General features: G+C 40.7%; 2 protein-coding genes across 2 annotated transcripts; one reads left to right on the top strand and one right to left on the bottom strand.

Moving 5' to 3' along the window:
• Window positions 1-1,002: 1,002 nt before the first annotated feature.
• tspan7b (tetraspanin 7b) lies at window positions 1,003-100,915 on the bottom strand. The gene is made up of 8 exons (XM_059968242.1): window positions 100,700-100,915; window positions 17,296-17,484; window positions 15,507-15,581; window positions 10,568-10,663; window positions 9,136-9,291; window positions 7,244-7,327; window positions 6,281-6,365; window positions 1,003-1,949 (listed from the first exon to the last, which is right to left on the bottom strand). The coding sequence occupies exons 1-7, from the start codon at window positions 100,778-100,780 to the stop codon at window positions 6,297-6,299; spliced, it is 750 nt and encodes a 249-aa protein (XP_059824225.1). The 5' UTR covers window positions 100,781-100,915; the 3' UTR covers window positions 1,003-1,949; window positions 6,281-6,296.
• On the top strand, window positions 67,045-73,277 carry LOC132392364 (uncharacterized). Its single transcript, XM_059966185.1, has 4 exons — window positions 67,045-67,109; window positions 68,917-69,065; window positions 69,764-69,825; window positions 72,159-73,277. Exon 4 carries the CDS (start codon window positions 72,312-72,314, stop codon window positions 73,170-73,172), a length of 861 nt encoding a protein of 286 aa, XP_059822168.1. The 5' UTR covers window positions 67,045-67,109; window positions 68,917-69,065; window positions 69,764-69,825; window positions 72,159-72,311; the 3' UTR covers window positions 73,173-73,277.
• Window positions 100,916-101,142: the final 227 nt, after the last annotated feature.

Here is a 101,142-nt window from a genome sequence, read left to right as displayed (position 1 = left end):
CCTGGCAGCTTGGGACCCAAGACTCCTGCACCTCCTGCTCAACAGTGGTAGCAAGAAGAGAGTCAGAGATGTTAATTTTCCACCCTTCTCAACAAATTTATCCTTGCTTGACACTTTAATCAGTTTGGAGTAACAGGGCTGACCACAGGTTTGTCTTCCACTCTCAGTCCTTGACACATCGTCCACCCTCATCGATGGCTGCCCCAGCTATACCCTCACTCTTGAGAGTTCAGTTAATCAAATCCCCCCTGAGATCACAAAAGCACCAGATTATTTAGTTGTTCAAAAGAACATCCTTATAAAAGGAAATTGCAGGCAGTGGGCTGCAGTGATCACAGTTGAGAAGAAGTATAACCATTATACTTCTTCATTATATGCACTATCAATGTTAGATTTACAATATGTGGTTGGTTTTCTCCTTACTGGTAAGGAGATGTTATGTTACTCACTCCCTGATCCAGTGGCTCAAAGTTATTCCTTAAAATGTTTACAGTTTTGGTTCTTCAGATTTAAAACACATTATTGAAAGATTGGACTTGTGTGTTGCCTCCTTTTCAATTCCCATTTGATGAACCGTCATCTCTTATGTTACTTTGTGACACTGAACCTTGTGTCACAGCACTGTCCCATACATCAGAAAATTTTTAATTCTTGTCCTTTTACCTCTTCCCTTCCCACCATGTCTAGACTTGAGCATTCCTTCATGTTGAAGCAGAGATTCCCTTGTACCTTCTCCAATTTACACTGTATCCAGTGCTCAGAATGTAGTCTTCCCTACATTGGAGAATCCAAAACACAGATTAATCTAACTTAATCTCCAAGTTAAGAATTAACCTACCAGATCTTGAATATGAAACCTTAAATTTATTTTGGCTGCATCTCACAATTTTAATCAATGGCTTTTAAAAGAGTGTAATTAAATGAGTTTGTATCATAGGAAAAATTATACCTTTAAATATATAATTCACTGCATGGTAACCATAAAAAGTGACCTGGAAACAATTGTAATTAACAGATTTTATTAATACAGAACTCACAAAAGCACACAATGTTGCAGTCATGTTGGCATGCTGGTTGGTGGTAAATTTAAAATACTTCAGTTTCAACTACAATTTCCTTCTGCATTGTTCTTTTTGACTTGCTTAGCACTATCCCATCTTATTAAGTAACCTGCTTTGTGGAATCATCTCTTGCTACATAAGGCAATGAAAAAAATTAAAGTTAATGGTTAATTAACAGCCCTCTACTTACAGTGTAAATGCTAACAGACAAATACTTTCAATTGAAGCAATATTATTTACTAGGTTCACATAACAAACTGTATAACTACATTTTACAAAGGACAGGAGGCTACATACAGTGCCATAAGCAGTGATGTTTAATGACATCATAATTACAAAACTTGAACTGTAGTTTAGATTCAGGGAAATCACATTTCTTTTCCCTTCAAGCCCTATGTTAATACTCATATACTGTATTTCTCACAGTAATCCATCTTCCCCATTTCTAAGTCCATATGACATATCAATAGTTGTGTATGATTTGAATCATAACCTGAAAATCTACATGAGATAGTTATCAATATTTGTCACTATAAATAAAAGATACTGTTTGAGAAATTCCAGTGACAGTACTGAACAGCCTCCATCCACCTGCAAACCCCATCCCCATAAAATTCATGTTTCTACATGCAGGGCCACATAAAACAATTATGGTACTTCTTGTATCACAGTATGAATTCCATTAAGTTGACCAAGTAAATAAACTATTGCAGTCTCCAGCATCTTAAGAGCCTTTACGTTCAATGTAATAAGAAGCTACTCTTTATTGCACAAATGAATGACAAAAATTTATGCACCACAAATAATAGAAAGGTTATTTTGAGTTCCTAGAATGCCGGCTGGTCTTCTACAAATCCTACATTAGAAACTGCCTAAAGATGATGTCTCCTGCAAAATAAAAAAGAAGTCATTACAAAACTGTAAACAAGATTAAAAAAAAATCTATTTGAAGGAATGCATTGAAAGTTATTGTCAGTGTTCTCTCCTTGCCTTTCTTACCTTATTGACCTAGTAATGAAGGCAGCATTTAATTTCATGACAGAAAAGATATATCACTCAAATTATCAATAATTTTCCACGAACCTGATCAATGAGAATCAATTATAACAATGCAAACATAACTCTGTTCCAGTAATCAATTTTTCCTCATTCTGAGTCGAGGTGCTAGAACAGTAATGTATGGAATGTCAAACCATACATGAGAATCATCATCATTATTTGTTACTATAAATAAAAGATGGGAAAAATTCCAGAATTCTCCTTTCAGTTTCCTTATGTGCAAGTTCAGGTTCAATTTTTGTTTAGTTTTTGGACTTGTTTTGTCTGGTGGATTTGGAGCTCCCTTCTGGGGAACGCGCTAAGACGGTAGTGCGATATTAATACGCAGCAGCCTCTCCAGACTCTGGATTGGGGATTGCCAAATGTTATGTGGATTTTCTGGTGTAGTCTGTTTTGTCATATGCTTTTGTGATATCATTCTGGAGGAACGTTGTCTCAATTTTTAACTGCATTGCATTTGTGGTTTCTAAATGACAATAAACTGAATCTGAATCTGAATCTAAATTGTCATTCAACTATATGTATGTATACAACTAAATGAAACATTGTTCCTCTGGGGCCAAGCTGTAAGGCACAATATATACAATGCATATAGTTACAGTAGAACAAAATAATCCTTGCACAAGTCCCTGAGTGGCATGGCCTGAAGACTGATGGTGCATGGGTTGTTGTCCTTGAGCCATTTTTCTGCAAGAACAAGCACCTAGCAGTTCCTCATCTCACACTGTGTCTACTGCACACTAAGGCAGTCCAGCTGGTCTTCAAGTGAGCAAAATCTGGAGCGCAGCATCGATGGGAGAGCTGGACTGTGGGGACCAGATCCAAACCCAGTGTGGATTCCAGAGCACCTGCTGTGCCTCAGTTCCCTCCTATACCAGTTCCAGCGCCTCTGCCCCTAGGTGGTTGTATCAGGGGACACTGCAGCACCTCTGCTGTCAGTTTCACCAATGAACTAATGAACTGGACTTACAGTATTTTGTATTACCCATATCCAGCAAGGTCATCTGATCACAAGAAAACAATTACACCATTTGTTGGACCTGGGAAGGCTGCTGCAACTAAGTGTGCCACCATCTTAACGGAAGTAAAAGCCAAGGATGTAAAATGCATAGAATGATTTCCCCTATTCCTGAAATAGATGCACTAAATTCCTTAAAGTTGTTATAGCTGGGGATGGTAATGGGAACAAGCTCCCACTACCTATTAAACACTCTCAATGGCATGTGGCTCAAATAACCTCTGACAACCAAGTCTAGCACCTGGCCTTTACGTGTGGCTCAGTTCTAAGCCTGGCGGAACCATTTCTACTGACAGAAGGGGCAAAGGCGGGTTACTGGTGCCTTAAAACCAGTTGCTTCGTCATCCGTGGTTGGCATCTCATCTCAAACCTCTGCTGCCCTATAGCTAAACCCACTCACAGAGAAGGCTTCAGGACTAAACCCCTAGGGAAAAATCTGGACCAGGAGTCCCTGTGGAAGTCCTACATTGAGCTCGATACTGACTGGCAACTCCTACAATGCTTCTGGTACCAAACTGTATCAATCTCTGCCGTCTTTTGGGTTCATCAGATGCATGGAGAGGGGGAGCTTGCTACATGGTCAACAGCTCACTCTCCATAACGTACTGCCCAGGCTTGCATATCTAGACAGCTAGGACACAGTGTCCATGACTCAATCTGACCGACAAGAGGCCTCACTCAAATTCTAGGTGAAGTTTGTGAAATTCTCTAAAATGCCCCATCTCCCTGCCCGCTCAGCTAAAACTTACCCCTGGCTAAGGATCATCTGTCCTCAATGACTGACTTGTACCTTAAGATTGTATCTCTAGTTCTAGACACTAAAGATTGGAAAACATCATCCCAGCAACTCCAACTGTTCGTTTCATTGCGATTACCTTGGAATTTTCTGAACTTTATAGGTCCAATCTGTTTAAATCTTCCGAAGTTCAACCCGTCACAGGAATTAATCCAGAGAACACTTAATGTATTCCTGCCATCACAGGTATAGTATTTCATCGGTAGAGAGACCAGACCTGCTGTAATTATTCCAGGCATGGCTTCAGCCGGACCTATATGAAAAGATGTCTTTTCTCTTGAATTCAAATCTTCTTTAAAATAAAGGATAATATGTAGTTTGCTTTCTTAATTGTTTGCTGTACTTGCAGATGAGCTTTCAGTTATTCATGCAGAGGAGAACTAGGTCTCTCAACATGGAAACCTTTTCATCTCTCACCACTTAAAAAGCACTCCACTTTTCTATTTCAGGAAAATGGATGACCTCACAATATGTTGCATTTACCTTGTCCTTTCCCCATTTATTTAGTTTTAAACCTTTATTATCTTCAGTACATTATCTTCACAACCCACCTAGCCCCAGCTTTCTATTATCTACAAATCTGGATATGTTACACTTGGTGCCCCATCTAAGTTATTGATGAAGACTATGAACATTGAGATTCCAGCAGCAATCCCTACTGTACCCTACAAGTTACAGCCAACTGACCACAAAATTCAAATCCATTTATCACATGTATATTAAAATATAGTGAAAAGTGTCTTTTTTGTACTAACAACCAACACACCCATGAATATGTTGGGGGCAGCTTGTAAGTGTCACTACTCTCTCTGGTGCCAACACAGCAAGCACACCTAATTCAGCACCGCAACACAATCAGCAGCAAAAACAAAACAGAACAAGACAACAACAGCAAAACAAGCCTCTGTCCCACCCACAAACACAGACAGTTCCCAAGCCCAGGACAGGCTGCCTCCGAGCTTCCGGTCCTTAGCCGCATATTCTTGGATTCACAGATATTGGGCCTCCAACCTCAGACCCCACCTTAGGACTCACTGATCACAGGTTTGACCTTTGGACCTTGATTTCTGGATTTCCACAGATCTCTGACCCCAGTAACTCCTTCAGGCCTCTACCTTCAGTCTTCAAACTTCAAGCTTCTACCTCTGGATTTTGACTTCACTAACATCTGAAAATACAGTATCAACCAGCCAGGATTGCTAATGTTCGACCATGGAGTGCACTGACTCAGCCTCCGGGAAAACGGACGTTTGATTGCGAAGCACACTGACCTGAACTCAAACTACTGTCCAGATTCTTCGTTTACTGCTCCTGACCTCTAACTCCACCTCATCCCTGTCCCTAAATCCTAAATTGACCTCTAGCTCTTTATGCTATGCCCAAAACTATCCCTTCGATCTATATGAAAAAAAACAACTATAGTAAGTCTGAGCCAAGATATTGAAGGACATCACAGCTTGGTGCAATCTTGACAGGCATCTTGAGCCTTTTATTTTTGTTGTAGACTTTCTTTTTGCTAAACACTCCTTTAACCGTAACAATATATTTATTCCAATCCCATGGACTGTAATTTTGTCTAATAATCTCTTGTGTGTGTGTGTGGAAGTGGAAAATTGTTCCAAAAATTACTCCAGACTATCTAAATTTTCCTCATAAAAAATGCTCCCCACTTCTGAGAAAATCTTTGTAAATCTCCTCCAGCCCTCCCCAGTGCAATCACCTCACAAAACTTCTGAACCTAGCTAATTCTTAGAGGACAATTAACAGCAAATTCCAGCAACTGCATGATTTGATCCACTCAGTATAATAACATGATGGAACAACATCTAAAAGGGATTATAAATAATAACTCTTCACATTTTCTCTCTGTTTAACACAGTTGGTGTTTTGTTAAAAGGACAGTTGGTCAGTTGATACTGCTAGCAGTTGAAGATATTTCGTTGAGTTATTCCAGAAATTGCTAATTTATTTTTCTTCTCTAAATCCAAAGGAAAAAGGAAAAGCAGGTTTATGAAATGAGTAACACACACAAAATGCTGGAGGAACTCAGCAGGTCAGGAAGCATCTCTGGAAAGGAATAAAGAGTTGACATCTTTGGTCAAGATGCTTCATTTTGTGTGTGTTACTCTGGATTTCCAGCATCTGCAGAATCACTTGTGTTTCTGAAATGAAATCTGGGATCTGAATTGCACCTTTTCTTGGGCAGTAAATTATAAACCATTGGCCACTTGTGAAACCATTTCTCAACACTTCCCAATTATCTGTGCTATGCAAAACTGCTGAAAGTTCATCTTATTTCATTTATATAGAAATCAGAGCTAAATTTTACTTGCAAAAGGAACCTACCTGCTTCTTGCATGTATTACACCATTTCATACTGGTTTGCAGTGATGAATCGGGACAAACAACAGGCCAGCAACATTCCAATTAACTGCACAGATTTAAACAAATCAGAATAAATTATATTTAAATATTATTAAATTTCCTTTACTTTGGAGAATTTTTCATTACAGAATTCAGGGCTGAGAAATGATTAATGTTTTAGCATGCAGAGTAAAATGCTATTAAATACAGAAACCTACAGTATATTTTGAATCTGGGCCTATTTGTTTGCAATGGCAGAATCTACTCATATTGGAACAGATATCTCAGCAAGTTTCGACCTACCTAGGAGGACATAGCTCAGGAAACTAATAGTCATTACATTTTATTACCACTGTTTGATGTGTTGAAGAAGGATGTAACTGTCAATCCAACTGATTTCACTGAGAGCTGAATGCGAGTTGGAAGAAAGTACTTTGTGGATTCATCCATAAAGGCTTTCAAAAGCACAGAGGGAATGGACTGGGTTAATGGGACAAAAAGGTTGTGGAAGAGTTGGGATTTAGAGTGGCAGACTGGGAGATAGGAAGAACATCTCAAGCAGATCACTTCATGAGTGAGATGAAAAGATGGCGGCACAATATCCTATGAAGGAGATGGAGATGCCGGCAGACTGATTCATAAATGGTTTAAGTCTTGAAGACAACTTGATTGGCCGATTGGAGGTCAGAGTAGAGGGCCCGAGAAAGGTTCTGTAGATAATTTGTTACAGTGACATAAATCTTTTCTTAGGTTTGGGACGGAGAGAAAGGAGGAAATGAATTTAAATAAATAATCCAGCAAGCTGTTCAAAACAAGAAGAAAATCAATGTAACTGAAGCTATAATGGGTGAAATAATGAATTTATTCTCTGGCAATATCAGTTCTGGTAAGCAAAGTTGCACAATGGGTTGTATAATAAAAGGACTAATATTATATAGTTTGTACCTGTAGGAAGGCAATTCCAAATGCAACCCCAGCAATAATTCCCATATTTGTCTCCATGAAGCCTGTCACCAACTCATAGCAGCCCTGTTAATTAAATCAATGAACAAATAAATTAAGTTTCCATTTTAATCCATCCACTAATATATTTACTCTGTTCTATTAATGTAAAAATACAGTATATCATTAGACCATATTTTTCTTTTTGATACACATGGATTTTTTTCAAATCTTCACCCAGTTTACTTCTATAATCTGTAAAGGATGGAACATGCATAGCAATTGTCATCTGGTTCCACTGAATCCTACACAATAGGAGGAGGTAATCTGGTCCATTGTGGCTATACCAACTATTTAATGGAATTGTCACAATTTATTGTCACAAATGAATGTTTCCCTCTTAGTTCTGTAATTTAATTCATGTACACTATCTATTTTCCTTCAGAAGTTATTATTGAAACTGAGACTGTGTCTCTCTGATATTAGATTTGGTGCCTTCAAGTCTGCCAACCTCATGTTGCACCAGGATGCTCCTAATCCATCAGAGCATCAAGGGAATTGTGACTATTTACAATTCAATCTGCTCTCAAGAAGCGCCGAACTTTTGAATAGTTCCGTCTCCAGACTTTTCTGGGGTAAAGTGTTACAAAGATTTACCACCCATTCACTCACAAAGTAAATCAGCTCTTTTTCAGAGATTGTGAGCTTTGATTTGGGACTCCACAACTACAGGATAAAGCCTTGTCAAACTCCTTAAAATTGTGTCAATGAATTCAATCTTCTGGACTGCATAGGCTAATCTACCCAATTTCAACTCATAGGATAGTCCCTCTGTCTCTGTTTCTGAGCATTCTTTCCTCCTGGAACCAGACAAAAGCTGATTATTTTATAACTTTGCGTTTGAGGCTTTGTGGATTGAACATTTTGTTTGTGGAAAATACATGACCACATGGTTAATTGCAAAGTGATCTTTGGAATCCAGAGGTAGTGGAAAGAAATATGATCAAAAATTCCTAGCATTTTTGTCAATTCTAAACTAATGGGGTATTACATAAAAAAGGCTAATACAGTCAATTGTGCCATTGATTAATTGGGACAATCACTTATTTGGGACAACTCTTAAAGAACAAAAACTAATCAAAAACTACCCAGGATTTCCTTAGTTTATTTTGGACACCATGCCATTTAATTGGGGCAGGAGACTGCTGCCAAACAGTTTCTAACTAGCATCTGACACGTGCACTTGCGTGGCCATCAGACACCACACCTTGCTTAGAGTGAACAGTTTTTAGTATCAGTTTTGTGGGCTTGTGTTCAAAATGTGGTGGTTTTGTCACTGAGAGTTGGCCAGGAATAAGCAGCAAGACAATTCAGATCAGTTTTGCTCATGACAGTTTCAGGCAATCAGGCTTGGAAGTGCCAGAAACTGACAGGAGTGAAAATGAAGCGAGTTCACTACTTCACCACATTAGGAACTATAAAGAATTTGAAGGCATTGACAATAATCTTGAATGTTACAATGAAAATGAAGATTTGGAGAATGCAATTGATGAAAATTGTTTGAAGGCAGTCCGCTATCTACACTAGGTGTCTCTGCTGATATTGTTCAGTTAAAGTCAAAGGAACATGGCAGCATAATTCCTCTGTCGATAACTATAAGGAATTAATACATTTTTAAAGTACTGCAGTAGCATTGATAGCTTTCCAATTTCATTTTAAGTACACAATTTGCTACTCAGTTAAATGGCAATTTGTCTTTTTTATGCCCTTTTAACTATTTTCATGAACATTTGGCTAATTGGGGCAGCCACTTAATTGGGCCAAATTGTACTGGTTCCAATACATCCCTATATGTCTCCAATAGTTTTACAAACTTATCACAGCCAAATATATACCTGGTGGTAGACTTTGGTGGCAGCAATAGTCATGTTCCGTAAATCCTGAGGGTTACAGTCACTGCTCTTTATACAGCAACTGCGAGGAAAGCCATGCTCAGGCCAATAGGTGCTTGTGCTCCAGTTTGTATAGTTCTGTACACCACAGCAGCGCAGCTGGAAAAGACAAACAACTGGTAAGTATGAATTTGTCATTGTTGAACTCATGGAAATAATCAAGGAAAAGGAAAGTGGTGAGAAAAGCTGAGTACATAATATAATAGACTTAAGACTTTACAGTGGTCTTAAAGAGGAAGAAAGAGGTTTCTTAAATGCAGTGCAATCATTAAGTTTCATCAGGGCAAGCAGCCCATGAATGAATGAACTAGCGTTAAATCAGAGAATCAGAATTAGGTTTTATTATCTGACGTACGTTGTGAAATTTGTTGTTTTGTGGCGGTAGTAGCACAGTGCCAGAGGAAAAAAATAGTGTAAAAGACAAATAGTGAGGTAATGATCATGGGCCATTCTGAAATGTGAAGGCAAAAACTATTCCAAAAACGTTGGGTGTAGGCCTTCTGTCCTCCTCCCTATCAGTAGTAACACAAAAATGGAATGCCATGGATAGTGAGGGTCTTTAATGGTGATGCCTTCTTCGGGCATTGCTTCTTGAGGATGTCCTTGATGGTGGGAAAGACTGCGCCCATGATAAAAGTGCCCAAGCCGACGATGCTCTGCAGCCTCTTGCAATCCTACGTATTGGAGACTTCACACCAAGCTGGGATGCAAACATTTAAAATACTCTCCATACCTGTAGAAATTTGCAGATTATCAAATCTGCTCAAACTCCTAAGGAAGTGCAGCCACTGGCACGCCTTCTTCATGAATGCATCAATGTGTTGGACCCAAGGTAGATCGCCAAGATGTTGGCATCCGGAAGACTTGAAGCTGCTCCCTCTTTCCAGCAACCTCACAATCAATCAGCCAATCTATCACACTCCTATATACCTCTTCATTGCCATCTGAGGTTCTGCTGGCAATGGTGATGTCTCAATGAATTTATAGATGGTGCTTGAGTTGTGTTTAGCCGTGCAGTCATGAGTATAGAGACTGGGAGATATATGTATCCTCATATTTTCATTTCCTACTGCTTAACATGGCGTATCAATTCGTTTGTCCCAATTATGGCCCAGTTACACTTCTATAACAGTAACTTTATTTTAATTATGCTAAGTGACTGCAATTACCACACAGGTTTGCCAAAAATAGATTTATCTCAAAAATAAATGCCAAAACAAAGGAGCAGAGATGAGCAGTGGTACCACTAGCTATAACCATGTCAACACTCTGGTTTCATATTTTATAAACTCTGCCTACTTATTGTAGTCAGTTGCCAAAGGTGGTGTGATTTGAAAAGAGAAATGAATCTGACATAGATAACTGATACACTTACACTATTCTGCACATCATCAACAGCATGGCTCTGCTCATCCTCTCCATTGTAGTTATGAACAGCATCAGTGTAGGTCTTGAGAAAAATATCTTTGATCTGCAGAACGACAAGAACAAGTTATATTGTTTGGATGAAGGACAAAAGATGCTGCTGAAATTATTTTTATACTATCACTTGCATAATGTAATATCCCAAACCACTTGAAAACCAGATCAGGCAGTAACGTGAATGAGAAATGCAATTAAAATTTCAACTCTGTCAGACTCTTTGTCACACCTTTGAACTGAAATGTTAATTTTCTTTCTCTTTCCACAGATGCTCCCTCACGACGAAACCATTCTGTCGATAGATCAGGTGCTCGAAGAGGAGAGGGAAACATGAGTAAATATGGTAAAAATACTCTGACAAAAAATTTATAGCAAGGATTTTGAAGATCTGTATGTATTTTAATGGAAGAGAATTGAAGAATTGAGCAGTACAAGGATCTGGAAACACTAACGAAGATAATGGAGTGATGGTGGGAAAGAGGGTAAGTTGAAGAAGAAGAGGTGAGAGCACTAACAAAGTAAAATGTGCATGTAAAGAATGTAACCATATCAACACACACAAAACGCTGGAAGAACTTAGCCAGTCAGGCAGCATCTATGAAAAAGAGTAAACAGGCAACGTTTTGGGCCAAAATCCTTCTTCAGGACTTCTTCAGATCCTGAAGAAGGGTCTTGGCCCAAAACACTGACTGTTTATTCTTTTCTATTGGTGCTGCCTGACCTGCTGAGTTCCTCCAACATTTTGTGTGCATTGCTCTGGATTTCTAGCATCTGCAGACGTTCTCATGTGAGTGTAACCATAATGTATTCATTTTGTTTAGAGGCAATGGAAAAACATCTCAGTTCACAAATTGTTTGTCTAAATACCAGTGCAGCTGCAGTATATATTTCTTGTTACACCGATACCCTTTTTTTGGCCACTGCAGGTTTGAAGCTTCATTCTACTTTCCAATCTCATATGTTGCTAATTTTCTATGAATAGAGCGGTAGGAATCTTACTCCAGGAATAATATATTGGGTATATTTTTACCTTTTAATGTTTACCGTTGTGGAATAATGTTTTCATAAATCATTCTTTCCCTCACATTGCTCTGCTGTTTAGAGCATGGATATTCCAAACCAGCACAGTTCTGCACTGACTTATGCAGCAACTTTGTGGATGAAAAATACTAATTTTGAATATAGCAGAGTCACATGAATCAAAGCAAAGGATAAATTATGTTGTGGTTCTAAATTAAAATAATATTGCATAAGAAGTACGTGGGACTGTAACAAGTTAGCCCTTGCTGGCTTTTGTGTTTGAGTGCAATCTTTCTTCATCTGCATCAGTTTAACCCCCTACTCCCTCCTTTACCCGGCCAACCTCCCTTTAAATGCATCAACACTATTTGTTTCAGCCATTCCCTGTTGTAGAATGATGCCCATCCTCACCACTCCTGGTGTAAACACGTTTCCTCTTAATTCCTTATTGGACTTCATGGAGACTATCTTATGTTGATGGTCTCCATTACAAGTTGAAACACTGTCTCTCTGTGCAGCCGATTTGTAAAAGTAATTTCACAAAGCTCTATTAGGTCGCCCCCTAGCCTACTACTCTCAAGTCTCAGTTCATCCAACTTTTCCTGAAATATACACCCTAGCATTTTAATATCATCTTTAGAAACTGCACCTTCTCTACTTTCTTCTTACCCTTTTTGTGAAATGGTAACTAAAACTGTGTGCAGTGATCTACGTATGGAATAACTAGTTTCATGCTTATGTAGTACGACTTTTCCACTTTTTAATGGTAGAATAAACTACTTTTTATTGTAGAGCCTAATCCTGATGATTTGATGAAGGACCTCTTCTGAGTTTCAACGTGGATCTTGACAACTGAATTTACTCCCTTCCCTTCTCAAGCTCCTCACCAACTGTTGGGCCCTTATTGTGAAAATGTGTCCACTATGCCCTTTGGGGTTCTCTTTCTTAGCTGTAGAGGGAACTAGAGCCTCCCTAATTAAAGCAGCTCTATCACCAATATTCTGCTCTTCATGACTTCCCTCACTCACAATCCTGCCATCACCCTTGGACATGCTACTCAGTTGCAAGATCTGCATTTATATATCCAGCCTTGAATTCCTCTTTTTATTCTGAAAATCAACAGGTACAATGTACTTGTTAGCCAAGGGAGGAATCTGTTTGAATTCCGACTCCGGCTCTTGCAAGTTATTTGAGTTGGCTATCTGAGGTTCAGACAATCCTCCGCCTGAATTCTTGCTCTTCTTTGGGATGTGTCTATATAAAGCTGTCCATTAATGTCACATCATCTCTTCTGTATCAAAGTGATTTGAGATGCAAATGTAAATGTACTTGCTCTGGACAGTCCTATCTTAACTGACAATTGCATTTATTTAAATAGTTAAAGTTGTTATTCAATAACTAACACAAGGCTGTCCTCTTAGTCCATTATTATTTGATATTGCTTAAGAACCCTTGGCAATTACTATCAGAGAATCACAGAATATTTTTTGGCATTAATCGTGGGACAGATATACATGTTATCATTATATGCAGATGATTTATTATTATTTATTTCTGATCCTGAGAAATCCATTTCTGCAGTTTTATCATTGTTGGCTCAATTTAGTGATTTTTCCGGGTATAAATTAAATCTTAATAAGAGTGAATTGTTTCCTTTAAATAGACAGGTTCCAATTTATGGAAATTTACCTTTTAAATTAGTTAATGATTCTTTTATTTACTTAGGGATTAAATTCACAAAAAACTATAAAGACTTATTTAAGGTTAATTTTTTACCCTTAATCGATCAGATTAAATGTTTGTTTACTAAGTGGTCACCATTATCTTTATCTCTGATAGGTCGGATTAATGCTATTAGGATGGTTATTTTACCCAAGATTTTATATATATTTCAAGCGGTACCAATTTTTATTCTGAAATTTTTTTTGCTATTGTTAATTCAAAAATTTCCTCATATATATGGCAGAATAAAAATCCTAGGTTAGGTAAGATTTATTAACAGAAGGCAAGGAAGGAAGGTGGATTGGCATTGCCTAATTTTAGATTTTATTATTGGGCAGTTAATATCCGATATTTGATAAGTTGGTTAAAGGATTGGGATTTATCTTTTAGCCCTCATTGGGTGAACCTGGAAACTAAATCTGTACAAGGATTTGCATTGGGTTCTATTTTAGGGACTTCTCTTCCTTTGCTCTTTCCAAATTGCCGAAACGAATTGACAACCCGATAGTTAAACATACTTTACGTATATGGTTTCAATTTCGGAATTTTTTTGGGTTGACTCAGTTTGTTTTAAATATTCCTATTGTATCCAATTGCTTTTTTCATCCTTCTATTATAGACCAAGCTTATTCAGCTTGGAAGACTAAAGGATTACTACAATTTTCCGTTTTATTTTTGGATAATTGTTTTATGTCTTTTGAGCAATTATCTAATAAATATAATTTGCCTAGATTTCATTTTTTTTTAGATATTTATAGATTAGGAATTTCTTAAATACTGTACTTCCTACTTTTCCAAATTTTGTGTCTTCAGGTATTTTGGAGAATTTGTTTGAACTAAACCCTTTTCAGAAAGGGCTAATATCAAAACTTTACAATATAATTATGAAGATACATTCAGAGCCCTTTTATAAGACTAAAAATGATTGGGAAAGAGAACTTAACCTTACTATCCCTATTGAGAATTGGGATAAAATTCTTCAATTAGTTAATACATCATCTACATGTGCTAAACATTCATTAATACAGTTTAAAGTTGTGCACAGGGCTCATATGTCCAAAGATAAATTGGCTCATTTTTATTCCTATATAAATCCTATTTGTGACAGATGTCATTCTGAGATAGCGTCTTTAACTCATATGTTCTGGTCGTGTCCGCTTTTGAAAAAATATTGAAAAGATATTTTTGATATTATTTCTGCGGTATTGAACATTGATTTACAACCTCATCCTATTACTGCAATTTTTGGTTTGCCAATGATGGACTCACTTCATTTATAATCTTCTGCTTGTTGAATGATTGCATTTCTTACACTAATGGCTAGAAGATCTATTTTGTTGAATTGGAAAGAAATTAATCCTCCTACTGTATTTCATTTGTTTTCTCAAACTATGTTATGTCTAAATTTAGAAAAAATTAGAAGTGGTGTATTTGATACTTGTATTAAATTTGAAAAGATATGGAGACTATTTATTCAATATTTTCATATGATGTAATATGACCCTGTTCCAAGCCTATTTGATTTTCCAGTTTCGATTTTATATACGTTGAGAGGATCGGAGTTGACGACACTGATGATTTTGTATTTTTGTGAGATATTATAAACAGCCCTTTTTTCTTTTTCTTTTTTTGTTTTTTTTTTCTTATTAGTTACTAGATTATTAGATTAGTTTTTTTTGCATATTTTTTTTCTTTTTTCATTATATATTATGATATACCTAGGTTTGCTTTGTTTATTTGTATATTGTATCGTCCATGATTTGGGAATACTCATTTATACAGTAATCATTGCTTATGTATTCTTTCATGTTCAGTTGAAATGTGTATGTTGGTAATCCCATTATCTATGTATCGATTTTATTTTGTTGATATTAATAACAATAATAAAAAGATTGAAAAAGAAAGAATAACTAACACAACCAGTTCTAGTAAGCCATCCAATTAATGATACATCTGCCACCAATACGAAGCATATTAAACATTAAGAAACACCAAGAAAGAAGTTACATTAAATTAAATGCTAAATGGTAACTGCAAATCCTACATAAGTTCTAGAAAGAGAGGAACCCTTAAATCTTCTCAGTTCACTAAAATCCCAGGTCATGTAGTCTAAGGAAGTGGTGCTCCTTGTCGCTTCAAGATACACCTACCTCATGTCGAAATACAAATCCAGAGATGCCAGCAACCAATTCTGCCAAGAACACCAGGGATAGGAACATGGCATACTGAAAACAGAGAAGTCTTAATGTTAGTTATATTTAAGGTCACTGAGGTAATAAACCCATAAGTATAGAAACATAGAAAACCTACAGCACAATACAGGCCCTTTGGCCTACAAAGCTGTGCCAAACATGTCCTTACCTTAGAACTACCTAGGCTGACCCATAGCCCTCTATTTTTCTAAGCTCCATGTATCCACCCAGGAGTCTCTTAAAAGACCCTATTGTTTCTGCCTCCACCACCATCACCAGCAGCCCATTCCACGCACTCACCACATTCTGCATAAAAAACTTACCCCTGACATCTCCTCTGTATCTTCTTCCAAGCACCTTAAAACTATGCCCTCTCACGTTATCCATTTCAGCCCTGGGGAAAAGAGTCTGACTATCCACATGATCAATGCTTCTCTATATATTTTACACCTCTGTCAAGTCACCTCTCATCCTCCGTCGCTCCAAGGAGAAAAGGCTGAGTTTACTCAACCTGTTCTCATAAGGCATGTTCCCCAATCCAGGCAACATCCTTGTAAATCTCCTCTGCACCCTTTCTATGGTTTCCACATCCAATATATACCACAGCACTTGCCATTCTAGGGTATAACTGGATAAGTTTCACGATAAGTTTATAACTTTCTTATAAAACTGTATACCGAAGAGAACTGATGCACTCTTACAGGCAAAGGGTGGTCACGCCAATTATTGATATTTTTTTTTACTGTTTACTGCTCTTAATAGTAATTTTTTGATATTTAGAAGCCTTTCAATTTATTATTTTTGAAAGCATCTTTGCTTTACAGATTTTTTTACATGTGCCTAAGACTTTGGCATAGTACTGTATTTATATCTGCTACCATGGATAATAACCGATTAGTATGTAGAAATGAAATAAGTCTATCATTTGAATGCTTGCTTACTCATCACCTTCCCCTGGGACAACGAAGTAGCACAGTTAGTAGAGTTGCTATCTCAGAGCTCTAATGACCTGGGTTCAGTTCTGTTCCCTGTGCAATCTGTGTGGTTTGCATATTCACCCTGGGCCTGCCTAGATTTTCCTGGGTACCACTGCTTCGTCCCATTTAAGGGATGTTATAAAGGACTAGTTTAACTAGTTGGTTGACAGACTGGCATGGACTAAGTTAGGGGTTTGTTTACTATGTTGTATGAATCTACCTGTCACTTGCAGACAAAAGGGAGGAAAAGAAGAATCATTTTTGTTCTTACTCAATTTAAAATACTTAAATTACTGCAATTTATGGAAAAGGATACCTTCCTCTATGTTCACTGCTTTATACTTTAGTACAGATTGGTTGATATCCTTGGAATGAGTAGTTTGTACATTGTAAGGCTGATAATCCTGAACATGAGCTGTCCTCTTCATTTCTGTCCTGTCTGTAGGTTAAGTATGACTGAGAATGTTTAAGTATGAATAGGATAATCTGATGGAATTTAGTACTGTACAATGCATTGAGTGAGAAACTGAAGAGCAGAGAACAAACACATAGAGTTTCAGTCTTCATATCAAGTTTGAAGTAAGATTATTTCACCACTTTTGGCAGAATTTCGTATCAGACAAAGTGCTTGTTTCAAATCTTAAATTAACAAATTAACCAGTTAAACCATCACTTGAGAAATACAATTCTATTAAGGATCTATTCTATTTGTTTTCATAAGCAGGTGGTATCAGCTTTTAATGCAATGAAGCTATTTATGTGCCACTCACCAGTTTCAGCATCCATGGACTTCCACGACATGTTGCAAAGCAACCAAATAGGCCAAAAACGACAATGGTGGTGCCAGTCCCAATGAGTACATATGGGGCATTGGTGGAATTTTCAGCAACAAGAGAGATGTAAGTCCCCAACGTGAGTTTACCCCATACTCCAACAGCCAATAGGACGACACCTGTGATCTGCAGGAGGTGAAAAGTGCCATCAGCATAAGGTTCTATCATACAAGGTTCTGCAAGGGAACATAAAGTGCATTCAGATTAAGCTCCAATTATGCCAGAATTGAATGGTATTTATGGAAATCTTTGATGATGTAGTTCTAGTTTTCCAAATGGAAAGGTTCTTTGATGAATCAACATCTGTTATTAAACCCCTGCTTTAGAATGCCACCACACAACCATAGCCTCGGGATGTTCCAGACAGCTTGATTTAAATGCTGGTAATATGACATGTCTGTCTTGGACTAAAGGGACTAATGTTCCAGTGTTTCATTATACACATCTTCCTCTTTAATGAAAAAGCATGGAAATGCTATTTACAGAAACTTTATCTTGGCATCCACAGTGGGAAAAAGTATCAAAAAATAGCTGCTAATGGCCTCTAGTTGCCTGTATGATGTTTAAATGGTAACTATTTACAAAACTGGTTCATTTTTAATTATATGAAGATAAACAAAACTAGCTTTTAATGTTTGGGTGGAACCTTCAACTGGCTATATTTACATTTACTTATGACATTACACCCAACGAAACTACATTGAACTGATATTTGCTGAATAGCAGTAGCATATGTGGATTAACGCAAGAATTAGATGTTTTATACAAACTAAGAAGTAAGTTGCTATGATGAACTGAGATGTGCAAATAGAGACGACAGGCAACCTCAAGGGCATAGATGCACAAATAAACAAGAAAACTTGATCTTAGTTATACTTCCCTTACTTTCAACGATTGAGCTAAATGTTGTTATGAAAGTCATTCATGCACCGTTTAATTTTGTTGCCCTACTGAGCATATGGGACTCATGTTGACTGCAGCGCTGAACATTTTGAAAGCACTTCTCAGCAGGGATCACCTTCCTGAGTATAACAATGAATGAATAACATTGCAAAAGTTTGAGAAATTTTAATGAGTGATTTTGGAATAATTTGAAAGAATATTTTTATTTAAAGAGTGATTGCAAAGTTGGCTTCTTAACCAACACTTCAGTTAATAAAACGTATAAAAATAAGTTTGAGAGAAAACAACTAGCAACATAGTCTTACATAGACATAGTCTTAGAGTTATACAGCATGGAAACATGTTTTTCAGCCCAACACTTCTATGCTGACCAAGGCGTCTAGCTCAGCTCACCCCATTTGCCTGCATATCTTCATTAAGTCTTTCCCCTCTCTCCGTAAACCTTTGCCCCGTATTTATAGACTCCCTTACTCTGGGAGAAAGTCAGTGAGCATTGTAGACTTGGGGACCACTTTGTCAAGCACCTCAGCACCATCCACAAAAAGTGGAATTTCCCTGTGACCCACCAATTCCTATCCCAATTCATGTTCCAACATGCCAATCCATGGTCTCCTTTTCCACCAAAATAAAGTCACTCTCAGGTTGGAGGAGCAACAGTTCATAATCTGTCTAGGTAGCATCCAACCTGATGGCACGAACATTGATTTCTTCAACTTCTGCTAAAAAAATTTACCATCCCCCTTCTTAATTTCTCCACTCTGGCCTCTTAGCTCTTATCCAGTCCTTTTCCTTTTCACTTATCACTTCCCAGTTTCTTACTTCCTTCCCCACCCACCTTTCAGATTGTCCTACTCCCCTCCCCCCACCTTCTTATTCTAGCTTCTTCCCCCTTCCTTACCAGTCCTGGAAAAGGGTCTTGTCATGAAAACACTGATTGTATAATTATTTCCACAGAGTTCTGCCAGCATTTTGTGTGCATTGCTTGGATTTCAAGCATCTGCAGAATCTCTTCTGTTAGCAACCATTCAGAATTTATTATTGAAGTACCTGCTGTATATGTCACTATATACTACCCAGAGATTCAGTTCCTTGCAGGCATTCACAGTAAAACAAAGAAATACAATAGTCAATTTTTAAAAACCTACATATAAAGAAAGACTGACAAACAACCAATGTGCAAAAGAGGACAAACTGCTGTGCAAATACATATAATAGTAATAATAAAATAATAACTAAGTAAATAAATACTGAAAACATGAGTTGTAGAGTCTTGTCTGTGCCCCTCATGAACCTCTATCAATCCTTGGCCTCGTTAGCTCCAGAGAAAACTGTCCCAGGCTATCCAATCTTTCCTTCCAATCCAATCCCATTAGACCTGGTCTACATCTACATCCTCTGTAGCTTAATCACATCTTTCTTGAACTGCACATAATACCTCAAGTACAGCCTCAACAATGTCTTGCATGATATTCCAACTCTTGTACTCAATACTTCACTGAATTGAATTGACTTTATTTCTTACATCCCTCACATACATGAGGAGTAAAAATCTTTACATTACGTCTCCATCTAAATGTGCAATGCACAATTTATAGTAATTTGTAATAAATAATATGTACAACAGGACAGGCAATATGATGAAGGCAAGAATGTCATGCATCTTCCACATCACTCTGTATCATCGCTTTCTAACAAGCACTCGTACCACTTGATCCCTTTCTTCTGCACACTTCCAAGGGTTCTGTATGGGTCGTAAGAGTCCTGGCATATATGTCGTGCCTAGTTTAACCTTCCAAAATGCATCACTTTGCACTTGTCTGAGTTATATTCTGTCCACCATGCCTTTACCACTTTTCCATTTGATCTAGATGCTGTCGTAATCTTAGATAATATCTTAAACTGTAAACTTACTGAAGTCATCACCAACATTCTCTTCGAAATCATTAATATATAACAGTGGATCCAGCACTGACTCCTGTGCCACACCATTGGTCAAGGTCCTTCAATCCGAACACCCCTCCCCCATTAACACTCTGCCTCCTTCCACCAAGGGAATTCTGTATCTTGTCAGATAGCTCACCGTGATCTAATATATCTAATATTCTAGATCAGCCGACCATGCAAGACCTTGTCAATGACTTTACTAAAGTGTATGTGGATGTTAATCACCCACTCCTCATCAATCTTCTTCATCAGCTCTTCAAAAAACTCAAATTTGCTAGATGCAATTTCCTACATATAAATGCAGAACTATTCCTAATCAATCCTTGCCTTTCCAAATTCAGAAAGATCTTGTTTCTCAGAATCACCTGCAGTAACTTATCCATCAATGATGTCAGACTCTCCAGCCTGTAGTTCCCTTGCTCAATGTTAAGGCCTTTCTTAAATAAAGGCACAAAATTAGGTACTCTCCAGTCTTTGAGTACCCCTCCCTTGTCTAAGGAAGATACAAAAGGCTCAGCCAGGGTCCTTCTCTGGCTTTCCACAAAGTCCTAAGATACACCTGGTCAAGTCTTGGGGGTATTTTCCATCTTAAAGTGCCTGAAGACCACTAACACCTCCTCTTTCACAACGTGGATATAATCTAAGACATTAATATCTTCTTCCTGAATTCCTTACCTTTCATGATCTCTTCCATTTTAATACAAAGCACTCATCTCCCCTGGCTCCACTCTATTCCCTCAACTCCTGTACAGCTGGGATTCGCTTGATCCCACCTGCCTCTATCTGATGTTTCTTATCTCCTTTCTTGACCATGTGAGAGCAGCAATGGCCTGAAATTTGTAGTAAAAATTGCCATTATTCATCATTCAGCAGCCATCCACCTGTATTTACAACGTTAAACATCAAATCTAAAAGCTGCTATCAGAAATTCTGCATAATTCAATCCTTGCAAATTAACATACTGTAGAATTGGTCATTTGACCTGATATTAAGGAAAATGTTATACCTTGCTGAATGAACTATAAATTTAGTTTTTAGATGCTACTGCTGAATATAATTTTAATAACTGCTGCTGAACAACCTCTCTTAAAAATTATGTCTACAGGTTCTATCCTTCATGAAACTATTCCCTAAGTCTTATTATTTAAAATGGTTAATATAACATCCATTTTAAACACATGCATGACTTAATCCTCAATGTATTTTTTTGTTCTCTGCAAAATGTTTATGAGGTTAGATAAAGTCACTGGAGTTTACTTGGCTTGCTGACTGCAAAAATGCTTCAAGCTGATTCTCTGATCAACTTATTATGACTGTTGCTGCACTGAGCGGATTGCAGTGTCATCTGGAAAAGGAAAATCTATGCTATGTATCCTTTGTTCAGAGGGTCAGAGTAGGTACCATACCTTTATCACTAACTAGAAAATACAGGTCATTAACATTTCCCCAGTTTCTAAAATAAGCTTTCTATTACCATCAAAAACTTTAATAGTTTAATAGTTTCACAGTGAGCACACCTCACATCTGTAATTAGCAATGGAAAGCAGCAAGATGAAACTGAGCAGCAAGCAATTGCTGGTGAAAAGGCTAAAGGATTCTGAGAAATATTGCACTTCAGTAGCAATTTTAAAAACCTGAAATTGAAATGGGAAGTATTATATATCTTGAGACAGAAGATGGCTGTTGCAACGTTAGCTCAAAAAAGACTTTGTTGGGAAATATTCAGAATTTTTGTCTTTATGCTGCACATTTTGCTTCTGCAAATATCATGTAAAAATACTTGCAGATCAGTAGTCTTCATTTATGTTTCTGCAAATCCATTTTATTGCACCTTTAACATCTGTCCACTAGAGGGGAGTGAAAGCAACATAACCACAATTCTTTGAGGAATTTAAATCTTAAATCAGAATCAGAATCAGGTTTAATATCACTGGCAAATGTCGTGAAATTCGTGAACTTAGCGGTATACATGACAATGCAGAACAAAAGGATAAATAAGAAAATCAATTACAGTAAATGAAAAAAGTGAAGTAGTGTTCATGGATTTAATGTCTTTTTAGGAATCGGACGGCAGAGGTAAGAAGCTGTTCCTGAATCACTGAGTGTGTGCCTTCAGGCTTCTGTACCTCCTCCCTGATGGTAACAATGAGAAATGCGCATGTCCTGGGAGATAGGAATCCTTAATAATGGACAGCGCCTCCTTGAAGATATCTTGGACATTACAGCGGATAATACCAAAGATGGAGCTGACAAATTTTACAACTTTCTATAGCTTCCTTTGATCCTATTGCAGTAGCCCCCCCCCACCCCACCCCATACCAGACAGTGATGCAGCCAGTCAGATGCTGTGCACAGAACATCTGTAGAAGTTTTTGAGTGTTTTAGGTGACAAACCAAATCTCCTGAAACTCCTAATGAAATATAGTCGCTGTCTTGCCTTCTTTACAGCTGCATCAATATGTTGCGTCCAGATTAGGTCCTCAGAGATATTGACACCCAGGAACTTGAAATTGCTCACTCTTGCCTCTTCTGATCCCTCTATGAGGATCAATTCATGTACCCTCGTCTTACCCTTCCTGAAGTCCACAATCAGCTCTTTGGTCTTACTGACGTTGAGTGCAAGGTTGTTGTTGCAACACCACTCAACTAGCTGGTATATCTTACTCCAGTGGGCCCTCTTGTCTCTATCTGAGATTCTGCCAACAATGGTTGTATCATCAGCAAATTTATAGACGGCATTTGAGCTACACCTAGTCATACAATCATGGGTGCAGAGAGGGTAGAACAGTGGGCTAAATACTGAGGTGTGCTGGTGTTGATTGACAGCGAGGAGGTGATATTATAACTAATCTGCACAGATTGTGGTCTTCTGGTTAGGAGGTTGAGGATCCAATTGCAGAGGGAGGTACAAAGCCCCAGGTTCTATAGCTTGTCAATCAGGATTGTGGGAATGATGATGTTAAATGCTGAGCTATTGTCAATGAACAGCATCCTGATGTAGGTGTTTGTGTTGTCCAGGTGGTCTAAGGCCATGCAATAAACCATTGAGATTGTGTCTGCCGTAGACCTATTGTGGCGATAGACAAATTGCAGTGGGTCCAGGTCCTTGCTGAGGTAGGAGCCGACTCTAGTCATGACCAAACTCTCAAAGCATTTCGTCACTGTAGATGTCAGTGCTAATGGACCATAGTCATTAAGACAGCTCACACTACTCTTCTCGGGCACTGTATAATTGTTGCCATTTTGAAGCAGATGGGGACTTACACCCATAGCAGTGAGAGGTTAAAAATTGCCTCGAATACCCTCACCAGTTGGTTGGCACAAATTTTAAGAGCTTTACCAGATACTACATCAATGCCTGCCACCTAGCGAAGGTTCACCCTCCTGAAAGACAGCCTAACATCAGCCTCTGAGACGGAGACCACAGGGTCACCAGGTGTAGCAGGGATCTTCACAGCTGTAGTTGTGTTCTCCTTTTCAAAACGCACATAGAAGGAGTGGAGCTTATCTGGTAGGGAAGCATCGCTGTTATTCACGCTATTGGGTTTCACTTTGTAGGAAGTAACGTCCTGTAAACCCAGCCAGAGTTGACATGCATCTGATTTCACCTCCAACCTTGCTCAGAATTGTTTCTTCATTCTCGATATAGCCCTCTGCAAGTCATACCTAGTGTTCTTGTACAAACCTGGGACATCAGACTTAAATGCCACAGATATAGCCCTCAGTAGACGACAAACCTCCTGGTTCATCCACGGCTTTTGGTTTGGGAACGTACAGCCAGTTTTCGTAGGCACACACAGGTGTTAATGAAGTCAGTAACAACAGCAACATACTCTCATCCAGATTCGACGATGTATCTCTGAATACAGTCCAGATGTAATAAAGGGTTATTACTTCCTTTCCCCTCTTAATGTCGATGAACACACACATGCACAACATACAGTTAATAAAATACAAAGGCAAACTACTGAATATAAGTAAAATTTTTATATTCTCTCAGATGGTTTCCTCGCACTTAGCTGCAGCAGCTGTAAGCTTAACATCAATAAGCAGTGACATATCATTTTCAGCTTCATCCCACCACTTTCAGTAGCTCAAAAATGCTAATCTGCTTCATTTGAAGACTGTTATTTTAAAATCATCATGCCAGTATTATCCAAACAAATGAACCGTGTACAGTACAATCAAGGATGCGTCTGCATATCCAGCGTTCTCGAGTGATAACTTACACTCATAAAGGTTGTAATCACAAACTCTGAGATTATGTTGTCTCTTCTGATTTCCTTATTTGGAGCACACAGGAGAAGCTCTGCCATCACTAAATCCAAATGAATATTGTCAAGACATCCCAACAGCAAATCTTGAGGAATCATTTCTGTGTTGTATGCAATGTACTCTAATGTTGAAATAAAAAACTTTTCTCTTGATTTCACTTCTTTACAGTCGATCTTTTATAGTCTGAGCTGTGCTTTGCAGAATCCTTTCAGTCAGGCCCTGGGGATTTATCCACTTTTATGCACCTCAAAAACCTTCAGATGTTTTGTTTTCATAATATCGTGATGTTTCAGGACATCACTGTTCTCTTCGCTGAATTCCCCAGCTTCCGGTGCCCCTCCTCCTTTCTGCAGTCCACTGTCCTCTACTATTAGATTCCTACTTCTTCAACCCTTTACTTCTTCCACCTATCACCTTGCAGCTTCTTACTTCATCCCCCCCCCACCCACCCATTTGCCCCCTCACCTGGTAACACCTATTACCTGTCAGCTTGTACTCCTTCCTCTCCCCCTATTATTTTAACTTCTGCCCTCCTCCTTTCTAGTTCTGATGAAGGGTCTTGGTCTGAAAGGTTGACTGTTTATTCCCTCCATTGATGCCACCTGACATGAGTTCCTCCAGTATTTTGTGTGTGTTGTTCAAGATTTCCAGCATCTGTATAATATCTTCTGTCTGTTCTCACCCTGATACACTTCCTTGCTTTTAATGTAGAAGTTCTTACACCCAGATTCTTTATTGTTAATCTTTGCCAGGTGCTTGCTTGATCAATGGTTACTGGCTAGGTTACTTCTTCTCACTGACTAGTCATACAGATATCACATATTCTGCAAACCACGTGCCCTGCAACATTTCCTCCCAATATATACGATACTTGCGGTGTCCAGTATTCTGGACATGTACTATACGCTCTCTTTATCTCGATGGCGGGGGAGAATTTACTGCTGATTCACGGTCGGAGAACTCAGAGAAAAAAAGCAACACATCAAACTTCAACAACGTAATTAGTGAGTTCATTTTTTTGTTTTGTTAGTCTCCCCTCTCACGGTGTGACACCTCTCTGCTCCTTATTAGGGAGGGAGAAAGCCTGTGGATGCCAAATTGCTGGGTGAACACTTAGTTTTTGTTGTATTGCAGATCATGGTCTCTCTCTTGGCGGCTTTGATATTGCTCGCTTGCTGGGTGGTGGGTGCCGATGCTACACTGCTGCTCGTGCGTGGGGGGGAGTGGGGCCGACTTTGGGGTTCTAATGTTTTTACTGTCACTCGTTCTTTGCAGTACTCTTATGCTTGTGTGGAAGTCTGCAAAGAGCAGGGACTTCTGATTGTATATTGTATACATTCTCTGATATTGACGGTAATTGTAGCAAACTAAAATGTTCCTGTTCTTTCTATTTGTATAGTGATACAAGTTAAGTTGTTAAGAGTCTAACCAGTTGTGCTCCATGTCTCACCCCAAATGATACAAATACACAGAACTGAATCTATGAAATGTAACTCGAAGTAAATCACGGTGTTTAACACTGCCAGGGTGACAAAAACACAGAAGTCTCTTGAAGGGCCTTTTGCAGTCAATTATGATTGCAACATTGTTCTGTCCATTAAGTAAAAGCACAGGTGTAACTATGCTTCCGTGTGCAAAGACAGTTTACTTCTCTGTTGCCATCTGACGAATAATAGAAATTGATAGCAAGTTAAGCAGAAAATTAATCATAAAGACACTTATCTCTTCTCTGGAAACATGATAAACATAATGATATAAATAAAAGAGTATATGAAAGTGTATCATTAAAGAAACAAATCAAGAAAAATGACCCTTCACGACAACCTGCCCTATCCAGCCAAGATTGTTCTTGTGCCTATCTGTTCTTGCAAGCATCCTAGAGGAGGCTATATAACTTAGCAACGATTTTCAATAAAATCCCCAAAATCCTGAAATTTATTCCTCATTTGACATTCTTTCAATTGCTGACCATTGTGGTGTATGGAATTAACGACAAAGCACTGATTGTTTCAATGATTTGAATATCCAATGCAAGCCTGGTACGACAGGGATTCTGGCCTCGTGTGCAGTGCAGAAAGTGAAAACCCAATTATATTGTCTGGAACTTCTGACAAAACTGACAATGCTGCCTTGATTAAACTTTTCCATGAAAGCTTTCCTTTGTTTCAGAGTAATGGCATGATCCCATCTACTGATGCAGCAGTTTCTTCACACAAAGTAGATGCAATTATATTATTAAAAAAACCTGCAAAAAAAGTTAAGCAATATTTTGACAAACATTCTCTTTATATGGCACAACTTATTTGGTTTCATTCTGATTTGATGCACATTTTTTTTAAAAACTGATTACGTTTCAGTTTTTAGAGAATTAATTTTAACAATGGACAATCTTTCTACATTTCTGCTTGAAAACATGTTGCGATGTCAGTATCCAATCAGGAAAATACTCCTTTAACCTTTTAGATTTGATTCACCATTTACTAATTGTTGAATTAGAAATAGACAACAGAACAAGCATCAATGCGCAGCTGGTTGAAATGTTTAGATTGGAACCAGCAATAAAACCCTTGTAAGAAAAGAGCATAATGTAGTTCAGCAGGTCATTCAATCTTATGTGAAACTTTCACATCTAGCTTGGTAATGCTGCGTATATTGTGTGGGGAGGGCGGTAATTAGTGGAACACTTGTCTGTCTTTCAGAGGTTGCCAAATTAAAATCGTGTTGCTATTGGTATGGTGTTATCTGTCAGATCTTCTGTTGTCTTTTCCTTGATGAGTATCAGTAGCACAACAATAAGATACTGACATTTATTATTTTGCAGGAATAGAAGTGGGACCCACAAACACAAAAGATTCTGCAGATTCTGGAAATCCAGACCAACGTGGGGCAGCACGGGAGTGTAGTGGTTAGCACGCTTTGCAGTACCAGCAACCTGGGTTCATTTCCTGCCGCTGCCTGTAAGGAGTCTGTCTGTTCTCTCCGTGACTCTATGGGGTTCCTCCATGTGCTCTGGTTTCCTCCCACAGTCCACAGATGTACTGGTTGAAAGGTCAATTGGGCAATGTAAATTGTCCTGTGACTAGGCTAGGATTAAATTGCGGGTTACTGGCCAGAGGACTACTCCATGCTGTATGTCAATAAGTAAACAAACAAACAATAAGAATGCTGGAGGTGCTCAGCGGGTTGGGCAGCATCTATGGAAATTAATAGATGAAAAACTCGATGAAGGGTCTCGACTCGAAATAACTTTATTCATTTCCATAGATGTTGCCTGACCTGCTGAGTTCCACCAACATTTTCTTAGTAGGCCCCACAAGTTTTTCTTCCAGCTTGTCATCACCTCTTCCAGATGTACCCAGTAATGAACCATTGTACTTTTGCATATTGGGGCATCCACTAACTTAAATTCATTGCCCCAATATACCTCTTCCATAGCAGTCCTTGAAGATCAAGATGCTTCCACTTCCATTCTGTGAGTTCTGAGGTACACGATGGGGCTAATATCTCTGATTCTGCCACAGGGAGGGCACATGGGGCTGAAGAACCATGTGGGGAATGGTATGCTTCTTGCACCATTTTCACTGAGATTACACAGGACTCCAGGTTCCCAGCGCCATCAGGATGGTCCGCCATTTTGTAGGCAAGGGAGAAGCTGACTTTAAGAAAGTACCTAAAGTTGGTTACTATGAGAGCTGAGAGAAGAGTGGCTGTTTTGGGAGTTGAGTGTTGGGCATGCAGACAGTTCCTTCCACCTGACCATTTGAACTGCCTGTGACTAATTACAGCCTTGACACTGAGGTTGCTGCTATGCAAGAGAACATTTGATGATCTTGTAGAGCTTGTGGTCTATCTCTGCTGCTTTGATCCTGATAATATGGTAGATGTGAATGCCTTCCCTTTGGAATTCCTGCTTTACCATAGTCCTGTTATCATAGATTGCATTCTCTTTAGGTTAAATTTGCAAGTTAATAACAATTACCAGGTACTATATAGTGGTTTCTTCTCAATGCAAGACTAAAAGGTGAGTTCATTTGAGGTCATAATGGACTATATTTTAGGGCACAATACAAAATAACTGTAGACTGACAGAGATAGATTAATAGATAGAATTTCTAAACGTCTTTTTGTTGAATGTGCAGCGTACACATATTTTGTTGATATTTTTGGTCCTGGAACAATCAAATCCAAACTAAAAAGCATATGATTCATTTGCAAGATTGACATTACAAACTGACACTGTAATGCATGAATAGAAGCTACAGCTGGCAAAATATAAATTCAGTTCATTTTCTGTAGGGCCACATTCAACTGTAACAGCAAAAGGAATGGCCACCTGGGCAGGGTGATACAAATGAAAACCCTGAAATTAATTTCAAATATGCAAAAATGTGAGTGTAGAATAGTATGGTTTTCCAAAATGTATCAGAACCTTTCCAAACTGTGAACAGCATTAAATAAGGTGATGAAATCTGGCAAACATCAAATTTCACAAATATAAGCATTTCAATTTTTCCTCCTAAATACGTAATTTGATTCTCTGCATCTGAAATTTCAACAGGTACTTCTTACTCAAATCAATTTCTCTGGAGAAAGATATGCCACCTACTGGTCCTTCCCCATCTAAACATCTACTCCAAAATTTTTAATAAACACTTAGACATATATCAGTTTAAAATATGAGATATTATCTCATAAACACAATTTTAAGATAATTACTTGAACTTCTTTTGTGTGGGGGGAGGGCGAGGACAAAATTGTAGCGGTTACTGATTGAAGATTCAGAGTGATTCAGTAATAAACACATTTTTTATACATTGGCACCATCTAATGGAGCTACTTTGTAATTACTTTATGGTCTAGTAATGCTTATAATGCAGTGACCTTGAAATTGTTCCAAAGCATACTGATCTGGCAATGCACACTGGACCAATGCATATTTTGTACTTGCCTTCACCAGCATTATTTTCAATATATAAATGGCTTTGCACATTTGATTCACACAAAGACCTTTTCCTACCTAGGTCACAACTTATGGGCCATTGGGCAGGGCTGGTAGTGGGGAAAACCCCGAGGCTGAAGGACAGGGGTTAAGACAAGAGTGTTATTTCCATTAACTGTAGGGGTAATGAAGAGTGGTGTAGATGATGGTTTTGGGGCTGGAATCAAATTTTCCTGGTAGCAGAGATTGTGAACATGATTAACTGCTGAGGAAAGAGTAGAACTAGGTAAGCATCTAGTACTGGGGATCTGTGGTGAGTTCTGGAGGTTCAGGGCAGTTCAAGAGCAGAGCACAAGGCCTCTGGATTCTGCACCTCTGTGTTTAAGAGCTGAGGACCTAGAGATTTGCAATTTATGTGAATCGTGTACTATGTATAATTCATTTTCTACTTAAATACTATGGTACACTACACAAAACACTGCATTTTCAGCTCATTTTAAAATTATTATGTTCTTAATATTTAAAAGAATTTTCTTTCCACAAATTCTTAAAAGTAAATTTATTTTTCTTCACTGTAAAGACAAAAACAATTTCCGTTTATTCTCACAATTGAAATTACCATGTATACATGTTCAAATCTCAGCTTTATTCTTTTGGTTGTTATCATCATCATTCTGTGCCATGTCTGTGACATGGGTGATCATGGTCCATGATCATTGTTATTGGCAAATTTTTCTACAGAAATGATTTGCTATTGTCTTCTTCTGGCCAGTGCCTTTACAAGACAGGTGACCGCAACCCTTATCAATATTCTTCAGAGATTGTCTGCCTGGCATCAGTGGTCACATAACGGCTCCACCACACCACCCAATCTTTGGTTGTGAAGAAGGAATAACCAGGGGGTTACATCAGAATCGGGTTTAATATCACTGGCATATATTGTGAAATTGGTTGTTCTGTGGTGGCAGTGCAGTGCAAAATGTAAATAGTAAAAGCTATAATTTACAATAAGAAGAGGTGAATGTCAAAGTGGCCAAACATTTGTGTCCTGACATGTCCGTCCATTACCTCCTCTTCTGCCAAGATGAAGCCACCCTCAGGGTGGAGGAACAACACCTTATATTCTGTCTGGGTAACCTCCAACCTGATGGCATGAATATCAATTTCTCCTTCTAATAAACAAATCCAATAACCCCCCCCCCCCCATTCATCACTCTTACCTCTTCTCACCTGCATATTACTTCCCCTGAGTCCCTTCCTCTTTCCCTTTCTCCAATGGTCTTCTCTCCTCTCCTGTCAGATTCCTTCTTCAGCCCTTGATCTTTCCCACCCACCTGGCTTCATCTATCACCTTCCAGCGAGCCTCCTTTCCCCCTCCCCCACCTTTTACTCCGGCATCTTTCCCCTTCCTTCTCTGTCCTGAGGAAGGGTTTCGGCCCAAAATGTCAACTATCTACTTATTTCCAGAGATGTTCCTCAAGCATTTTGTGTGTGTTGATTTTAATTGTGTTGAACACTGAGCTTCAGTCAGTAAACACCAGCTCGATGTGGGCATTACTATTGTCCGGCTGATCCAGGTCAACTGGAGAGCCACTGAGAGGCATCTACTGTAGACCTACAGTGATGATTGGCAACTTGCAATGAGTCCAGGTCCTTGCTTAGGCAGCAGTTGATTCTAGACATGACCAACTTCTCAAAGCACTTAACAGTAGATGTGAGTGCCGCTGGGTGATAGTCAATGAGGCATAAAGGAAATGTAAAATTTAGAAAACTAGAGGATTTGTAATCATTTTATGGAAAATGGGTGATTTGGAAAGGGTAACAATTTATTGCCTTTGACAAATTTCCCTTGAGAATGTGGAGAGCTAGTTTCTTGAACCACTGCCTTCCCTCTGGAGAATACACACGTTGCTGAGCGGTGATATATTTCCAAACCAGGAAAGTGAGTGATCTGGAGGAGAACCTGCAGATTTTGAAATTGTGAGTAATAACTTTGGTGACTATAGAATGGAAAACATTAAACTACACATAAGCAAAGATCCTGCTGCTACCTTGATAAAGATGGGTGTTTCTGGGTTATAGGCTGTGCATTGTTTCTCGGTCAAATAGTCTAGTGATTATGTCAGATGTTGTTGTTTGCCTGAAATAGAAGAGGTCAAAACCTTGAGCTGAAACATTCTGAAACAGTTAATCAGTATGGGCTGTCTTGTATGCATTAAGCAGACAGCACTGCACAGGAAAACAGTTCAGGAAGCAACATCTGTATGAACAAACAAGATTAGCTACAATTGCCCCAGTGAGGAATGTTGAAGTTGTGAGGATCTGAAAGCCTGAGAGTTGACAGCAGGCTCTCAAAACATATAATTATCAAAAATAGAAACACTGCTTTTGCTAATAAAGTACCACAGGTTGTTATCCCTGCATAGAAAAGAGTTCAAGATGGTAGATGGAGCTGGGGTCAACGAACCCCAGGGAAAATTTTACTGTGTGATAGGGAGGTGGTGGTTAGGCTTGGACTTTATTCCTTGAAGGATGAGAAAGATAATTTTATGGATGCTATAAAATCATGACAGGTATAGATAGGATGAAGACATTCAAATTCTTTCTCCCCCAGGGCTGGAGTATCAAGAACTAGAAAGCATAGGTTTAAGGAGAGAGGGGAAAGATTTAATAGGAACTTTACACCAATTTCCTTTACACCAAGCGTGGTATCTGTGTGCAGTGAGGATTCACAGAAAGCAGCTGAGGCATCTTTTAACAGTTAGACAGTGCATTGGAAAGGTTATGGGTCAAATGCTGGCAAATGGGGCAGCTTGGACTGCATGGACCAGTTGGGCCAAAGGGCCTGTCTATGATTTAGGATTATTCTATGAATATGATTTACTCTATGACTTAATAACACATTTGTTAGGACAACTACAGATATTGTTCGGTGGAGTTCATACCAACAGGGAATATAATTGGCAAGGAAAGCCCTCCACTAAGATAACTACTTCCTAAAGCCAGCAAATGCTGGTAATATATCCGGAGCACAAAAGATGCTAGGCCATGCAACAAAATTGTGGCTCCAGGGTGGGAGTGGGTGAAGAGTTGAATTTCAGAAAAAGCTGATGAAACATGGCATATTGGGTTATACTAATCACTCCTTGGCCTGAGAGCTGAGAGACTGATTTCACAAATTCAGCACTTTCCCCTGCTGAGTTTCCAAAGGCCTGTGATTCATAACAAGATTATGACATTTACAAGATCAATCCAGTTTTTTGAGCAGACTTCCCTTTAACACCATTCCAAATTCCTTTAAAACCAGAAGTAAAAGAGCTCCAAATGTATTTGAGTTCTCTTTCAGGTTTTACGGATCTTAATTCCTCACTCAAGCAAACTCTTTCCAATTAAATTCAACCCAGTATCACTGTGATCACCTTGTCCTAGATGAGAAGGTTAGAACATAATGGAATGCTGTCTTTCGTTTGACCAATGTTGTTGCCAAAGTGTATTACAATTTAGTTTTTCTTTTATCTAGATATGTATGATGTCTGAATTTACAGGGATGAACTCAAATTATACTTGGGGATTTGATAAAAGATTTGCTAATTTAGGGTTTTGGACAAAAAGTAGCATCACAGATTATAGGTATTTTGTAGGGACCGTCTGGACTGTAATGGTTGCATCTGTACAGTTGTATTTCATACTCAGACCCAAATGACCCGCAAAAGAGTTCAATGACAGTGGGGTCACATTTTGTCAGTCAGCGATTTAGAGAAATTAAAAGTGGCATTGTTATACTTAGACATAGTTAATAAAAATGAGCAAATCATGATCTCAACACAAGCCATTAACTGTCTATTTCTCTTCATAGATGCCACTGAAACCCACTGAGTTCCTCCAGCATCTTGTGTATTGCTCAGTGAGTTGGGAGATTTTGGTTCTGCCGTTCATCATTCTATTTGGGGACTTGGATCACTGGAACCACAGGGCAGGTTCCCTATACAAGAGGGAAGGATTGCCCCTAAACTGGAAGTGAACCATTATCCTGGCTAGAGATACTCAGGAGGGTTTAAACTAGTTTGGCAGGGGAATAGGTCAGAAAGTGGAGGAATAGAGAGGAAGGTGGATGTCAGGGCCAATACACACAGACACAGACAGCTGCAATGAAATCAATATGATAGGACAGGTAGTTTGAAGTTTGTGCATTTTAATGCTGGGAGTATTATGGGTAAAGGTGATGCACTTAGAGCATGGATCACAACATGGAACATGTTGTAGCCATTACAGTGGCTTGGTTGAAGAAGGGGCAGCATCATAGGAAGCTCATCCAGAAAATTATGATGCATGGGATTGGTGAATTGGATTCAAAAATGGTTTGCTCATAGAAGACAGAGAGTAGTGAGTGAAAGGACTTATTCTATCAGTAAGTCTGTGAATAGTGGGGTTCCACAGGGATCTGTACTGGAACTTTTACTGTTTTGTGATGCATAAAAGTTACTTGAATGAAAATATAGATGGAAGCATTAGTAAGTTTGCAGATGATACGAAAATTGGTGGTGTTTTGGGACAGCGTAGATAACTGGCAAACGTCACATCAGGAAATAGATCAGTTGCAAATGTGGGTGGAGAAACGGCAGATGGAGTTTAACCTGGCCAAATGTGAAGTGTTGCAACTTGGTACACTGTAACAGAGTTGAGCGGAGGGATCTTGGAATCCAAATTCATAGCTCCCCATGAAAGTGGCTACGCAGGTTGACAGGGTGGTTAAGGCGGCGTATGACACGATTGCCTTTATTAGTTGAGACATTGCGTTCCAAAGTCAGGAAGTTATGTTGTCAAACTCTAGTTAGGCTGCATCTAGACTATTGCACACAGTTCTGGTCACCCTGTTACAGGAAACTTTTTGTGGCTTTGAAGAGGTTTACTAGGATGCTGCCTGGATTAGAGGGTATGTGGTGTAACAAGACATTGGACAAACTTGGGTTGTTTTCTCTGGAGTTCTGGAGGCTGATCTAACAGGTTTGTAAGATTATGAGAGGCACAGATAGAACTGACAGACAGTATCTTTATTTCAGAGAAATGCCTAATACCAGAGGGCACGTATTTAAGGTAAGAGGGAGTAATTTTAAAGGAGATGTGAGAGACAGGTTGTGTTTTTTTTAAAACACAGAGTGGCGGGTGCCTAGAACGCGCTGTCTGGGTGGTGGTAGAGGCAGATACATTAAGGACTTTTAGGAGATGTTTAGATAGGCACATGAATATGAGGAAAATGGAGGGATATGGACATCATGTAGGAAGAAGAGATTAATTTGCCATTTGATTTGGATTGGCACAATGTGGGTCGAAGGGCCTGTTTCTGTGCTGTACTCTTCAATGTTCTAAGTTCTATTAAAAAGAAAGTAAGTACATTAGTTGTCTTTTTTTTTCAAATGAATCTAACATGTTTTGGATCTAGGTCCGAGTTTTAACATATAAAATGGAATATGTTAAATTCCCAAGTTTGCTCAAATAAATAAAAGCAGAAAATGCAATGCAGGTCAGGCAGCATGTGCGAAAGGAGAAACAGATTTAATATTTCAAGTCGAAATGGACTGATGAAGGATCTTTGACCGGAAATGTTAACTCAGCTTCTTTGTGCAGTTGTTGCCTGACCTGCTGAATATTTCCAGCATTTCTTTTTCATCTCAGATATCTGCATTTTAATTTCTGTGAATATCCTGTGCATTTTTGTTTCTGTGGAGTAGTATAGAAGATTGAATTATTTGGAAAGAAAGTACATTCTTGGACCACAAGTAGAAGGAGAAGGCCATTTCTCAAATGGCAGCACCCAGTTTTCCCCCCTTCCTTTATAGAACACAATCCACTACTGACAAAAGTTCATCTCAGGCAGGTAGTGAACTTTCAGGTATGAGCCTTCAAGGCAAGAGTCAACTAAATTCATTTATGAACACATACAGAAAACTTTTATCACAGAAATCTAATTACTATCAATACTCACATCTGATCTTCACCTACTATAATCCAATATGTTACCAGGTACCGTCCATGCACTCAGCTGTTGTGAGGTGGTGATGAGGTCGATATTTTGGTTGAGACTGGGCATTCTTTCAGCTGAATTCCTGCAGGCTTTGTGTAATGCATTTACTTATCTGTGTTGCTTTATGAAGTCACAAAGTTGCTCAACACAAGAATGGGCCCTTTAGCCAACCTGCATCCATGCTGACCTAATCGCACTTTCCCACATTCCCTTTCAAAATATCACTGAAATATTGTGATTATATCTGATACCACCATCTCCTCCGGCAGTGAGCTCCAGATAACAACCACTCCCTGTGTAAAACTCCTTTCTTCACCTTACACAAATGCCCTTTTGTTTTTGATTTCCTTCCATGGGAAAAAAGTTCTGTGATGAAATGCTGAACAAAGTCAGCTCTGGAACAGGACCTCCTCCCATTCCATGTCATCACTTCAGGAATAAATCATAATAGGCTGAGGATCATGTCTTGATGTCACACTAGAGGGAAATCACTACCTCATCTGCACAGTTATCCTTGAAATACCACAGCATGCTTTAAAGGAGATTTCAGGCATTTATTTTCTTCTCAGCTGCTGATGGTTTAAAGCTCATCGTATTTCACCATATTGCAAACCCCAGTCGTACTCTACTCCTGATGCTTTCTATTTGTGGTGTACCAGCAAGCAATTGCTTTTCAATACTGATTAGGGTAGTGTCATTGATCAGAAAATTGAGAATAATTTAACAAATATACGTTTAAATCAATGAAATTACTTGCAAATAATTCTCAATGGCCTTAACATGGATTGAACTACAGTCAGCAATGGCTTTCTCCCAATGTTGTACAACTTAATATGTCATTCCACATTATAATCCAGATTTTAATAATCATCAATTGAAATTATACTGCTGCATTTCTCTCCCTCTGTCCCTCCTACACATTCACACATACAACCAGAAATGGCCTTTTTAAAATTGTAAAAGTGCTATAGTGTTCAGAGATCTTTAAATTGCACTTTGCTTAAATTTGGGTCCAAACATAAATGCATAAATTAGTGGTGCTTTATTTATATTTATGTATCCTAAAACAAATCACAATTTTTTTTTAAGCTTCAGTAGTGCATTTAAAAATGACCCACAGATTCTCTCATTTGACTGGCTGAACAGACTTTGAGGTTATCTGATAAAATGGTGAAAACAGATGCTAAGTTGTTGTCAGAGTATTATGATACCCATGTTTTCAAGCCTGCTATCAGCCAACAGTTTGCAGCTTGTCCTTACATGAACCGGCCTGGAGCAGAGGCAGTAAATCAGATGCCTACAGCTTAATACTCAGGTGCTAGTTAGACACAATCTTCAAAGAGTTCTATATCTGGATTCTGTGTATCCACTTCCACTGATTTGTGAAGTTCCTTCACTTATGTTCACTGGCAAAATTCAGAGGGGTGGGAGAGAGGAGGTGAAATGTTCTGATGGTAGATGTGAAGAAGCTAATTTCACTTTTATTCCCACTCACCTGCATCAGTTCACCCTGTTCCAGCCAAGAAAGATCTCCAAAAGTGGTCACTGGCAAAGCATTCCAATTCCTTGGTAATTTCTGTAAGATTTGTAATAGCATAACATTGGAGACCTGAGAGAATTTTCAGAATAAATGTTGCCTGAGTATTGGTGAGGCTGTCTGCTTCGGAAATGTTCTTTGCAGTTCCAGGAGAAAATCAGCACACAAAGATGTGAATTAGGAGGAGGCAGCCACTTGGCCACTCAAGCCTGCCCCATCATTTTATATGATCATGAATTATCCAACCGGAACCTCAATCTGCATTTAATATTTACAGTACTCCAGGCTTTCCTTTCAAATTTTGAATATCAGCAATATTTTGTTTTAACATTAGCTCAACCATGAAGCACCTAACAATGAGAAATTGGAGTCAAGTTGAGATGGGCAACAGATTTAAGAAACATACTTGGGCTTGACAGGTTTACCAGGCCCTGACAGTACAACCACACTCAGAAAAGATCCAGCAAAGAATCAGCAGCAGTGTCAACCGACAGCAAACTAAAACGTCACCGTACACCAGAAAGCCAATGTATGCCCGCAATATTTTGCATTCTCTGTAAGTGTGAGACTAAAATAAATCATAATATTTAATGAAAAATTGTTACATAAGTCCTCATTAACTGCAAGCCATCTGTTCTGTTTCAATATTATTAATTATTATTATGAATTAGCAGAGCATATATCATCATCTGCGCAGAGGTGATTACCTTGGACATTCTTGTTGTGATTAAAAGACCCTGTTGGACATTGGGAATGTAGAATACTGTGAGTCCGATTCACTGCTTTGTTGCCAAGACCAATGGGCGGGGGAGCTGTGAAGCCTCAGTTGTGGTGCAGACCAGACTGTCATTCGTGCCACACAAAATGCTGGTGGAACACAGCAAGCCAGGCAGCATCTATAGGGAGAAGTGCTGTCGACGTTTCGGGCCAAGACCCTTCGTCATGGCTAACTGAAAGGAGAAATACTAAGAGATTTGAAAGTAGTGGGGGGAGGGGGAAATACGAAATAATAGGAGAAGACCGGGGGGAGGGGGAAATATGAAATGATAGAAGACTGGAGGGAGTGGGATGAAGCTAAGAGCTGGAAAGTTGATTGGCGAAAGTGATACAGAGCTGAACACCGAGTGTAGGTGTTCAGCGAAACCGTCTCCCAGTCTGTGTTGGTGAACACCTGCGCTCGGTCCGCCAGAGAAAGCAGGATCTCCCAGTGGCCACACATTTTGATTCCATGTCCCATTCCCATTCTGATATGTCTATCCATGGCCTCCTCGACTGTCAAGATGAATCCACACTCAGGTTGGAGGAACAACACCTTATATACTGGCTGGGTAGCCTCCAACCTGATGGCATGAACACTGACTTCTCTAATTTCCGTTAATGCCCCTCCTCCCCTTCTTACCCCATCCCTGACATACTTAGTTGTTTTTTTCTCTCTTTCTCTGCCCATCACTCTGCCTATTCTCCATCTTCCTCTGGTGCTTCCCCCCTCCCCTTCTCCTGAGGCCTCCCATCCCATGATCCTTTCCCTTCTCCAGCTCTGTATCACTTTCGCCAATCACCTTTCCAGCTCTTAGCTTCATCCCACCCCCTCCGGTCTTCTCCTATCATTTTGCATTCCTGCCTCCCCCCACTACTTTCAAATCTCTTAGTATCTCTCCTTTCAGTTAGTCCTGACGAAGGGCCTCAGCCCGAAACATCGACACTGCGAATTCCTATAGATGCTGCCTGGCCTGCTGTGTTCCACCAGCATTTTGTGTGTGTTGTTTGAATTTCCAGCATCTGCAGATTTCCTCGTGTTTGCCCTCATTCATGCCTTGGGGTTGCTGTTGTGGCCGCTGAGAAAGAAGGCGCCGGAGTTGGCTGTGTGCAGCTGGATTTCACTCTGGGTAGGAGGCTGACCCCTCCCATCAGTACTGCACTCCAGTGCTTTTCAGCTATCATAGTTATGTGTGCTATATGTATTGTGTGCTGTGTGTGACTGTTGGTTCTGTGTTTTGTACCTTGGCCCCAGAGGAATGCTATTTTGTTTGGCTGTATTCATGTTAATGGTTGAATAACAATTCAACTTGAACTTGATTGAGTATTGCTAATTTGACATTTTCAATGTTCAGTTTGGCAATATTGCAACAACACACCAGTAAAAAGGGTAGGATTTTCTATCTGCTTCCAGGAAACTGCACGCTGAATCCAAGTCACATCATTTGTTCCCAATTCGATACTTCTGAAAGTTCATGGTCCTACAGAATAAATCAGCTGGCTGGTGGCGTAGTGGCATCAGCGCCGGACTTTGGAGCGAAGGCCGAGTTCGAATCCAGCCGGCCCCTTTGCAGGCTTTCCGTCCGTGCTGGGCTGAGCATCGAGCTAGCAACTCGGCCTCGTAAAAATAAGAAAGCCTGCTAAAAAACCGCCATCACAACAGCGTCCTGATGACTCCACTCGGAGTTAAGGGCTTTCTTCTTCGTCATTAGAAGAAATTGGATGATACCCCACTGAAACATGGACAAATTGCACTAAGAAACAAAGGATCAAAGCTGAAGCTTGTAAAGAACTTTACACTGGGTTACACATTTTTAAAAGCTGACTAAAAAGGAATTATATATCTTTTAAAAATGTTATCTAAAAATCAACCTATTATAGTTATCACTTTCTTTGTTCCCTTTTTCTGTCCCAGTTCTTTCCAAATGAACTGGAAATTGAAAAGGCTAACTGAGAAATCTTAATCACACACTAAAATGGTACCTTCCTAACAGACTTTTGTGTAATCTTTAGAAGATCAGAACGGATTGTGATTTTGACATGTTCTTTTCAACCCAACTGTTCACCAGATGTCATCCATCTGCTTCAATAAAGAAGAAAAGAACAGAAGCCCATACACACTATGATAGTTGGTGTTTAAATAGTCTGCAACGCATCTGCATCAGTATTTTAATTCTTTTTTTTCCCCCTTATTTAAAACATTTCCTTATCCACTTGTCAAAAGGTGTCACCAAATGTCTTCCAGACACCTTTCCGTTGTCATTGCATTCAGATTTCAAACAATAATCACATTGGCTTTGGTTCTGAAATTCCTTTCTATATTAAGATGATTAGTGTGCAATAAAATTTTAAACTGGTGTAAAAATGTTAAAACACATTTATAAAATCAGGATTAACATTCATAATCATACAACAGTTGATTTTTGTATACCCTCTGGTCTTTTGCCAATATCTTTCCATTGTAGTTGAGGTGGCAGCCAAGAGAAAAGAGTGGTGATTTAGAGTAGCAGAGAGCAGAAAAAGAGCAGGAGACAAACAAGAATGCGAGGACATAACAACAATCAGTGAGACAGCAAGAGAAAATTGAACAGTAATATGGACTTGTTGTAGCGGTGCGCTACACGCAGCGCTAAAATAACGACACGGAGTCGGTAAACTGCAGTTAAAGATTTTATTTGAACTTCGCGGCTTCGCTTTAAAGCCTCCCTGATCCCGCCCTCCCCGGGCGCAGATGCTGTAGGAGGCACGTATTCACAGTCCCGCGTGAGCTTTTCCCTTTGTTAGTGAAGCAGACCTGGCGCCCTTTTGGGACTGGCCTTTATGCCGGCGCGCTGGCTATTTGTGAGCTGGTTTGAGTGCGCTAGGAAGTGGGTCGCCACATAATCCCCACCCCCCAGAACCGGCGATACACCCCCCAATGTCCACAGTCTGGGCTGGACCCTGTTTGGGAGGTCGGCCTCTGCGCCGCCGTGCCGGAAACTCGACCGGTTGCGCCACATCCACATGGGCCGGTTTGAGGAGGTCCACCGTGAAAACCTCCTCTTTCCCCCCAACGTTCAGCACGAACGTGGACCCGTTGTTCCTGAGCACCGTAAACGGCCCCTCGTAGGGCCGTTGCAGCGATGGCTGATGCCCGCCCCTTCGTACAAACACAAACTTACAGTTCTGCAGATCTTTGGGTACGCAGGTCGGGTTCTGCCCATGCTGTGAAGTGGGTATGGGGGCCAGGTCACCGAGCCTCTCGCGTAGTCTGCCCAGGACTGCTGCGGGTTCTTCCTCTTGCCCCCTTGGGGCTGGTAGGAACTCTCCGGGGACGACCAGGGGTGTGCTGTACACCAACTCAGCCGACGAGGTGTGCAGATCGTCTTCGGTCACCGTGCAGATGCCGAGTAGGACCCAGGGAAGCTCGTCCACCCAGTTAGCTCCTCGCAGGCGGGCCATGAGAGCCGACTTTAGGTGACGGTGGAAACGCTCCACTAGCCCGTTCGACTGTGGGTGGTAGGCAGTTGTGTGGTGCAGCTGTGTTCCCAAAAAATAGCTGACTACAGGCTGGAGGTGAACAGGGCGCCTCTGTCGGAGGTAATGTGGGCCGGTACACCAAAGCGGGACACCCAGGTGGTGATCAGTGCCCGGGCGCAAGATTCGGAGGTGGTGTCGGTGAGCGGGATCGCCTCCGGCCACCTTGTGAACTGGTCCACGATAGTCAGGAGGGGCCGCACTCCGCGTGACACTGGCAGGGGGCCCACGATATCCACATGAATGTGGTCGAAACGCTGGTGGGTGGGGTAGAACTGCTGCGGCAGAGCTTTGGTGTGCCGCTGCACCTTGGCCGTCTGGCAGTGCATGCACGTACTGGCCCATTCACTGACCTGCTTGCGGAGACCGTGCCAAACGAACCTGCTGGAGACCATCCTGACGATGTCCTAAGTTATGAATGGAGTCGAAAACACGGCGCTGCCAGCTTGCCGGGACAACAGGACGGGGTTGGCCGGTGGTGACGTCACAGAGTAGGGTCCTCTCACCAGGGCCTACGGGGAGGTCCTGGAGCTGCAAACCGGAGACTGCAGTTCTGTAACTTGGGATCTCCTCGTCTGCCTGCTGCGCCTCTGCCAGCGCCTCAAAGTCTACCCCTTGGGAAAGGGCATGAATGTTAGGGCGAGAGAGCGCGTCCGCCACAACATTGTCCTTACCCAAGACATGCCGGACATCCGTCGTGTATTCAGAGATGTAGGACAGATGGCGCTACTGGTGGGACGACCAGGGGTCGGACACCTTCGTGAACATAAAGGTAAGCGGCTTGTGGTCTGTGAACGCGGTGAAGGGCCGACCTTCTAGGAAGTACCTGAAATGCCGGATTGCCAGGTAGAGCGCCAACAGTTCCCGGTCGAAAGCACTGTACTTGAGCTCGGGTGGTCGTAGGCGTTTGCTGAAAAACGCCAGGGGTTGCCAGCAACACTCGATGAGTTGCTCCAGTACCCCACCGACTGCCGTGTTGGCGACTGCAGTGAGGGCGGTAGGGACGTCCATTCTGGGGTGCACTAGCATTGCGGCATTTGCCAAGACTTCTTTTGTTTTAATGAAAGCAGCGGCGGACTCCTCATCCCAGGTAACATCCTTGCCCAGACCTGACATCAGGGCGAACATGATTCGGGCAGCTGAAGGAAGGAAGTGGTGGTAGAAATTTACCATACCCACGAATTCCTGAAGGCCTTTGATTGTGGTGGGTCGGGGAAAATGGCAGATTGCGTCTACCATAGCAGGCAGAGGGGTTGCCCCATCTTTAGTAATCCTGTGGCCCAGGAAGTCGATGGTGTTGAGCCCGAACTGGCATTTGGCCGGGTTGATTGTTAGACAGTATTCACTCAGTCGGGCGTAGAGTTGACGGAGGTGGGACAGATGCTCCTGACGACTGCTGCTGGCTATGAGGATGTCGTCCAAATAGATGAAGGCGAAGTCCAGGTCCCGTCCCACCGCGTCCATTAACCGCTGGAACGTCTGTACGGCATTCTTCAGGCCGAACGGCAGGCGGAGGAACTTGAAAAGGCCAAACGGGGTGATGAGGGCCGTTTTGGGGACGTCGTCAGGATGCATCGGGATTTGATGGTATCCTCGGACGAGGTCTACCTTGGAGAAGATCCGTGCACCGTGCAGGTTTGCTGCAAAGTCCTGAATGTGCGGCACAGGGTAGCGGTCCGGTGTGGTAGCCTCGTTCAGCCTGCGATAGTCGCCGCATGGTCTCCAGCCCCCTGTCACTTTGGGCACCATGTGCAGGTGGTAGGCCCATGGGCTGTCGGACCTCCGTATGATCCCCAATTCCTCAATCCTCTTGAACTCCTCCTTCGCCAGCCAGAGCTTGTCTGGGGGAAGCCTTCGAGCACGGGCGTGGAGGGGTGGTCCCTGGGTCGGGATGTGGTGCTGTACACCATGTCTGGGCATGGCTGCCATGAACTGCGGTGCCAGAACCGATGGGAAATCCGCCAGGACCCTGGTGAAGTCGTTGTCAGACAGTGTGATGGAGTCGAGGTGAGGGGCTGGCAACTGGGCTGCACCCAGGGAGAATGTCTGAAAGGTCTCGGCATGGACCAGACTCTGCCTTGGCTGGTCGACCAGTAGGCTGTGAGCCCGCAAAAAATCCGCACCCAGAAGCGGTTGGGCTACGGCGGCCAGTGCGAAGTCCCACGTGAACCTGCTGGAGCCAAACTGTAGCTGCACCGTACAGGTGCCATAGGTCCTTACTGTGCTGCCATTCACGGCCCTCAGGGGGGGACCCGGTGCACTGCTGCGGGTGTCGTAACTCGTCGGAGGTAAAACGCTGATCTCAGCACCGGTGTCGACCAAAAAACGGCGTCCTGACCTCTTGTCCCACACATACAGGAGGCTATCCTGATGGCCAGCCGCCGTAGCCATCAGCGGCGGCTGGCCCTGGCATTTCCCGGGAACTTTGCAGGGCAGGCTACAGTGGCGGGCTTCTGCGCCCCACTGCTGGTGGTAGAAGCACCATTGTTCGTTGGTCTCCTCATCCCTGCCTCTGGGGTTAGCGGGCTCTGTGGCCGGGACTGGTCTGGTTTGCTGCTGGGAGCGTGGCCTGGTGATCTGTGCGACGGACGCCCCACTCACCTTCTTGGCGTTCCACAGCAAGTTCGCCCAGGCTGCCACTTTCCGGGGGTTGCTGAAATCCGCGTCGGACAGCAGCAGGCGTATGTCCTCGGGCATCTGCTCCAGGAATGCCTGCTCAAACGTGAGGGAGGGCTTGTGTTCTCCGGCCAGAGACAACATCTCATTCATCAAAGTCGATGGCGGTCTTTCTCCCAAACCATCCAGTTGCAGTAAGCGGGCAGCTCGCTCGCGCTGTGAGAGTCCGAAAGTCCTTATGAGCAGGGCTTTGAATTCCGTGTATTTGCCGTCCACTGGGGGAGATTGTATGAACTCCTCAACCTGGGCTGCTGTGTCCTGGTCGAGGGAGCTCACCACGTAGTAGTAACGTGTGTCCTCCGAGGTTATCTGCCGAACGTGGAATTGGGCTTCGGCTTGCTGGAACCAGAGGTGAGGTCGCAGCGTCCAGAAGCTTGGCAGTTTCAATGAAACCGCATGAACAGATGCGGCGTCATTCATCTCCGGTCCAAATATCGTTTGGACCGTCGGGGTCACCAATTGTAGCGGTGCGCTACACGCAGCGCTAAAATAACGACACGGAGTCAGTAAACTGCAGTTAAAGAAGATTTTATTCGAACTTCGTGGCCTCGCTTTAAAGCCTCCCTGATCCCGCCCTCCCCGGGCGCGGATGCTGTAGGAGGCACGTAATCACAATCCCCCGCAGGCTTTTCCCTTTGTTGGTGAAGCAGATTTGGCACCCTTTTGGGACTGGCCTTTATGCCGGCGCGCTGGCTATTTGTGAGCCGGTTCGAGTGCGCTAGGAAGTGGGTCGCCACATTGTCATATTAAAGAGTGTATGATGGCTCTTGGCCTGGATTCACTGGATGACAGATTAATCTGCAGTGACCTCGTTGAAACCGATCTAAAGGTAAAAGGCCTTAATAGAGTGAATGTGGAGGATGTCTCCCATGGTGGGACTGTCTAAGACCAGAAGACACAGCCTGAAAGTAAAGAGTGTCCTACCAGAATGGAGATGAGGAAAAAAATTCTTTACCCAGAGAGTTGGGAATCTCTGGAATTCTTTGCCACAGGCAGCTGTGGAGACCATGACTTTCTGTATACTTAATGCAGAGGTCGATAGATTCTTGATCAGTCAGAGCATGAAGAGATGTGGGGGTTGGGGCTGAGAGGAAAAATGGACCTGCCGTGATGAAATGGCGGAACAGACTCAATGGGCAAAATGCCTAATTCTGCTCCTATATTTTATGGTCTTAAAACAAATGCAGAACCTTCTCAGGTAAAAATCTCTGGATCATTAACTGAGGTACATTTATGGGGTCAATTGATGAGACAGTTACATGCTTGGCTCATAGAAAGTGTGCAGAAGAGATTCAATTCACAGGGCATTGGCACCAGTTCAGGAGACATTGCAAGGAAAGTCTAGAAAAAAGTAGTGGATACAACCCAGCCCACCACCGAGCAAATCTACAAGGAGCACTGTAGCAGGAAAGCAGCACCCATCAGCATGTACGCCATCAGGGAGCTTACGCCCTACATAACCAGGTTCAGGAACAGTTATTACCCTTCAACCAACAGGCTCTGGAACCAGAATAGATAACTTCACACACCTCAACACTGAACAGATTCTACAACCTATACACTTACTTTCAAGGGCTCCACAATCCATGTTCTCGATATTTATTATTTATTTATTATTATTTTGTTTGTTTCTTTTTTGTATTTTTAGTCTTCTCGTCTTTTGCACATTGGTTGTTTATCTGCGTGTGAAATTCTTCCATTGATTCTATCTTTCTTTGTGTTTACTGTGAATGCCTGCGAGATAATGAATCTTAAGTAGTGTATTGTGATATATGTGTACTTTGCCAATAAACTTACTTTGAAATTTTGAAAGAGGAAGTTATTCAATTGGGATGAACTCTGTTTAGACTGAAGTGGCACTAATATCCTGGCCAATCAAATGACAAGGGCTCCAAACTAACAATAGTAAACCTGAGCAATGCAGTGAGAGGAAGCTTAGTCAAACTCACAGAGCAGATTAGTAATCTGTATACAATAAGCAGAGTTGGACAGGAAGAGAGTGAATGACCAGAAAACCTCTGGAGGTCATGTTTAACTTTCACTCTTCATGCCAGGGCAATAATTAAACTAATAGCTGGAAAAAAATACATGTGTTACTTTAATAACACCTTAACTTTAACTAGGTAAACTTGATAGTTACTAAAACAAATTTCCATTGAGAATTAAAATCTTAAAAAAAATATCTTAAATAAATATCTTCAAAATAAACATATTAAGAAGGATGGCAGGGGTAGTAAGGGAAATGGTGCACGGTGATTGCAGTAAGGGAGTTAATGGAGTTCATCATTGAGCAACTAAATCTGCATCTTGAGAAACTTCTGCTTCGAGTTGTTGCTCTGGCCTCCGAGCAGCAGTTATTGCAATGCATTTGTGAGGCCTTAGAGTTACTTAGATAGTTTGGGCTGGAAGGCTTTCACATCCACTCAGAAAAAATGAGTGGATTTGATTAGTAATCAGGAGAGGAGAAGGTAACTTTGTAGATGTATTCTATAAATGTGAAGAGAAAAGTTAAGGCCTTGGACTAATGTAAGCAGAGTGGGGCAGTGAATGTAAAACCCAATGGTTCAACAGTGAGTTCATGAGGTCATACATAATGTGCCAGTTGTGACTACAGTCTTGACCGGAAATGTTAACTAGTCCCCTTCTCCGAAGTTGCCTGACCCACTCAATTCCTCCTGCAGCTTGATTTTTGCTCATTATAAGATTTTCAAATGAGTTCATGATTCCTGTATTTCAGTTTAAGTGAGAATTTTGAAGTTAAATAAAGGCAGTTACATAGGTTTGGAGTGACTTTGTATGATACATCAGGAAACTAGAACAAAGCTTCAAAGTACACATATTATGAAAGAATGTATAAATTATACAACCTTGAGATTCGTCTGCTTACGGGCAGCTACAAAGCTAGAAACCAGAAAGAACCCAATTTTACAAAAGATCAATACCCAATGTACAGAGAAAAAGAAAAATACACAAATCATGCAAACAATACAAGCAAGCAACAGTATTCTGAACCAAATTTAGTCCTTCGATCCGAATCCCCAGAGCAGCCTGGAGTAGGCCCAACACTTGGTCTCAGTTCATCATATTAGCAGGGCAAGTCACCGTGAAGCACAGCAGCCGAGGCAATCTCATAGCTCAGTGTCAAGAGAGAGAGGAGGGACCATTGAGGGGAAAGAGTGAAATTGGCCTGACTCTCACCTCTGCTCCCAACATCCTGCCTTTCCAGTCTATCTGGGCTGGCACTGAAATTGTCCAAACAGCAGATCCAGCCTCATAGTAAGACCCAGACCCCGCTGCAGAGGAACATGCTGGGCCTAGGACAGACCACCCAGTGATTCACTCTGATCCTCGTTGCTCAGGCAGAAGCCGTACGCAACCTCTCCAAATCAGCTTGGCACTTACAGCCATTCAACCTCGCATCCAGGTTAGTTGGACAGGCGCATCAAAACTCCTCTTCCTCGACTTCTCTCTGAATCACTCACTCCAACTCCATATACGCCAATTTTGCAATGCATCAGCATGGCTTATCCCTTAAACTTACTTTGCCTTTGTTCATCTCTTCAGTGTTTGCAGTGATAATTAACCACAATTTACTGCAGAAAAGGTATTATTGATAATGTTTTAGTCAACTTTCTTGCCTTTTGAACTACAAGCAACCTGTTGCCTTCAGTAGCACCATCTTAAACCAGAAGATGGGTTGGTAGGAAAAGGGAGGAGGTCCTGAAAACAGACTACAGTGAGTTAGGAAAGAAGTTGAGAAGCAGGACCTCATAGGTAGTAATCTCAGGATTACTGCCTGTGCCATGTGACAGTGAGTATAGGAATAGAATGAGGTGGAGGATAAATGTGTGGCTGAGGGATTGCAGCAAGGGGCAGGGATTCAGTTATCTGGATCATTGGGACCTCTTCTGGGGCAGGTGTGACTTGTACAAAAAGGACTGGTTGAACTTGAATCCGAGAGGGACCAATATCCTGGCGGGGAGGTTTGCTAAGGCTACTGGGGAGTGTTTAAACTAGGATTGCTGGGGGGGGGGGGGGGGGGAACTGATCCAAAGTGATGGAGGAAAGGGAGGTTGGCTCACAAATAGAGAAAGCTTGGAGACAGTGTGAAAGGGAGGATAGACAGGTGATAGAGAAGGGACGCGCTCAGTCCGATGGTTTGAGATGTGTCTATTTTAATGCGAGGAGTATCATGAATAAAGCAGATGGGCTTAGAGAATGGATCAGCACTTGGAGCTATGACAGGCATGGGCAAACTACGGCCCGCTGGCCATATGCGGCCCGTTAAGCTTTTTAATCCGGCCCGCAGAACTTGATGAAATTATATTAATAAACCTTGTTAACGTTTTTTCCCCACAATTCTGGCGTTATCCCAATAGATGATGCACTCTATATACATTGACCTTTGTTGAGGTGCAGCGTATTACTCCACATTTGCGCTTTACTCTTTGTTCGGCTCGACCTATTTGTGTGAACAGGCGTTCAGCGTCATGAACATCAACAAAGCCAGCCACAGATCCAAGTTAACTGACCAACACCTCAGATCCATCCTGAGAATCACCACAACAAAACTAAATCCAGACTTTGATGCGCTGGCTAAAAAGGGAGACCAACAACACTGTTCCCACTGAAATTAAAAATAAGTTTCTTCATTGTGTTATGTAAAAAATGCATTTGAAAATATTTTTTTCAATAAGCCTTATATGTTACATGACATTTCTGTTAAGTGATGGACATGAGTAGTGCGCAGGTGCACGTACGTTCTCAAAATAAAAAATGCGCTCCAGATTAAATAACGCGCTCCACATACTGGCGCGCTGTCATTGTTCTGTCTTTGTGCTGGTCGTTGTTGAGTTTTGGCACAGGGGACAATTGAATAAGAAGGAGCAGGACAAGTAGACCTGCATCTCCTACCGTTTTTGAAATAAAGACAGTCAGGAGGAGAGTGATGATGATAATATCTTGAAGGATAACAGAATTTTCAGTGCTTTAAAATAATAACTGTTACTATTAAAAAAGCTGTATTTTATTCATTTAATTTTCAGTGTTTTAAAAGTCATTTCAATAAATAGCTAAATACCATGGGACTTCAAAGACAGATATTTTGTTGTAATGCATTTGTTCATTTTCAATTGAAATTAAAGCACTTTTTCTACATATCCCATGATATTTTATTTTCTCTTATGAGGTGTATTACCAAAACACTCCGTCCATCTGCTCCTGGTCCGGCCCCCCTGTCAAATTTTAGAACCCTTTGTGGCCCACAAGTCAAAAAGTTTGCCCACCCCTGAGCTATGATGTTGTGGCCATTACAGAGATTTGGATAGTGCAGGGGCAGGAATGGCTACTTCAAGTGTCGGGCTTTAGACGTCTCAGAAATGATAGGGAAGGAGGCAAAAGAGGTGGGGGCACGGCACTGTTGATCAGAGATGGTATCATGGCTGCAGAAAAGGAGGAAGTCATGGAGGGGTTGTCTACAGAGTCTCTTTGAGTGTAAGTTAGGAACAGGAAGGGGTCAATAACTCTACTTGGTATTTTTAATAGAACACCCAATAGTAACAGGGACATCGAGGAGCAGATAGGGAGACAGATTCTGGAAAGGTGTAATAATAACTTGGTTGTTGTGGTGGGAGATTTTAATTTCCCAAATCTTGATTGGCATCTCCCTAGAGTGAGGGTTTAGATGGGGTGGAGTTTGTTAGATGTGTTCAGGAAGGTTTCCTGACACAATATGTAGATAAGCCTACAAGAGGCTGTATGTGATCTGGTATTGGGAAATTAACCCGGTCAGGTGTCAGGTCTCTCAGTGGGAGAGCATTTTGGAGATAGTGATCATAATTTTATCTACTTTACCATAGCATTGGAGAGGGATAGGAACAGACAAGTTAGAGAAATGTTTAATTGGAGTAAGGGGAAATATGAGGCTATTGGGCAGGAACTTGAAAGCAGATGTTCTCAGGGAAACGTACGGAAGAAATGTGGCAAATGTTCAGGGGATAGTTGCATGGGATTCTGAGTAAATAGGATCCAATGAGACGTGGAAAGGATGGTAGAATACAAAATCTGTAGTGTACAAAGGCTGTTGTAAATTTGGTCAAGAAGAAAAGTAGAGCTTAAGAAAGGTTCAAAAAAGTAGGTAATGACAGGAATCTAGAAGATTTTAAGGCTAGCAGGAAGGACCTTAAGAATGAAATTAGGGGAGCCAGAAGGGACCAGGAGAAGGCATTGGCGAACATTTGGAGAGGCATAATATGATTAGGAATAGTCAGCATGGCTTTGTGAAAGACAGGTCGTGCCTTACGAGCCTGATTGAGTTTTTTGAGGATGTGATTAAACGCATTGATGAAGGTAGAGCTGTAGATGTAATGTACATAGATTTTAGCAAGACATTTGATAAGGTACCCCATGCAAGGCTTATTGAGAAAGAAAGGAGTCATGGGATCCAAGGGGACATTGCTTTGTGGATCCAAAACTGGCTTGCCCACAGAAGGCAAAGAGTGGTTGTAGACGAGTCATATCCTGCATGGAGGTTGGTCACCAGTGGTGTGCCTCAGGGATCTGTTCTGGGACTCCTACTCTTTGTGATTTTTATAAATAACCTGGATGAGGAAGTGGAGGGATGGGTTAGTAAATATGCTGATGATACAAAGGTTGAGGGTATAATAGATAGTGTGGAGAGCTGTCAGAGGTTACAGTGGGACATTGATAGGATGCAAAACTGGGCTGGGAAGTGGCAAATGGAGTTCAACCCAGATAAGTGTGAGCTGGTTCATTTTGGTAGGTCAAATATGATGGCAGAATATAGCATTAATGCTAAGACTCTTGGCAGTGTGGAGGATCAGAGGGATCTTGAGGTCTAAGTCCATAGGACACTCAAAACTGCTACGCAGGTTGACTCTGTGGTTAAGAAGGCATACGATGCATTGGCCTTCATCAGTTGTGGGATTGAGTTTAAGAGCCGAGAGGTAATGTTGCAGTTATGTAGGACCCTGGTCAGACCCCACTTGCAGTACTGTGCTCCGTTCTGGTCGCCTCACTACAGGAAGGATGTGGAAACCATAGAAAGAGTGCAGAGGAGATTTACAGGGATGTTACTTGGATTGGGGAACATGCCTTATGAGAATAGGTTGCGTGAACTTGGCCTTTTCTCCTTGGAGCGACAGAGGATGAGAGGTGACCTGCTAGAGGTTTATAAGATAATGAGAGGCATTCATTATATGGATAGTCAGGGGCTTCTCACCAGGGCTGAGATGGCTAGCACGAGAAGGCGTAGTTTTAAGGTGCTTGGAAGTAGGTACAGAGGAGATGTCAGGGGTAAGTGTTTTTTTGTTTCTCTTTTTTTTTACACACAGAGTGGTGAGTGCATGGAATGGGCTGCTAGTGGCGGTGGTTTGAGGCAGAAATGATAGGGTCTTTTAAGAGACTCCTGGATGGCTACATGGAGCTTAGAAAAATAGAGGGCTATGGGTAAAACCTAGGTAGTTCAGTACAGCTTTGTGGGCCAAAGGGCCTGTATTGTGCTCTATGATTTAAGGACATGTTCAGCACAGCTTTGTGGGCCAAAGGGCCTGTATTGTGCTCTATGTTTCTAAATACTGGAAAAAATATCAACCAGTCTGGGGTACCCATCTGCTTCAAGCAGGACTCAATTATACCAGTGCTCAAGAAGAGTGTGGTGACCTGCCTTAATGACTATAAACCAGTAACACTTACATCCACAGTGATGAAGTGATTTGAGAGGTTGGTGATGAAACTTATCAACTCCTACTGGAGCAACTTGGATCTACTGCAATTTGCCTACCAGAGCAACAAGTCCACTACAAGTGCCATCTCATTGTCTCTACACTCAACCCTGGAACATCTGAACAGCAAAGATACATACATCAGGATGCTCCTTATCAACTACAGCTCTGCATTCAATACCATCATCCCCTCAAAACTAATCAATAAGCTCCAAGTCCTTGGCCTCAATACCTCCTTGTGCAACTGGATCTGCGACCTCCTCACGTGCAGATCCCAGTCAGTCTGGATCGGCAACAACATCTCCTCCAAGATCTCCACCAGCACAGGAACACCACCAGGATGTGTGCTTAGCCCCCTGCTCTGCTCATTTTACACTCATGACTGTGTGGCTAAGCACAGCTCCAATACCACATTCACGTTTGCTGACAACACCACTGTCATAGGCGAGTCCAAGGTGGTGATGAATCAGTATATCGAGCGTGATTGAAAATCTGGCTGAGTGGTGCCACAACAACAATCTCAGACTCAATGTCAGCAAGACCAAGGAGCTGATCATTCAACTTCAGGAGGAAGAAACCACAGATGAGGGGTGGAGAGAGTAAGCAATTTTAAACTCCTTGATGTTATTTTTTTCTGAGGACCTGATTGGACCCAGCACACAAGTACAAGAACAACAATGCTTCTACTTCCTTAGGAGCTTGCGATAATCTTCCATGTGTGGTGGACAGTAAATTGACAGCATCTGTAGTGTACTTTGTGTTTAGTAAATTGACAGGCTATATCACAGCCTGGTATGGAAATACCCATGACCTTAAATGAAAAATACTACAAAAAGTACTGGATACGGCCTGGTCCATCACAGGTAAAGCCCTCACTACCACTGAGCACATCTACATGAAAGGATGCAGGAGATTCCATCATCAGGGACCCCCATCACCCAGGCCTGCTCTCTTCTTACTGCGGCCATCAGGAAGGAGATACAGGAGCCTCAGGACTCACACCACAAGTTTCAGGAACAGTTATTACCCCACAACCTATGAACTCTCTATCTCACGTTCTTGATACTTACTGCTTATTTATTTATTATTATTTCTTATTTTGGTATTTGCACAGTTACAATGAGCTGCTGTAAAAGACAACACTTTTGCACACTGGCTGAACACCCAAGTTGGTGCGGTCTTTCATTGTTTCAGTTATGGTTATTATTCTATGGATTTATTGAGTATGCCCGCAAGACAATGAATCTCAGGACTGCATATGATGACATAGATGTACTTTGATAATAAATTTACCCTGAACTTTGAAGCTGTGCAAAATGAAACCAGGGAACAATTCCGGTCAAAGACCCCTCCTCAGAATTGGGGATGTGGGAGTGAAGAATTGAGGCATAAAACAAATGTCTACATGGAAAACACAAACAAGAGAAAATCTACAGATGCTGGAAATCTGAGCAACGCACACAAAATGCTGGAGGAAATCAGCAGCCAGGAAAAAAAGTACATGTAGTCCCCAAATTACGAACGTCCAACTTACGGACAACTCATACTTACGAACCGAGGAAGGAGAACGCCGTCTGCCATTTTAAGTCGGATCCCAACGCTATCTGCCATTTTAGTCATGGCTGTTGACACTGTGTCGAGTGTTTAACTTTGTATTTGGCTTAAAATTTTCTTAGTAAGATTCACCCTGACCCCGTCCCCCCCCCCCCATTCCAGTTGGCTGGTGGCGCTAGGCTGAAGAACGGAGGTTTCTGAGTTCGATCCAGTGACAGACCGCTCCCGTGTCTGTCACTGGATCAGACAGATCAGACATCGTCGGGTTGATGTCGATCCAGTGACTCCCATACCATTCGTGCCGGGTTGATGTCGAGCTCGTAACTCGACCTTGTAAAAAAAAAAGCACTGCACCTCCAGTTTAAATTCCCACGCAGAATATTATGGAGGATCAAATACCCAAACCCAGCACAGCCCCCACTTGTCCCATTCAGCCTGGCTCAGTGCGGTGGTCATTAGGACCCAGCGGAGCTCAGGACCCGCCGCCCGCAGTGTTTCAGTTTCGTTGACGGTGAGTGGTGCTCCTTAAGACCCAGCGGATCTCGGGAGCCAGTGGAGGTCGGGACCCGACGCCGGCAGTGTTTCTGTTCCACTGACAGAAAGCGATCGCAATTGAAAATAAAGTGGAAGTAATAAGGCGTTTGGAAAGAGGTGAAATGCCATCGGTCATTAGAAAAGCATTAGGCTACAGTCGGTCAACGATCAGAACAATTTTAAAGGATAAAGTGAGAATAATGGAGCATGTGAAAAGTCCTGCCCCGAAGAAAGCTACAATTATTACTAAGCAACGCAGTGGTTTAATTACTGGAATACATACGTTTCTTAAGTGTTTTATATGCAAAGAAAGGTAAAATATATACTATATACTAAGACAAACGCTTGACTAACTGACGCTAAATAATACCGGATGTACTTGTTCGGACTTACATACAAATCCAACTTAAATATGGACTCAGGAACAGAACTCGTACGTAACCCGGGGGCTGCCTGTACAGTCGATGCTTCCGGCCAAATTCATCCAATATTTTGAGGCTACATCCACACTAGACCGGATAATTTTGAAAACGCCAGTTTCGCATAAAAATGATAGGCATCCACACTATGTGTTTTTGAAAATATCCCTATCCACACTGAAACTGAGATTTTGGCGAATCTCCTCCTCTGTGTTTCGGTAGACACATCTACCGAAAACAAGCGACAGGCTTGGTGTTGAATCTCGCCGTAAAAGTGCATGTTTGTGTAGTTACAGACTAGAAAAACTTAAAATGATGGACAGCTGTTGGCTCTCACGCAGGAGAACTTAAAACTAAAAAAAACAAATACTGGAGCGTACGGCAGCAACCGACAGGGAGTTCATGGACAGTATGACCCGGCTGACGATGAACATTGAAAAACTGACTAACTCTGTTGTATTAATAAAGCACCTTGTTAAATGTGTAAAACATGTCTGCATCAGTGTTAACTTGTATTTCCATACATTAGGCTGTTACACATCTATTGTCAGAGAAGTACTTGCATAAATAGGTAAACCACCTTCATACGGGCAAGGACAGAAAACGGCAAAGTGAGTACAGTATATTTATTTATTTAGTAAGTTAAGGGTCAAAGTATTTGGTGCTTACATTTCTAACTCTTCTGGCTTCAGTCTCATTGCCGTCTGTTCTGAAATTGTTAGGTTGCGTTCAAGAAAACAATGAAATAGGGCGCTGCTGTCCGACAGCGTTTTCAGATTTCTCTGGTTACCCCGTCCACACTGATCTGCCTGAGCAGCGGTTTCAAAAATACCCACCCTGGAAAGCATTTCTGAAAAGCTCCGGTTTCAGGAGATGTAAACACCATTTCAGTGTGGATGGAGGGTAAAAACAAAGAGAAAAAGTTAGTTACAGGTTTATCCGACATAGTGTGGACGTAGCCTTAGGCTGCTCAACTTTGCAAGAGACACATTCAGAAAAGGAAACCATTCACACTTATCAGGAGACAAACGTGGTGAAAATGATGAGCCTTAAGTGATTTCTGTTAAATCAATTTTACAAAGAAGGAATTAGCTTGTATTTACAAAAGGCCTAAGGTATTTCACAGCCAATAAAGTACTTTCAAAGAGTGTTCACAGATATAGTCTAAGCAGGAAATTAAAGCAGTAATAACTATCTGGCAGGCTTTCCGAGAAGACTCATAATTTCAACTAAAACGTTTCCAATTTACTCCACATCTACACATTTCGGTGTCTATTTAAATAATCCCAGAATATTGGTATCTACATTAAACACATAGGGGGTACCACCGGCTCTTTTTGCTAAAATCCAGTTTTAAAGTATGTTAAGAATGTATCAGGTTACAATCAGGCATTGATCCTGTGGATAGTCAAGTCTTTTTCCCAGGGCTGAAATGGTTGCCACAAGAGGACACAGGTTTAATGTGCTGGGGAGTAGGTACAGGGGAGACGTCGGGGTAAATTTTTTACTCAGAGTGGTGAGTGCGTGGAATAGGCTGCCAGCAATGATGGTGGAGGTGGAAGTGATAAGCTCTTTTAAGAGACTTTTGGATAGGTACATGGAGCTTAGAAAAATAGAGGGCTATATATAGGTAAGCCTAGTAATTCCTAAGGTAGGGACATGTTCAGCACAACTTTGTGGGCCGAAGGGCCTGTATTGTACTGCAGGTTTTCTATGCTTCAAATAAAATTAATTGCAACCAAATTTATTTTAAGCTGTACGTAGCTAGTTTTTTTTTAAATCTCATCACCCAAATGGCTTGGGCAAAGCCACTTGCTATCTAGCTCCTAAAAAAAGACTGAGATGAGGCCAGCTTTTGACTTTTTTCAGACCCCTACAGTGTTTAATTGACTTGGCCCTTTTGTTAACATATTTAGGCATAAAATCCATGTGGATAGAAGAGTCTGATCTCTATCTAGTGTCTGGGGAATCCAGTTTTCCCTCATGATAAGATTACCCAGGATACATCAGAAGCACATAATTGATTAACCGTTACCCAGTCTCTAACAACCAATGTTACTATTTTTTAAAAAAGAAAAAGACATTACAAAAACTTAATGAAATCTTTTCTTACAATAAAAATCCTTTCTCATAGCCAGTCATTAGCATAGCACAGTGTGAGAGAGTGAGGAATGAAAGAAATGATTAAAAATGTAAGAGACCAGAAAGAGAGGGAGTGTGCAGGCACTGAAGTAACAGAGGAAGCTGATTAAGCAGATAAGGGAAAGGGCCTATGAAGTAGTTCCTCAGCATCCAGGATAGTAAACCTTAAGGATGCCCTGCAGTGCAGAGGGAGACAAAGATGGTAATTAGGTTATGACCAAGTGTTGATACACAATTTCCAAACTCACTTTCTTATAGTTTTAACAGCAAAATCATGAACTTGCTTGGGAATTTTTTAAATTTGCTGGGATAAGAAAGGACAAAGAGGACAAAACTGATTAGGGACTGAAATGGGACACAGTAAAGAGAAAGTCTCGGACAGAAAAGGTACAGCTGGCACACTGCATCATACTTCAAACTTCCCAATGATCTCATCTCTGGTCCACCAAATTCATTCTCCAAATGGCTTCACTTATTCCATTATCGTGAATATCCTTGACATTATTGACAAATTCCTTGGTGTCCACACTTCCAATGATCTCACCTGGATGCTGAACTCCCCCGTCCTGATCAAAAAGGCACAACAGTGCCTTTATTTCCTGTGGAGCATCAAGAAAGCTCACATCTGTCCCAGGATACTGACGGACTTTTACCGCTGCACCATTGAGAGCATAATCACCAAATGCATCTCAGTGTGGTATGGCAATTGTCCCGTATCGGACCGCAAAGCACTCCAGTGGGTGGTGAAAACTGCCCTGCGGATTATCGGCACCCAATTGCCCACCATTGAGAACATCTACCATTAAAGCTGCCTGGGCAGGGCGAAAAGCATTATCAAGGATGCACCTCACCCTAACCATGGACTTTTTACTCTGCTCCCATCTGGTAGGTGCCTCAGGAGCCTCCGATCCTGCACCAGCAGGCACAGGAAGAGCTTCTCCCCTGATGCTGTGACCCTGCTGAACCTCACATCACATCGCTAAGCAGTATTGCACCCATATTGTACTGTCTCAGTACTTTTATATTTGTGTGCTGTAGCACTTACATTTTGATCGCAGTTATTTTGTAAATAACACTATTCTTTTGCACTTCTGGTTAAATGTAATTGCATTTCATTGGCTTTGTATCTGTACTCGGCATAATGACAATAAAGTTGAATCTAATCTAATTATCCATCAGTTGACAGAAATACCCCTGTCATGCAGCACCTTATCCATCCCTGTTCCATCAGAAACAGGATTAGATTTATTATCACTGACAAATGACACAAAAATTGTTGTTCTGTGGCAAATTTATAGTAAATTACCATAAACTACAAAAATAAATAAATAAAAATGAAGAATGATAAGGTAGTGTTCACAGGTCCATGGACAATTCAAAAATATGAAGGCATTGAAGCCTCTATACCAGGCTGCAGTGGTCGGAATCCTCTCCATTATACATCACAATCAAAGCCTTAATAAACTTACCATGCGTTCTGTATAAATGATATAGACTTGGTAACTAACACCACAGTTGTTATAAAAGCAGCCTTTTAATTATTTGACCTGTCTGTTCTTTATAATTTGTCCAGTAAATTTTTGGTACAATCGTATCCCAGTATCTTTCCCTGTACTTAAATTAGTACAGCCGTAACTTTGAACATTTCTGTTATGTTAAAGAATATTTTATCTGGATTAAGGAAAATTCAATGCAAATATTGCAAGGTTTTTCTAATTCTCAGGAGTTCATCCACGTTTGTATCAATGGTATCCCAACTATATTAAAAATTGGTGTTGTCCTTTCAAATGTAGGAAATTGGAATGATGACAGAAAGGGTTTAAAAAGTTACACGGATGACATTTTGATCTATCTAGGGCAACCAACATACTCTTTACCTAAATTGATGTGATCCCTTGAACAATATGGTCAATTATCAGGATATAAGATCAGCATAGATAAAACCCAATTACTTTCATATTACTATAGCCCACCAAGAGAAATTGAAAATAGATATCCTTGGGCATGGCACACAGAGTCTTTCAAATATTTGGGCATCATTATGCCAAAAGGTTTGGCAAAATTATCAGAATGTAATTATCAGCCTTTATATAAAAAAATTAAGGAAGATATGGCAAGATGGAACCCGATTCCTTTTTTCAGTCTCAGTTCAAGGATTGAGTCGATTATAATGAATATACTGCCCAGACTGTTATATCTCTTTCAGACCCTACCAATAGAGATGAATCAAAATCAATTCAATGAATGGAACAAGATGTTATCAAGGTATATTTGGCAGGGTAAAAGGCCTAGAGTTCATCTTAAAACTTTGCAATTAGCAAAGGAAAAGTGGGGAATGGGGCCTACCTTCTCTTAGAGATTATTATTTTGCAGCACAGTTGAGAGCTGTGATATGTTGGCGCAACCTATCGTATGACGCTCAATGTAAAAACATTGAGGAGTGGGTACTTCCCATCCCCATACAAGCAATTTTGGCTGATAACAACCTGCAAAGGTACATAAATACTATTGATAACCCATGGGTGAAATTGACTCTTAAAATATGGAAATCCACTATAAAAGAATATAATCTAGAGGGAGATATTGCAATTCTTAAATGGTGTGCATATGACTCTGATTTTACACCAAATAAATTGGATGCTAGATTTAAGGACAGGACGGCTAAAGGAATAACAGTTCTTTGCAACATAATGAAAGAAGGAAAACTGTTCAGTTTTGAAATGCTTAAAGAGAAACACTTATTAGAAAAACAAGATTTTTATCGGTATTTACAGATGTGACAATATGTTAATAAGATGCTTAAAAATGTAACCAAGGCAAGTACATGCTTGACAGAGCTCTTTAGAAAAGCATATATTTCAGATAGTGGTAGTAAAATCATTTCAAGCATGTATAAGAGGTTGTCAAATCTTAAAACACATTCGACTTCATACATTAAAACAAAATGGGAGAAGGAAGGAGGGATAATTATATCTGAGGAAGAATGGACAATAATATGGAGGTATCAATGGAAGTGTATCAGTTCACAGAAATGCAGGGAGTTTGGATGGAAAAACTTGATAAGATATTTTATTACACTCTCTCAGAAATCCCACTATGATAGTAACCTCCCTGTTTGCTGGAGAAATTGTGAAAATAAAAATTCAATTATTATCATTTTTTTTGGGAATGCCCCATTATCAAAGACTATTGCAGGGGAATATACAATGCCCTACAAGACAGCTGTAAATGTGAAATACCCTTAGAGAGTAAGACCATATATTTTGGATATATACCTCAAGAATGGTTGAAAAGAGATAAATATTTAATGAATATACAGTTGGTGGCTGGTAAAAAGACTCTTACTAGGAAATAGTTATCACAGGAGAGCCCAACTTTAAATGGATGGATATTACAATGGACATTTATAAAATGGGGAAGATAACAGCATCTGTTAATCATAAGCTGGAATAATTTGATTCATACTGGGAAAAATGGTTTAACTACATAATCCTCATAGCCCTGATTTTATTCTCACAAATCAATGAATATGTTGTAAAAAAAAGATCACTCCCTACTTGTACATAATTTTTTCCTTTTGCTTGTTTTTTCTCTCCATTCTTTTCTATAAGTGTATACCTCAGATAAATACTATGTGGAGATTTGTGACACATATGATTGTATGATATATATGTACAATGTCTGAAATACATCTTATGGAAATGCTTACTTGATGATGAACTTCAATAAAAAATAAATTACAAATTCTTTTTTTAAAAAAAAGCAATAGAAAACATTAAACAAGAGAAGATCTGCAGGCGCTAGAAATCCGAGCAACACTCACAAAATGCTGGAGGAACTCAGACGGCCATTGTCTTTCATTTTTAGCATGGTTTCACAAATGTCACATGGAATATAATTATGAAACTTGAAAGCTAAATAAATTGTAACTAGGTAAGTTCTGAATATCTTCAATATCCATTCTTTTTTTTCTGAGCAAATCCAATAAAAACAAATAAATAAAGAAAGCTCATAAAATGTAACAAACCAAAAAAATTAGATTTAATTAATATCATGTTTCATTAGTATGAGAATAAATCAACAATATCTCAAGCAATTTCTGTAACGTCCAGGGTTATAAAGTTGTAGCTTAATTCTACTGCAGAAACAAGGCTGACATTTGAACACAGAACTGAGAAGCCTCTACCCCTTAATACATGAGCTTTTGAGATGAGATAGTAACTCAAGAAGTCCATCTGCTTTCTCAGATGGATACAAGGGATTACACAGTACTATTTTGAAGAAGAAGAAGAAAGGAAGTCTGTCTGGAGCTACGGTTAACATTTATCTGTTAACCAATACTGTATCACTGAAACAAATTAGACGTTAGCACGTTGCTATTTGTGGTACCATCCTGTGGTATTTCCTGCTCTGCGGTATTGCTTCCACTTCAGAAAGACATTTTTATAGAGTATGTGAATTTTAGTAAGTGATGTCACTATATAGACTCATAGAGAAGTACAGCACAGAAACGGGTCCTTTGGCCCATCTAGTCAATGCCGAAACCATTTAAACTGCCTAGTCCCAACAACCTGGTCAAAGCTCTACTACACTGCTGTAACCCGCTGCGTCCTTCTTCTACTCGGGCAGTGGACCCGAGTGAAATCCCCTCCTTCTCAAACTTCCAATGTCAGGAAGGTCGCTGGTCAAATCTCTTTCACATCTTTTATAAAATTCCAAATTGCATTAAACTTTATTCAAATCTTTCAATGGATACGGTTATTTCATTCATAATATTAATCAAAACAAAACTTGCTTTGAAATATAATATTTAAAATAAATCTACACTCACTGACAGTTGGTTGAAAATAAATTCAAACTTGATAAGGCCTGACATTCCAAAAACCTTAAATTTTCTTTGCTTTTTATGCTCTTGATATATTTTTCAGTCAAATCATTCATTACACAAGGCACTTGTCAAAACAGCTGCCTCTGTTTACATAAACTACAAGAACTCACTATATGCCCTGGAAGGCAAACATTTATAGCGAAAATGAACTATTTCAAGCTCAATTTTTTTCCCGGAGCTAACAGTGTTTTATAAAACTTCCATGTGTTTTTTTTTAACCGTGAGGCTTTTTTTCAACCATTGATGTTCGAAGTTAACCTTTGAAAATATTAAAAGAGTAATTCATGGATATGGAAAAAATGCATTTCACATGAAAAGGAAATACAAAATTTTCTACATATTCTAAGAACTACTAACAAGTTACAGGAATGCACTGTTCTGATTGTGCAATTTATCATTAATGAAAAAACAATAAATTTACAAGAATGAATGAAGATCTGTTTTAGTTTGAAATATGGTCCCAGGAATTTAGATTAGATTAGCCGGTGTGCAAGTAAATGGATAATATTGGAAATGATTTCTGTCCTCCTTGCTAGATGTGCTTTTCAGTTCAGAACCACTGATAACTTCAATAAGCTAATAACATTCCCCCAACAACCTGGAATTGCGGCTCAAAATCTATCAGATGATGGCAAAGCTAAAGGTAAATTTAGACGCTTTGTTTTACTTTGACAACAGCATGTGTGCACTTCCTTACATTTATGGATAAGCCAAACAAAAGAAAATACAAAGCCAATTAGTTTATACAAAGTAAATGAACTGAACAGAAAGCAGTTTCTAAAATATGTTCTGATATGATCATTTGCTACAAATATGTTTCAAGAAAAGCAATACAAATATAAACTGGTGTCTGGACAAGTGCTTCAAGCAGTATCTCCTCCTTTGGCCAGATGTATTGATTCACATCATGATGGTGATGATAAAAACCCTCATCATCCGACAAGCCCTCTTCACATTACTACCATTAGGCAAAAGCTACAGAAGCCTCAAGTTCCAGGAACAGCTTCTTCCCTTCTGCCATCAGATTTTGAACAGTCCATAAGTCTAAAGACACCAACTCCTTATTCCTCTTTTGCCTTATTTATCTACTTTTGTAACTTATAGTCATTTTTATGTCTGTTACTGTACGCATACCGCAAAACAACTACTATCTCGACGTGTGTCCATGATAATAAACCATATCCTGATCCTGGAATGAGCAAGCAGTGGTGACAAAAGACTGAAAGGTGGTCAAAACACTGGAATACAGACGGAGAAATGGGGAGACATTAGAATGGGGTCAAACACAGAGAGCAAATGAGCTGGCAAGTATGCATCTGAGTGAGAGAAGAATGAGGTGCAGGTATACATGGCATATGCACAAATATATATATATATATATTTTCCCTCATCCCTTATGGGTGGCTTGTATGTATATTTTTCCCTCAATATTCTACACAGGGTAACCTCTGTCAAGGGCAAGTTCTTCCCTGTGGTGGTAAAAATTGGGGAACTGGGAATTCTGCTGAATATCCCTGCCAGTTTGAGTTGCCATATAGACCTGAGACAGTGTGAGGTATTTTTCTGGTTTCACTTTGGATCATCTCTGCTATGAAAGGGAAACATTCAATTTGCATTAGGGAGAATACATCAAGAAGAGTGTCCTGTTTTGTAAATTTTTCATGCATTTCCCTTTCCAAGTGTAAACAGGACAGTCCATCAACATTTCCATGATCAGTGGTCCTCTTGAATTCAATCCTGTAATTGTGTCCTTCAAGAAACAGAGCCCATCTCTGCATTTGTGCTGCTACTGCTGTCAGTGGAAGACCCGTCTGTGGATTGGAAATGGACACTAGTGATTGATGACCAGTAATGAGGATAAATTCTCTCCTATACAAGTATTGGTTGAAACATTTTATGGTCAAACCAGATTCAAGGCCTCTCTGGCAACCTGTACATAGGTTTTCCCTGCTGTGGTAAGGGAACATGATGCAGAGGCTACGACGGGTGTTCACTTCATCATTCATAACACGTGATATGACTGCACCTATACCGTAAGATGAGATGTCACAGACAAGCTTCACTGGACAATGTGGATCATAATGTGTGAATACAGTGTCTGACATGCCCATTTCCATTACATTTTGGAAAGTCAGCTCAGACTGCTTTATCCATCTGTAGTAATGAGTTAAGGTGGAGGAACACAGCAGCCAGGTTTGGCTGGAATCTGTAACAGTAATTGACAAATCCTAAAAAGGACTGCAACTGTGACATGTCCTTTGGCCTTGGGGCATCCACCACTGCTTGAATCTTCTCAGCACATTTGTGTAATCCTTTTGCATCAATAGTGTGACGACAGTACGTGATGCTTGGTTTAAAGAATTCACACTTGTTGCATTATGCTCTCAGCCCATAATCGTCAAATCTTTTTGACACAGTCTTAATATTTTGGAGATGTTCCTAGTTATCCTTACAGGTAACAATGACGTCATCCAGATAATACTGAGTGCTGGACAGCTAAGTCCACTTTGCTGAAGTGCTTCCCCCCAGCATAGTTTGCAAAAATATCCTCTATCCTGGGTAAAGGGTATTGATCTACTTTCAGTACTGTGTTGATGACCTTAAAATCACCACAGATCCTGACGGACCCATTCTTCTTGACTACTGGGACACTGGTATTGCCCATGGGCTCCACTCAACTTTGGAAAGAATCCCATGAGAGCTAGCTCACTGCCTACTTTTTCATGGATGGTATAGGGAACCAGATGGGCTTTGTAAAACTTAGGTGTGGTATTTTCATTTAACACTATTTTACCCTTCATGTGTTTGAATTTTCCAATGGCATCCTTGAACGCTGCTGTAGCATCATCCAGTAACTTTCTTATTTCACTTTCAGCTGCTCTATTGCAGAAGATGTGGCAGACAAATGGTAGATAGATCTCCAATCAAGTTGCAGTTGTTTCAGCCACTTACATGCCCAAAATACTGATCCTGCTGTTTTTACCTCATACAAGCCCAAAATAGCTTGTTTGTTGTGGTATTTCACCATTACAAATTACATTCCCACAGGAGTTATCTTTTCTTCAATATAAGTTGTTAGTTGGATATATGCAGGCTTTAGTTCAGTATCTTTGACATGCCATTAAAATTCATTTTGTGGAATGACTGAAACAACCTAGCCAGTGTCCAACTCCATTTTAATTAAAGTGCTGTTCATTTCTGGTGTAAGCCATGTTTCATGTTCATTGTTATTTTTCACATTGTACATCTCAAGGCTATGCAGTCCTACATCACTCTCATCATCATCAAATTTTTCATCAGCAGCATGCTGAGCTCCTGCTACAATAAGGCAATTTGTTTGTCCAGACCGGTTTCTGTTTAGACACTGCAATTTTCTTCATGCTCACTTGCGTTCCTCCCTGCAACTCTATCTGCTGTTTCCATTGATACAGCAATTTCAACTGCTCTTTTAAATGTAAGTTGTTCTTCAGTTAGCAGCCATCTTTGAATACTTTCTTGTAAGATTTCACAAACTAAACAATCTTTCGTTGCATCATTAAGCCCACCAGTGAACTGACAATTCTTCAATTTTACATGTATGGTGAAATGGACTCCCGTTCCCTTTAATTCTGTGTTTGAAACCTAAAATGTTCCGCAATCAACAATAGTCTCAGTGTTAAGTACTCATGCATTTCTTTCACGATAACAACAAAGCTCATTTTGGCTGGTTTGGTTGGAGTAGTTAAAAGTTTCTAAGCAAACTGTATGCTCTTCCACCCAATGCACTTAGCAAAACTTACACTTGGTTTTCACTGGCTATGTCATTTGTTTCAAAATACAGTTTACTCAGCTACAATATCCAGTTATCTCTTGTGCAAGTAAATGCATATATCTTTCTGATACAGCCAGACATTTGTTTTTTTTTAATTTATGATTATCATCACTCGGTACTCACTGTTTACGAATCAGCAAATTTGTCTGTTTTCTGCCTTCTTTTCAAAAAAACTTGAACATCTCAAACTGTGCAGCACTATTCTTAAAAACTCAACTGTCCGTGCAGCACTTTTTAAAAAAAACTCAACTGTCTAGTTGCACTTTTAAAAAAGAAAACTTGAACATCTGACCGCATTTTTAAAAACTTGCTCATTGCCATTGTTATGTTTTGTAACTGTAAAACATAATACTAATTGAAAGAAAGAGGCAGGAGCCCGGGAGAGCACGCATTTATTATGTGGTGATATGATGACGTAAGCCATTCATGTACTTTTACATACAACCTGCAATATATTATGTAAACAACAAAGAATGCTTAACCAACAATATATTTACAATATTACTCAAATATTAAATACACAATGAGGGGGGAAAAGAGGTTGATTGAGAAAGAACTGAAAGTAGGATGAATGAGAAAGATTGAGAGGGTGGGGGAGAGGGCAAGAGTGCCAAGAGCAAATTGCAGAGATGGAGAAATACAGCAATGTGAGCGTTATATATAATGGGGAAGGGAACTGACAAAAGTGAGAGGAAGGACATGATCATAAATAGGCATGAGAATAAAATAAACATATCAAAAAAAAGTAGAAACAATCCTTTGTCAAACTCTTTTGAGGAGAATGACCCACTAACTTACCACATTTAACAGTTAGTGCTTTTATTCTGAAGTGGGAGTGCAAGATATAGACACTCCTATTTAAGGCCTCCCCTGGGTGCACAGAATGAAAATAGTTCTCAGAAACTTAAGAGCCAGAAAGAAATTATTTTACCAGTATGCTGTGAAATGCTAATGATGCAATAATCCCTATTATCTACTACCTATCAATCCTAATTACCATAGCAATAACCTGTATTCTCTTTGTGTATTGCTCCGTATTCCATTTCTGTTGGCTATGAGAGTTAACCAATTTTAAATCAAACTAATTCCAACAATATAGATTATTATTAAATGAATGTTCTAATAAAGATGAAGTTAAAACTATAAAAACTTACCTTCACCCTGAAAAATACTGCCCTTTTTCTGTTTTCTTTTAATCCCTACTATTATCACCATGAATATTTTTAACTGAGAATATTTCAATTCTACCTCTTCTCTAATACAGTATCTTTTATTTGGATCTATTGAGGATTATATTGTATGGCACTGGAAAATGAGCTGGGACTGCACCATACAATAATCCAAATCTACTCAAATTGGTGCATACAAAATCTATGTTATGTTTTCACTAGTATAATCTCAATCACCAATCTGCAGTTCTGCTAAAACCTAAAAAAAACTTAGATTAGTTTCATAATGTGATTAGAATTGGGTCAAACTAGTTGATTAATGTTATACAGCAGCTCTTAAAGGAGAGGTGATTTCTAGTTGAAATTAGATGTGGATGCCACTGCAGAGGTCGAAGCAGTTTGCTAAAGTCATTGGTGGCATTGGTGAGAGCAAACATCTAGATTTTCAGGCAGCAGCAGAAGGCTTGGTGGAGTGGAAAAGTTCATCTGTCGGTGGAGTGGAGGAATTCATCTACTTACAAATATCCATTAAAATCTGCAGGCACATATTACAGAATCTCTGGAAAGAAACAGCTGCTGAAATCTATACAAGGACAATAACCTCAAAAAGATGGTTTTTGTGTCTTGGGAAATTTAGTGAAAGCACCTTGAAATAACCGACCATTCACTTGACACGCTACTTAATTCACCACATCCCATTATATGTTCGAAGCCTCACATCCGAACAACTTACTTTGCACACACAATCAGACATTCAACGAAGATACACATTTTGCTCAAATATACTGAATGGCACTAAAGATAAAATCAGGACTAATCTCTCCATTGTTCCAATTTAGCATCATCTCACTGCAGCAGGATTTGGGAAGAAAACTTGTACCAAGACAACAACGATGATTCCATGCTTTGAAGATTAGAACCATGGTTAGTCAGATAAGGTTGCAATATTATCACCCAACTACTCTAATATGCATCCTTATTGAACAAAATTGAAATGCCATCAGAAGCTGGGGACTTAGTGCACCAGATCCTTATGAAATTGAAGAGACAAAAGTTATTGTCATGTGATTGAAATTTCATTTGTGAAAGATTTTTCTATTTGAAATAAATCTGTGGTTCAATATTAATTTTAAGTTCCATTATGAAGGGGGCATCAGGGTAATTAGACACTTGCAGGTTACCTTTTCAATTGTTAGATTATTTTTGGATATTTGACAAATGCATGTGAAAATACTCCCATATCTGCTAACATTTATTCTTTTGGAAGAGGGTAAGTTATACATTTTCTGATTCATAAACCAAAATGGCAACTGAACTGAAATGCAACTTGATGGTTCAATTTGGGCATAAAACCAGCCTAAATCTAATTATAACATTTTTGAAGTATTTTACTTAAATTCCTAAATGAAACTGGGCTATCTGGCAAATTAGATTTTTGCCAGGATTTATCCTTCTTTACATAATCAGTAGACTGATTTCCACACCCTTCATCAGTTCCTGTATCTCTCTATTTTTCTTACCATCCAGTTAAACTAAACCTAAATCATGGTCTCAACTTCAGTTATCTACTCTGCATACACAATTTCACAACCTTCTGCTTTGTTAAAAAAGTTTTCCTGTTCTTTGTGCTGGAAATTTGTATTTAACCTATACTTCCTGATTCTGAATCCCTAACCATTATAAACAGTCTGTTTTCATCTACTCTGTCTAACTTCATAATTTTTATTGCATCCATCTGTTCAAATAACAGACATAATTTTTCAAATGTTCCTTTCTTCCTAGATATCCTCTCAGTAGCAGCACTGAATGAATTAATGCTGGACTAATCTATTGTTTCAGTCAATGGCCAACAGTGTGGAACTGGTCCAACCTTGGACTAGGTTGTTTCCTCTGAAGTGGTCCCACTCTTGTTGGAAAGGCAGTGTGGCACAGGGTATCTCCATGTGCTCCCAACATAGTTTTGACAGCCCTAACTCTGTAAACAGCCCTGGCAAGTGTCTGGGAGTGCACAAAAAAACAGACAACCTCACTAGGACCCTCAACACCACCTCTTCGGTCAAGAAAGCACAGCAGCGTCTCCGCATCTGAGGAGATTGAGGTAAATGAGGCTCCCCTCCCCCCACCATTTTAACCAATCTTTACAAGAGTGCCCCGACCAGCTGCATTACAGTCGGTACGGGAACTGCAAGGCATCTGACCTCAAGTCCCTACAAAGGACTGCTGAGAGGACCATCAGGGTCTCTCTTCCACCCATCAGGATCAATACATATGCAGGGCCCTTAGCATTGTCAGTGATCCCACCCATCTGTCCAACCACTGGGCAAGAGGCTCCATAGCATTAGGACAAGAACTATTAGGATGGAAAAAGCTTCTTCCCCTGGGCCATGAGACTGCTGAACTCCCTGCCACCACCCAGATCTCATCAGATATGAAGCCCAGTAGCGTTATACTGTTTAGGTTTTAATTTGTACTGTATATGCACCTTATTATTTGTAAATTTATTTGTGGTGGTATTACTTTATGTGTTACTTGTGTGAATTATATGTACTGTTGTACCCTACTGCAGTGGTCCCCAACCACCGGGCTGCGGGTTGGGGACCACTGCCCTATTATATCCGTCTTCACCATCATCGCTGGCAGTGCATTCCACACACCCACTTACCCCAGACATCCGCTCTGTATCTCCTTTCAAACATCTTAAAACACTGCCCCCTTGTGTTATCTATTTCAGCCCTGGGAAAAAGCCTCTGGCTATCGACACGATCAATGGCACCAATCATCTTATACACCTCTATCAATCACCCCTCATCCTCCATTGCTGCAAGAAGAAAAGGCCAAGTTCACTCAATGTATTCTCATAAGACAAGCTCTTCAATCCAGGTAACGTCCTTGTAAATCTCCTCGGCAATCTCTCGATAGTATCCATATCCTTCCCGTAGTGAAGTGACCAGAAATGAACACAGTATTCCAAGTGGGGTCTGACCAAGGTCCTATATAGGTATAACATTACCTCACAGCTCTTGAACTCAATCCCATGGTTGATGAAGGCCAATACACCATATGCCTTCTTAACAACACTATCAACCTGTGTAGCAGCTTTGAGTGTTCTATGAACATGGACTCGAAGATCTTTCAGGTCCTCCACACTGCCAAGAACCTTACCATTAATACTATATTCTGTCTTCAAATTTGACTGAGCAAAGTGAACCACTTCACACTTATCTGGGTTGAATGCCATCTGCCACTTCTCAGTCCAGTTCTGCAACCTATCAATGTCTCACTGTAACCTCTGACAACCTTCCAGACTATCCACAACACCCCCAACCTTTGTGTCATCAGCAAACTTACTAACCCACCCTTCTACTTCTTCATCCAGTCATTTATATTAAAAAAAAATCACAAAGAGGAGGGGTCCCAGAACAGACTCCTGCGGAGCACCACTGGTCACCAGCCTCCATGCAGAATACGAACTATGTACAATCACCCTTTGCCTTCCGTGGGCAAGCCAATCTTAAGTTATAAAATGGATATTACAAGGTTTCTTGTATTTGATACTTTTTTGGTTTTGCACACAACAGAAACAGTGATGCCCAACATTTTGCTATGTGACCTGAAGATGGCAAGTGCCGCCCATAAAGAGGTAGGTCATCACTGAACATTTGAGGCGTGTTCTGGCGCTATTTAAAGCTGTATTTTAGTGGGCAATACGATTTTGACTCCAGAAGAGGACTGCTGCCACAGGTTAAATGCACTTCAGCATTAAAATGAATCTCCTTCTGGTCACAGTATCCTCTCGGATTGAGTGAATGATCCTTAACATCTACCTCCATCTCCAAATCGTTATTCCAACACCAAATACCCAATCCGACCCTATCAGCTGATTTATGAGTCTTGTCTCTCACAGTTACCACTTTGGCCCTTGATATTCTGTAAAGTATACATGCTCAGTAGGGTTTTAACCTGAAATAAAATGCACTGCAGAGTGTATTGATATGTGAGGCATCAGAAGTGTATGAAATTTATTCAAGGACTTTTCAAGACTGCAAGTATGTATTTCTCTAAAAATACTATTGAAACCTAGAAATTATGACAGACCCTAACAAAGGTGGCAGTTTTAAAATAACAATCATTTTCAGTGCCATTAGTACACATGCTACACATTCGCACCCTCCCCAACAAATAATAACTTTCTCCTGCCTTGTTTCCTTCACTTCCCCATTCTCTTAATGGCACAGCATGGCCTAGAGTTAGTGTTCCTCAGTAGATGAGGAACGCATCTTCCCTCAACAAGGCTTGTCTCCCTCCACATCCCTCCAAATGATGATCTTGAGTTCCAGTTTCTTACACTATCATCCCATTCCCTCATCTGCCAGACCTCAGCACCACTATCCATTCCCCCATCTTGCCAGAAAATCAGGCCTAATCAGAGACTTGCCTGTTTTCGCTTGTAAGGCCTATAATAAAAGAACACTGAAGGACAAAGTGTGGAAGGCCTAAAGCAGACGTCACGATCTATTAGGCTCTCCCAGCAGCCAGGAGATTTCTCAACTAGTTTACTTACTGCATCCATCACTCATAAAGAATCAATGAGACTTGCAGATAAATATGCAATCACTGACTCACCAGACGTGCATTAGTGATGTTACGTACCCCGTAACTGGGCCACGGACGTAACGGCGAAATACTCTGGCAATCTCTCCAGCTCCTCAAGCAGAAGCTACTTCAGATTCAGATCACTGCGAGAACCACAGACTGGGCTAAATCAGATTAGCCTGGCCCGAAACCTTGGAACAGAGTGTAACTCAGAGGACAACATTTGGAAGGCATCTATACATGCCTTCTGGAAGGCATCGTTGTCACATCTATACTCACTTTTGTGAGATGGCAAATGGATGTGGGCAGCTTGATACCAGGTTTGTTTCATCTGTTTTTCCTTTTAGGCTGTCTGACTCCTGCATCTTGAATTTTGGTGAAAAAGGTGTAAAGGGTGTGCAAGATGAGTGATGTGTAAATGAAGATTAGCAGTGGTACAAGCCTCAAAGCAATTCCACAACACAGAAAATTTAATTGACCCTAATGAACAGACTGCAGTGACAAGAAATCCCATCAATGGTTCCAGTTCCAATTTGGCAAAAAAATTCTGGCTCCCATGAGCAGTAACACTTGCCATTGTTTAAGCTCAGAGCTGAGTACAAACAGGATTGGCTGCCAACCTAAACCGAAGAGGATAGAGTACCAGATGAGCACAATAATCCTTTCAAAATCTCAGTCAATCAATAAGTCAAACTGGGCAAACAAATAATAACAAAACATGAACAATTCTGATGTAAATCTGTGTGAGTAACTTTATTAGCAGCTAGCTGAGCAGTGAGATATAGTTACCCATAACAAGGGCTGGTGTCGAATCTGACTTGCAAAGGTAAATCTGCATCAATTTAACAAATACGGCATTCAATCCCATATGCTCATTCTCTCCAAACAATAAACTAGGGAATTCTCATGGAAATGTGGGATATTTTGATTAATATTATTATTTTACCTTCCACTGAGCCTCATCAGATTTTTTGAAAACTGTTACCATCTTGCTGGATCCTGATTTCATGTGGGTCCTGGTTGCACTCAGATATTGCGCTCAAGTGGAAACACATTGTGTTATTCTTCACAGTTACGTGCTAATCATTTCACCTGTACGGAATATCACAGCTGCCCCAAAGAATTTTTTAGTTCAACTGTAACTATGATATTGCAAACCAAAGCAGAACTTAACCAAGTCAAATTGAAATTTACAATCCTCTGATAGAACTAGACAGACTGGATGTTTCTGGACTGTACAGACCAGAGGATACTTCCCTGGCTAGAGTGTCACAAACAAGGATTCAATCTTTCAAATTGGTGGAAGGCAGATAGTGGTAAACTGTGTATACCTGTCTGGACACGCCCCTCTGCTGACAGCTCCTGTGATTCCTCCCACAGACCCCTGGATAAAGACGATTGGAGGCACTGCTCCCCCTCTCAGTCTTCGAAATGTCATGCTCCCTTTTTGCTGTTAATAAAAGCCTATCGTTCACTTCTGGTCTCCTCGAGTTATTGATGGTGCATCAATTTTATTAACAGCGATTTTAAAACATGGAGAGCATTTTACGACCCGACAGATTGGATCTCGACCCTCAATCCCAGGAAGCTGGCAACGCATTCAAACTCTGGCTAGTATGCTTCGAATCGTACCTGGAGGAGATTCAAGTGACCGAGACCACCACGATGCACAGAGTTCTCCTCTCCAGGGTCAGTCCATGGGTCTACTCCATGATCAGGGACCAACCGAGCTACCAAGGTGCAATGGACACCCTCAAAAGACAATACCTGCGGCCGGTGAACACCGTCTATGCAAGACATCACTTAGCGACATGGCAGCAGCGGGCAGCAGAGTCGAGCGCTGAGTTTGTCCGGGCCCTACAGACACTCGTGTGGGCCTGCGACTGGAGGGGGCTGACGGCGGAACAGCATGCGGAGCTCCTGGTACGAGATGCCTTCGTTACGGGGATCAGGTCAATGTACGTGCGCCAGTGGCTGCTGGAACACACTGATCTTACCTTACATTCGGCGGCTGAGCTGGCTGACATGCTGGAGGCCGCTCTGCACAACGCTGATGCTCTCCAGGTGCACGATCTCCCACCGGCCTCATGGACGCTGCAAACCCCGCAACCCGCCGGCGAATCGTCCACGGTTGCTGCCAGACGCAAGATCGCGAAGTGTTACTTCTGCGGACTCGAGTTGCACCCCCGAAAACGCTGCCCGGCCCGAGGAGCTGTGGAAAGAAGGGCCACTTCGCCAAGCCCTGTAAGTCCAAACCGCGAGCGGGGTCAATTAGCACCACGTGCGAAGCACGGGGGCGGCCATCTTGGTCGGCGCCACCTCGTACTGCCTACGTCCCATGGGTGCTTACCAGGCACCCCACCATGCCGGACCAAGATAGCGATTCAACTCTGACCTCCGTAACCCTCAACTAAAGCGCCCCACACCAGCTCGCAAGGTCAATGATGGACATCCTGGTGGAGGGGCACAGGACTAGCTGCCTGTTTGACACGGGCAGCACTGAGAGTTTTATCCACCCAGACACGGTGCAACGCTGCGGACTCGTGACACGGCCAGTAAGCCAGAGGTTCGCCACGGCTTCTGGGTCGCATACAACAGACATCCGGGGGGGGGGGGGGGGTGGTTGTGTAGCGACACTAGTGGTGCAGGGCACAGAATATCGGGACTTTGTCTTACTGGTCATGCCACAACTGTGTGCCCCTGTGCTATTGGGGCTCGACTTCCAGAGCCACCTGAAAAGTGTGACAATGGAGTATGACGGGCCCCTCCCACCAATCGCTGTCAGAAATCCCCAGTTCTGTGGGAATTCGTCACATCCCCTGCTACCGACCACACACACACCGACCTGCACATCCCACCCAGCACCATGCCAACAGCTGCACTACGGACACCACTTGCAGCCTCTCCACCCTCAAGGTCCCTTCCCCACCGCTGTTCGCCAACCTGACCCCCGACTGTAAACCTGTGGCAACTAAAAGCAGGAGGTACATCGTGGGGGACAGGGCCTTCATTAAGTCGGAGGTGCAGCGGCTGCTCAGGGAGGGGATCATTGAGCGAAGCACTAGCCCTTGGAGGGCCCAGATGGTTGTTGTTCAGACCGGGCAGAAAAATAGGATGGTCGTGGACTATAGCCAGACCATCAATAGGTTCACGCAGCTTGGTGCGTACCCCCTACCCCGCATTGCAGAGATGGTCAATCAGATAGCTCAGTACAAGGTGTACTCGACCATAGACCTAAAATCCACTTACTATCAGCTTCCCATCCATCCGGAGGACCACCCCTACACCACCTTCGAGGCGGGCGGCAGGCTCTATCACTTCCTGCGCGTCCCCTTCGGTGCCACGAATAGTGTCTCTGTCTTCCAGAGGGAAATGGACAGAATGGTGGACCAGTGCCAACTGAAGGCCACGTTCCCATATCTGGATAACATCACCATCTGCAGTCACGACTGGCAGGATCACGACACCAACCTCCAACAATTTTTCCAAGCAGCCAAAGCTCTTAACCTTACCTATAACAGGGACATGTGTGTGTTCGGTACCACCCGACTTGCTACCCTTGGGTATGTCGTGGAGAACGGACCCTGATCGTATGCACCCCCTGTTGGAACTCCCTCTTCCCACCACCCTCAGAGCTCTCAGACGGTGCCTGGGCTTCTTTTCCTATTACACCCAATGGGTCCCTCACTACGCAGACAAGGCCCGCCCCCTGGTCAAGTCCACCACATTTCCCCTCTCAGCTGCATTAAAGGGGACATTGCCAAAGCAGCAATGCATGCGGTGGACGAGACCATTCCCTTCCAAGTAGAGAGTGATGCCTCCGACTTCGCGCTGGCTGCTACCCTCAATCATGCAGGAAAGGCGGTAGCATTCTTCTCTCGTACCCTTCAAGGCCCTGAAATTTGGCACTCCGCGGTGGAGAAAGAAGCCCAGGCCGTAGTGGAAGCTATTAGGCACTGGAGGCACTATCTCACTGGCAAAAAGTTCACCCTGCTGACTGACCAGCGCTCAGTTGCGTTCATGTTTAGCAACCAACAGTGGGGCAAAATCAAAAATGATAAAATTTTGAGGTGGAGAATAGAACTCTCCACCTACAACCATGATATCCTGTACCGGCCTGGAAGGCTCAATGAGCCCCTGATGCCCTATCTTGAGGAACATGTGCCAGCGCACAGCTCGACCGGCTATACACCCTCCATGCAGATCTTTGCCACCGGGGGTCACCCAGCTTTTCCATTTTGTGAAAGCCCGGAACATGCCTTACTCCCTTGAGGACATCAGGACGATGACCAGAGACTGTCAAGTCTGCGCTGAGTGCAAACCGCACTTCTACCGTCCTGAAAAGGCACAACTTATCAAGGTCACCCACCCCTTCGAGCAAATGAGTGTCGACTTTAAGGGCCCCCTTCCCTCCACCGACCGCAATGTGTACTTCCTTAACGTAATCAACGAATGCCATCCCATCCCGATACCTCTGCCACGTCCGTCATGAAAGCCCTGCTACCAGCTCTTCACTCTGTTCAGATATCCCTGCTATATCCACAGTGACAGAGGGTCCTCGTTTATGAGTGACGAGCTGCGCCAATATCTGCTGGCTAAGCATATTGCTACTAGTAGGACCACGAGCTTATAATCCCCGGGGGAATGGACAAGTAGAGAGGGAGAATGCCACAGTGTGGAAGGCCACACTCTTAGCCCTTAGGTCAAAGGGACTGCCTGTCTCTCGCTGGCAGGAGGTCCTCCCCGAAGCACACCACTCCATCCGCTCTCTGTTATGCACGTTCACCAATGTCACCCCTCATGAGCGACTCTTTTCTTTTCCCAGGAAGTCTGCCACTGGGACCACCCTACCGGCTTGGCTGACGTCCCCAGGGCCAGTGCTGCTCCGGAAACATGCAAGGAGCAATAAATACTCCCCGATGGTCGAAAGGGTTCATCTACTTCATGTGAACCCTCAGTATGCCTACGTGGTCTTACCTGATGGGTGGGAGGACATGGTCTCCATCCGCGACCTGGCGCCCGCAGGAGCAGCAGACCCCTACCCCGAACACTCCATGGTGACTATGAACCCCATACCCACCGATGTATATACCCACAAGACACCGCGCACACCAAGCCCCACACAGACTCCTCATGACACTCCCATTCCGGGCGCCATGCACACTCATGGGGGATCACCGATGCCTAACGTGCTGGCACCTCAAGTCAGGCCGGAGCCAGCACAACCACCGTCATCGGTGCAATCACCACCGGTGCTACGTAGATCGCAGCGACAGACTCGCCCGCCTGATAGACTTGACCTGTAAATATACTTGTAAGAAACTTCGCCCGTGGGGACTCTGTTTTAAAACAAAGGGGGGGTGAATGTGGTAAACTATGTATACCTGTCTGGACACAACCCTCTGCTGACTGCTCCTGTGGCTCCTCCCCAGACCCCTGTATAAAGGCGATTGGGGCACTGCTCCCCCCCTCAGTCTTCAATATGTCGTGCTCCCTTTTCGCTGTTAATAAAAGCCTATCGTTTACTTCCAGTCCCCTAGAGGTATTGATGGTGCATCACAGATTTGCTGTGACACCTAAAATGAAGATAAAATTCTTCACTCAGAGGAAAGTCAGCCTATGAAATTCCCTGACATGGAGGATTATACAGCTGAAGTTTAAGAATGTAAAAGGTAAATTTCTGGTTGTGAAAGGCATCAAGGGGCATGGGGTAAGTATACGTGCCTCCAAGTGCTCTGAAAACTTGTCCTCAATAATGGATTCTAACATCTTGTTAAGCCACACACACAAAATGCTGGTGGAACGCAGCAGGCCAGGCAGCATCTATAGGGAGAAGCACAGTCGATGTTTCGGACTGAGACCCCTCGTCAGGACTAATGGAAAAAAGAGATAGCAAGAGATTTGAAAGTGGGAGGGGGAGGACCCAAAATGATAGGAGAAGACAGGAGGGGAAGGGATGAAGCCAAGAGCTGGGAAGTTGATTGGCAAAAGGGATACATAGCTGGAGAAGGGAAAGGATCATGGGACAGAAGGCACCAGAAGAAAGAAAGGGGGAGGGGAGCACCAGAAGAAGTCGGAGAACAGGCAAGGAGTTATTGTGAGAGGGAAAGAGATTTAAAAAAATCAAAAATTTAAAAATCAGGGATGGGGTAAGAAGGGGAGGAAGGGCACCAACGGAAGTTAGAGAAGTCAATGTTCATGCCATCAGGTTGGAGGCTACCCAGACAGAATATATTCTTCCAACCTTAGTGTGGCTTCATCTCACCAGTAGAAGAGGCTGTGGATAGACATATCAGAATGGGAATGGGACGTGGAATTAAAATGTGTGGCCACTGGGAGATACTGCTTTCTCTGGCGGACAGAGCATAGGTGTTCAGTGAAACGGTCTCCCAGTCTGCGTCGGGTCACACCAATATATAGAAAGCCGCACCGGGAGCACCGGACACAGCATCACGCCTGCAGACTCACAGGTGAAGTGTGGCCTCCCCTGGAAGGGCTGTCTGGGGTCCTGAATGGTGGTGAGGAAGCAAGTGCAAGGGCACTTCCTCTGGTGCTCCCCTCCCCCTTTCTTTCTTCCAGAGCCTTCCGTCCTATGGTGCTCCCCCTTCTCCAGCTCTGTATCCCTTTTGCCAATCACCTTTCCAGCTCTTGGCTTCGTCCCTCCCCCTCCTGTCTCCTATCATTTTGGGTATCCCCCTCCCACTTTCAATTCTCTTACTATCTCTTTTTACCGTTAGTCCTGATGAAGGGTCTCGGCCCAAAACGTCGACTGTACTTCTTCCTATAGATGCTGCCTGGCCTGCTGCATTCCACCAGCATTTTGTGTGTTTTGTTTGAATTTCCAGCATCTGCAGATTTCCTTGTGTTTACATCTTGTCAACCAATACTATCATCCCTCAAAACTAATAAGCTTCAAGGTCTTGGCCTCAATACTTCCTTGTATTTAAGTTCCTGCTGTCACTGGCCAAATCAAATGTGGTGATGAATCAGCATTTAGGAAAGAGCATGAAAATCTGCTCAGTGGCACCAGAACAACCACTGTCAGCAAGACCAGGAGGAGGAGACCCGAGGTCCATAAGCCAGTCCTTACTGGGGGAATCAGAGGTGGAGAGAGTCAGCAACTTTAAATTCCTTCATGTTAGTATTTCAGAGGAGCTCTTCTGGGCCCAGCACACAATATGAAGAAAGCACACCACCACCTCTACTTCCTTAGAACTTTGCAAAGATCTGCTGTGACACCTAATACTTGGACAAACTTTTATAGATGTGCATTAGAGACTATATTGATTCAGAGACTATTATTATCATTGGCATGTGACGTGAAATTTGTTAGCAGTAGCAGTTCAATGCAATAGATAATCTAGCAGAGAGAGAGAGAGAGAGGGAAAAATAAATAAAATGAAACATAATAAGTCAATTATGTATATTGAATAAATTATTTTAAAATGTGCAAAACAGATATACTGTATATTAAAAAGTGAGGTAATGTCCAAAGCTTCAAAGTCCAGTCAGGAATCGATGGCAGAGGGGAAGAAGCTGTTCCTGAATCGCTGAGTGTGTGCCTTCAGGCTTCTGTGTCTCTTACCTGATGGTAACAGTGAGAAAAGGGCATGCCCTGGGTGCTGGAGGTCTTTAATAATGGATGCTGCCTTTCTGAGACACCGCTCCCTAAAGGTGTCCTGGGTACTTTGTAGGCTAGTACCCAAGATGGAGCTGACTAGATTTACAACCTTCTGCAGCTTCTTTCAGTCCTGTGCAGTAACCCCCCCCCCCCCACCCCCATACCAGACAGTGATGCAGACTTTCAGAATGCTCTCCACGGTACAACTATAGAAGTTTTTAAATGTATTTGTTGACATGCCAAATCGCTTCAAACTCTTAATGAAGTATAGCTGCTGTCTTGCCTTCTTTATGACTACATCAATATGTTGGGACCAGGTTAGATCCTCAGAGATTTTGACACCCAGGAACTTGAAGCTGCTCACTCTCTCCACATCTGATCCCTCTATGAGGATTGGTATGTGTGCCTTCATCTTACCCTTCCTGAAGTCCACAATTAGCTCTTTCAGCTTATTGACGTTGAGTGCCAGGTTGTTGCTGTGGCACCATTCCACTAGTTGGCATATCTCACTGCCCTCTCGTCACCACCTGAGATTCTACCAACAATGGTTGCATCACAGCCTTGTATGGAAACACTATTGTCCTTAAATGGAAAATCCTACAAAAAGCAGTGAATTCAGCCCAGTCCATCATGGGTAAAACCCTCCTCACCACTAAGCACATCTACACGGTGTCCTTGGAAAGCAGCATCCATTATTAAGGACTCTCACCATCCAGGTCATGCTCTCTCCTCGCTGCTGCCATTTGGACAGAGGTAGAGGAGACAGAACCCACACCTCCAGGTTCAGGAACAGTTATTACCCCTCAACCAGGCTCTTGAACCAGAGGCGATAACTTTCCTCAACTTCATGCCTATTCACTGAGCTGTTCCTACAACCAATGGACTCACTTTCAAGGGCTCTTCATGTCATGTTCTTGAGATGTATTGCTTATTTATTTTTTAATGTGATTGCACAGTTTGTTGTCTTTTACACAGTGGTTGTTAGTCCACCCTGCTGGGTGTGGTCTTTCACTGATTTACTGTGTATGCCTGCAAGAAAACGAATCTCAGGTTTGTATATGGTGACATACTGTATATGTACTTTGATAACAAATTTACTTTGAACTTCTGAAAGCAAGAAATTGCTTTCTTGAAAGCAAGAAGCAAGAAGGGACATTGCCTTCCATCTTGTCTCACTGGCCCTTCCATTCCAGTCCTGATGAAGGGTCTTGGCCCAAAATGTTGCTTGTTTATTCATTTCCATAGATGCTACCTGACCTACTGAACTCCAACATTTTGTGCGTGCATCTTGCTGAAGCCTCATGAGCCGAAGCCTCAGTTGCCCACTCTGTCCGCTCACACTACTGCCGCCCCCACAATGACTACTCTGCTTAAACCTGACTTCTTTATATTGGCCCAAGCGAAACTCACATGTAATGGGACTTGTTCTTTTCAATGATTCCATTTCTCATACAGATCTTACTCTTACTACTCCAAAGTGATAGAGAATATTTTCATTCTCATCATGTGTGCTACCAGGCATCGAAACTGGATCAGTCCAAGTACTGCAGTAGACATCTTTTATGTGAGACACTCAAGTAAAACTTATTACTTTCAAGAAGGCAAAGGCAACGAAATTATAAAGAATCGTTGTAGTGAGCAAAATAACTGCCACGCTAGAAAAGTAAATTTGTTCATAAACTGTTATATATATTTTCCAAACGGAACAGCCATTTCAGATATCGGACACCACTATGGAAAATTTCCAGTAATTCTATTCTTATGTCATACAATAAATGTTCATTTCTTCACCCTGTTTCCTTTTGTTCTTGTCTTCCTTAACCATCATCAAAACTATCCTACTTGCTGATTTTATTTAATTGTGATGCTGATTCCATTATCAAAGCAGTGTGAAGGAATTAATAATAGGCAAGACTGTAGCACACTGACTCAACCTCACTTTCGTTCGAGGTATTCCAAAATGAAACATTCTTCAAGTTACATTCCACAGATCCCAACTAATGAAAGCACTTCTATATTTGGACACACATCTGTCCCTCACTGACCCTTTCCATCAGCTCGAATTGTCAACACTTTTGAAAGAACCTGCGGGCTATTCCTTCCTCTGTCTCTTGTAAAATGTTTGCAGATAGTTCAGTTTACTGGCATAAATGTATTTAATTAGCACTCAGCAAACATAAATGGTAAATGCAAATATGGAATCTGCTGTGAGCTAACCCCAAACATCGCCTCCTGTTGATCAGAGAATGACAAACAAATTATGGCTTGTTCAGAACAAAAAAAATTGTACATAGGTGGCAAATACTACATGACTTGGCTGCATTTGCAAGACTGTTTGCTGAATTCCTGTACTTAAGCTGTGAAGTTTACAACAGTAGTAAATCAAAGAATTATATAAAGATTTCAACAAATGTAAGAAACAATGCAAAGAAAAGGGAAAAGTGGCAAAATAAAGTCAGGAATAGAAGATCTGTATGGGACATAACCTGGAGAGTGACTATAATGAAGACCCTAAAATATAAATTGGAATTTTAAATGTGGGGAGCGTGCACGTTTAAACACCAGCCATGAAAAAATATTGTCAAGGGATTGTGATGCCATTCCACCAATCGAGTTCATTGCAGCTCCTCAGAGAGCCACACAGTCAATCACAGAGGCCAGCAAATCCTATCCTTTCTTCCCCCATAGGCCAGCAAAGCACTTTCCTTAAAATGCTTATTGTTACAGATCAAATTTGACTGTTTCCACCACCCTTTAACAGCATATAATCACACTCTGTGAAATCCATTTTCCTCACATTCTCCAACTATTAAATGATGTCACATAGTAACGTCCATTGTTTCACTTTGCTAAATTGGGCTTTCAATTTCTTTTTAGTTTCGAAAACATAGGATAATTGTGCAGGAAAAGAATCTATTATCACTGTTGAACAGACAGCAGGAGACACAGGCCTAGTGAACGGGGGAGGGGGAGGAGAGGGGAGTCACAAGCTGGTGAGTCAGGGCAAGGGCTGGGGGTGAGGATGAAGGGTTTGATGTGTGTCTAGCATTGTAGGGTGAATCAAGTTTACTATCACTAACACGTCTTGAAATTTGTTATTGTCGGCAGCAGTAGAGTGCAAGACTTAAAAATTTCTGTTACTGCATAGAGCAGAAAATTAATAAGGAGGTAGTGTTTATGAGTTCATGCACCATTCAGAAATCTGATGTCAGAGGGGAAGAATTGTTCCTAAAATAGTGATTGTAGGTCTTCAGGTTCCTGCACCTCCCTACCAATGGTGTAATGCGAAGAGGGCATGTCCTGGATGGTGAGGCTCTTCAATGATGGATGCCACTGGAAAATGTCCTCGATGGCAGGGAGGTTTGTGCTCACAATGGATCTGGCCGAGTCTGCGACCTCTATGGCCTCTTAATCCTGTGTACTGGAGGCTCTATACCAGGCACTGATACAACCATCCTTCCGTATAAATATACAGGAGATACAGACACAGAAAAGGGGAGGCCAGGGATATGGAAGAAGAATCAGGTCAGGTCTGGAAAGTGGTCAGCTGGTGTATAGGAGACAGAGGAGACAGTGTGTGTTCCACTTTAGATATTTAAATAAAAGAACAGCTTTGACGGCTTACTATTAGAGTGACCTCTACCGCCATGACGACCAAGGACAGTACCCCTCTTAGGAACACTATCTATAAGTTCCACTAAAAGTCACCCACCATCTTGATGTAGAAATATACTACTGCTTCAATATCTTTAAATGCTGCAGCTTCCGAGCCAGAAGAATTGTGGGAGTGACTTTAGTGGAAGTGGCTCAGCATGGTTTCCTCAACAGTATTTGTAGATGGGCATTACCTGCTGATCTTGCCAGTGATGCCCACGTGACATCAAACAGATAAATAAAACCAAAAGGTTTTATTCCCATAACATTTTCTGTCCTCTCTTGCAGTCAATGCTCACACCCGTATTTCTAAACAGTACCTTAGCTTTCCAAGTTTCCCCTCAGCAAATCAATACCTAATCAACTCTTCCTCTGACTCTATTTTCATTTGAAGCCCTTTCTACTGCCCTGATTACCCAAGGACAAAATTTTCAACAAATTTAGAGTAATCTTTTAACTTACAAGAGGAGATAAATAAAATGTACTAATTCAGTTTTGATTATACCTCCATGTTTATGATTCAATGTTTGTTCACCACTGTGTTCAAATGAAAAATTATTTCATTTGCCCTTAGCTCATCAAGAAAGAAAAACATGCTGTAAAATAATTTCATGCCCAAATTTTCAGTGTGTCTGTTGACAGATAACAAACTTAATTCTGAGCTGTCAGGGAGATTCTTAAGCTAAAAATTTAAGACATGTAGAACTGAGCCAGTGAACAGCTGAATGACATATGGCTAGGTATAAAAATAACAAAAATAATCTTTTGCTTTCAAGTACAAGCATCAAGTGAGAGGGATGATATCACCATTTAAAGGGTTGTGGTAGGGCTTTAACGTTGTTTCTTTGTAATATGCAGTGAATTATTTCATGATTGCAGGACACCTATTTTTAATGGACCATGTAGGATCTGCCACAATACTAAACATTACAAAAGACATTTCATAAGAGCAGATTCATATGGGTTATTCTTCTAAATTAGCATCCCTGATACAGTAGCCTCCATGCCAAAATTTCTGTGTTCCTGTAAGTTCTGCTTCCAGAATGCTAATAACCTAACATTTCTTTTTGAATGCTCTCCACACTGCACAAGTTTGACACAGATGCATTGTAATTAAATAATAATCACAAAAACGACAGGGCATCTTTAAGCTGGGATTAAATTGCTTAAGCTTTGCTCTTTCATTTTTTTTTAGGTATCTATCAAGGCAAAGCAAAGTAGCAGTTCTTTCATCTCTGCAGGAACTCATGTACTCTAGCAAAATGATTACCCAGATTATAAGCATTAATTAAATGAGAAGACAATGAAATACTTTTCAGGTTGCAGAAGAGAAAATAATGCTGCAGAGATGTTTATATGCCTTCATAAGTAATTTTGGAAGGTGGTGGTATTTTTGCCATTAGGCTCACTACAAGTTTTTGATTTGTTAATGTTTGCTTTTGCTGGTTTTGCCATTCTTAGGACTGCATGTGGAATTACACTGCCAACAGACCTTTCTAGTGGAAGTTCTCTCTCATCGGACTCAGATAAGTGGCTTTAGCCCACACTACAGGACTTGAAAAGAAAGATCATCCTCACCTCTATTGGCATGGGGAATGTCGCAGTATATCTACTGAGACCTCACCTTCTTGGCCAGCTGAACGTAAAACAACCTAGGAGAGCTTTCCTTGTACTTTGACCAACATACAATGAAAATTTTAACTGTTCATTGTGTATTTTTAACAACTTCCATACAGACATACAAAATTTGAGCCAGGAGTAAGTCATAACCCCTCATACCTACTCAGTCATTCAATAAGTTCATAGCTGATCTGTGCCTACAATTCTGCATTCCCATCTACCTTTGAAGAAGAGAGTTCCAAAGACTTGAGACCCTCAAAGGGAAAAACGTTGCCTCAACTGTCTTAAATAAGTGACTCATTATTTTAAAAAATTAGCCTCAGCTCTATATTCTCCCATAAGAATACACATGCTCTTCACATCCATCTTAGTCTGTGCATTTTTCTTCATTAGTCATTCTGCTAATTTCAGATATCAGTACAGTAAACCTACCCTGAAAAGCCTCTAACTTGTTGAATATTACTTGATTTCTTTTCTTACAAAATAACAATGTCCAGGTTTTGCTGGTAATTAAAGCTGAACTTGTCCCTCAAGACTCCTTCCATGTTCCCCAGTCCAAAAGGTAATACATTTGGGCATCAGATCATTGATCTGATTGTACTACATATTACCGTGAAAGTTATGGGAAAGAAGGGCAGGAAGGTCTAACAATTTCCACATATTGTCTGCCCTGGTGGAATCCCATGCTGCAAGTGGTCTGGGATCATATGATCAGTGAATTGGCAACTGCTGTATGTTGCCCTGATGTGCATAAAACAAAGTCTGCAATGGACCAAGTTTGGTGAACTAAATTGGCTTGTCAAGTGAAAGAGGCTGTCAGACGTTGTCTGCAGCAAAGTAAGAATGAAACTGTTTTAATTCACAACTCACTGCCAATTTTCAGTGCACTCTGCTCTTCTTTTGTCGATTTCACATGATAGTCGTTCTCTATACAGTAGAGGTCCAAATTTCATCAGTAGCGAATGAAAGACCTGGTGCTGAACTAACGACCTCACTGTATGTGTGCCTCAATGCTGCCTTTAGATCAGACACAATTGTGTGGGCCACAACTGTTCGCAGCCAATTCTTGTAGTTTCACACAGAAATGATCATTAGAACAATCCATTCCACTCTTTGTCCACTTGGCACTGAAAAGATGGATGCTAACTGATCAAACTTTGGATAACACTTTGTATACAATTTCTTTTTCCCCCTCAGTCTTGTTCACAGTCAACATGCCACAAAAATCATACCTGATTGTAAATGTTGCGTTAAATTAGTAGAGTCATTGAATAACGCAGAATAGAAAAAAGGCCCGTTGGCCCAATTCATCCATATGAACAAAGCCCACCCAAGCTGGAGCCATTTGCCTGCATTCGGCACATATCTTTCGACAGCTTTCCTATCCATCAACCTTTCTATCCATATGCATAACCAAATATTTTTTAAATGTCGCTCGTCTCTGGCAGCTTAATCCATAAATGAACCACCCTCTGCGTGACAAAATGCCTCCTCAGGTCTCTTAAATTTCTCCCTCTCCTCTTAACCTTTACCCTCGAGTTTACGGATCCCATCCCCTGAGAAAAATATTTTGTGCATTAACCTCATCATTTTATCCACCTCTACAAGGTCAACTCTCAGTCTCCCATGCTCCTAGGAATAAAGACCTCCCTGCCCAACCTCTCCTTTTAGCTCAGCTCCTAGCAATAACCTCGTAAAACAAACATTTATTAATTACAGTATATCTGTGGAAAGCTTCTCCTCTCTTAATATTCTATTCATCTGCATTCCTTATTCATAACCGTATGCACACCATGATCAGTAAAACAAAATGCTTTTATTGTATTAATTCTGCCACACTCCGCATATCTTTGTACTTACTGAATTCTGACTGTCAGCGTAGAAGAAAGGATCCAAAGGATATTTCACGAATAATAGAAGATGCTTAATGTACCTCAGGCAAATGAAACACAAACATACAATGTTTCTGTTGGGATGAGATTAACTGGAGTCCATTTTTTATCTTCTTTCAAGCACAATTAGTTTTCTCTTCAAATATTCAATTCTGTTTTAGAGTGCTAAGAAATGAAGTCTAAAATGAAGTAACCCTAAACGTTTATCAATCATTGAACTCAAAACATATTATTTTCAGAAGCCAACTAAATGTATAAACCAAATCCATATAGATCAATTCAGAGTTAATTATGATGATACAGGCTGATACAAAATTTAATAAAAACTACTTGTTACTTGTCAAATAATAAGACTGAATAATAAACATTTTCTTCTATGAACATATGTTTCATTCTTTATTGGTTGAGAATTTACTTATCATTAGTGTCACTGCGACCTAGAAATTCATTGCTGCTTAAGCCATCTATGCCAGAAAGATAAACAGTACTCTGCTTCCAATGTTACTCATTCCAGTCAATGAGTATCAGAAGCAGAGTATGCAGAATGGAATGAGTTTTGGAAGGATATTACAAAAACTGCCACCACCATATTGTGCAAGTTACGCTACTAACCAGTTACGAACTTCTAAAGGCAACACGAGTGAATCTGCAGATGCTGGAAATAAATAAAAACACAAAATGCTGGCAGAACCCAGCAGGCCAGACAGCACCTATGGGAGGAGGTAGTGACGACATTTTGGGCAAGGGTTTCGGCCCGAAACGTTGTCTCTACCTCCTCCCATAGATGCTGTCTGGCCTGCTGAGTTCTGCCAGCATTTTGTGTTTTTATTACAAACTTCTAAACTTTTTTTTTTATTCAGCACTTTCGATTGAACAGAATACCATGATTTTTTGCAATTAAACGTGGTAATTTTGGTCAATATTAGTATTTGCACTAGACAGAAAGCTGTTGTTTTCCAACTGGAACTGCAGTTTAAGCACACAAGGATACCATTCATTCTACCTTGTCTATGGTGACTATTTACTAATCAGGAACTCACTCTGCTCTTCTGTTTATTTTCTAATACTCTTCACCTTCCTGGAGGAAACGGGAAACAAAATTAACCCGAAAAGCAGAAATGGATTAAATTTATAATAAGCATTAAAAACAAGACTCAGCAGGTCAGACAGCAAAAGTTGGAAAAAGAAAAGGAATTAATGTTTCTTATTTGCATCTATGGTGCGTGACTGCTGAGTGTTTCCAGTGATTTCTGGTTTTATTTTAGATTTACAGAATCTTCAGTTTGTTTTAAGATTTCCACTGCTGAGACTCACTGATGTTGGGAAATTCTAATGGTTCAGCACTAGGCCCACTGAGTGCTCATATAGGTCTCACATACTCCCTCTACACACTGGGGTTCTGGTTCGTGCATTCTGACACACCATGCCCTTTCTTGCTCCTCCTTTAACACACTGGGGCCCCGTTTCTTGCTCTCTCTTTAATGCTCTGGGGTCCTGGTTGTTGCTCTTCCTTTAGTATACTGTAGCTCCATTCCAACGCTTCCTCTAACACACTGGAGCTCAACTTCCCAGGTCCCATGTTCTTTTCAACTCTCCTGGTTCTGTTTCTCATGTTCCCTTTGAAAACATTGAGCCAACTCTCCTCCACCCCCTTTCAACTTCCTGGATTCAATGGATTTTTTTTTACATTTGTATGATACTTTTAAATGAAACATGACATAAAATGTGTTGGAGTACAATAGTCCAGGGAATCTGACAGTCCAAGTCCAAAGTGCAACCGATTATTGCAGGTTTAATGCAGAATTTGAAGTACATTGGACACAATTAAACAATTTAACAGAATGTTTTAATGGAGGGTTCATCAAATTCACACTCTGTGGGGTATAAAATGTGTTTTGAATTTATAGATAGAACGGTGGATGGAAGAGCAGGGACCGGGTCAGTACATATTAAAAGGAAATGGACATGACCAGAGAAAAAGCCTGTACTTGGATAATGAGAAGCAAAATTAGACCGGAAGAGTCAGAGTTTAATGTAAATATTTCACTAGTAAACTTAATTAACTCAAGAAAAGACAGTGGGAAGCAATAACTAAAGGCATTGCTTCTGAATGCACGAAGAATGAAATAATGGCACAAACAAGACATATTTACAAGGTTAGAGAGTTTAGGAATGAAATATTCCATGGTACTTGACATTTAGAAATGCAAGGAGGATAGGAGTGATCGTGGTGGTGTGTGAAATGTGCCCATGTTGGTTAACTTTGATAGTCATTAGCAATGACCTTGGACAAGAACAGTGATCAGTAAGTGGATGAACATCAGAAATAACAAGGGATGCAGGTACTGGTTGGAATACTAATAGGCTCCATAACAACAGAAACACAATTGGAAGGAGAGAAGTAATAAATAGGTAAGAAAAGTTAGTGCAGTTTTAGGGCAATAATCATAGGGTACTTCAGTCTTCAAATACTGTAGACTGGAAAAATTAAATTCACAAAGGTCATTTGCAGTTGGAAGTTCACAGAATGCATTCAGGACTGTTTTGTAGAAAGATACTGCTGCTTGATGAAGTGCCAGGCTATATCAGATCTTAACTTGACTAATGAAATGGGTTAAATTAGTAAGCTCATAATGAAGGACATTTTAGTAATGTCAAAAAATAATTTTATCACAGTAAGATTAAATTTTGCATGCAGTTCAAGAGATACACGTTTCAACTAGGAAGACTGTGAACTTAAATCAATTATGTAGCAATGAGGGTGCACTGGCTAAAGTACTGGAGAACTTGGATTAAAAATGGACAATCAAACTCGTGCATTCGATGAAAAATCTGATTTCTTCATGTATATACTTTCCCTTAAGAAGTTAAAAACTATAAAAATATCTGTCAAAACACAAAATGCTGGCAGAACTCAGCAGGCCAGACAGCATCGATGGGAGGAGGTAGTGACGAAGTTTCAGACTGAAACCCTTGCCCGGAACCCATAGATGCTGTCTGGCCTGCTGAGTTCTGCCAGCATTTTGTATTTTTATTTATTTCCAGCATCTGCAGATTCACTCGTGTTGCCTTTGAAATATATCTGTCCTTGGCTTTGGAGTTTACACCTAGTATTAGATTAAAGAGCCTTATAAAAGTTGATATGAAGTATGTTTATTCCGAAAGGACAATAAATGTCAAAATAATTGATAATAGAAAATAATGTGTTAAGTTAAGAGATACATTTTTCCAATAGGTACACAAAAGGAATGTGAACAAGAAGGAAGAGAACATCAAATTTAAATATGGGCCATGATATTGAGAAGAGGAAGTACTGGAGAGACAAGTATAAATAAAACAAACTTCAGGAGCAGATGTTCAGCATCTCAATGTTCTAAAATAACCAGCTACAGAGATAGAGGCATCACTGAATTCTCCAATATTCCCTTTCTCTGCAACAATTCCAGCAGATTGGAAGATATATAGATAAACAATGCTCTTTAAAAGAGGAAAACATTATAAACTATGGAGAACATAGTTTAACTAGTGTTATTAAAGGAATACTGCAATTCACCATCAATTTACTTTGAAAGCCATTTTCATTAAACATATTGATGAAGCCAATATGTTTCTAAGAAGGAAGAATGGTATTTAACAAATCTAATGGAGTTCTTTTCAAGCTGTAACTAGAAGGGCAAATGGGGAAATGCAACATCTCCATTGACTCCTGGGAAGCTCTATCCCATGCCCAAAAAATGGAGGAGTAATTGGACTGGAACTGAGAACCTCAAGACATGTGTCAGGCGCACACAGAACCCACCACCTTACAAGCTACATACCCACCTGTCCATTAATTACCACCTGTCTCATGTGTGGAAGAGCATCGGTTCCGAAAAAGTCTTCATCAGCCACTCAAAACCCACAAAATCAAAGTGTAAGCAAGTGAGCCTTTATCCTGAGATACTGCCAAGGAAGAGATGGCAGAACCAGAATATTCAAAGGCCAGATTCAAATTGTGTAGCTTAGTACATAAGGATTTATAGATCCTCAGTGCAGCAGGCTGTGAGGATGTCAGATTAAGCTGTCCTTGGTAACATCCTGGCAGCCTAACATACTGTATTAAGCATGGGTATAACTGTGAATCTGTTTCAAAGAAGCATGAACACCTCATCCTGCTTCCACAGTTTGGATTCTTGATCAAAAAATTATCTTGGAGCACTCTGAAGTGAAAAGCAAGAATCCGAACTCTTTACCATTTTGAACTCCTTCGAGACATCAATTGACTGGATTCGGAACAGATGTAGACCTTGCTTTTAAGTTAAAGTGGACATTCCTGTAGATCCAAGCACCGAACTTCACACACTTGGATATTCTTTAACTTAAGAAGAAGCAGAACTTGCGAAAGCTGCTTCTGCATGAGTGGCCTGCGTTATGACACCTCTGTGCCTGCACAACTAAAAACCACGAGGGTGGCATTATAGAGGTTGCATGGTGGTACCCATGTGTACAAGCATCAATGATGTGTTGAGCTGCTGAATTTCAGTATCTATATACTAGAGAGGACGGTCCCCAAGTCATTTATAATGGATACACCGCCAATAATTAAACAGGAGTAAATACATTTTAAAGAATGACACTGCAATACTTGCAGGCTAAAAAATATATTACAGGCAAAATGTTTCTCAATCTAGAATAAAGGTGGTACAAAGATCTCACTGGATCATCCTTTTTGCATTTCAATTGCATCATACAATACTGATAATCGCTGAGGCCCACTTTCCCAGTAGTCTTAAAAAGAAATGAGTAACTTATAGGACTCAAAACATATTCTTATTCAACACCATATTAATTCACCTCCTTGAATACACCATTCTATTCCCCTTCCGATTATTGTGTTGGCATGCTTTACAATGCTTAGAGACCAAAACTGGCAGAAATCCTGTTGCCACTGGCAACCATAAAGAGAAGCCAGGACATACTCAATTTAAGCAAAAGCTATTTAAATATGAATTTAGATTAAGTGCTTGATGTGTAGATAGCCAATTATGACATAGCAAGTTTTAAATTGTTTTACAACTAATCTAAAGTATGTTACCAATTTGGGAATAAATTTTCTTCTATTTTAATACGGATTTTTCTGTTTCTTTCCTCAAAATGGCCCACATATTAAAGAATGGGCACGTGCAATTCCTAAGTTTCATCAGCGGGAAGAGCAAAACAAAACCAATTGATCACAATGCAGCTTTGATTATTACTTCAACACTTGCATTTAAATGATTAGCGGTAGTCCACTGTAATGCTACAAAAGCTGTGCCTTCAATTATAAGAAATGCAATATTTTGTACAGTTGTTATATTTAAGTTATACAGTTAAGTTGTACAGTTGTACAGGAAAGCTTATTTTGTAGAGCACACCTGACTACACATTGGAAAGTACAAAATTCAAACCTTATTTGTGACTTGTCAGCCCAAGCCTGGTTGTTCACAGATCATTTCCTGGGCACACAGCCGGCTTTATTATCTGTGAGTCAACATCTACATTTCTGAACAAATCAGAAGGAAGGTCATTGAAGAAAAAGCTGAAGATGCTTGGGCTCTGAAACTATCCAGATATACAATGCAGCAATGTGTCAATGGTGACATTAATTGATAGTGTTCTAATTTGTTCTGTATTTCATTTAAAAATGTTATTTGTTACTTAGCTTGTCTTTTTAAAAAAAAACTATTTCCTGGAAATTTCACCTAATTGGGGCAGCAACTTAATTGGGTCAAAATGTGCTGGTCCCGATGTGTCCCAATTAACCGGAATTTAATATTCAATTTATACAGATCATTAAGAAATAATAGTCAAATATAGAAAAAAGTTACAAGAGTAAAAGGAATTAAAATAAGGCAAAAATAGCACTAACAAAAATGCTGCATAAATGTATTAAGCACATTTTTAAGCACATTTTCATATAAGGCTAATGCTTTTAAAAATAGAGGCGTAAGTTTTGTATCTAGCCCCATTTTAAAAATTGCACTGCGTGTTTGGCCATCACAAAGTGTGAAGTAGAATGGGCTTTCTTCCATGATCTCCTGCACCTCCAGAGACTGGATTTGTTTACTTCACTCTTTATAATCATATTGTGCACATGTACATGTCATTTATCATGCATAGACAGACACCACACAGATTTCCCCTTTTATGAAAGAATTTAATATTAATATTGTTTTCACAGATTTAATCGTTGTTTGCTGAGTGACTGTCACCAAAGCAACTTATCCATTGCTAGTGTATTCAATTTTTGATTCAAATCAGTGAAGTCTTTTCTAGAATATACTCACCATTACATAATTCTTGAACGGTCCCTCGTTTGTCTCGTATGACTTTACTGATATACCTGGAATACATTTAATTCTGTCTCCTATTTTCACACTGCTTATTTATGTCATATACTTCCTTAGCCACACCAACCTCCTATTTCAGGGTGTCAGATACTGTATGGGAAGTAGCATTAGTACATGAACTCTATCATACTGATTAAAATATCGCTCTCTGTGGCACCCATCATAAATTTGTGTTCTATTTCAACTATATCTGCTCTTCCTGCAATACGTGGCTGAACCAAGCTTAATTATATCTGTCTTCCACACATTGGCAATCAGCAGAAGTGAAACCTTTGCTGTAGTGTAACAAAACATCTGCAAATACAAAAAAAATGGCTTTTACATAAAAATGCAATAAAATATTTCATTATTAAACTCAAGCAACACTGTTTTATAATTCTCAGTGATCTCTTCATCACATCAACTGACTCCAGATGACAGGTTTGCTTCTTTCCCTTCACAATTGCCTCCATTGTCTCATTAACTAGTTGCATTCAATTTGCCTCTACCTTCAATTCAAGAACTTTTCATACCTTACAGCTTTAGATTGCATTTCAGGTTGAAGACCTGTCACACTTTGTCAATGTTTCCAGCATTTTCAGGTTTTTGTTCCTTGATTTCTTGTTGTGGGCCAGAACTAATGGCTGCTTAAAACTTTTTTCTGCTGACACTTTCAAATGAATCAGGTACTTCCTCTTCTGGGAGTTAAGTTTTTCTGCAACCTAATTAAAAGTTTTCTGAAACCAATGGCTCACGTTAAAATTTTCTACCCTATTTTAAGAGAGCAACGTCCAAGTAATTCCAATAAACTTCAAACAATGGTTTCACTGGCCGGCAAGAATTATCTCCAACACTGGTCAAAAAACTCGTATCAAGTTGACATACGGTTGTAATTTTTACTGTTGCAGGAAAAGCGCACATGTGAATATGTAGATATGGATGAAGTTCATTCCTGCTGCCACTCCTTACCCTGTTCCATATCTAACTGCCTGCAAACACTCAGAATTGAAGAAAATACACCAGGACCAGGCACTGGTAAAACCACACTTCTGCAAAGAAGGTATAACATTGATATGTTAGAAGGTACACGATCGTTGAGTTAATTTTAAAGTTATTTTCTTTGGTTCACATATTTAATGTTTACCAAAATGAAAATCAAGTTTTTGCCCCTGAATTTACATGTCAATCTGAGTGTACAAAAGAAATATTTGTCAACTGTAGGTTCACCATCATCACTGATAATAATGTTTTCCCAGCATGTCAAAAATTGCATTTATTTATCTGTGCATATGTGAATATTGTTTCAGACATGATTTTACAATGTAAGCAGTAATGACAAAGCTGCTCCTCTATTTTCATGCTAAATTATAAACTGCCAATGGTGAAATGGTGCCAACACAATCTGCAGTAACAGCCTGTTAATCTCCCTTGAATAATCTGGTTGAATTTTGTGATGACTTTAGGTTTTGGAGCTGCAGAAATACAAATATGGCTATTCAACAACTCTGTAACTATTTGTACTCTGCATATAACAGCACGGAAGGAATAACAGCTTGCCAGAAACCGTACTGAAAAGAATAACTTGGTGACTCAGCAACTCTTACACTTTGAATTATCTATATTAGCTGATGCTTATTCTATAGAAAATAAACTTCTGGCCCAGAACAGGTCAGTACATCAATATACAGAGTTCCCCTTTACGAGGCATGTTTGTGAATCTTTACATTTTAAATAGCGTCTGGAATTACAAACTGACAATGGCGCAAAACAGCAAACTACCTCAGTTGATTTGATATTCAGGGAGTAGCACTTTACACAGATTTGTTGAACACAATAGCATTCTAGTTTTGTTGAGATGCACCTTTTCAGCAAAATCTCACTTACTGTTTTCAATCCTTTGTGTACAACCCTGCTAATTAATGTTCTTTATTAAATAAACTGAGATAACTTACATTCTATGTTCTATATAAAGCACAGCTTTACTGAATACCAGACACACACAATGATGGTGCTTTTTAAATGAATGCTTTAGTAGCGAAGACTGGATCATCTAGTTACCCATTAACACATTCCAACTTCCAGTTCTGTTAAATTCTTCTGAGCTAACAGACCGTGGATCAAAATAGGACCTTCTGTGATTTGTATTTTCTGAATAAAGTTGTTTAATCCTCAAAAGATTTGTATATTTGTGGTCTTATAAAACTAATTGTCAAAGTGCACTTACAAAATGCCAATAAACCTATCCTGCATGTGAAATTGTTTGGAAATAACTAGCAACAGATTTTCAAGATGTAAGCCAGATGTTGCAATTTTAACACCAGCAAAACTGTCAGTGTCGTTTGTTACTGCCATACAAAACAGTTTTAGGATAAATGACATCATTTTACACGAGAGCAGAATACAGAATGTTATACTGCCAAGAAGTTGGGAGTTCACTCTCCATTACAGTTCCTTTTTCTCCATATGACTTCTTTACAAACCATTCCCCCTCTCTCCAGATTATGATCCATCCCTGATCAAAATGGTATAGATGCCCTGGCAACTCTCTATCAGCAACACTGCAAAACGGGTTCACGAGAAGCCTCTGAGAAAGCCCAGCGACGACACAAAACATCTACGAAACCCTAAAGCTGATGTTTCACCAACTAACATCAGCATTAGCAAGATGAACCTTGCATGATTTTTCAGACTTTGCTCTCCTGTCTGGTTGGCCTCCAAGGTCATTGCCAGAGCTCACAGAGGAGCGACTGCTGATTAAAGAAAAGTGCGTGTCTGGAATAATCAGATTAAAAGAAGTATTTAAAATGCTGATTCAAACAGCTCTGTTAAACTAAATGTGTCAAGTTACCACATGGTTGACTATTAGCATCATCTTGCTTTCCATCTGAACATCCTGCAATCAAAGATTTGCTTGATTTATTAGCAGAAAAAATCTATTATAAAAATAAATCCAAAATTCCTCATGGTTATTTTTGAATAATGCCCTTGATCATATTCCACTCAATAATGACATAAAGTAAATATAGCCATCATACTGAAGAAAGTTAGTGATACACACATTGTATCTATGTGCCTTTTAAAAAATATCCCATGGATCCTAGCACCTTGAAATAATTTTCAGTTGAATCTGTTCTTACATTACAGTGATGATGCACACAAGAAAGACTTAATGGCTATACACTGCTTTGGAACATGGTAATGCCAAGAGGCAGACAAACTGAGTAGTGGGAGATTTCAGTAAAACATTCAAAATTCTAAAGGACACGTCAGAGGAGAGGAGTAATAAAGTGGTGTTCACATACCAGTATAAGGCTGGCTATTTAGGAGAAATTTGTTTAATCAGGGGGAGTGAACCTTTGGGATTCTGTACCCTGAAAGGCTGTGGAGATACTGACCAAACACGAGGAAATCTACAGATACTGGAAATTCAAACAACACACACACAAAATGCTGGTGGAACACAGCAGGCCAGGCAGCATCTACATGGAGAAGCGCTGTCGACGTTTCGGGCCGAGACCCTTCGTCAGGAGATACTGACACCGTCTTTGAATAAACATAATTTAGGTGATTTCTGGATATCAGGAGTATCATGAATTCTGAAAATACAACTGCTGAGGCAGATCTGCCACGATCTTGTTGCATGGCAGAGCAAGGTTACAAAGTGCTAGATGACTTGCTCTTGTTTCTATTCCCTGTCTTCTCAAATGGATCCTGTTCATTCATCTACCTAGCTAGCTGTTTGATATAAATGCTGCTTATACAGTCCTCACCTTCTGTCTTTATAAACTGGATGAAAATTCTACTAGGTTTATGTAGCTTATTAGAATTCGCCAGGAAATGGCCAAAGCATTACAAGGAAGTTTAGGTACAATTTACATCCAACAATCAAGTCTCAGCTATTTTTGCATTGTTTTAAAAATATCAGAGCCAGGCCCTCCCTCAATTCCCGTTTATAGAGCTTTGAAAAGTATGTTCAAATTTAGCTTTGACTGAGCTTAAAAATACTTACAGATCACTTTTGCCATGTTTTAAATGTTAAAATATTTATTTTAAAATATTATTTTCACATTTTTTCAAAATATGATAGCTTAGTACATTTCAGTTATTGAAATTCATTAAATGTTATTTTTCTGATAGAACCATTTTCAGTTGCATTATTCTGCTTCAAGTAAATATACCATTTAACTTAACAAGAAATTGCACAAATTCCAGGTAGACTTTAAATATAATTATACAATTTTATGAGGGGAAATTTGAAAAAGAAAATCAATGTGGAGATCAAGTACATCTGCACACAGAATACCAATTATGTACAAAGCAGAAACTGTAATTACTAATGCCCAACATTTGGTATATAGTGTTGGTTGAAAGCTATTGCCTCTATGACCCACATAATGCTGTAAATAAAATGAAGCTGGTTAAGGAGATTCTATTACGTATTTATGAACGGTAATGAATTGTTAGCTAAATAATTGTTTTATAAGGAGTCTGTTAATTGTTGAAATATTAATAATATTGACATTTCACATTTCCTAAAATGGGATTCAAATGCTCTCCTTACTGAGATGTGTAATTTATTAAATGTCCTTTCTTGGAAACCAGTAAGCACAACTGAAGGTGGAATGGGCATGAAAATAAATAAACCAGAACAAAAAAAAAATTTGCTTCTCATTTCACCTGGTAATTCTTAACATACGTAGAACCTTTATTGTAACTAGAAAAGCAGTGGTGTAGTTTTTCCATTAACTTTCTCAGACAGGAAACTCAATACACTCAGTGGCCACTTTATTAGGTACACCTGCTCATTGATGCAAACATCTAATAAATTAATCATGTGGCAGTAACTCAATGTATTAAAAACATGCGGACATGTTCAAAAGATTCAGTTAGTGTTCAGACCTAACATCAGAATGGGGAAAGAAATGTGATCTAAGTGACATTGTCTTGTGAAATGATTGTCGGTGCCTGATAGGGTAGTTTGAGTATCCCAGAAACGGCTGATCTCATGGGATTTTCATGCACAACAATCTCTTGAGTTTAGAGAGAATAATGCAAAAAACAAAAGAAGACATTCAGCGGGCGGCAGTTCTGCAGGAGAAAATGTCTTGTTAACGACAGAGGTCAGAGGAGAGTGGTCAGATAGGAAGGCAACAGTAACACAAATAACCACTCTTTACAAGAGCATCCCTGAACACACAATACTTTGGGCCCTGAAGTGGATGGGCTACAGCAGCAGAAGACCACACCAGGTTCCATTCCTGTGGCCACTGAGTGCCCATCATCAGATATTCCCCAATTCCAATCAGAAGGCAGAAGTAGCCCTGCAGTGGTTCTAAGCAAGCTGACCAGTTGATGTACTTGATAAACAAAACACTTCACAACAATCTAATACATAAAAGAAAATGGCCATTCTTACATTTTATGCTTAATGAACATTAAAAAAAATTCCAGAAAGTGTTTCTAATATTTTGGCTATCCAAAACTACCAGACAAACTGCATAAGAGATAGCCATCCTGTATGCTACTATTCAGAATCCTAGACGTTGCAATGGATACAATGCTTTCTAAAGCAAAAGTTTAGAAAAGCAGATTTTAAAAAAATTCAATTATAATTAGTGTACTTACAAATATCATAGCAAGCTGCATAAATGTACCAGCTTTCACTGAACTGTAGCTGTACATATTTTTCACACCAATACATTGTTCAAAATGCAAAGACAAAACATATTGGAGTATATAGCTTCATACAGTTCAGCTACACTGGTTAATTGTATTAATTATTTCACCTGGAGCAGCACATACGCCCTTGAGATGTGTTTTCAATTTTGTACCTACTCATTGACCACAGCAATCTACCCAAGCAATGGCAAAGATTGTTGCAGCTCCAATGACTGGGGTTCAATCTCACCCTACCAATGTGTGGTTTTCCATCATATCTCCCACATATCAATGATGTGCTGGTAGATTAATTGGCCATCACGAATCTCCCCTCAGTGTAGATAAATGGCAGAAGTATCAAAAAGGTGAGCTGATGAGTATGTGAGAGAGAATAAATTGCAGAGCAAGAGGGGAATGGGACTGAAAGATTTTTCTGCTAGGACACAACTATAGATCCAATGTACTTAAGATCCTTCTTCTGTATTGTAAATTGTAACATTACCTGTCACCATAGCTGCTCTATTTCATTCGTTGCTGAAATCCTTTTATATACTTTTGTTAAGAATTAGGAGGAAAAGCGATATACCTGTATTCGCCATTACTTTATTATTTCCTGCTAGTCATCTTATGAACAGACTCTTGTATCTAGCACCACTTTATGTACATATAATCCATCAATGCATCTTATGTATTTATATTTATTCTGCTTTTTACTATTGTGTTCTTTATCTTAGTGAGTTATTTTATACGCTTCAGTGGAGCGCTTTAGTTTATACTCTTTACACTTGTGTACTGGAAATGACATCAAAGAATCTTGAATCTTTAGAGTTTAATTACAGGAATGAGGGAGACTCTTTGCAAGTGTATTAATCATCCCTAGAGTATTGTAAATAGCTTTGGTCTGTTTAGCTAAGAAAGGATGGTTTACAGTGGGAGTGAAATGAAGATTTACTTGACTGGTCCCATAATTGGCAGGTTTACCACTGGTGGAGAGGTAGAGTAGACCGGAACTGTTTTCCTTAGTGTATAGAAGAATGAGAGGAAATGTCATTGAAACATAAAAAAATTCTTAAAATTCATAAAGAACTCATCAGGCTCAGACGGAGGGAGGATTTCTCAGAAGGATGAGTCCATGACTAGGAAACACAATTTGACAATAAAAGGTTGAATTCAGATGAGGATATTTCCTCCCCCACTAACAGGATAAAGAGATTACAGAGCAGTGAACCTTTGAAATTCTCTAGCCTGAAAGGCTGTGGAAGCCCAGCTATGTTCAAACTGCAGACTTCTGGGCATTGTGGGAATCATGGGATATGGTGATAAAGCAGAAAAACGGTGCTGAGGTCAAATACCAGTCACGATCCCAATGAATGGCAGAGCAGACTCTAAAGGTCAGCAGGCTTATTCCTCCTGCTATTTCTAAACATTCTCACGTGCTTATGTTATCAATTTCCTGGCCTCCTGTCTTGCATCCACCCACAGGTCTATCTTTGATATTTTAATTTGTAATGTCCCTTTTAACCATTGCTTCTCCGTGTGCTTACTTACTCTTAATCCTGTAAAATTCTTGTCTTTGTTTTTAAATCCCTCCGTGGACTCCCCCTTCCCTATGTTGTAGCTCCTACTAGCCTGGATTTCCATACTCCTTCATTCTGCATAGTACCGTACCGATTTTTCACCATTTCACTAATGTCCTCAATGCTTTGTCTGCCAAGGCTCAGGTTTCTGGAATTCTCTCACTTCATCACTCACCCCCCACATTCCAAGAATGTAGCTTGGTTTCAGATTTTGTCTGATATTTATCGTGCTGACTATATTTGAAATATAAAATATAAATGCAATGGTGAAGAATTGAAGACCTGCAAGGTTGCCAGTACCATTTCTCGTGCAAAAAAAGCACAACTATCCCACCAGTATACCTTATGAGCTTGCAGTAATGTAGGTTACCTCTGATTACCAGCTACTGTATCTTGCAGAACAAACAGAAATACCACACAATGCTGTAAACCTTCCAGATGCATTTTCATTTCTCTGTAATAAAGACTCAGCAAAACAACCAGATACTGTAAACCAAAACCCTGGATATGATGAGACTAAGTGTAATTGCCATATTGCAAACACTATTATTTACATAGTTGAAATTAAAATGTGTATTAGCAATGTAGCTACCAACTGCCCACAGTAACATTAAAAAATCCTCAAACATTACAGGTTTTAAATAGAACCACCATATTTCATATCTAGCATTAATTAGTTACTTATTATTCCAATGCTCTGCTCCGGACCTAAAACTAAACAGATACATTTATTTAACTCAATTTCCTTCTTAATCAAATCATGGCAAAAATCCATCCACTGGAGAAAATGTTGCATCTGTAATAACTGGAGTAATTCGGCGCCGATCTTCAAGTTATTCCATCTTTCCAAAAGCCTATCTGAGAAATCTATCATGCAGCTGGAAAACACTGCAGTCGAATGGCATGACAGCAAATAACGTCGACTGAATTACTTCAAAGCGTTTGCTTAAAAATATCCAAAAATGCGACTGCTGTGCGTCTCTGGTGTGTTATTTCAAGATAGACGAATTGTGTAATTAAATGCATCAACCAAAGCTTTCTAATTGTATCTAAAAAGAAGGAAAAAATAAATACAATGGGAAAATGAAGCAAGTTGCCCAGCTTGCTCTCGCTACCGAAGAATCCTAAGGGATATGATGAAAATTCGCAAAAAAAACATGACTAAATATAAATGATCAGTCGGGAAACTGAGCAAACAAACTTGCAGGGTAGGGTGGATTGATGGTGAGGCAGGTTCAGTATCAAACTGAGGATCTTTCATGTTTGCTGCAGTAGGTTTCGCGCATCACACAGCAACCAGTACGCCGGGGTTAAAGACATCTTGAAAGATCACCATTTGTCTTTCAATCTTATCACTGCACGGATTGTGAAAATTATCAGTTGTCAAATACATCCTAAATCTCGACAAATAAATAAGCGATTCGATCCGTTTAGCAATCTTAAGCTTTTTTTGTGTACCAAGTGCACGTCGCAAAGCAAAATGCAATTCTCATTATTTTAGTCCATTTTACATGATTGGGATATTTAGAAAAAAAAGGAAATAAATCCTCACCCAGAAAACGAAGCTGTAGATGATAAGGAGTGTTTTAAGACACGTTATCACCGGTTTAGTCTCCATTCGCCGCGATGCCATAATAACCTATACGTTGACGCACCAGTGCCTCTCGTCTACCTCCCCTCCCAGCGCCGGGAGACTGCAGCACTCAAGCCATTCGGCGGCGGCGCTGCATGTCGGGGCCAATCACTAACCCCCATTACGTCAGCTCCGCAATGAGCCCAAAGCGTCCGCTGCCCAGCAGCGCGCGTATTGCCGACAGCGTGATCCAGCGGAGCTGCGCCTGGTGAGCGGGCGGACAGCTCTGCGCTGAGACCAGGCTCGCTTTCGCGAACTTGGGGGTGAAAGTCGGCAATGTGATGTGGTGCAAGCTGACATGGCCGTTCCGCGTAATTCTGGAAAATGGACGGCAAGCCCAAGAGAAACAGGACGCGAAACAC

Source organism: Hypanus sabinus, chromosome 4 (genome assembly GCF_030144855.1).
Source record: "Hypanus sabinus isolate sHypSab1 chromosome 4, sHypSab1.hap1, whole genome shotgun sequence".
In the NCBI taxonomy this organism is placed as follows: Eukaryota; Metazoa; Chordata; class Chondrichthyes; order Myliobatiformes; family Dasyatidae; genus Hypanus; species Hypanus sabinus.
The sequence above is the reverse complement of the archived record's forward strand: the minus strand, read 5'-3'. Positions and strand labels throughout refer to the sequence as shown.

Excerpts from the sequence above, each read along its gene's own strand:
- LOC132392364 (XM_059966185.1), top strand. The coding sequence starts at position 72,312 with ATGGAGAGCATTTTACGACCCGACAGATTGGATCTCGACCCTCAATCC.
- tspan7b (XM_059968242.1), bottom strand. The coding sequence starts at position 100,780 with ATGGCATCGCGGCGAATGGAGACTAAACCGGTGATAACGTGTCTTAAA. Across the intron at positions 10,664-15,506 it reads GATTTGTATTTCGACATGAG|ATCAAAGATATTTTTCTCAA; the intron begins GTAGGTGTATCT and ends GTCGTTCTGCAG. Across the intron at positions 9,292-10,567 it reads TTGATGATGTGCAGAATAGT|CTGCGCTGCTGTGGTGTACA; the intron begins GTAAGTGTATCA and ends TGTCTTTTCCAG.